Raw genomic sequence first — 144,179 nt, 5'->3', positions numbered from 1 at the left:
TTTCATATTAAAATACGATTATTGCTATTTACAGCAGACTGGAGCCTCTCAGGAGCCCATTGAATATACTCTGCCATTCGATCATGACTGATTTATTATCCCTCTCAACCCCATTCTCCACATTACCTTTCACTAATCAAGAATGTATCAACCTCCACTTTAAAGATGCCCAATGACTTGGCCTCCACAGTCAGCTGAGACAAAGAATTCCACAGATTTATCTCTCTCTGACTCTAGAAATTTCTCCTCATCTTTGCCCTGAAGGGACGCCCTTCTATTCTGAGGCTGTGCATCTGGTTCTGGACTTCCCCATTATTGGAAACATTTTCTGCACATCCATCTAGGCCTTTTAATATTCCACATGTTATTTGTTGGTACACTGTGTTAGCACAGTCCTGACTTCTATACTTAGTGTTTCAGTTGAAGGAAGAGATTGAATAGGTTCAGTTTTCTTCAGAACGTAGGAAGCAGAAGGGGAGTTTGATAGAGGTAGACTACAAAATTAGCTGCCTATTCTTCAAGATAGTGGCATGATCAGTCACAGAGGCCATTCCAGCTCCAATTAGTGGTATAATTAATCATTAATTGTTGTACTCCAATGTTAGCATTCATTTCAAGAGGACTAGAACATTAAAGAGCAAGGTTGTAATGCTGAGGCTTTATAAGGCACTGGTCAGGCCACACTTGAAGTATTATGAGCAGTTTTGGGCCCCTTATTGAAGAAGAAATGTGCTGGTATTGGAGAGGGTCCAGGGAAGGTTCACGAGAATGATTCTAGGAATGAGATGATTATTGGATGTGGAGTGTATGATGGCTTTAGTCTTGTACTTGCTGGAGTTTGAAAGAATGAAGGGGAATCTTTTAAAATCCTGTCAGATATTGAAAGGTCTAGATAGACTGGATGTGGAAAGAGTATTTCCTATGGTGAGGGGAGTCTAGAACTTGAGGGTAACCTCAGAATAGAGGCACATCCATTTAGAACAGAGATGTGGAGGAATTTATTTAGTCAAAGTGTGGTGTATCTGTGGAATTCATTGTCACAGATGCCAAGTTATTGAGTATACGTACAGCAGAGATTGATAGGCTCTTGAATAGTCAGGGTGCCAAAGATTATGGGCAGCAGGCAGGAGAATGGGGCTGAGAGGGATAATAAATCAGACATGATGGAATGGTAGATCAGACCCAACGGGCCAAATTGTCCAACTGTGATCCTATGTCTTATGGTCTTTACATCTTTATATCTGGTCCCAACATATCGATGCTGCTATAAAGAAAGGAAGACAGTGGCTATATTTTATTAGGAGTCTGAGGAGATTTGATGTGTTACCTAAAACACTTAAAAGTGCCTACAGATGTAACATGGAGAGCATTGTGATGGGCTGCATCATTGTTTGTTATGGGGGGGGGAAGTGTGGGTGGCTACTGCACAGGATCAAAAGAAGCTACAGGAAGTTGTAAAATTAGTCAGCTCCATCACTGGTGCTCGCCTCCACAGCATCCAAGACACCTGCAGGGAGCGGAGCCTCAGAAAGGTGGTGTCCATTATTAAGGACTCCTATCACCCATGACATGCCCTATTATCATTGTTACTGTCAGGAAGGAGGTACAAAAGCCTAAAGGTACACACTCAGTGATTCAGGAGTAGCTCCTTCCACTCCGTCCTAAATGGACATTGAACCCATGAACACTACCTCACTATTTATTACTATTTCTATTTTTGCACTATTTTAACTTAACTATTAAATATACATATATACTTACTGTAATTCATTCATATATTTATTTTTTCCTGTATTATCATATACTGCATTGCAATGAAGTTAACAAATTTCACAACATATGCCAATGATATTAAACCTGATTCTAACTCGGATTCTTTTTTATGATGTCAATCCTCTGGAAAATATTTTATTTTTGCTAAGTTATTTGTAGTAATATTACTTCATAGTTCACATGTATCACCTAACCTACCAACCTGTATGACTTTGGACTGTGGGAGGAAACCCACACCGTCAAGGGGAGAATGTGCAAACTTGTTACAGGCAGCGGTAGGAATTGAACCTGGGTTCCCGGACTGTAAGTCATTTTGCTAACTATTATGCTTCCAAGGTGGAATCTCATGTGGGTAGGGTGGTGAAGAAAGCTTTTGGTATGCTGGCCTTTATAAATCAGAGCATTGAGTATAGGAGTTGGAATGTAATGTTAAAATTGTACAAGGCATTGGTAAGGCTGAATTTGGAGTATTGTGTACAGTTCTGGTCACCGAATTATAGGAAAGATGTCAACAAAATAGAGAAAGTACAGAAGAGATTTACTAGAATGTTACCTGAGTTTCAGCACCTAAGTTACAGAGAAAGGTTGAATAAGTTAGGTCTTTATTCTTTGGAGTGTAGAAGGTTGAGGGGGGACTTGATAGAGATATTTAACATTATGAGGGGGATAGAAAGAGTTGACGTGAATAGGCTTTTTCCATTGAGAGTAGGAGAGATTCAAACAAGAGGACATGAGTTGAGAGTTAGGGGGCAAAATTTTAAGGGTAACACGAGGGGGAACTTCTTGACACAGAGAGTGGTAGCTGTGTGGAACGAGTAGAAGTGGTAGAGACAGGTTCAGTATTGTCATTTAAAGTAAAATTGGATAGGTATATGGATGGGAAAGGAATGGAGGGTTACGGGCTGAGTGTGGGTCAGTGGGATTAGAGAGCATAAACGTTCGGCACAGACTAGAAGGGCCGAGATGGCCTATTTCCGTGCTGTAATGGTTATATGGTTAAAAACTGCCCCAAATATTATGGCAGCAGTTGAGTGCAAAATTATAAAATTACTATAAATTACTAAAATATATAAATAGTGTAATTTTGATAATTGATATGCAACTATGATATTCAAGTATGAGAAGAAGTGCCTGTTTCCAGAACCAATACTGAAAAATTTTCTTTTACCTGGTTTAGTTTTACATTTTCCTTCATCAATATTTTTTCCCTGTTCAGCTGTATTTTTCTCCTCGACTCTCTCTGTATGCTTGGAGACATATATCCTTCAGACTCTGCCTGCTCTGCTCTCCTATTCCCCCCCCCCCCCGACTAAACTCCAGTACATGCATCAAAAGAATCAGATCACTGATTGCCAAGCTTGTAAAAATAACTGAATGTCTAGACCCACAATCGATCACAGAGCCGTGACGTGCAATGATGTTTTTGCAAATGGTAGAAAATAACGTAGCAGCAGTTTCAGACTGGAGAAAGGCTCCCCTATTCACCAATTCCCCAGGGTGAATTTTGAATAATCCTGAGAGCCTGTCAAGCAGCACCTTGAGTGTCATTAAGATTTCTTGTTTCGACGTTTCTTCAGCCTGCCTCTGTCGGCAGGTTCATGAGGGAAACCACAACCTGCAGTTTTTCCGACAAAATGCTGACTTGGATAAATGTCTCAGAATCAGGTTTATTATGACTAACATATGTCATGTAATTCATTGTCTTGTGGCAGCAGTACAGCGCAATGCATAAATATGCTATAAATTATAAGTATATATATAATAAGTTGTGCACAAAGAGAGCAAAAATAGTGAGCAAACTCCTGTTCCACCTCTCTAATGGTATAAATGAGAAGAGGACATATCCTGAGTAGTGGCGGTCCTTATCGATTAGATGCTGCCCTTTTGAGGTATCTCCTCTTTAGTATCACCTTAGTGGTGGGAAGGCTAGTACCCATGATGGATTGGCTGAGTTTACAACCCTCTGCAGCTTTCTCCATACCAGACAGTGATGCACCCAGTTAAAATGCTCTCCATGGTACATCTGTAGAAATTTGTTAGATTCTTTGGTGACATACCAAATCTCCTCAAACTCATAATGAAGTATGACTGCCAATGTGCCCTCTTTGTAATTGCATTGACATGTTGGGTAAAGGATGTTGACACCCAGAAAGTGCTCACCCTTTCCATGCTGATCCCTCAATGAGGACTGGTGTGTGTTCCCTTGTCCTCACCATCACTGGGTGAAAAGCAAACAACATTAAGAAGGACCCCACTCACCCCTCCTACAAACTCTTCTCCTTCCTGCCATCTGGAAAAAGGCACCGAAGCATTCTGGCTCTCACGACCAGACTATGTAACAGTTTCTTCCCCCAAGCCATCAGACTCCTCAATACCCAAAGTCTAGACTGACACCAAATTACTGCCCTCTACTGTGCCTATTGTCTTGTTTATTATTTATTGTAATGCCTGCACTGTTTTGTGCACTTTATGCAGTCCTGGGTCGGTCTGTAGTCTAGCGTAGTTTTTGTGTTTTTTTACATATTTCAGTGTAGTTTTTTGTATTGTTTCATGTAGCACTATGGTCCTGAAAAAATGCTGTTTCGTTTTTACTGTGTACTGCAGTAGCAGTTATGGTCGAAATGACAATAAAAAGTGACTTCACTTGACTTGAAAGTCATTGAACTCCACTAGCAGCAGATCTAAGAGACTGAAATCTGAAGGGACTGCAGTAGCAGGACGCTGGAACAGCAAACTGAACGTTTGAAGACCTCAGCAGATTCTGTGATGGCAAAAGGTGGAAGTCAATGTTTTAGATCAAGACCTGGCATCAGGACTGAAAGGTAACATTAACAATAGCCAGAAGCCACTTTGTTAGGTACACCTACACACCTGCTCGTTAATGCAAATACAGTGGATTCTGGATAATTGGGACACATCAGGACCTGTATATTTTGGCCCAATTAAGAGGCTGTCTTAATTAGCCAAAGTTTCATGGGTATAGTTAAAAAGGTATAAAAAAGACAAACTACCATTTAACTGAGTAACAAATTATGTATCGAAATGAAATACAGAACAAATTAGAAAACTTTAAATACTATTACAATACTATAAAACTGTGTATTAGTTCCTATTAGTTATCAACAGAGGAATCCCTCCAGTGTATGTGTTCTTTTGATTAAATGCAAATGAACAAAATTAGCACACAGGCACCGAGATAATCTTCATACAATGCTGTCGACGACTGGATCCTCTAAATCTTCATTTTCATTGTAACATTCAAGATGATTGTTGATACCTTCAATTTCTTTGTAGCTCATAATTTGTTGAGGTAGTGAAATTGTTTTATTTTCACTCCCATCCATTTCTGGTATCTCAAATCCAGCGAACAATGGTGATATTTTGCAGACAACTTATAAACCTACGAGATACTCCAGTAGATACTCTTCTGAACTGTGATTGGTGCAGTGTACAGTCTGACTTCCCCTTTTGAACTGACTGGATTATCCACTGCTTTTGCGATCCTCTGGAGGATTCAGTGAACTAGGCTCTCAAGAGTTGCAGGTGCGACTGGGGCAGCCATCGCCGGGGCTGGACTCTGCATCAAGCCTTAATAGTGGAAGGCAAACCTGAGTAAGGACTAGCGTGGAAAGCAAACAGGTCTTTAGCATTTGACTGGTCTCCCTTATTTCTCCCTACTACTGTCAGGTGGGAAGTGCATGAGTCTTGGGTCCCATGCCTCCAGGTTTGGGAACAGTGTTGCCCTGCAACCATTGGGCTCCTGGACGAGCTTTACTTGCCTCAGTGCCAAACTCACTCTGCAGCTGTGGAGTCTATTTCGAGGACTCTGCAGTTCATGTTCCATGTGTGTGGAAGAAAAAATAAACATGAGGATCAAGGGTTAACAGAATTATGGGGATAGCATGAGAAGAAGCAGAATGGGTCTTCCTTACTTGTACTAACTAAGAATAGATCATGTCATTAAGGAGGAACCATTGACCCTCATCTGTGAGGCAATGTGATTAATGGCACGTTTTGTACTATGATTAATGAGGAACCAAAGGTGTAGGTGCTGATTTTGTGTAAGTTGTGCAAACGGTGTCTTCACAATTGATTAGATTTGCTGTATAAATTTGTACTGTAACCTTGCATTGGTGGAGTCGTTGCTCCTTGGAGTGACAGCTTCCTGTGATATCATGACATAAAGGTGCTAGCTAGTTTCAAGGTCCTTGCCAACTTTGTGTTTGATTGGTACTAAGTTTTCTGACAATGCGTTTTTGTTTCCTTTTTTTCACTATTTGCGTGATTTAAGTGGCATTACTTTCAAGAGAGAAAATGTCATGTATCAAAGAAGTCGATCACCACCATTGCCAACTTGTGGCCAGTTAAGGATTGACAATAAATGCAGGCCTTGCCAATGTTGTCCACATTCTGAAATAAAAACACATAAAATTAACATTTTTTATTGGATTAAACTTTTACAATCCCTTTTACAGTGATTTGTAACTCTGAGTTGGGGAGGGTTGAATATTAACTGCAGAGCCACTTAACAAAGTGGTTCTTTACTAAGAGGAGGAATAATTTATTACTTCTGACTGTAAATGAAGGCTTTTGTGACCATACATAAAAGTTTATATAAATAGGAGCTTTTTCTAATGACAAAAGTCATTAGAAATTTGTCATGAGTATTCATGATTACAGTTTAATTATATTCACAAAGCAATTAGGTTGTCAAATTGTTTATATCAGTTGGTCATCTGGTTTCAATCACTCTTATTTTAAATTATACTCTGGGAATATATTTCAACGTTTCTTAGATCAATAACTCAGCCTCTTTGACATCAGTCTGATTGTGCATGTGGGCATACAAGAAAGTTGAGGGAATTTTTTAGAGATGGAGATTAGCTTTGTATGTCCTTTGTACATTGAGACTTTGAAACATGCAGTGAAATGTGTCACTTGGGACTACAAACAGTTGGGTGCGACTACAACTAGAGGTCACAGGTTAAGGGTGAAAGGTGAATAGTTTAAGGGAAACATGAGGGGGTCATCTTCACTCAGAAGGTGGTGAGAGTATGGAATGAGCTGCCAGCACAAGTGGTGCGTGCAGGCTCGATTTCAATGCTTAAGAGAAGTTTCGACAGGTACATGAATGATAGGGGTATGGAGGGCTATGGTACCGATGAAGGTCGATGGGAGTAGACAGCTTAAGTGGTTTCAGCACAGACTTGATGAGCTGAAGAGTTAATTATAACTTTAATCATGGAAATGCTGTTGGATTGTCACGTTTGTGACAACGACCAACATAGTTTGAAGGTTGAGCTGGGAACAGTCTGCAATTTTCGACATAGAATGCCCACAGCTTACTAGGGTGGCATGGTAGTGTAGTGTAGTGGTTAGCGCCATGCTTTACAGCATCACGTGTAAGACTGAGGTTTAATTCCTACCACTGCCGTAAGGAGCTTGCACATTCTCCCCTTGACCATAAAACATAGGAACAGAATTAGGCCATTCAGCCCATTGAGTCTGTTCTGCAATCCCATCATGGCTGATTTATTATTCCTCTCAATCTCATTCTCTTGCCTTCTCCCATAACCTTTTGCCGCCCTTACTAATCAGGTACCCATCAACCTCTGTGTTAAATATACCGAACGACTTCACATCCACAGCTGCGTGGATGGCCAAAGCAAAAACAACAGGCATTATTTCAAAATTCCACAGATTCATCACCTTCGGTCTAAATAAATTCCTTCTCCTCTCTCTTCTAAAGGGATGTCCTTGTATTCTGTGGGTGTGCTTTCTGGTCCTAGACTCTCCAACTATAAGAAACACACTCTCCACTACCATTCCATCTATGCCTTTCAATACTTGAAAGATTTCAATGAGATCCCCTCATTCTTCGAAACTCCAGTGAGTACAGGCAGAGAGCCATCAAAATCTCCTCATATATTAACCTTTTCATACCTGGGATCATTCTCACAAACCTCCTCTGGACCCCATACAATGCCAGCACATTGTTTCTTTGACAAGGGGCCCAAAACTCCTCCAAGCGCGGTCTGATGAGACCTTCTAAGGACTCCGCGATAAGACAGTGATGGTAAACCTGATTCAGTGTCTCTCATGCGTAGAGTCAGTGATAGGATGATGGTGGTTCACAAAAGCAGCTTTTACCTTCTTCTTGTTACCTTCTGAAAGGGAAACAAGGGATGGGCAATGGAACACTGGCTCAGATTGTGAAGCCCACAGCCTTTGAATGAATATAAACACAAATCATGGCAAGTAAACAGGGAAACAAATTAATGTCAGATGAATCATGTGTAAATGGGAGAAGGCATGCCATAAATGTTTAGGGCACTTGTGAGAGCTGGAGGAAGTGTATTGACTTCCTATCTCCCTATTTAAGAGGAAAATATCAATATTTCCAAACACAGATACAATTTTTATGAACTAAATGAACATACCAACAAGTTTCAAAGTTAATGAGTCATTAGTCACAGAAACCAGTGTTATCTAACATTAATATTCTTTATATACAGTATATAAGCACAGAAACATAGAAAACCTACAGCACAATACAGGCCCTTCGGCCCACAAAGCAGTGCCAACATGTCCTTACTTTAGAAATTACCTAGGGTTACCCATAGCACTCTATTTTTCTGAGCTCCATGTACCTGTCCAGGATTCTCTTAAAAGACCTTATGGTATCCGTCTCCACCACCATCGCTGGCAGCCCATTCCACACACACACCACTCTGTGTAAATACTTACCCCTGACATCTCCTCTGTACTTACTTCCTAGCAACTTAAAACTGTGCCCTCTTGTGCTAGCCACTTCAGCCCTGGGAAAAGGCCTCTGCCTACCTTCCTCAATGTTTTTAGTCACATCCACAAAAAAATTTGATCAGGCTCATAAGGCTCAACCTGCCTTTAACAAAGCCATGCTGACTATTCCTAATCATATTATGCCTCTCCAAATGTTCATAAATCCTGCCTCACAGGATCTTCTCCATCAATTTACCAACCACTGAGGTAAGACTCACTGGTCTATAATTTCCTGGGTTATCTCTACTCCCTTTGAATAATGGAACAACATCCGCAACCCTCCAATCCTCTGGAACCTCACCCGTTCCCGTTGATGATGCAAAGATAATCACCAGAGGCTCAGCAATCTTCTCCCTTGCCTCCCAGAGTAGCCTGGGGTATATCTCATCCTGTCCCGGTGACTTATTCAATTTGATGTTTTCCAAAAGCTCCAGCACATCCTCTTTCTTAGTATCTACATGCTCAAGCTTTTCAGATCACTGTAAATCATCCCGACAATTACCAAGATCCATTTCCATAGAGAATACTGAAGCAAAGTACTCATTAAGTACCATTGCTATCTCCTCCAATTCCACACATATTTTTCCACTGTCACACTTGATTGATCCTATCCTCTCACATTTTATCCTCTTGTTCTTCACATACTTGTAGAATGCCTTGGGGTTTTCCTTAATCCTGTCTGCCAAGGCCTTCTCATGTCCTCTTCTAATTTCTGGCTCTCCTAATTTCTCTCTTAAACTCCTTCCTGCTAGCTTTATAATCGTCTACATCTCTATCTTTACCTAGGTTTTTGGACATTTCGTAAGCTCTTTTCTTCTTGAGTAGTTTTACAACAGCCTTTGTTCACCACGGTTCCTGTACCATATCATCTTTTCCCTGTCTCATTGGAACGTATCTATACAGAACTCCACGCAAATATCCCATGAACATTTGCCACATTTCTGCCGTGCATTTTGCTGAGAACATCTGTTCCCAATTTATGCTTCCAAGTTCCTGCCTGATAGCTACATATTTTTCCTTACTCCAATTAAACGCTTTCCTAACTTGTCTGTTCCTATCCCTCTCCAATGCTATGGTAAAGGAGATAGAATTGTGATCACTATCTCCAAAATGCTCTCCTACTGAGAGATCTGACATCTGACCAGGTTCACTTCCCAATACCAGATCAAGTACAGCCTCTCCTCTTTAAGCTTATCTACATATTGTGTCAAGAAACCTTCCTGAACACACCTAACAAACCCCACCCCATCTAAACCCCTCACTCTAGGGACATGCCAATTGATATTTGTGAAATTAAAATCTCCCACCATGACAACCCTATAATTATTATTATTACACCTTTCCAGAATCTGTCTCCCCATCTGCTCCTCGATGTGCCTCTTACTATTGGGTGGTCTATAAAAAAACACCCAGTAGAGTTATTGACCCCTTCCTGGTCCTAACCTCCACCCACAGAGACTCTGCAAACAATCCCTCCATGGCGTCCACCTTTTCTGCAGCCGTGACACTATCTCTGATCAACAGTGCCACGCCCCACCTCTTTTGCCTCACTCCCTGTCCTTTCTGAAACATCTAAAGCCTGGCACTCGAAGTAACCATTCCTGCCCCCGAGCGATCTAAGTCTGTGTAATGGCCACAACGTCATAGCTCCAAGTACTGATCCGTGCTCTAAGCTCGTCCACTTTGTTCATAATACTCTTTGCATTAAACTAGACACATCTCAAACCATCAGTCTGTGCGCATCGCTTCTCTATCACCTGCCTATCCTCCCCCTCGCACTGTCTCCAAGCTTTCTCTATTTGTGACTCAACCGCCCCTTCTTCCGTCTCTTCAGTTCAGTTCCCACCCCCTAGCAATCCTAGTTTAAACTCTCCCCAGTAGCCTTAGCAAACCTCCCCGCCAGGATATTGGTCACCCTCAGATTCAAGTGCAACCCATCTTTTTTGTACAGGTCATGTCAGTCCCAAAAGAGGTCCCAATAATCCAGAAATCTGAATCCCGGCCCCCTGCTCCAATCCCTCAGCCACACATTTATCCTCCATCTCACTCTATTCCTATACTCACTGTCACGTGGCACAGGCAGTAATCCCAACATCCTTCCTAACTCCCTGTAGTCTGCTTTCAGGACCTCCTCCTTTTTCCTGCCTATGTCTTTGGTACCAATATGTACCACGACCTCCGGCTATTCTCCTTCCCACTTCAGGTTACCATGGACGCGATCAGAAACATCCCGGCCCCTGGCACCTGCGATGTAAATTACCATCCGAGTTCCTCTCCTGCCTCCGCAGGATTGCCTTTCTGACCCCTGAACTATAGAGTCCCCTATCACTGCTGCCATCCTCTTCCTTCCCCTACCCTTCTGAGCCACAGGGCCAGACTCTGTGCCAGAGGCACACCCACTGTTGCTTCCCCCAGGTAGCCCCCCCCACCAACAGCACTCAAACTTATTGTCAAGGGGTACAGGCACAGGGGTGCTCTCTAGCCTCTGACTCCTGTCCTTCCCTCTCCTGACTGTTACCCACTTTTCTGTTCTCCAAGGCTCCAGTGTGACTACCTGCCTATAGCTCCACTCTATCACCTCCTCACTCTCCCTGACCAGACGAAGGTCATCGAGCTGCATCTCCAGTTACCCAATGCGGTCCCGAAGGAGCTGCAGCTCGGCACACTGGGTGCAGATGTTGCCGTCCGGGCAGCTGGGAGACCCCTGAACTTCCCGCATCTGACACCCAGCACAGAACACCGTCCTCACACACATTCTTCCTGTCTGTATTCTGCACAGGCAACCTACCTCGCCTTGACCTGTATTCGTCGAAGCCCTGTTGAGCCAAAGCCTTCCTCCCAAGCCTCCCTCTACTCCATCACCCGCTCCACTGGCGTCTGCGCCATGAACTCTTTTAAACTCTCCTTTTAAACTCTTCTCGCTCTTCTCATTAGCTGATGTCCGCATGCTTGCGCAGTTATACCCTGATCAAACTGCTGAAGAAATAACCGTCTCCTTTTAAACTCTTCTCGCTGTTCTCACTGGCTGACGTCCACGCACTTGCACAGTCATACCCTGATCAAACCGCTGAAGAAATAACGATATAATAATATATATTTATTGTTTGATTAGGCATTCTTGTTCGTTTAAATTACGGGTTATATATAAAAATATGTTAATTGCATACATCATCATGCTACCACATGATACGTGCGTGCCTCACTTAGAGTAAATTCGAGGTTAGACCTGCATTTTCGGACCCCACTGTCTTCATTTGAATTAGTTTAATGCTTTGAATTTACAAAAATTAAAACCAGACACCCAAAAATTAATGCTGTGAGGGCTGATTCTCTGAGTACACAAATATCCCAACTATTGATCGATCAACTATACCTGCAACCATGTTTACCGTGGTAAGTGACAAAATAAGTCTGGTCTGCAAGCTTCCTTGAACTCAGTCAAAAATAACCTTGACCTAGACAGTGTTGTCTGGTTTAATGTAATATGTTCATTAAGCATGGGCCTACACTGTTTAAGCAGGAAGCTGAGTAAAGGATATTTGTTAGAAGCTTAACTTTGTCACAAGCAACTCCGACCCTTTGGAAAGGTCATGCTGCTGTGTTAGAAAGCTGAAAGTTAGCAATAATCCTCTTGGGACCGGGAAAGCGCATATCCATCACAGTAATTGGATTTGTAAATGGCTGTGAGAGACAAGGAGAAGGTTGGAACACCTGGCCTAGAAAGTTTATGGAAGTTATGCCAAGAGGTTTCTTTAGGCTGGTCCTTTGTTGAACAGATCACTTAATTCAATTCAATTCAATTCAATTTTAATTGTCATTCAACCATACACAAATACACATGACTACAGCCAAACAAGACAGCATTATTCCAGGGGCAAAGTGTAAAACACAGTACAAAGTCACATAGCATTAATGCACACATAGCACGTACAAGATAGCAGGTACATAAAGGTATCAGTACGATACAGCTCCACAATAAAATAGTCCAGAATTGAGCCACAGTAGAGCTTTTCTTCTGCTGAGGGAACACTGGGGGGCAGCACTGACCCCGGCCTGGATGCTGCACCACACAACCCCCGATGAAGCACATCAGCTCTGAGTCTCTCTCCTGGTGGCTGTAAACAGGCAGCCAGGACAGTTTGCCTGCTTACAGCCAGACGGTTATGCGGAAGTGTTGAGCAGATTGGGGTGCAGCTCGAGTGTTTACTTCTCGAAGGATCCCGAGAGTGGCATAGCTCCCAGTAGGGTCACCCATGGAGGTGAGGTCAAGGCGGAGGTTCCAGACAGAGAACGATCCAAGCAAGACCTCAGCAGTGGAGCTGTCAGAGGAGAATGACAAATCACAATGGCAGTGAAGCAGAAGGAATGCTCCACAGAGACGAGTCCCCATTCATCTTGAATTTCATTCTACTAACAGAGGGGTGGAGTGAAGTGATGATGGTGCTAAACGGTGACACTTTTGCTTTCATCTTTGGAAACAGCTCTATTTCAATCTTTGATATCTTTTTTTTTCCTTTTCAGGGTTCTTTTGAAGACCCTGACCTGGAATTACACTCTGACATTGATTCTTTGTGGGAAGGGGACCGGCCTCAGGGCCTCACCACTGGCCACTTTTTGATATCCCAAGGACGCAGCCTTGAAGACTAGTGTGCTTTCAGGGTGCCGGATTTCTGTGGCTCGGGAGATGAGCTGATTCTAGGCTGGTGCCCCTGACTGAGGCATCGCAGGAGAGCACAGAACACTGGGAGTAGCCCGTTAGCTGCCGTGGGTTGGGCGTCCAGAGATCTGAGTCTGCCTCTCTGGGCGCAGAGCTTGGAAAAGGCGAAGCAACAAACTTTTAACATCATAAACCGGCGAGTTGCTTTGTTATGTCTCCTCTCTTGCTGTGAAAAGGGGACAGCTCTTACAGAGGGAGAGAGCCTGTGGTATGTTGAATTACAGGGTGAACGAGTTGTCCTTGGGGCACTGCAAGTCTGTGTCTCCACTGATGCTTTGCTGCATGCTTGAGTGCTCAGTGGGGGCTGCCGATGCACTTTTGCTGGTGGGGAGTGGGGGGGGGGATCATTGCCTTTCTGCTGCTTGTGTGTGGGACGGGGAGCTTTGGGTTTCTAACATTTAACTATCATTCATTCTTTGGGGCACTCCTCTGTTTTTGTAGATGTTTGTGAAGAAAAAGAATGTCAAGAAGTATTTTGTATACATTTATGTGACATTAGATGTGCCTGTTGAAACCTATTGGATCCTGACACTGATCTGTCAAGGATCGTGTGTATGCACACAATGTGCACTGGCAATATCGGAACCCATGTGCGGAGGAAAGACAAGACTCTGATGTAGAGATAGCAATGGGAATTTATTTATAATAATTCCAAAGGAACTTCAGTGGCTCAGCTGAGCAACACTGCGAAAAGTAACATTCCCAAAACTAAGACCCTGTGATTAGCGCTGTTCAGGCAAACGCTTAAATAATACAAATAGTATGGAACCCCTGAACCTATCAATATAAACTTAACGAGCTTAGATCAAAAGCACCAGGAGAACGCATTACAAAGAGTGAGTCGCTCGAGGAAAACACAGGGAACGCTAACTGATTAACTACTCTTGTTAAACAACAGTTAACCGTTTCAGATGCTATCTGACACTGTGCACAGGCCTGTGAAGCGCATTTGGTGTCACAGTATGGTGACTCCCTGTGTATCAGCCTCCCCATGTTAAAGAAAGTCATGCACAGGCATTCTCCATTAAGGGAATCCACCCTAACATCCTGCACATGTGGATTCTGAACCGGTGTCTCTAACTTTCTGAAGACACGCCAATAGAACATTATACACACTACTACTACTAATGTTTCAAAGACTGAGAATTAATTTTGAAGGGGCTTGAATGACAGGAAAATGACACAGCACTGAGTGACAGGTTGCCCATTGTATTACAGCTTTGAAAAAGAAATGACTGGAATTTGAACCCAAAGCATGGACTATGGGCTGCAGATCCTCACTCGTGGAAGCTCACAGTATTTCATTAATGGCCTGCTTCTAAGTCTTATGCTCTAGTGCAACATTTCGAGCATGAAACGCTGGAGGAAAAAGCAGGAGACCCACTAAAGTATCTCTCAACACTTTTCAAACTAACCTTGAAGTATCCCAGGGAGCGCCGACTTCTGTGTTTTTGAAAGTTTTCAGAGTAAGTTATCAGGAAGTCAAAAAGCCCCGGCAGAAGTAATTAGCTGCCGTTCTGTATCCATGTTATCAAAGATGTGTGCAGAGAATTCTTGGGGAGCAGTCGCATAAAACAACAGGATTCCAGAGCAACCATGTCATTATGGGCATTAATGGACTGTGACCACATTGGCCCTGAGGACTGAAGCGTCCCTCTGCTAGTAATTTTGTTCTGCTCTGCAATTGCAGAGAACAGCCTAATTGAAGGAGTAGCTCCTGGGGGCATTCTTGGAGCAGTGGGCCAGCTGATTCAAAGTAAGTACACCTTTTAAAGAAAGGGGAAGTAGCAAGTTCATGACTAATAAGACGATTTACCCAAGTACAATTGTTTTTAAATTTAAGCTATCACTGCTGTGAAGATGACGAAGGCAGACCATGGTAATCTGCTGCGGGCTGCTTACATTATCCTCATTGTAATTTGCAGCATGTAATTCCCCTTTATTGACTCACTTTCAAGGACTCTTCATCTCATGTCCTTGATATTTATTGCTTATTAATTAATTATTTTTATTATTATTTTGTATTTGCACCATCTGTTGCCTTTAGAACTTTGGTTGCTTGTTCACCCTCTTGGGTGTGGTCTTTCTTTCATTCTTGTCTGTTTCTTAGATTTGCTGAGCATGCCCACAAGGAATCCCACCACTACCGTTAAGGAGTCGGTACGTTCTCTCTGTGACCATGTGGGCTTCCTCTAGGTGCTCTGCTTTCCTCCCATAGTCCAAAGACGTGACTTTCTGTACCTCCCTCTGCAACTGGATCCTCGACTTCCTAACCGGAAGACCACAATCTGTGCGGATTGGTGATAATATATCCTCCTCGCTGACGATCGACACTGGTGCACCTCAGGGGTGTGTGCTTAGCCCACTGCTCTACTCTCTTTATACCTATGACTGTTTGGTTAGGCATAGCTCAAATGCCATCTATAAATTTGCTGATGAAATAACCATTGTTGGCAGAATCTCAGGTGGTGATGAGAGGGCGTACAGGAGTGAGATATGCCAACTAGTGGAGTGGTGTTGCAGCAACAACCTGGCACTCAACGTCAGTAAGATGAAAGAGCTGATTGTGGACTTCAGGAAGAGTAAGATGAAGGAACACATACCAATCCTCATAGAAGGATCAGAAGTGGAGAGAGTAGTTTCAAGTTTCTGGGTGTCAAGATCTCTGAGGACTTAACCTGGTCCCAACATATCGATGCAGCTATAAAGAAGGCAAGACAGCGACGATACTTCATTAGGAGTTTAAAGAGATTTGGTATGTGAATGATATGTCAACAAAAACACTCAAAAACTTCTGTAGATATATCATGGAGAGCATTCTGACAGGCTACATCACTGTCTGGTAGTGGGGGGGGGGGGGGGTGGCTACTGCACAGGACCAAAAGAAGCTGCAGAGGGTTGTAAATGTAGTCGTCACCATCTTGAGTACTGCTTACAAAGTATCCAAGACATCTTGAAGAAGCAGTGTCTCAGAAAGGCAGCGTCCATTATTAAGGATGTCCAGCACCCAGGGCATGTACTTTTCTCACTGTTACTGGATGATAGTCGTTGAGCAGATTACCATGTTCTTATTAGGCACCAATATAAGAGCAGTCTGCATGAAGCAGGTGGGTACATCAGACTGCCAAAATGAGAGTTTTAAGATGTCAGTGAACATTCCAGCCAAACGATCAGCACAGTTGATCAGTAAGTGGTCAGGTATCCTATCTGCACAGGATTCTTCTCATGGGTTCGTATGAGGAATAAAACTGATTGCCAATCTTTCAATCTTTATCTTTAGAAGTTCACTACAAGATGAAGAGAAAGGAAATAAAAGACGGAATATGACCTGCTTGCCTTCATTGTTCAGGCCGAGGATTTGAGAGCTGGAGCGTAATTCTTCAGCCAAACTTGCAGTGTGTGCACTTTTGGTCATGCACTAAGAACGAGCTGGGGAGAGTGCAGGGAAGACTCTCCAGGGTGGTGCTTTGATTGAAGGACATTAGTTACAGGGAGAGATTGAATATTTTGGGAGTGTTTTACCTTGAACAAAGGAGGCTGAAGATTGAAGTATATAAGATGAGGAGAGGCAGAGATAGAGTAGGTGGTAAAAAGCTTTCCCTGTGGTAGAAGTATTAAAATCAAAAGGGTGTAGAGAATGAATGAGGGAGAACTGCAGCACAGAACCAAACACTTCAGCCTATCTAGTCCATGCCAAACTAATATTTTACCTAGTCCCATCAACCTGCCCCGGACTATAGCCGTCCATACCACTCTCATCCTTGCATTTATCTCAACTTCTTTTAAATGTTGCAATCAGCCCTACATCCACCACTTCACAGCCTCTGAGTGAAGTTCCCCCTCAGGTCCCTTTTTAAATATTTCACCTTTCACACTTAACCTATGACCTCTAGTTGTAGTGTCACTAGAGGAAAAAGCCTGCTTATGTTTATCCTGTCTGTGCCCCTTTTGGGCTGAAGGCGAGAGAGGGGAGTCTGAAAGGGGATCTGAAGAGTAGGCTTTTTACAAAGAGACCGGCTGATTCTATAACTTGCTGCTCGAGGAACTGGAGAAATCAGTTATATTTATGTTCAGGAGACTTGAATAGGTAAGGTACAAATGTGTTAGTGCTGTCTTATTGTAGGCAAATGGGATAAAGTGCATAGATGATGGCAAAAAGGCCTGTTTCTGGGCTGTACAGCTCTATATGTCTATAACTATTACACACTCTCCTTGCTGCACTTTAACACGTGGTAACTTGAAGAATTCATTCCACTGGTGGCAGGCAGGGACTATGTAGGAGGGAAGAGTTAGACTGATCAGAATAGGTTAAAAAGTTGGCAAAGCATCATGGGCCAAGGGCCTGTATTGTGCTGCGGTGTTCAATGTTTAAAATATATTATATAGGATTTAGTCATTAATTACTAAAGGAAAGACCTAGAAGTAACTGAATTATAATTTTTAAAAGCTAGGAATTCACGTGGATGCTGCCTGAATGCAGACAAATATGCTTATGGTAGATGGGCAGAACACGTAACATAGACATGATGGACAGAAAGGCCTGCTTCATGTGCTATACAACTCTGTGAGTCTAAAACTACAATAAACTCTCCTTGCTGTGCTTTAACCTGAAGAGATCATCCCACCGAGTGGTGGGCTATGTAGCGGGGAAGGGTTAGATTAATCTCGGAGTAGGTGAGCAGGTCAAAGTCCCTGTACTGTGTTGCAATGTTCTATGAGTAGAATTAGTTGCTATCTGCTGGGATATATTTGACCCCCCATGCTGTGTGGTCTTTCATCCTGGGGTTAATTACAGCCATTGCTGTTTTAAGATTCAGAGTGTCAGCCACTCAGAGCGAGTGAACTAGCAAGCACCCCCACTCCCACCCGCTCGAGGTTGAAGGTCAAAAGGTAAATGCAACTGTTCTTCCCCGCGGAGCAGCAAGGACAGTAATTAAGAAGTAATTGCTTCCTTGTGGGATTAATTATCTGCCCTTCTTGAAGACATCAGAGACCAAAGCAAGTGCCAGCAGAGAGAAACCATGCCTGTTCCCAGTTGTAGCTTGTGATCAAGCTAAGTAAGCTGTGCTGGAGAGATTTCATGAGTTAGTTCACAGTCACGCCTTTAAAACTGCCGATGTACATTTTTGGTGACTGTTTATAAGAAAGTATGTTGGTAATTGGTTTAATATTGTTGCATGTACCAGATGTAGTGAAAAGCTTTTGTTTTGTGTACCATCCAGACAGATCATGCCATCCGTAATTACATCAGGGTAGTAAAAGAAAATGAAATGCACTTGTCATTCATGGACCAGGTGCCACTCCTAAGGCTAAGGTTATTGGTTATTATAAATTGCTGGTTTAAAAAAATCTTTCTTGACCTACCATAGTACAATTAGATAGAGAGTCTTCTGATTTTGTACCAGTAAATATAAAGGACTAGCCAAATGTGAGGATGGGGTTTATAAATGCATTTATTATTAATCATACGTACATCAAAACATACAGTGAAATGCATTATTTGTGTTAAATCGCAGCACAATCTGCGGATGGTACACAAAACAAAAGTTTTTCACTACATCTGGTACATGGATCTTTTAAGAGAGTTTTGGATAGGCACATGGAGCTTAAAATAGAGGGCTATGGGTAAGCCTAGTCGTTTCTAAGGTAGGGACATGTACGGCACAACTTTGTGGGCCGAAGGGCCTGTATTGTGCTGTAGGTTTTCTATGTTTCTACGGGTAAATGGGTAAAAGCAAGTAGATTGTCCTGAACTAGCTGGTGTGGGACTTCAGGCTTTTGTACCTCCTGGTAGCTGTGAGAAGACAAAATGACCCAGATGGTGGGATGATGATAGATGTTGCCATGTTGAGACAAAACCTCTTGTAGATATTGCCAATGATGGGGTGAATATATAGTAGTGCACATAATCAAGAGGGGCATAGAAGGAGCTAATCAAGTTCACAGTCTGATCCCACACTGCAGGCTTGCCACTCCCACCCGCTCCTTACAGCCTTGCACATTGTTAAACTGCTTCCTTATTGAATTGAATTGACTATATTTCTTGCATCCTTCACGTACGAGGGCTGATTGATAAGTTCGTGGCCTAAGGTAGAAGGAGTCAATTTTAGAAAACCTAGCACATTTATTTTTCAACATAGTCCCCTCCTACATTTACACACTTAGTCCAGCGGTCGTAGAGCATATGGATCTTGGACCTCCAGAAAGTGTCCACAGCTGGGGTGATTGATAAGTTTGTGGCCTAGGGTAGAAGAAGATGAGTTATTCAGCTCTCGTTACATGCACGTGCATTTCAACTCTTTGAGTGATTATGCAGAAAGTTTGAAGTTAATAACTCATCGGGATGATTAATAAGTTTGTGGCCTAAGGTAGAAGGAGATGAGTATTAACTTCAAACTTTCTGCATAATCACTCAAAGAGTTGAACTGCATGTGCTTGTAACGAGAGCTGTATAACTCGTCTCTTTCTCCCTTAGGCCACAAACTTATCAATCACCCCCCCCTCCCCCTTACATGAGGAGTAAAAATCTTTACATTACATCTCTGTCTAAACGTGCAATGTGCAATCATAGTAATTTATAATCATTTATTATAAATAGAACAGTCAGTGTAACACAGAAATACACTCAGATCAGCATGAGTTAATCAGTCTGATGACCTGGTGGAAGAAGCTGTCCCGGAGCCTGTTGGTTCTGGCATTTATGCTGCAGTACTGGATGGCAGAAGCTGGAATAGATTGTGGCTGGGTGACTAGGTCCCTGATGATCCTTCGGTCCCTTTTCTCACACCTGGTCTTTGTAAATGTCCTGAATCATGGGAAGTTCACAACTACAGATGTGCTGGGCTGTCCACACCACTCTCTGCAGAATCCTATGATTAAGAACAGTACAGTTCCCATACCAGGCAGTGATGCAGCCAGTTAGGATGCTCTCAACTGTGCCCCTGTAGAAAGTTCTTAAGATTTAGGGGCCTATACCAAACTCCCTCAACCATCTGAGGTGGAAGAGGCGTTGTTGTGCCTTTTTCACCACACAGCTGGAGTGTACAGACTACGTGAAGTCCTCAGTGATGTGAATGCTGAGGAACTTAAAGCTGTTTTAAGTTCCAGATCCATTGATGTCAATAGGTGTTAGCCTGTCTCCATTCCTCCTGTAATCCACAACGAGCTCCTTTGTTTTTTGTGACACTGAGGGAGAGGTTGTTTTCTTGACACCACTGTGTCAGAGAGATGACTTCATCCCTGTAGGTCACCTCTCTCTCAACTTTCGCTATCGACAGCTTAATTTCCTCTTTAAGCCCCTTGGAAATGGATCCAAACTCTAATTGCTTCCTAATATTTTATTTATCAATTAACTTCATTCTTATTCTTCAGTTCTAGACCTTTCCATATCAAGGTGGCGTCGAGCTTTGATCTCTGCCACGTTTGTTGCTCAGGCCTTTTGGCATCATTGTGTTCCACTTTGTCTGATGTGGGCAGTCATGGTCTAACCCTGCTCGGCTGGGTGGGGGGAGGGGGAGGCTAAGCAGGTGTTACACATTGCCCAGGGGTGACCTGCAGGCTAGCATTGGGAAGGAGCACTTTACACTTATTTTGGTAGAGATGTATCTCCACCTTGCCACCCCTCTCCAACACAGTCCTTCATTTTTCAATCATCCGTGTGCCTGTCTAAGAGTTTCTTAAATGCCCCTAATGTATCTGCCTTTGACAACACTCCTGGCAGGGTATTCCATGAACCCACCACTCTGTTTATATAAAAAAATACTGCTGACAACCTCCTATACATAAAGCCAATCACCTTAAAATTATGAGTATGAGTCATTTCTGCCTTGGGGATGAAGTATCTGGCTGACCGATTGATCTATGCGCCTTATCATCTTGTAAACTGCTATCAAGTTACCCCTCAGCCTTCTTCACTCTAAAGGAAAAAAAAACCCACCCACTTCACTAAACTTATTCTGATAATATAGATTCTCTAATCGAGGCAGCAACCTGATAAACCCCCTCTGCACCCACTAAAAGTATTTCTATTATTCAGGAACAGGTTCTACCCTTCAACTACCAGGCTCTTGAACTGAAGGTGATAACATCACTATGCTTCATTTGCCCCATCATTGAAATGTTCCCACAACATATGGACTCACTTTCAAGTATGTTCTTGATATTATTGTTTATTAGTTTATTATTATTTTTCCTTTCTTTTTGTACTTGCAAAGTTTGTTGTCTTTTGCACATTGGTTGAATGCCCAAATCGATGCAGTCGTTCATCGATTGTTATTATTCTGTTACAAATATGCGCTTTGATAATAAATTTCATTTGAACTTAGAACTTTAAAGCTTCCACATCTTTCCTGTAATGAGGAGACAATGATGTGACTTCCTCTGGGAGTAAGCTTTTCCTCGAACATATGTACATGCATGTACCTGTGCATATGACGATTAATTCAACATGCATCTTTCAACCCAGGCTCCAATACTCCAGTAAATAAAGCCTTAACCTTTACAATCTCTCCCCTTAACTCCAGTCTTTCAGCCCTGGCAAGATTTTAGCTGTGGCCTTAACAACATCCTCAACACTGAGGTCCCAGTAATACAGAGATTCTTTTTGTTCTGTAAGCTATGCCATTGACAAATTAATGAAACAGACATTTTCATTCCAGTTCTGTCACAGCAAGGTACTGACGAGACTGAGGAAAAGAGTCAAAGGTCCACTCAAAGACTGCTTAAAGAAATGCAATGTCCACACTGACTCTGGAAATCCCTAGATAGAGAAGGAGAGAAATATTTACAACTTTAATCCTTGGCGCTAGGATCACGCAGAAACAGGCCCTTTGTCCATCTAGTCTATGCTAAACTAATATTCTACATAGTACTATTGACTTGCACCCAGATCATAGTTCTCTATATCCTTCTCATCCATGTACTTATCCAAACTTCTCCTAAATGGTGAAATTGAACCTGCATCCACCACTTCCACTGGCTGTTTGTTCCACACTCTCACCTCCCTCAGAATGAAGTTCCCCCTCGTTTTCCCCTTAAACATTTCACCTTTCACCCTAAACCCATGACATCTAGGTCTAGACTCACCCAATCTCAGTGGAAAAAACATGCTTGCATTTACCCCATCTATACCCCTCATAATTTTATACAGCTCTATCAAATCTCCCCTTATTCTCCTACGCTCCAGGGAATAAAATCTTGACCTATTCAAGCTTTTCCTGGAACACATGTCCTCAAGTCACCGCAACATGCTTGTAAATTTTCTTTGCACTCTTTCAACTTGAGGGGAAACTTCTTCACTCAGAGGGTCATGAGATTGCGGAACGAGCTGCCAGCACAAGTGGTGCATGAAAGCTCAGTTTTAACTTTTAAGAAACGTTTGGATCGGTACGTGGGTGGTATGGTATGGAGGGTTATGGTTCCAGTGCAGGTTGATGGGAGTTGGCAGTTTAAATGATTTGACGCAGACTAGATGGGCTGAAGGGTCTTTGTGCTAAATTTTTCTATGACTAATCTTATTGAAAGCTTTCCTGCAGTGATGACCAGAAGTGTGCTCAATATTCAAGTCCTTGTCACTGCAAGTCCCACAAATCCTGAGTGGAATCAAGGTATTCTCTGTTCCAAAGGATATTAGCCTTGGTTTTGATTTATTATTGTCATATTCTTGTTGGCTAGCATGACACTATTACAGCATGGGGCACCTGGGTTGGGAGTTCACTTCTGATGTTTTCTGCAATGAGTTTGTATGTTCTATCTGTGACAGCGTGGGTTTCCTCCAAGTGCTCCAGTTCCCTCCCAAAGTCCAAAGATGTGCAGGTTAGTAGGTTAGTTGGTCTTGTAAATTGTACTCTGATTAGGCTGGTGTTAAATATGTGGGTTGAGAATAGATTAAAGTGTCAGACAACAGAGAGATCCAAAGTTCCTGTTTCAATGTCCATTTTATGGTACTGAATTCCACCAGCATTTTTTGTGTGTTGCTCTGGATTTCCAGCATCTGCAGATTATGTGTTAATGATTGATCATGAGTTTGTCTTTACTAACATAGTTAGAGCATTGGCTGATTGGAAGGAGGCAGCGAGTGGGAATAAAAGGATCCTTGTCTGGTTGGCTGCCAGTGTCTAATGGTGTTCTGGGGGGATCAGATGTTGGGACCACTTCTTTTCATGCTGTATATAAATCAGATTCAGATTCAGTTTATTGTCATTTATTAAGTGATTTGGATGATGGAACAGATGGCTTTGTTGCCAAGCTTACAGATGATACGAAGATTGGTGGAGGGGCAGGTAGTGTTGAGTAAACAGGTAGGATGCAGAAGGATTTAGACAGATTAGGAAAATGGGCAAGAAAGTGGCAAATGAAATACAATGTTGGAAAATGCATGGTCATGCACTTAGGAAGTAGAAATAAATGTGTGGACTATTTTCTAAATGGGGAGAAAATCCAGGAATCGCAGAGGGACCTGGGAGTCCTTGTGCAGAACACCCTGAAAGTTCACTTGCAGGTTGAGTTGGTGATGAAGAAGGCAAATGCCATGTTAGCATTCATTTCAAGAGGTATAGAATACAAGAGTTGAGGCCTTATAAGGCACTGGTGAGGCCTCACCTTGAGTATTGTGAACAGTTTTGGGCTGCTCATCATAGAAAAGATGTGCTGGCATTTGAGAGGATCTGGAGGAGGTTCACAAAGATGATTTCAGGAACAAAAGGGTTATCATACGAGGTACGTTTGATAGCTCTGGGTCTGTACTCACTGGAATTCAGAAGGATGTGGGGGGTTCTCATTGAAACCTTTCGAATGTTGAAAGGTCCAGACAGAGTAAATGTGGAAAGGATGTTTCCCATGGTGGGAGAGTCTAGGACAAGAGGGCACAGCCCCAGGATAGGGGGGCACCCTTTCAAAACAGAGATACGGAGAGATTGCTTTGGTCAAAGAGTAGTGAATTTGTGGAATTTGTTGCCACGTGCAGCTGTGGAGGCCAGGTCATTGGGTGTATTTAATGCGGAGACTGATAGGTTCTTGATTGGACATGGCATCAAAGGTGACGAGGAGAAGGCCGGGATCTGGGGATAAGGAGGAGAGTTTAAAAAAAGATCAGCCATGATTGAATGGCGGAGCAGACTCGATGGGCCACATGGCCTAATTCTGCTCCTATGTCTTATGGTCTTTTAGCATATGAGAGATCTGTTCAGGAGTCTGATTTTAACAGGACAGGAACTAATCTTGAACTTGGTGCTGCTTGTTCTTAAGTTTTTGATTCTTCTGCCTAATAGGAGCAGAGGGAAGAGATAGGATGGGATGGTGAGAGGGGTCCTTGAATGCCTCGGAAGAGGATATTTAGGAATGAAAAAGGATGTTGGTCAGTAAGCTTGTGAACAACAGTGGTTTACAAGAAACTGCTTTTATTATCACCCTGAAAAGGCAGCTGGTTATGTTTTAAATTGAACACATTTTTTCCACTGAGGTTTGGTGAGACTAGAACTAGAGGTCACAGGTTAATGTTAAAAGATGAAATGTTTATGAGGAACGGTTGTAGGAACTTCTTCGCCCAGAAGGTGCTGAGGGTGTGGAACGAGCTGGCCAGTGAAAGTGGTGGATGAAAGTCAAAGTTAATTTATACCACCTTGAGATTCATCTCCATGCAGGCAGCCACAGAACAAAGAAACCCAAAAGAACCCATTTAAACAGTAAAAGAAGACGGTCGTATACCCAACATCGATGTGTAGAGGAGAAAAAACAGATCATACAGGCAAACAACTGAAGTTCATGGAAGTGAGTCCCGAGCCACGAGGCAGCAATGCTGCAGTCTTTGATTTCAACCTTTAAGAGAAATTTGGATAGGTACGTGGATAGGAAGGGTATGGTGTGTTATGGTCCAGAGCAGGTTGATGGGACAAGGCAGATTAATAGTTTGGCATGGACTAGATGGGCCGAAGGGCCTGTTACTGTGCTGTAGGGCTCTATGACTCTATGACACAAATGAATTAATTCAGATCAACTATTTTTAAATGCCAGGGAATTCAGAGCATTCAAAGGATCAGACTGGGGTGGTGAGCCAATAAAGAGAAGACAGGCTGACAACTCTTGTAACATCTTTTCAAGCCTAAAAAGGCTTTGAGAGCGGTTCAGCGTTTACTAACCTTTGGCATATGGTTACACTTTCCATGCGACTGTGTGTTCCATGTGCCGTGTCAAATATGATGGAATTGTTATTAAAGCAGTACTTTCACAGGCTTGGGTTAACAAGCTTAGGGAGCTCGTTAAAAATACTACCGTAATGTGTAACAGTCACAGGCACCAGGCACTTTCTTCTGCGGGGAGTGGGGAGGTTTCTCCAAGCTGTTTCTGCCCACCCATTCCCATGTAGGTTCAGTAGAAGTTCAATGGGTCTCTGCTTGGGGACTCCAATGGGACTTTCCTCCCTTATGAGTGCCTTATGTGAGGTGGACTGAGTGCTCCTTTTACATTTGCTCGTTTTATTTGTGTACGATACCTGTCGCACAGCACGGTGGTGAAGTTCGCTCCTGATCTCGATGTTGTCTATGTGGAGTTTGCATGCCCCATGACCATATGGACCAGTCCACTCCCGCATTGTAAAGGTGGGACTGAGAAAGGGGGTTCACCAGGGTGCAGGCGCATCCTGCGGACCGAGGCTGAACAAACTAGAACTGTTTCCCTCTGGAACTGTGGGAGCCAAGGCGAGACCTGATGGAAATTTATAAGATCATGAGAACCAGAGTAGAAAGATGAAGAACGCGGGAGATTCTGCAGATGCTAGAAATCCAGACTAGTGCGCGCACACAATGCTGGAGGACTCAGCAGGTCATGCAACATAAATGGAGCTCTCTCGGGGCAGTGCAGAGCAGTTGTGGTTGAGTGAAGATTTCAGTTGTACCGAGGGGTCTGGACTCCATACATACATATTTGTCTGTTAGTGTTTTTACTAATAATCTGAATGTGCCTAAATATGAAAGAACTGGGCCTCAAAGCCTTGGTGTCACCTCACGGGTGTAGGGGCAGATTGACATATGATATTGGTGGCCTGGGGGAAGTCCGGACTACACTCATGCATAATCTGCATCGTTGTATTTTACTGATATTCTGCATGAGTTTATTGACTGGGCACCAAGCCATGGAGTCGCTGGGTACGGGTGCGTTGGGACTTTTTCAACCCTCTTTTATACTGTGAATTAATTCTTGTGTGTGACTGTTGGTACTGTGTTTAGCACCTTGACCCTATAGTAACACTGTCTCATTTGGCTGTATTCATTGGTATCCGTATATGGTTGAATGGTAATTAAATTTGAATTGAATTGAGAGAATCACTCCTCACTGATCCTGTAGAAGATAATTAGTCCATTTTCCAGGGGTTCAAATATCTAATACTAGTGGGCATGCATTTTAGGTAAGAGGGGTAATTTCAAACAAGATATAGTGGGCAGGTTTTATACCCAGAGAATGGTAGGTACCTGGAATCCACTGCCAGGGATAGTTGATGCAGACAGAATACAGGATTTTAAAGGCTCTTTGATAGATTAGAAGATTGTCTTGCTTATTATTTACTGTAATGCCTGCACTGTTTTGTGCACTTTATCCAGTCCTAAGTAGGTCTGTAGTCTAGTGTAGTTCTTTTTTCTGTGTTGTTTTTACGTAGTTCAGTGTAGTTTTTGTATTGTTTCATGTAGCACCATGGTCCTGAAAAACACTGGCTCGTTTTTACTGTGTATTGTACCAGCAGTTATAGTCGAAATGACAATAAAAAGTGACTTGACTTGACTTGAGATTAGCTTTATTAGTCACATTTACTTCAAAACGTAGAGTGAAATGTGTAATCTGTGTCAAATCTAATCAGCAAAAATGGTGCTGGGCAGCCTGCAAGTGTCGCTACGCTACCAGTGCCAACATCGCATGCTCAGAACTCACTAACCCTAACCATACATCTTTGGCATGTGCAAGGAAACTGGGGCACATGGAGGAAACCCACATGGTCACAGGAAACATGTACAAACTCGCTATAGACAGTAGTGGGAATCAACCCCTGATCGATGATCGCTGGTGCTGTAAAGTGACTGCACTACCTACCACACCACTGTGATACTTTCTTCAGGATAAGTGCACTACTGGCAATGTATGGACCTTACTTAGGCAGAAGGGATTAGTTTAATCAGGTGTTAAACAAAGACTCTTAGATCGGCACATGAAAGAAAGTGCCTGTGAATGGAAGGCTGGATTAATCTTAAAGTAGTTTAAAAGTTCAGGATAGCATTGTGCGCCGAAGATCCTGCGCTGTACTGTTCTACGTTCAGTAGAATTACGGCACTCCTAACAACCTACAAACCTGCACATGTGGGGGGAGGCTGGAGCACCGACAATGAGCCCACGCCTTCACCTGCAGAATGTGTGAACTCTGCAGACAACGCCCGAGCTCAGGATTGAACCCGGGTCGTTGTAGCTGTGAGGTAATGCCTCTGCTAGCTACCCCTCTGTGCCGTTCAGTATCACTTTAGAGATCTTCCTCAGACACAAGCTGGAGCCAGAGCCAGTCTTCAGTTGTCACCATACTGGTATTGTGATGCCCTAGAGTGCATTTGCTACTTAGGCTGGGTAGCCTCCAACCTGATGGCATGAACATTGACTTCTCTAACTTCCATTAATGCCCCTCCTGCCCTTCTTACCCCATCCCTGACATAATTAGTTGTTTGCCTGTTTTCCGTCTCCCTCTGGTGCTCCACCCTCCCCCCCTTTCTTTCTCCTGAGGCTTCCCGTCCCAGAATCCTTTCCCTTCTCCAGCTCTGTATCACTTTCACCAAACACCTTTCCAGCTCTTAGCTTCATCCCACCCCCGCCGGTCTTCTCCTATCATTTCACATTTCCCACTCCCCCTCTACTTTCAAATCTCTTACTATCTTTCCTTTCGGTTAGTCCTGATGAAGGGTCTTGGCCTGAAACGTTGAGAGTGCTTCTCCCTATAGATGCTGCCTAGCCTGCTGTGTTCTACCAGCATTTTGCATGTGTTGTTGTTCAGATATTACAGCTTTTCTTTGCCCTTTGACCTTTTACAATTGGCATTTGTAAGCCTTCAATAACACTGAACGACAAATTTTTTCAAAAGTGTTGCTTCCTCAGAATCTTTTCTTTGTTTATAATAGACCGCTTGAAGTAAAAATTACAAATGTAATTTCAAAATACTTGCATCAGGTAGAAATCTGGAGAAACAAGAAACTAACTTTGATTGAATATAATGTGTCTTATTGCTGAACGGTGCTGATGCTTTGCAGTAGTTCAACCAAGCAAAAATATTTTTGCTAATGATTTTAATTTGTACTTAGTGTCTGAGGCTTTGTGATTGTGTCCAGCAATAATCCGCCAGCATTGATGGATTCCAGTTGCCCTGACACCATTTCTCTGTGGCCACAATGTCCTAGTGAAACCTTCAACATGCTCATCACCATCAATGCCAAGACTTGTAGGGAAGAAATCTAAATGGGATTGCAGAAAATAAATCTTTAGTGGCATGTTGCACTTCAAGTCAAGTCACTTTTTATTGTCATTTCGACCATAACTGCTGGTACAGTACACAGTAAAAACGAGACGTTTTTCAGGACCATGGTGCTACATGAAACAGTACAAAAACTACACTGAACTACATAAAAACAACACAGAAAAAAAACTACACTAGACTACAGACCTACCCAGGACTGCATAAAGTGCACAAAACAGTGCAGGAATTACAATAAATAATAAACAAGACAATAAGCACAGTAGAGGGCAGTAAGTTGATATCAGTCCAGGCTCTGGGTATTGAAAAGTCTGATGGCTCGGGGGAATAACTGTTCCATAGTCTGGTCACGAGAGCCCGAATGCTTCAGTGCCTTTTCCCAGATGGTAGGAGGGAGAAAAGTTTGTATGAGGGGTGCTTGGGGTCCTTCATAATGCGGTTTGCTTTGCAGATGCAGTGTCTAGTGTAAACGTCTGTAATGGCAGGAAGAGAGATCCCGACGATCTTCTCAGCTGACCTCACTATCCACTGCAGGGTTTGCAATCCGAGATGGTGCAATTTCCAAACCAGGCAGTGATGCAGCTGCTCAGGATACTCTCAAAGATGAGGATGGGGGGTGGGGGGTGGAAGATGGACTTCCCTCAGCCTTCGCAGAAAGTAGAGACGCTGCTGGGCTTTCTTTGTTATGGAGTTGGTGGTGAGACCAGGTGAGATTCTCCGCCAGGTGAACACCAAGAAATTTGGTGCTCTTAATGATCTCTACCGAGGAGCCGTCGATGTTCAGCGGGGAGTGATCACACTGTGCCCTCCTAAAATCAACAACCATCTCTTTTGTTTTGTTCACATTCAGAGACAGGTTGTTGGCTCTGCACCAGTCCGTTAGCAGCTGCACCTCCTCTCTGTAAGCTGACTCATCGTTCTTGCTGATGAGACCCACCACGGTCGTGTCATCAGCGAACTTGATGATGTGGTTCGAGCTGTGTGTTGCAACACAGTCATGGGTCAGCAGAGTGAACAGCAGTGGACTGAGCACACAGCCCTGGGGGGCTTCATGGCATTGTATGCTTTATCATATTGTCAACCAGATGCATCTAGTTTGGTGCTCTGTAGTTGCCAAGAATATTTTCAAAAACTTCCGTGAATGTCCTCCATGCAATTTTCTCTGGTCCCACCAGAAGTTCTTCAAATTGCCTGTCATTGATGATCTGTTTGGTTTGTATACCACAAAAATGCCTTCCTTAATCTTGAGATCAGTTATTTTGATAAGAATTATGAATTGAAGTAACAAATATTGGCAATTTCAAAAAAATGATGCATGTTAGGGAAATGTCATGGTGATTTTCATGACCAGCAGCCCAAGGTTCATAGATGCACCCAAAAGTATTCAGGAAGCAAAATCTTTTTTGTCCAGTGTAACTGGAAGCAAGCATTAATTGATATGCTCAGGGCCTATTTCCCTTTGCAGGGAGATCGATAGCTAGTGAAAACACATTTGCGGTATGTTAACTGGAAGAAAAAATGCACTCACTCACTCAGTCACAATATGTTCTTCACCAAGCTGGAGGAGTCATGGTGCTTTTTGCTACTATATTGTCATTTTTGTGGTTGTCTGTAAGGACTGTTTGTGACAGTTTGAAGCTGTCAAATAAACTTTCTAAAGGATGGAGAACAACTCCATCTATTTTGTAGGTTGAGATATAACTAATGCAGTCTCTGTGATAATAGCGCCAGCATTCCAGGTTCAATCCTGACCTTAGGTGCTGACTGCATGGAGACAGACTCTGCATTTGCTTACCCAAACACACAAAATACCTAGGTGTCTGTGATTTGTAGTATCTTTCCTGGCTGTTGGAGAATTGATAGCCCCAGTTCTAGTTCACCATCAAAGTTCAATGCTCAAAATAAAAGTGTTATCAAAGTCTGTATACAACCCAAGATTCACTGTCTTGCTGGCATACTCAATAAATCCATCGAATAAAAAACATAACCAGATCAATGAAAGACCGAACCAACTTGGGTGTTCAACCAGAGTGCAGAAGACAACAAACTATGCAAATACAAACAGAAAGAGGAAATAATAATAATGTATAAATAAGCAATAAATATCGTGAACATGAAATGAAGAGTCCTTGAAAGTGAGTCTATAGGGTGTGGGAACATTTCAACGATGGGACAAGTGAAGTTGAGTGAAGTTACCCCTACCCCTTTGGGTCAGGAGACTGATGGTTGAACCTGCTGGTGTGAGTCCTGAGGCTCCTGTACCTTTCTGATTGCAACAGTGGTGGGGGTCTCTGATAATGGATGCTGCTTTCCTATGACAGTGTTTCATGTAGATGTGCTCAATGGTGGGGAGGGCTTTACCCATGATGGACTGGGCTGTATCTATGACTTTTTGTAGGACTTTCTGTTCAAGGGCATTGGTGTTTCCATACCAGTCAATATACTCTGCACCACACATCTACAGAAGTTTGTCAAAATTTTATATGTTATGCTGAATCTTGGCAAACTCGTAAGGAAGTAGAAGCATTGCGACAGAGTTGGTCTGTCATAGAATGAGTGAGCATCGCGTGCCCTGATGAAGATGTGGACTTTAAAGTTGAGTTGGCAGGCTGCAATAACACCATTCAGTGCAAAGGTGTTTATGGTGTGCCGTAGGTTTAAAAAAATTGGAAAAGTGCAAAAAAAAAGGCAAAATGACAAAAGAGAAAATTCAGATATATGTCATCAGACCTTCAAACATCATTCTGAAGTAATGCATCTCATCTTACCACATCCTCTCCCCCTTACACCAAAATGAGCCTTTAAGCGGGGCAACCACTCCCCGCTGAACATCGACGGCTCCTCGGTAGAGATCGTAAAGAGCACCAAATTTCTTGGTGTTCACCTGGCGGAGAATCTCACCTGGTCCCTCAACACCAGCTCCATAGCAAAGAAAGCCCAGCAGCGTCTCTACTTTCTGTGAAGACTGAGCAAAGTCCACCCCCCACCCCCCATCCTCATCACATTCTACAGGGGCTGTATTGAGAGTATCCTGAGCAGCTGCATCACTGCCTGGTTCGGAAATTGCACCATCTCAGATCACAAGACCCTGCAGCAGATAGTGAGGTCAGCTGAGAAGATCATCGGGGTCTCTCTTCCCGCCATTACAGACATTTACACTACACGCTGCATCCGCAAAGGAAACAGCATTATGAAGGACTCCATGCACCCATCATACAAACTCTTCTCCCTCCTGCCGTTTGGGAAAAGGCACCGAAGCATTCGGGCTCTCACGACCAGACTATGTAACAGTTTCTTCCCCAAAGCTATCAGACTCCTCAACACCCAGAGCCTGGACTGACACCTTACTGCCCTATTGTCTTGTATATTATTTATTGTAATGCCTTCACTGTTTTGTGCACTTTATGCAGTCCTGGGTAGGTCTGCAGTCTAGTGTAGTTTTTTTCTGTGTTGTTTTTTACATAGTTCACTCTAGTTTTTGTGCTGTGTCATGTAACACCATGGTCCTGAAAAAACATTGTCTCATTTTTACTGTGTACTGTACCAGCAGTTATGGTTGAAATGACAATAAAAAGTGGTTTGACTTGACTTGAAGGAAGGATCTCCTTCCTTTAGGAGAAAAGGGATAGCCCATTCTTTGCAATGCAGGGGTTGGGGTGTTGTTCCCATGAGCCTGAGCAATTACTCAAAAAATAAAATACAGGAATTCACATCCTTCACAGTCACAAATATCCACAAATATATTTATCACAATAAGATTACAATGATATTTCACAACAAAATTAATCAACAAATAACCATTTTCCAGACAGGCATTTTGAGTATCTCAGAAATTGCTGATCTCCTGGCATTTTTAAGCAAAGCCTCTAGAGTTTACAGAAAACTGTAAGCGAGCGGCAGTTCTGTGGTTAAAAACATCTTGTTATTGAGAGAGTTCAGAGTAGAATGGCCAGACTGGTTCAAGCAGAGAGGAAGGCGACAGCAACTCAAGTAACCATGTGTTACAACAGTGGTGTGCAGAACAGCATCTCTAAATACGCAGCTGGTCGAAACTTGAAGTGGATGGAGTACCCCAGCAGAAAACAATGAACATGCAGGAAGTACCTAATAAAATGGCCACTGAGATTAGAAAACTACCCTGAATTACATTGAGAATGACCTTTAGTTGAAGGACAAGTAACTATCAGAAATGACAGAGGTGTGGTTCTTGGTTACAATTCATACTGAACCCCAGACTAGGACGTAGAGCAGGGTAGGGGGCAGCTTGTTGTGACTTCAATATTCCTCCCCATGGAGACGTGACTTATCATTGAGTTGTGGCTGAAAGAAGGCCACAGATGGGAGTTTAAGATCAAAGGATATACTGTACTTTGCTTCAAAAGGACAGGCAGGAAGGCAAAGGCAGTGGTGTGGCTCTGTTGGTAAGAGATGGAATTACATATTTTGAAAGATGACACAGGGTCAGAGAATGTTGAATCTTTGTGGGTGGAGTTAAGAAACTACAAGGGTAAAAAAAAGGATTTTTAGGCCTCCAGATAGTACTAGGCACACTCAAAGGTCTTCAGGTGGATAAATCACCTGGGCCAGGTGGACTACATACTAAAGTGCTGAGAGTGATTGCTAAAGTGAAACCGGATGCAATGGTCATGATCTTTCAAGAATCACTTGATTCTGGCATGGTCCCGGAGGACTAGAAGATTGCAAATGTCACTCCACTCTTTAAGAAGGGAGGAAGGCAAAAGAAAGGAAATTATAGGCCAGTTAGCCTAATCTCAGTCGTTGGGAAAGTGTTGGAGTCTATTATTAAGGATGAGGTTTCGGGTACTTAGAGACAAATGATACAATAAATCAAAGGGGCCTTTTCTGGTTGGCTGCCGGTGGCTAGTGGAGTTCCTCTAGTCAGTATTGAAACTGCTGCTTATCACATTGTTTGTGAATGATGTAAATAGTGGAATTGATGGCTTTGTGGCAAAGTTTGCAGATGATACAAAAACACGTGCAAGAGTAGGTAGTGTGGAGGAAGCAATATGATTGCAGCAAGGACAAATTGGAAGAATGGGCAAAAAAGTGGCATTTGAAATACAGTGTTGGGAAATGTATGATAGCGCACTTAGGTAAAAGGAACAATAGTGCGGACTATCAGTTAAATGGGGAAAGAAGGTTCAAACATCAGAGGTGCAGAGGGACTTGGGAGTCCTCATGCAAGACTCCCAGAAGGTTAATTTACAGGTTGAGTCTGTGGAAAAGAAGGCAAATGCAATGTTGGCATTTATTTCAAGGGGAAAAGAATATAAAAAGCAAGGAGATGATGCTGAGCCTTTATAAGACACTAAACAGGCCACACTTGGAATATTGTTAACAGTTTTGGGTCCCATATCTTAAAAAGGATGTGTTGCCATTGAAGAGAGTCCAGAGTAGATTCACAAGGATGATTCCAGGAATGAAGGGGATAACATATGAGTAGTTTTTGGCAGATTTGGGTCTGTTCTTGCTGGAATTTGGAAGAATGCATGGGGATCACATTGAAACCTACTGTATGTTGAAAGGAGTAGATTGAGTGGAGGTGGAGAGGATGTTTCTTATGGTGGGCTATCCACAACTAGAGGGCACAGCCTCAAAATTGATGGCCAACCCTTTAGAACAGAGATAAGGAGAAAGTTTTTTAGAGAGTAGTGAATCTGTGGAATGCTCTGCCACACTGTGGTGGAGGCCAAGTTCATGGGTATATTTAAGAAGGAAGTTGATAGTTTCCTGATCAGTCAGGCCATCAAAGGTTATGGTGAGAAGACAGGTGTATGGGGTTGAGTGAGATCTGGGATCAGTCATGATGGAATGGCGGAGCAGTTGAGATGGTCTAATTCTGCTCTTATGTCTGATGGTCTTGTGGCCTCTGGCACAGTCATTCCCTGAAGTAGCTGTCACATGGAGAACATGAAGGAACATAGACAGAGGGTTGTTATGAAACACAATGAAAATATTTTACTCCATTTATAGATCATATATTGTTTTTATGACAAACATTATTTCCAAATAAAGAATCCAACTATTATAGTCACCCATTATGTCTAATTTTGCAGCAACACACTTAAAGCGCCAAAAGATTGCGAATTTTCCATGTCAATAACCAAATTGCTTGTTTAAAGCATTTCAGAAGAGTAGAGAATGAACACCTACTAAACACAATTAAGAAGAATATACATGAGGAAATCTGCAGATGCTGGAAATTCAAACAACACACACAAAATGCTGGTGGAACACAGCAGGCCAGGCAGCATCTATAGGGAGAAGCACTGTTGATGTTTCGGGCTGAGACCCTTCGTCAGGACTAACCAAAAGGAAAGATAGTAAGAGATTCGAAAGTAGTGGGGGGAGGGGGAAATGCGAAATGATAGGAGAAGACCAGAGGGGGTGGGATGAAGCTGAGAGCTGGAAAGGTGATTGGTGAAAGTGATACAGAGCTGGAGAAGGGAAAAGGATCATGGGATGGGAAGCCTCGGGAGAAAGAAAAGGCGGGGGGGGGGGGTGGGGGAAGCACCAGAGGGAGATGGAGAACAGGCAAACAACTAAATATGTCAGGGATGAGGTAAGAAGGGGAGGAGGGGCATTAACGGAAGTTAGAGAAGTCAATGTTCATGCGATCAGGTTGGAGGCTACCCAGCCAGTATATAAGGTGTTGTTCCTCCAACCTGAGTTTGGATTCATTTTGACAGTAGAGTAGGCCATGGATAGACATATCAGAATGGGAATGGGATGTGGAATTAAAATGTGTGGCCACTGGGAGATCCTGCTTTCTCTGGCGGACCGAGCTCAGGTTGGAGGAACAACACCTTATATACCGGCTGGGTAGCCTCCAACCTGATGACATGAACATTGACTTCTCCAACTTCCGTTAATGCCCCTCCTCCCCTTCTTACCCCATCCCTGACATATTTACTTGTTTTCCTGTTCTCCTTCTCCCTCTGGTGCTTCCCCCCACCCCCTTTCTTTCTCCTGAGGCCTCCCATCCCATGATCCTTTCCCTTCTCCAGCTCTGTATCACTTTTATCAATCACCTTTCCAGCTCTTAGCTTCACTCCCCCCCCCCCCCCCCCCGGTCTCCTATCATTTTGCATTTTCCCCTCCCCCCACTATTTTCAAATCCCTTACTATCTTTCCTTTCAGTTAGTCCTGACGAAGGGTCTTGGCCCGAAACATCGACAGTGCTTCTCCCTATAGATGCTGCCTGGCCTGCTGTGTTCCACCAGCATTTTGTGTGTGTTGTAAGAAGAATATACAGTCAGCGGCCACTTTATTAGGTATGCCTGTACACCTGCTTGTTAATTCAAATATCTTACCAGTTAATGATGGCAGCAACTCGATGCATAAAAGCATGTAGACATGGTCAAGATGTTCAGTTGTTCAGACCAAACATCAGAATTTTTTAAGAAATGTGATTTAAGTGACTTTGACTATGGAATTTGGTGCCAGACAAGGTGGTTTGAGTATCTCAGAAACTGCTGAAATCCTGGGATTTTTAACACACAACAGACTCTAGAGGTTACAGGTGCAAAAACAAAATAAACATCCAGTAAATAGCAGTTCTGTGAGAAAAAATGCCTTGTTAATGAGAGAGTTCAGAGGAGAATGGGCTAGACTGATTCAAGCTGACAGGAAGGCGACAGTAACTCAGAAAACCACATGTTACAATACTGGTGTGCAGAAAAGCATCTCCGAACACACATGTTGATCCTCGAAGTGGATGGGCTACCGCAGCGGAAGATCACAAACATACACTTAGTGGCCATTTTATTAGGGATGGGAGGCTCCGAGTAAATTGGCCACTGAGTGTGTTTGTGCTATCTCCTTATTGACTTCACTGCAGCAAGTCTTAGAAGCAAAGGAAGATTGAGATAAAGCTTAGCTGCGTTTGTCATGTGTACAGCGAAACATCAGAACGTAACTGTGAAATGTGGCATTTTGCATCAGTAACCAACACATTATGAAATGTGCTGGGGGCAGTCCTCAAGTGTTCCCTCTCTTCTAACAGCAATATAGCATGCTCACAGCTCTCTAACCCTAACCCTAACCACGACCATGTGTCTATGGAAGGTGAGAAGAAACTGGAGCACCCGGAGGAAATCCACGTGGTCACGAGGAGAAAGTACAACCTCCTTACAGGCAGTGGCAGAAATTGAAAGCCTGATGCTGGCACTGTCTAGCATTGCATTAACCTCTATGCTACCACATCTCACCCAAAATGCCCGAAACATCATCCATTTACTTCCCTCTGTAGATGCTGCCTGACTTGCTGAGCTCCTCCGGCATTTCTCGTGTGCTGTCAAGATTTCCAGTATCTCCACAATCTCATGATTTATCGTGTCAGGAAATACTATTGGCATTAGGACTGAGGTGAGGAGAAAAATTTATTTTTCCCTGCTTTAGGCTTTACGTTTTTGGAAATGTCCATCTCAGGCTGTTATCTGTGCACAGTACTGAGGATGTTCAAGACTCAGATTAATACATGAGATGGCACAGTGACAAAGTTGTCGAGCCACTGCTACCCAGTTCCAGTCAGCCGGGTTCAATCCTAACCTTACATGCCATCTAAATCAGAATCATAATGAAAATCAGGTTTAATATTGTCATGTAATGTTACTGGAGGAAATGTACATAATTGACAACCATTGACTTTGAGTTGGGCTTTCACTTTAAGAGGCTGGTCTGACATGATTGACTGATTATGTAAAGATTTTTAATGGTCTTTCGTGTTTAGGTTTTAGAGTTCAATAAAATATGTTATGGGTTTTATTAAACATAAAATGCCTCACTTCCTTTTATTTGTAAAACACTACAGTATCACCGGCATACATCGTGAAATTTATTGTTATGTGGCAGCAGTACATTGCAATACACAGTGACTTAAAAAACTATAGATTACAATAGGTATACATATATAATTAATGCAAAAAGGAAGGGGAAGATTACTGAGGAAGTTTTCTTGGGTTCGTTGTCCATTCAGAAATCCGATGATGGGGGGGGGGGGGGGGGTGGGGGTGTGTAGTGGAAGAAACTGTTCCTGCAACGTTTAGCATGTGCCTTTGGGCTCTGCTACCTCCTCCCTGGGTAGCAATGGGAAGAGAGCATGTCTTGGGTGATGGGGTCCTCAATGACGGATGCCATCTTTTTGAGGCATTGCCTATTGAAGGTGCCTTGGATGCTGGGGAGGCTAGCGCCCATGGTGGAACTGGCAGAGTTACAACTTTCTGCAGCTTTTCCTGTTCCTGCGTGGTGGCCCCTCCATATCTGTGTGGATTGTGTACATTTTCTCAATGAATTTTATCCAGATTTCTTCCCAGGCTCCAAAGGCATGCAGGTTGGCAGATTAACTAGCCACTGCAAAGTGACCTTGCTGTATATGTGAGTGTCAGATTCCATGGGCAATTGATGTATATGAGGAGGGAATAAAATGAGATTAGTGTAGGCAACACACACAAAATGCTGGAGGAACTCAGCAGGGCAGGCAGGGCAGGGTTAGTGTAAATGGGTTTTGATGAAGGATCCTCTTCTATGCTATATGAATCTATGGAATTGGAATAGGTTTATTATTGTCACATGTACAAAGATACAGTGAAAAACTGTAGGTGTGGAATATGCCAAGAGGGATTGTGATGGAGCCAGATACAATAAGGACATTTAAGAAGTTCTTAGGTAGGCACATGGATGAAAGAAAAATGAAGGGCTATGTGGGATAGATTGACTTTGGAATAGGTTAATAGGTTAGCATACTGGGCTGAAGGGCCAGATCATTACACATTGGGGTTTAAACAAGGAAAGGCAATAGCAATGAAGAATAAAATGTAACAGCTACAGAGAAAGTGCAGTGCAGATAGACAATAAGGTGCAAGATCATAACAAGGTAGAGTCTGAGGCCAAGAATCCAACTTATTGGAGTAGGGAGCTATTTATCTCTAGACTATTGGAATTATGAAATAAGGGGATCATGCAGAAAAGTGGATTTAAGCAGAGATCGGAGTGGATTTTATGATATCACCGATTTGTGGAACAAGCTTCCAGTAGAATTGGTAGAGGTGGGTCTGGCATTGTCATTTAAAGTAAAATTGGATAGGTATATGGATAAGAAAGGAATGGAGGGTTGTGGGCTGAGTGCGGGCCAGTGGGACTAGGTGAGAGTAAGTGTTCGGCACAGACTAGAAGGGCCGAGATGGCCTGTTTCCATGCTGTAATTGTTATATGGTTATATGGAGGAGCCATGTAACTCACTTCAACTTCTTTTTCTAATGTCTTTAGAATGTAGGTGGCAAAATATTATAATTAGTTTTTGGGAATGATTTTATTCTCATTGCTTAAATCCTTTGGAACAATTCTTCAATAACTTGGTGGTTATTATCTGGGCTGTAGAGTAAACCACATGCTGGGGAAGAATGCACCAATATCTTTTTTATAATATTGTTCCTCAGAATAGGTTTGGGACAGAAATTGGTTATGGTCTGTTTTTGGTTTCACAACTACCATTTCCCCCAGATTAAAGCCTTTCTCTCACTTCAGATAATATCCTCTACAAATTATCCATCAGCTTTACTTTATATGGGATGTTTAGTTAGAGATCTCATGAATATACTTAGCAAACCTATGAACTGGCTGGCTTGCCAAAAGATCACTTGGAGATTCAACTCACATGTACTACAGGGGATTGGAACTGGAAGTGGAATTGTTTTTTTATTGTATGGAGATACAGTGTCTTCCATGTGATTACATATGATCATATGATGATGATAAATTGGAGATCAAATCATTACACAGTGCATTGAGCTAGGGAAAATAATAATTGAATGCAGAATAAAGTGTAACATTTATAGAGAAAGTGCAGTGCAGGTAGACAATAAGGAGCAAAGCCATAACAAGGTAGATTGTGAGGTAAAGAGTTCATCTTGTACAAAGAACCCATTTAGCATTCTTATAACAGTGGAGTAAAGGCAGCCCTTGCGACTTGTGGTATATGCTTTCAGGCTTTTGTATCATCGGTCTGATGGGAGAGAGGAGAAAGGTTTATGTCGGGTTGATTATGTTTGCTGCTTTACTGAGGCAGTTGACGGAGTCCATAGGGGAGAGGCTGAATTCTCTGATGTGCTGCGCTGTGTCCTCAACTCCCTGTAGTTTGTTACAATCATAGACAAAGCCGTTGTTCTACCAAGCCCTGAAGAATTCTGTTGGGATGCTTTCTTGGGTGCATTGATGAAAATTGGCAATTGTTGATAAGGGCATGCAAAATTTATTTTTGCCTTTTGAGGAATTGGAAGCTTTGTGAGCTTTCCTGGCTTTGGGATCAAGGTGGTTGGACCACGACAAGGTATCAGTGATGTTCACTTCTAGGTTTTGTTTTAAAACTTTCCATTCCTTTTTCTACTGAGGTTGATTGAGTCTAGAACTAGAAATCATGGGTTAAGGATGAAAGGTGAAATGTTTAAGGGGGACATGAAAGGGAATTAGTTCACTCAGAGGGTGAAACAAACTGCATGATGCTGTTACGTCCATATCAACATGGAGGGAATAGCCAGTTGAAGGTCAGGTGAGGAGTTGGGCAGTAAGTTATCGGAGGGAGGAAATTTCCTGTAAGTGATACATTGAGACCTCCAAGAGGGCCACAGCCTTGTTGTGGTTTAGAGGCTTGTGTGCCTCAATGGCCTTAAATGGTAAAAGAAAATTGTTGTGAGAACAGCAATGAAGAATCCTTCTACATCTGAGCACAATAGTTCTCCTGAGTCTCCACCCGGGACTTGCATGTCTAACAGTAGTGAGGAAGTTACTGACTCAATGAAGGAAACACTGGACACCGCCAGAGATGGAGGACCTTTATTGCTGCTCTAAACACCAGTGGTGTAACTAGCATTAAGTAAGGAATTCATTGAAAGTCAGAAGCAACAACGATCACTGATGGGAAATTCTTGGTATCCATCACCTTCTGCTTCCAGGTTTTCCGTTGAAAACTTATCACCATTTTGGTTACTTCCAAAGTTTAATCTGATTTTCACTAGACCTCATCTAATACACTTTCAAGTCCTGACATCTCATCATGGTCTTTCATTGGTACGCAGATAATGCTGGAGGAGCTCAGCAGGTCAGGCAGCACCTATGTGGGAACAACCCAGCTGGATGACTACTATTGTTCAAGGAGAAAATAGGCCACCACTACCCAGTCTGGTCATTATGTGACTACACACCCACCAATCTAACTGACCTTTAACTTGTATGCCAACTGCTTTGCTCATCATCACATGAAACTGCAGAAAATTGTGGACTCATCCCAACATAGAAATCTGTCTACGCTTCTCTGGAAGTATTTTCATTAGGAATATTTAAAGTGGAGATTCTTAGGTTCTTAATTACTAAGAGTGTCAAAGGTTATGGGGAGAAGGCAGGAGAATGGGATTGAGAGAGATAATAAGTCGGCCATGTTGGAATGGTGCGGGAGAGTTGATGGGTTGAATAGCTTAATTCTGCTCCTATGTCTTATGGTCTTCTCATTGCTTCAGTACAGCAGCCAGCATAAGCTACTGTTTAATCCATGCTAGAGACTACCCTGTAATAATAAGCCATGGGCTTATTAAGCAGCCTAGTGTGTGGCACCTTGTCAAAGGCCTTCTGAAAATCCAAATACACAACATAATTTTCTATCATTTGGTTTGCTTTTCCAGCATGAGTTTCACTTGAGGAAACCAATTCTCCTTGCTTGCTACTTCTTCCAAGAATGCCAACAGATTTGTCAGGCACGATTTTTCCTTAAGGAAACAATGCTGACCTTAGAAAAATAGAGGGCTATGGGTAACCCTAAGTAACTTCTGAGGTAAGGGCATATTCTACACAGCTTTGTGGGTTGAAGGGCCTGTATTGTGATGTAGGTTTTCTATGTTTCTATACTTCTAAAACCAAATAGTGGATGCAGAGAGGATGTTTCCTACATTGGGTGAGTCCAAGACCAGATGAGTATATTTAAAGCAGAGGTTGATAGGTCCTCAATTAGTAAGGACAGCAATGTTTACAGAGAGAAGGCAGGAGAATGGGGTTGAGAGGGATTATAGATTAGCTATGATGGAATGGCTGAGCAGACTTAATGGGCCAACACACACAAAATGCTGGAGGAACTCAGCAGGCCAGGCAACATCTATGGAAAGCAGTTGGCATTTCAGCCTGAAACATCGACTGTACTTTGTTCCATAGGTGCTGCCTGGCCTGCTGAGCTCCTGCAGCATTTTGTGTGTGCTGTGAGGATTTCCAGCATCTGCAGATTTTCTCTTGTTTGAGACTTAATGGGCCAAATAGTCTAATTCTGCTCTGATGTCTTGAGGTTTTACAGTCTCTAACTGGACAATCAATGACAAAAGATAAATGTTGGAATATGGTGCAAGTACTTTTAAAAATAAAGCACTCAGGTCTTCAAACTCCCCTTCGACTTCATTGCTCAGTTCCTACCTTCTCCATCAAGCTTCAAGTTCCTGGGTGCCAACATCTCAGAAGATTTATTCTGGGCCCAACATATTGATGCAATAATGAAGAAGACTATATTTTACTAGAGTTTGAGGAGATGTGCTATGTCACAATAGACTCTAGCAAATTCTACAGAATGGGGAATATTCTAAGTGGTTGCTTCACCATCTAGTAGGGAGGAGCCACTGCACATGATCAGAACAAACTCAGCCAGCTCTACCATAGGCACTCACCCCCCGACCATCAAGGACATTTTCAAAAGGATGCAGTATCCATCATTAAGGCCCCCACCACAGAGGGCATGCCTTCTTCTCATTTCTATTATCAGACCATCAGAGAGGACGTACAGGAGCCTGAAGACAAAAACTCAATATTTTAGGAACAGCTTCTTCCCCTCTACCATCAGATATCTGCATGGACAGTGAACCTGTGAATACTATCTCTCAATGTTTTGTTCTCTTTCTGCACTCCTTACTACACTATAATTTATAGTATATTGTATGTATCACAGTGTACTGCTGCTGCAAGGCAACACATTTGATGACAGCAATGCACACAAAATGCTAGAGATGTGAGTTGCTTTAATTTCCAGTACCTGCAGGTTTTCTCCTGTTTGACATTTGATGAAATGCCAGTGACCATAACACTGATTAATCTTTATTTTAGCCAGTGTCTATATTGTCTTTCCTCTGTACTAGCATCAGTGATAGACTTTTCAGGCATTTACTGTCACTCTCGGAGTTCTGAACCAAACTGGAGTAGACCATCCACAGTGACCGGTAGGGTCCTGGGGTGTGTTGCAGAACAGATGCATCTAGGAGTGAAAGTGCAAAGTTCTCTTATAGTGGCATCACCAGTGGACAGGGTGGAGAGTAAGCATTTGGGATGTTGGTATCAGTCGGGGCATTGAGAATAGGAGTTGGGATGCTATGTTATAGCTCTCCAGTAAATTGGTCAGACTACATTGGGAATATTGTGTTCGGCTTGGTCACACAGCTGTAGGAAAGCTGCCATTGAGTGACCCCATCATCAAAGCCATGGTCATTTCTCGTTGCAGAGGTACAGGAGACCACCAGGTTCAGGAACTGTCATTACCTCTCAACCATCAGGCTCTTGAACTGGAGGGGATAACTTCACTCAGCCCAACACTAAACTGTTCCCACAAACCATGGACTCACTTTCAAGGACTCTTCATCTCATGCTGTCAATACTTGTTTCTTATTTATTCATTATTATTATTGTTTTTATTGTTTGGGATGTTATTCGACTTGCATAAATCAGGGAGGAAAGTTCTTGGAGAATTGACGCAGAAGATTGTGACATCAGAACAGTAAGCTGCTGGACTCAGCTCTCGGTATTGCAGGAGTGACCTCTCTCTCCCTCGATGGAGAAAGAGAGCCTGTCTGAGACACTAAAATGCCAGATTATGAACTGTAGTTTTCGACGGACTCTGCATCAAGGTCTCTTTGGAGGGCTTTTGCTATTGCTTGCCAGGTGTGGGAATGGGAGTTCAGGCATCTGCTGGCGCAAGTTGGGGTGGGAGGGAGAGTCGATGTTTCTGTTGATGCTTATGCAATGGGGGAAGGGAGTATTTGGGGTTCTGATGTTTCTATCGTTCATTCTATGGGGTTTCTTGTTTCCGGAATGTCTGTGAAGAGTAAGAATTTCAGGTTGTATACTGTATACGTTCTCTGATATTAAATTAAGCCATCTGAACTATTTATTTCTTGGAGTGTAGGAGACTGAAGGATAACCTTATTGAAGAGTATAAAATCAAGAGAAGCATAGAAAGCATGAATGTATACAGTCTTTTTTTTTAATCCCAGGAAAAGGGAATCAAGAACTAGAGAGTATAGGTTTAAGATGAGAGGGGCTAAGATTTAATAGGGACCAGAGGGGCAAATTTTTCACACAGAGAAAATCAGAATTAGAATCACTTTATTGTATGTGAGACATACTCGAATTGATTGTGATTCAGTGTCAAGCATAAAACACAGGACGATACCATAACAGACAACACAATGGCAACCAACAATTTGCAAGACAATTGTGCAAAAAGCCATGAGTGATCAACAATTGGCAGAACTTCACATGCGCAAACATCATAAATCAAACTTAAATGAATGTTAACATATGAAGCGACTCAATAATTATTACAAAAGAAGGAGAGCAGGAAAGACCATTAATGGATGTTGTGCAGGAATGGTTAGGGTATTATATTTAAGTGAGTTCTGTGGAGAAGCTGAATACCTACAGGAAAGAAGCTTTGGAGATGATGTGTAGTCCTGGTGGTGATGGACTTGCAGCATTCCCCTGATGGCAATTTGTGCGGAGCAAATGAGGAATGATTTGCCAAAGAATGTGGTTGTGTCAGGTACAATAACAACATTTAAAAGATAATTAATCATCTAGGAGCTTCACTATCAGGGATGTGTTTGCTTCTCTTTACCACCGTTGGGGAGGAAGCACAGGAGCCCGGAGACCCATGCTCAACAATTCCGAAATAGCTTCTTCCCCTCCATCATCAGATTTCTGAAAGGACCAGGAATCCATGAACAGCACATCATCATTCCTTTTTTTTTGGCACTATTTATTTCATGATTTATAGTAATTTTACACCTTGCACCTGCTGTTGCAAAACAACAAATTTTCCTATCAGTTAAGAAGTTGGCGATAATAAACCTAATTCTAATTCTGATCCTTGGACAGCCACATGAAAAGGGAAAGTTTTACAGGGATAAGAGGCAGGTAACCATAAGACAATAAGACAAAATATGGGGAGAGAAATAGTCCATTCAGCCCACTGAGCCTGTTCCGCCATTTCATCATGACTGATGTATTATCCCTCTCAACCCCGTTCTCCTGCCTTTTCCTCATAACCTTTGATGCCCTTACTAATCAAGAACCTAACAACATCAGCTTTAACTATACTGAACTACTTAGCCTTCACAGAGATCTCTGGCAATGAATTCCACAGATTCGTGCTAATCTCTGTTCTAAAGAGATGTCCTTCTATCTGGTCCATGACTTCCCAACTTAAGAAAATATTCTCTCCACATCCATTCTATCTAGGTCCTTCAACATTCGATAGATTTCAATGAGATTTCGCAGCCCACTCCACCACCCCATTCTTCTAAACTCCAGCGAGTACAGGCCCAGAGCAATAAATGGTCCTTATACATTTACCCTTGCATTCCTGGAATCATTCTTGTGGATCACCTCTGGGCCAGCTCCAATTTGTTAGATAAGGGGCCCATACTGCTCATGATACTCCTAGTGCAATTTGACCAAAGCTGTAGGTTATGGGACTAGTTTACTAGGAGATGTTGGTCATCACAGTCAAGGTGGGCTGAAGGGCCTGATTATATTTCACTCAATGACTCTATGAGCATGGTCAATTTCTCCAGATACTCAACCCTGCCTGACAAAGGGAGTTGGACAAATGATAGCTGTAATCATCCCCTCCACTTGTGTCAGCTATTGTTGCTCCTTTTCCGGCCTTGTGGTGAATTGGGCAGCATTTTTTAAAATTGTTTTCTTCAAGGCCGAGTTGCTAGCTCAATGCTCAATCCCACCCACATTGAAAGTGTGCAAGGACCTGGCTGGTTTCGAACCCGGGACCATTCGCCCCTGGGTCTGGCGCTGATGCTACGACACCACTGACCAGTGATAGCATCAGCTACGTCCTTTGAAAAACGTGCATTATACCAATCATGCATTTTGTGGTAAAATAGTCTTTATTACAAGATGTACAGTACATTGAATTAACATTATAGACATTACTATACATCAGTGGACTCCACTCATATGTGCTCTCTGCTCCAGCAGCACCTCGGTACTAGAAGTATCTCCTTGAGTGCAACATTTAGATTTTTAGCTTTTTGTAGAAAGGTCTAAATGGTTGAAAATGTGACATTTCTCAGGTGGGCCAATATGTGTATCCAGCTGGGATGTGATGGAAATTTCCTACGATGAGAGGGTGGACAAACTTGGGTTGCTTCCACTGGAGCGGCAAGTTCTGAGGGGAGATCTGATGGAGATTTTGAGATCATAATAAGATTATGAGAGACATTGATAGAGTAGGGAGATAATATCTTTGAAATGTTGAATACCAGAGGGCATACATTTAAAATGGGAAGGAGCCATTTCAAAAGCGATCTGAGGGGCAGGTTTTTTTTACACAGAGAGTGGTGGGCCCCTGGAATGCACTGTCTGGGATGCTGGTAATGGCAGAAACATTAGAGACTTTTAAGAGGTGTTCAGATAGGCACATGAATGTGAGGAAGATGGACGGATATGGACATTGTGTAGATAGGAGAGATTAGTTTACCAATTGATTACTAATTTAATTTCTTTGGCACAATATTGTGGGCCGAAGGGCCTTTTCCTGTGTTATACTGTTCTGGTCTACATAATAAAGATAAAGTGACATCCGCTGCTGTATCACTCAGCCTTTACTAAATTATTCCCACGGCAAGGCTCGTTAAACAAAGACACTGCCTGGTGCGGAAATAATCCTCACAGACCAGCGCATCACAGATTCCTTGTGTTGTCTATTCTGTAGTTGGCTCTCTGTATGGGGGTGTGTGTGTGTTTGTGTGTGTGTAGTACACACTTTGTATGTATGATGCAGTATGTTATCGGCACAGATGTACGGTGAGGATGTATGAAACACACAAATACACTCAGCAACCACTTTATGTATAGGTATGCCTATATATGAATGCAAACATCTAATCAGCCAATCATGGGGCAGCAACTCAACGTATAAAAGCATAGAGACACGGAAGAGGGGTTCAGTTGTTGCTCAGACCGAACATCAGAATTGGGAAGAAATGTGAACTAAGTGACTTTGCCCGTGGAACGGGTTGTGGGCATCAGACGAGGTGGTCTAAGTATTTTAGAAACTGCTGATCTCCTGGAATTTTCATATAGAATTTAGAGAGAATGATGCAAAAAACAAGCAAAAAAATCCAGTGAGTGGTAGTTCTGTAGGGGAAATGCCTTGTTAATGAGAGGTCAGAGGAGAATGGCCAGACTGGTTCGAACTGACAGGAAGGCAACAGTAACTTAAATAACCACATTGTACAACAGTGGTGTGCAGAGGAGAATCTCTGAACACACAGCGCGTCAAACCTTGAAGTGGATGGGCTACAGCAGCAGCAGACCATGAATATCTACTCAGTAGCCACTTTATTAGGGACAGGAGGTAACAAAAAAAGTAGCCACTGATTGTAGTGGATAACGTGTGGGCAATTGTACCACATGTTGGCTGTGTGATGTGTATGCCCGTCCACACAGTGTGTGCCTTTGTACTGTATCTATCTAGGTGTGGTAGACTGGGGTTGGGGTGACGTCAGTGTTTTATTTTACAATTTTACTTTATCAACCAAACTGACAGCTAAACAATTGGTGGCAATGTATAAAAAAGACACTGAGATCTCTGCAAGGCTCATCAACCCCAAACACGTACCAAACTTCCACTGAAGTAACTTATAATTTGGTTGCTCAGGTGTTAATGGCCACGCAATCACAGAACTAACCACCTCTGGTTGACCTCTTGGTGGTTTGAACCTCATGTTTGGGAAGAAACTATAGCTGACAAGGATGATATTCAGTAATCATCGCTTCTGGACTGAGAAGGTAGCCTAGGAAACTCAGCAGATCGGGTAGCATCTATGGGGAGAGGGAGAGAGGGAGTTGGGGGGGGGGGGAGAGAGAGAGAGGGAGAGGGAGAGGGAGAGGGAGAGAGAGAGAGAGAGAGAGAGAGAGAGAGTTTTGCTCTAGATTTCCAGCATCTGGAGAACCTCTTGCGTTAATGTAATTTAGGAGTTCATTTAGTGCAACTAAGTGACTTGCGAAGCTACTTGAGAAGGTAGAAGCCTTGATGTAGTATAATGTCATATTAATTGTAGATCAGATTGCAGGTTTCATTCTCCATGGACATAGGTGATTTTGCAGAATACCACACTAATTACAGTCACTTTTACTGATCCATTTTTCTCCCTGATGTTTTGAACATATTATTTACATTCACAAACTTATTTTCCCCAGATCAAAGATCTAGCAGCATTACCCCTGAAGCAATGTGGCTGATTGTAAGAGATGTGAATTTGTTTACAGGATCTGGAAACAATCATCAGGTCAGTCGGCATCTGTGGAAAAGGAAACACGTCATAACTGGAGAGAAAACAGGTCAGTTCCAATTTCCAAGGTTGGGGAGAGGCAGAGAATTATTGCTCATTGCACTGTGACCCTCAGATTCCCATTGCCTGGTGCTCTAATAGTGGGCAGGCTATTTTGGTGCCAGAATTGAGGCGTTTCTTCCTAAAGGCACGATCCATCGTTAAGGACCCCCATCACCCCGGACATGCTCTCTTCTCATTGTTACCATCAAGGAGAAGGCACAGGAGCCAAAAGACAACACTCAATATTTTAGGAACGGCTTCTCCCACTTACCATCAGACTTCTGAATGGACAATGAACCCATCTACACTACTTCACTATATTTCTTTCTATTTTGTTTGTTTTTTTTGCACTTCTTATTTAAATACATATGTATTATCTTATTGAAATTTCTATTTTGTATTATCTATTGCAATGTACTGCTGCCACTAAACAATAAACTTCACAGCACATGCCAGTGATATTAAACCTGACTCTGATACTCATGCGTGGCGACACTAGCGGGCAGCCCCCAGCGCATTCGTAGGTGTGCTAGTTGTTAACACAAACAATGTATGTTTCGATGTGATAAATGAATCTGAATCTGTACCTAATTCTCTATTTCTCTCCGACTCTGAACCTATCCACCTGTGGCCGCCTACACTGTTGCAAAGTTGCCAACAATCTTTTGAGGGAAAATACTTCATCTTAAGTCTATTGCAGTTTCCTGACCTGATTATCAGATTTTCTTATTTTACAGATCTTAATATTTCCATATGAACAGAATTAGGTTATTCAGGACTTAAGCCTTTCTTCCTGCGTACAGTAGAACTATTTCTACCTGTAATTCATTTACAGTTTTTGGCTCAGATTTTCTCTCTTTCTACTTGTATACTGTGAACTGTTGAACATTTTCACTTCCCATGACTAACCACGGACATAACCATAATCTGCCTCTCACTGGTTTCACCCCATCAGAGACATTCCCTTTGTTCTCTCCCATCTCTCACCCACTTTCTTTGTAACTGAAAGGACTGCTTTGCTTACTTTCCCACCTTTGACCAAGGATTTTGGATTTGAAACTTTAACTACGCACTCTTTTGCACAAATGCTACCCAGCCTACTGTGTGTTTATGGCATTTTCTGTTTTTATTTCCATTTTCCAGTACCTTAAGTTCTTTATTCATCAATTGCAGGACCTAAGTGTTGCTGGCAAGCCCAGCCATCTCCTCGTACTTGAACTGAGTGGATTACTGCATCATTTTGAGCACTTTGTTGTGGACCTGTGCCGCACACTACATAAGGATGCTTATCAGTGATTGAGATTGAAGCATCGTATGAGAATTTAGAGCATTTCTCATTTTATTGGGAATGAAAGGGTTAATGCATTTGATGGTTTTGGGCCAGTATTTGCTTGCATTTAGAAGAATGGGCAGGGTGGGGGGGGGGGGAGGGGATCTCGCTGAAATCTATTGAATATTGAAAGGCCTAGATAGAGTGAAAGTGGAGAAGATGTTTCCTATAGTGGGCTAGTCTAGGATCGGAAGGCACAACTTCAGAATAGAAGAATGCCCCTTCAGAATAGAGATGAAGAGGAATTTCTTTCACTGGAGGGTGGCAAATTCTGTGAATTCATTGCTGTAGAAAGCTCTGGAGGCCAAGTCATCTGGTATATTTAAAGTGGAGTTTGATAGATTTTTTATTAGCGAGGGCATCAAACTTTATGGGAGAAGGCAGAAGAACGGGGTTGAGAGGAATAATAAATCGGCCGAGATGGACTCAATAGGCCAAATGGCTGAATTCTGCTCCTATGTCTTATAGTCTTACTATATTTTCACAGCGAGTTGCAAGTATTTGGAACGCACTGACTAAAAACGTGAAGAAATATTCACTGAATTTAAACAGTACCTCAAAGGTCTCTTGAACAGCCATGAGCTGTAGGTACGTGGCCCAAGAGCTAAGGTGTAGGATTAATCAAAACAGCACATTTTATTGGACCAATGGCCTTATTTTGTATCAAAATACTTTGCTTAAAGGATAGTAGATGTCATTTCCAAAGGGACTTAGGAGTGGCAGTAAGCTTTGCCATTGCTTTGTGAATTTGTGAGCCATACCAATTGCTATTTTGTCCTTCATATTGGAGTTAAGAATTTTTTACTGCAATTTTTATTGACCTGCTGTAGTGTTATCTTAAGAATAGTTTAGCAGTGATATGGCCAATTAATACATTCTGTTTGAAGCCTTGGCCAACCATTTCAGCAGAGACTTGCTGGACACTGTAGTATTGTGGAATAGTGGGATAGGAGCCAAACTAAGTTACCGAGCTCAAAATTAAAGCAGATATCCCTGTCTTTAATAATGACCTAGCATTTACAGGAAACTTACAAGCTATTGGTGCTTTAATTTATTTACATAGCTAGTGTAGTGGAAGTGGTCATTTGCAATTTCAAATTCTTAATGTACAATAAAATTAATTAAAATATTCAACCTTTATAAATTGGTTTGGCCTCATTTGTTTTTGTTGCACTATATTTTGGTATGGTTGTTGGATTTTTGGAAAGAGTTGGGGGGTGGAAGCTGGAATGGTAGGATTCATTCAGGTGGAAACATTAGGAGAAACATGAATCTCCTTGAAACAGTGAAAATTAAGATAAGATTGATTGAGGGTGTTCAAACTTCTGAAGGGATTTAGCAGAGGGCATAAGGAGAAACTGGCATCAGGGTTTCCTTTAAAGCAAGGGTTCCCAACCTTTTTTAATGCCACGAGCCCCTACCATTAACCGAGAGATCTGTGGACCCCAGGTTGGGAACCTCTGCTTTAGGGCATCTGGAAAAGAAGCAGAGAGAAAGGCAGCTCTACAAAACCCTGGTTAGACCATACTCGGAATATTGAATTGATTTCTGGTCATCTCATTTTCGGAAGGATGTGTAAGGATTAGAGAGGGTGCAGAGGAGATTTACCAGGATGCTGCCTCAAATTAAACAGCATGTCAGGTTGATCCAGTGAGGGTTTTTCTCTTTGGAGTGAAGGAGGATGAGAGGTGGCTTGGTAGCGGCATACAAGATGTTAAGAGGCATAGACAGAGTAGAGACTTATTCCCAGGGTGGAAATGGTTGAAACAAGGGGAAATAACTTTAAGGTGTTTGTAGGAAAGTATATGTGATGCTGGATGTGGTTTTTTTTACAGAGAGTGGTAGGAGCATGAAGCATACTGCCAGGGTGGTATTAGAAGTGGATGGATTAAGGACATACTCAAAATGCTGGAGGAACTCAGCAAGTCTGGCAGCATCTATGGAGAGGAACGAACATTCTACGTTTGGAAAGGAAAGAAGCCACAATAAGAAAGTGGGGAAGGAGGAGGAGTACAACCTGGCAGGTGATAGGTGACTACTTGATAGACACATGCTGATAGAAAAATGGAGGGTTATGTGGGAGAGAAAAGTTAGATTGATTGTAGGGTAGGTTAAAGGGTCAGCACAACATTGTGGGCCGAAGGGCCTGTTCTATGTTCAATGGGATCTGGAGATTGATAGTTCTTAGTCTGAGGAGCTGGATGTTTGGAATTACCTAAACATTTCACACATATTGCAGTTCAAATATTCCTTTCCCTTGACCCAATCCTTTAAGGCATAAGTTAGTATATATGTGCACAACTGGTATCTAAAACAGATTTCAGACTGAAATCATTTGTGAAAAAGTTGAAGCAGTGTCTTGTGCATTTTCTGTGAAAGTCAGTAAGGACAGTGTGCCATTTCATAACTGGTAGTGTCCACTGCAAGTGGGGAGGCAGCCATTCGGGCATTTCATTATGGAGAAAAAACAATTTGAAAGAAACTTTCCTTTAAAAAACATGAACATAGGTTATCTTGGAGTCACTGCCCAGCAAGTTCTTTGCAGTGCACTTGTAAAATCCAGTGTCTCTGTTGGAAGGGTTCTGGACAACGAGCGACCCTTGAGGATGGAGGAACTTGTTGCCAATCAGGCGAGCTTGGAGCGTTGCCGTGAGCCGAGTCCGGTCCGGCAGCTCCCAGCTTATTTCCGCTCTTGGAATCCCCATGGCCATGCAGTTCAGCTGGACCGAGCTGCCGTGACGGGCATAGGTCACCGGCGCTGGTCCGTTGGTGATGCGCGGTGGGTAGGCTATGACGATCACCGCCACGCTCATCAAGGTAAGGCCCAGCTCACTCACCGACTTGCAGGTGTAGGTGCCCCTGTCGTACACCGAGGCCTCGTGGACGATCAGGGACCCGTTCTGCAACAGTGAAAAGCGGCCCACAGATTGGGGTCTGCTCAGAACCACCCCGCTGGGTAAAATCCAGGATAACTGAGGCAGGGTGCTGCCTCCACTCATGCAGTCAAGTCGCATACTCTCTCCAGGTAAAACTTTGATCAGGCTCGTGTATCGATTGCGTATCTCTGGATTGTGTCCAATCTCCAAGGTGACAAATCTCTCCACAGAGCCTACTGTATTCCTGGCGATGCAGCGATAAGAACCAGCCTCTGTGGCGGTAGGGCTGCTGATGTGTAATGTGCCGTCTCTTGCGTGGTACATCTTTGGTAACTGCTGACCAGACATCAGCTTCTTTCCATTCGGTAAGATCCAGGTTACCTCCGGGGTGGGGCTCCCCCTGGTGGAACAGTTAAGGTTAACGCTGTTGCCAATCACAATGGCGACCCCGGCGTTCAGTGGGTTGGTAAATGAAGGCTTCTCCAGGCTGCCCTGCACGTCCAGCTGCACTGTGAGCCTCGCCTCACCCCCTTCGTTGCGAGCAATGCACGTAAACTGGGCTCCGTCCGACAGCTTCAGGCTCCTGATGTCCAGGGTGCCATTGCGGTGTACCTGAATTCTATCCCCATGGTACGGCGCAGTCACAATAATGTTCTCGGGCAGCACCCACATAACCCGCGGAGCGGGTATGCCTTCTGCTCTGCAGTCAATCAGCTTGCGGCTTTCCCTCATTGCTGTGTCCTTGACTATGATGTTGGAGCTCGTCCACCCATTAATGCTTGGGGGTTCAATAACTACTCGCACGGTGACGATCCTTCTCCTCTCCCCAGCTGTGTTTCTGGCTGTGCACGTGTAGTTCCCGCCATCTGACCTCTGAACCTTCTGTATGAACAGAGTGCCATCGGTGCCCAGTTGGTACTTCGACGAGGGGAAGATCAGCTTGTTAGTTGGAGAGCGCCAGGTGACCCAGGGGGTGGGTTCCCCCTTGGCTTCGCACTTCAATGAGGAGGTATCGCCGTACGGCACTTCAACAAGAGAGGGGGTGTGACCCTTGAAGGTCGGAGGCTCGGCCAGCACCTTCACGTTGACTTTCATCTCATCCTTGCCGACCTGGTTGACGGCGTAGCACGTGTAGTCGCCTTCATCCTTCAGGCCCACCTCGTTGAAGTAAAGGGTACCGTTATCAAAGACAGTGTATCTTCGCATCCTTGTTCCACTGTCATCTGACTGCATGACACTGTTGACCATGGTGCCGTCCGGCAAGCCCCACGAGATCTCAGGATCTGGTAGCCCCGATGCTATGCAATCAACTTTCAGGTCTTTACCATACATCACCTTATGGTTGGCATCTTGCTTGTATTCAATCTTCGCTGGTTTCATCATAACATTGACCTTAAGCACCATGAAGTCATCCCCCATGTTGTTTCTGGCGATACACAGGTAATCACCTGCATCTTTGTCTGTCACATACTGGACCATGAGTGTGCCATTGTCGAACACTTTGATTCTCTTGCTGTAACTGCAAAATAAACCAGAGTAAGAGTTGGCATTGGCAACATTACATTACAAAAACATAGATCACAGAACACTATAGCATCGTGCAGAAGCTTCACTCTGCAATGTCGTGGCAACTTTTTGACCTACCCTATGATCTATCTAACCCTCTTACATAGTCCTCCATTTTTCTTTCAATAAGATAGATTGAAAGCATTACTATGGTGTAAATTTTATTTGTTGTATATCTTAGTTATGCAAAATTGCCTTATAGAACAAAGATCATTACAGCACAGTACAGGCCCTTTGGCCCTGTAAGTTATGCCAATGACATCACGGGCACTGGTTTCATCAATTTTATTGTGTTTCTTGGACTTGCAGTGTAATACTTATATGATGACATATAAGTATTTTGTTAACACATTTGCTTTGAAATTTTGATCAATCTAACCCTTCCCTCCTGCATAGCCTTCCATTTTTCTATTATCCATGTCACTGTCTAACAGCTCCTTGCATACCCCTAATGTATCTTCCTCTACACCATCTCTGGCAAGGAGTTTGATGCACCCACCACTTTCTGTATAAATAAATTACCTGTGACAGACTCCTTATACTTTCCAAACAATCACCTTGCTTTGCATTAGCCATTTCCATCTTGGAACACGTCTTTGGCCATACACTTGATCTACACACCTTATCATTCTACACCTCTATCAAGTCACTTCTCATCCTCCTTTGCTCCAAAGAGAAAAGCCCTACCTCGCTCAGTCTATCTTCCTAAGACATGCCGTCTGATCCAGGCACAATCCTGGTAAATTGTCACAGGTACCAGGGTGCTGTGAAAAACTTGCCTTGCATAGTTGTGGTCCCAACTGAACAAGTTTTACCGCTCCAATTCGCCAGAGTATGGTTAGCCGCCACTGCACCTTTAAGGCTCAGACTGTCAATTATTTTCTGCTACAATTGTTCGTGGAAAGCCTGAACTCAGCTGAGCACTCAGTGAACAGTCATAAGAGTTCCGTGTCCAGTACTACTGTTTGTGATGTTGACCTTGGATGTCATTTGTGTTGTCTTCGTTAACTACGTCTGAGTTAATTCGAGATCATTCCCTACACATTGGTTCACCATCGCCCATAGCTCTCATGGTACACATGCTGTTCATGCAGATCAAATCATTACACAGTGCAATGTAAAACAGTAACAATGCATAATCACTTCTTACAAAGCCAAACCCAATAAACGAATGGCAGTGATGCTTCACTACCAGATGAACTCAATGGCTCCTACACCCACTTTGAAAGGGAGAATATAACTGCAGCTGTGAAGATCACTGCTGCACCCGGTGACCCTGTGACCTCTGCCTTGGAGGCCGATGTTTGGCTGTCTTTAAAGAGGGTGAACCCTTGCAAGGCGTTAGGCAACAACGGAGCACCTAGTAGGGTTCTGAAAACTTGTGTCAACGAACTGGCGGGAGCATTCAAGGACATTTCCAACCTCTCAATGCTACGGGTGGAAGTTCCCACTTGCTTCAAAAAGGCAACAATTATACCAGTGCCTAAGAATAATAATGTGAGTTGCCTTAATAAGTATCCCCCAGTAGCACTCACATTGAGAGTGATGAAGTACTTTGAGAGGTTGGTCATGACTAGACTGAACTCCTGCCTCAGCAAGGACCTGGACCCATTGCAATTCGCCTGTCACCACTATATGTCAATGCAGACACAATCTCAACGGCTCTCCACATGGACCACCTGGACAACACAAATACCCATGTCAGGATGCTGTTCATCCACTATAGCTCAGCATTTAATATGATCATTCCCACAATCCTGATTGAGAAGTTGCAGAACCTGGGTCTCTGTGCCTCCCTCTGCAATTGGATCCTTGACTTCCTACCCAGAAGAACAGAATCTGTGCAGATTGGTGATAACATCTTCCTCGCTGACGATCAACACTAGCACCTCAGTGGTGAGTGCTTAGCCCACTGCTCTACTCGCTATATACACATGACACTGTGGCTAGGCGTAGCTCAAATATCATCTATAAGTTTGCTGATGATGCAACCATTGTTGGTAGAATCTCAGATGGAGATGGGTACAGGTGCGAGATATACCAACCAGTAGAGTGGTATCGTAGCAACAGCCTTGCACTCAACGTCAGTAAGACAAAACAGCTGATTGTGGACTTCAGGAAGGATAAGACAAAGGAACACATACCAATCCTCATAGAGGGATCAGAAGTGGAGAGAGTGAGTAGTTTCTAGTTCCTGGGTGTCAAGATCTCAGAGGACCTAACCTGGTCCCAACATGTAAAGAAGGCAAGGCAGTGACTATACTTCATTAGGAGTTTGAAGAGATTTAGTATGTCAAAAAGAACACTCAGAAACTTCTATAGATGTACAGTAGAGAACATTATGACAGCCTGCATCACTGTCTGGCATGGGGGAGCTAGTGCACGGGACCAAAAGTAGCTGTAGAGGGTCGTAAATTTAGTCAGCTCCATCTTGGGTACTAGCCTACAAAGTACCCAGGACATCTTCATGGTCCGGTGTCTCAGAAAGGCAGTGTCCATTATTAAGGACTCTCAGCCCCCAGGGCATGCCCTTTTCTCACTGTTACCATCAGATAGGAAGTATAGAAGCCTGAAGGCACACACTCAGTGATTCAGGAACAGCTTCTTCCCCTCTGCCATCCGATTCCTAAATTGACATTGAATCCATAAACACTACCTCACTTTTTTAATATATATTATTTCTGTTTTTGCATGACTTTTAATCTATTCAATATACATATACCATAATATATTTATTTTTTTCCTTCTATACTATTTATTCCATTGAACATCTACTGCTAAGTTAACAAATTTCATGACCCATGTCATGATTATGCAGAAAGTTTGAAGTTAATAACTCATCAGCGGTGATTGATGTTTGTAGCCTAGGGTAGAAGGAGATGAGTTATTAACTTCAAACTTTCTGCATAATCACTCAAAGAGCTGACCTGCATTTGCAAGTAACGAGAGCTGTATAACTCGTCTCCTTCTACCTTAGGCCACAAACTTATCAATCACCCACCGTATATACGATCCTGAGATTCATTTTCTTGTGGGCATAATCAGTACATCTATAGAATAATGACCATAACAAAATCAATGAAAGACTGCAAAACTTTGGCATTTAACCATAGTGCAGAAGACAGCAAACTATGCAAATACAAAATTAAAGGAATACAAATAATAAATTTAAAAAACAATAAGTATCAAGGACATGTGATGAAAGTGGATCCATTGGTTGTGGGAACATTTTAAAGATGGGGCAAGTGAAGTTATTCCCTTTGATTCAAGAGCCTGATGGTTGAGGGGTAGAAACTGTTCCTGAACCTGGTAGTGAAAGACCTGAGGCTCTTGTACCTTATTCTTGATGGCAACCGGAGAAGAGAGCATATCCTGGGTAGTGGGAGTCCTTGACGATGTATGCTGCTTTCCTGGAACAACATTCCATGTAGACGTGCTCAGTGATGGGGAGGGCTTTACCAGTGCTGGACTGGGCCATATCCACTACTTCGTGTATGAATTTTTGTTCAAGGGCGTTAATGTTTCCATACCAGGCTGTGATGCAGCCAGTCAATTAACTCTCTGCTGTGTATCTATTGAAGCTTGTCAAAGTATTAGATGACATGTCAAATCTTTGCAAACTCCTAAAGAAGTAGGGGCACTGCCGTGCTTTCTTTGTAATTGCACTTACTTGCTAAGCTCACTTTTGCCCTCTTAGATGGACTCTTGACTTCACAATCCACTTAAAGCTTTGTACCTCATTGTCATTCTCCACCGCACTTTCTCTGCAACTGTGACACTATATTCTGTATTCTGTTATTACTTTTCCCTTGTAATACCTCGACGTACTGACATGATGAATGATCTGTAGGGATGGCATGCAAAGCAAAGTTTTTTTCCACTGCACCTCAGCACATGTGACAATGACAGACCAATTTAATTTATATTCTTCCAGGAGAAAACTATAAGTTTTAGTGTTAACAGTTTTTCCATGCCTTGAAGTTTACCTAGATTTAATACAAAAACTCTTTATATAATGCATGCCATTTAACTGGAAAGGGCGAAGAGTGGATTCATGAGTATGCTACTGGGACTAGTTATAAGAAGAGACTAGATAGTCTAATTTGCTTTATTTTGAGCCTAGATGATACCTGCTAGATGTGTATAAAATGATGAGCAGTGGAGATATGGTGGCTGGTCAAAACTAGAGCGCCACAGTAATGTAGCGGGGAGCAGGACGTTTTGCAGCTTCGGACGCAAGATTGGGAGTCAGTTTCAGCCACTGGGGGTAAGGAGTAAGTACGTTCTCCCTGTGACCATGTGGGATTGCTCCAGGTGTTCTGGTTGCCTTCCATATTCCAAAAGCATACTGCTTAGGATTAGTGAGTTGTAGGCACGCTACATTGGCACCTGAAGAGTGCTGACACTTGCCCAGCACAACCCTCGCTGATTTGACATGACACAAAATGATATATTTCACTCTATGTTTTCATGTACATGTGACAATTAGATCTAATCTTTAGAGGACAACAATTTAAGGCGAGGGGAGGAGGATTTAAAGGGAACCTGAGTGGAAATAATTTCACGCAGACGATGGTGGGCATAGGGAACGAGCTGCCAGAGGGAGCGATATGGGTTGACACAGTTACAATATACAGTCTGTTCCCTTGTTTGCTTCTCTCTCCCATCTACCTCTGTTAAGGCCCATTAGAATCTTACAAAGTTGAATAAGGTCACCCTTCTTGTATTCAGTTATAGTCCCCTCTTTATGGGACGGATATGAAAGCGTTAGAGATGGTGCCAAAGCAAATCTTATGAAGATAGGTTGAGCAAGCTGGAGTTTTTCTCTTCAGAGCAAAGCAGGATGTTAGAAGTGTACAGTATATGATGATAAGAAGCATAGATCAAGTGAATAGCCAGAGATTTTTTTTCCTAATGAGAGCGGGCATAACTTTAAGGTGATTGGAGGGAAGTATAGGGGGATGTCAGAAGTTCAGTAAGTATTTTGTACTGAGTGTAGTGGGTGCGCTACCAGGCGTGGTGGTAGAGGCAGAAACGTTACGGACATTTTAGAGACTTTTAGATAGACTTTTAGACTTGGATGAAATAAAAATGGAAGGGTATGTAGGAGCGAAAGGTTAGACTGATCTTAGAGCGGGTTACAAGATCAGCATAATATCGTTGGCCAAAGGAAACTGAGAGGGCTTTTGCTGCAATAGCAGCAATGACTCACAGGGTAGTATATGCTGACATATATACAGCATGTTCGTACTTTAATAACAGATTTTCTTTTGAAATTTTTGAACTTTTTGAACAACACATCCCTCCTCGACTGAAATTGCTCATCTGGTTACTGAGCATCCTTACTGTACCTGTAGTGTGAATCCACGAGCAATTTTGAAGGCAGTCTCCAGAATACCCTTGGTCCTGGATTCCCGGCTGCCTCACAGTCCAGGTGCAGAATGCTGCCGTAACTAACATCCACTCTCTGAGGAGAAGACAGGGTGATCTTCGCTGTGGCCGAGTGCTTCTGGATTCCAATGCCCACCGTCCTCCTGGCCACGCCAACCACATTAGTGGCCACGCACTCGTAAGTGCCCACTTCCCGCGGCGACAGGTGGCGGATGTAGAGGGTGCCATTCGGGAAGACGAACAGGTTGCCATTGATGAACTGGGAAGGCCGGATCTGCACGCCGCCTGCCAGGATCCAGCGGACGTTGGCGGGTGGGGCCGCCCTGGTGGTGCAGTGGGCATGGACGGACTGGCCCAATGCCGCTGAGACATTCTCTGCCCTCTGCCCCAGGATCCGAGGGGGAAGGGCAGAGATGTGCAGCCTCACTGTCACCACGTCAGCCCCCGCTGCATTGCCAGCGATGCACCTGTAGACCCCCCGGTCAGAGAAGGCGGTCTGCCTGATGTCCAGTGTCCCATCGGCGGCCAGCGTCGCACTGCCGTCCACGTCACCCGGCACCCGCAGCATGCGCCGGCTCGGCAGCAACCAGGCGACATGCGGGGCTGGGCTCCCTTCAGCCTTGCACTCCGCCGTGAACGGCTCGCCCAGGTAGACGGTGGCATCCCGATGGCGGGCTTCGGATATCCGTGGTGGCTGGGCCAACACAACCAGGGTAACCAGCATCTGGTCGGCACCATGAGGGTTCTGCGCCACACACAGGTACTGCCCGCGGTCCTGCACCTCGGCCCCACGGATACTGAGGGTCCCGTTGCCAAAGACTTCAAACCTCACTGAACTGCTGCCTGTGGTCATTACTGCCCCTGAAAGAAACACAAAGTCTTGAAGACTGAATGGAATCATAGAACATATTTAAATATCTGACACTAGAGGGCATGCATTTATGTTGAGAGAGGGGTCATAGATCAAAGTGTGTATGCAGTATTCAACCCTGAAATTCACCTTCCCCACAGACAGCCACAAAACAAATAAGGACCATGGAACCAATCCGTGCAAAGAAAACCATCAAACATCAAACAACCCTGCCCCACCATGTGCAAAGAAAACCATCAAACATCAAACAACCCTGCCCCACCATGTGCAAAGAAAACCATCAAACATCAAACAACCCTGCCCCACCATGTGCAAAGAAAACCATCAAACATCAAACAACCCTGCCCCACCATGTGCAAAGAAAACCATCAAACATCAAACAACCCTGCCCCACCATGTGCAAAGAAAACCATCAAACATCAAACAACCCTGCCCCACCATGTGCAAAGAAAACCATCAAACATCAAACAACCCTGCCCCACCATGTGCAAAGAAAACCATCAAACACCAAACAACCCTGCCCCACCATGTGCAAAGAAAACCATCAAACATCAAACAACCCTGCCCCACCATGTGCAAAGAAAACCATCAAACATCAAACAACCCTGCCCCACCATGTGCAAAGAAAACCATCAAACATCAAACAACCCTGCCCCACCATGTGCAAAGAAAACCATCAAACATCAAACAACCCTGCCCCACCATGTGCAAAGAAAACCATCAAACATCAAACAACCCTGCCCCACCATGTGCAAAGAAAACCATCAAACATCAAACAACCCTGCCCCACCATGTGCAAAGAAAACCATCAAACATCAAACAACCCTGCCCCACCATGTGCAAAGAAAACCATGCAAACAGCAACAAAAAAAAATTAAAAAACACAAAAGGCATATTTCAGTACAGTTCTTTGGAGATCCCTGGAGCACTTTTGTCATGGAAAATGGCCGGTGCCTGGAATGTACTGCCAGTGGTGGTGGTGGATTAAGTGCACCATTAAATGCATTTAAGAGATGCCTAGATAGGCACATGTTTTGCTGCAGGCATAGGAGGCTGTTCTGCTCATCATTGGCTTGCCCAGACCAAGATGTAACTTTCTACTAATCCTTCTTCCCTGTTTTCAGTCCATTTACCCATTATACCCATTATAATTACTGATCACCAGGGCATTTTTAAAATCATAGAGTTAAACATGACTCAACAACCCATTAACAGTCGTCCTCTCCTTGCTACCATCAGTGAGGAGGCACTGGAGTTTGCAGACACTAACTCAACAATTCAGGAACAGCTTCACCACCAGATTTCCAAATGGACAATGAACCTGTGAACGCTCCCTCAGTATTCTTCTTCTCTTTTTGCACTGTTTATTTAATTCAGTTTTCTTTTTGAAATATACTTACTGTAATTTATAGATTTTATTATTGTGTACTGTAAAGGACTGCTGCAACAAATTAAATAAATAAGCAACAAATTTCATGACATGTGATTCTGATTCTGAATCTGGTACTAGCCCTGCACAACAGAGCTGGAGCTTCCATTTCTTCTGCCACTTACCGGTACCCCGCACAATTTAGAAAGGCCAGTTAAACTACAACCCAGCATGTCTTTGAGATGTGGAAGGAAATTGGGGCAACAGGACAAAACACAGGGGCACACAGGGGGAAGTCCCCATGGGTATTGAGGGCCTGAGTAATGGGGAGAGGTTGGGCAGGCTAAGGATTGCAGCAAAGGAGACCGATGCCGGTGTAAAGGTTTATAATCTCATGAGGGACGTTGATAGGATCAATGTGAACTAATCTTCTCGTCAGGGTTGGGGAATCAAGCACTAAAGAGCAAATTCAAAGTCAAAATTCAAAGAATGTATATGCCATTATATAAATCTCTGAGATTCATTCTCTTCAAGAATTTACAGGAAAATAACAAAATTCAATAGAAGTTATGAAAATCTATATATAAACAAAGACTGAGAAACAACCAATGTGCCAAAGCAGACAAATCATGCAAATAATTAAAAAAATACTGAGGACACAAAAATGAGTCCATCGGTTGTGGAGTTAGTTCACCGTTGAGGTGTTGAAGCTGAGAAATGAGGGATCTAATAGGAACCTAAGGGGTGGTGTGTACACGGAACGAGCTGTGACAGGAATGGCTGAAGCAGGTACATAAACAACATTAAAAAGCAGTTGGACAGTAACATGGTAGGAAAGATCATAAAGAGACACATATACATCGAAATATTGAAATATAGAGTGAAATGTGGTATCCTTTGTGTCAATGACCAACACAGTTCAAATATTGTGCAGGATCAGTCCACAAATGTCGCCAAGCTTGAGGGTATAGGTGAGGGCACAGGTGAGCATACTGATGAAGACAGGTGAGGGTATAAATGAGATTACAGTTGAGGGCATTGGTGTAAACTACCATCAGAAGCATGACAGGTTATATTAGTAACATGATAAACATTTTCTTTTCTGCCCAAACCTCCTAGAATATTAGTATGCTAAATGCGTAGAAGGGTTAAATTCCCAGAAGATTTACAACAAAGGAAGCAATTTTGCCCTAATCTGGGGCTTCACCTAGCCATTCAGAAATGTCAGAACAGAATGAGGTTTATTATCAATGATATGTGGTGAAATTTGTTGTTCTGTGTCTGCAGTACAGTGCAAGACATTAAAAATTATTATAGGTTACAAAAGTAAAATAAATAATTAGTGCAAAAGAGGAGTGAGTTAGTGTTCATGGACTGTTCAGAGTTCTGATGGTGGAGGGGACGAAGCTGTTGCTAAAATGTTGAGATTGGGCCTTCAGGCTCGAATTCCTCCTCCCTATGGAAGTGGTGAGAAGGGGGTATGTTCCGGTAGGTAACACCGTTGTAATGATGGATGCCAACTTCTTCGGTGGAGAGGGTTGTGCCGTGGTGGAACCAGCTCAGTTTACAACCCTCTGCGGCCATAAGACCATAAGATTACTTAATTCAGTTGTTGATAGTCTATTGTCAATCTCCAACAACCATCTGGTTTCCTTACTGGTCATATGAGACCATAGACCAAAAGACAAAGGAGCAGAAGTCGGCCATTCGGCCCATCGAGTCTGCTCCACCATTTACGTCATGAGCTGATCTAATCTCCCCTTTAGTCCCATTCCCTCGCCTTCTCACCATAACCTTTGATGCCCTGACTACTCAGATACCTATCAATCTCTGCCTTAAATACACCCAATGACTTGGCCTCCTCAGCCGCCCGTGGCAACAAATTCCATAGATTCTGGCTAAAAAAAATTTAGCCTCTGTTGATCCTGCATATCGTGCTATCTAGTCTAATCCCACCTCCCACCATTAGCTCCATGGCTCTGCAGTCACAATTTTTCACATGCGTACCCAAGAAAGCTTTAACCGCAACGAGTGCTCCTTGTCTCTCGGGTCCCTTCAGTCAGTGAGTTCTAGACCCACCTCTGGGCGAAAAAGAAAAATCTATGTCTTCAAATCCTGCTACTGATTACTTTAAGATCCTGTTTCCTGCATTTTGGCCTCTGTTCATGTCAATAAATTCTTCCTATTTGACCCATCCAGGACCCATGATTGGATACACCTCAATTGTCTCCATGCAGCAATTCTCTGTTCCAAAGAAAGCAACCCAGCAATGTTTCACCCTAACTAAAATGTTTCAGACCTGGCAGCTTCTTCATAAATCTTCTCCAAAGTAATCTCAACTGTTCTGTAATGTGGTGACCAGCTGTGCTCGAACCAAGGTTTGCTTCAGTTCAAGCTAAACCGTCCCGTTGTTATGCTTGTGTCTTTGGCTAATAAAGTAAAGCATTGTGATTGCTTTTTCATCAGATTTCCACACATCCTGCTGCCTGTGTTCTCTGTTCGTCCAGAACCCTCAATATCCTCCCGTTTACTGTTAGTTCCCCTTTGTCTTCATAAACGTTCCCAACCGCATTACCTCACACTTCTCTGGACTGAACTCCATCTACACCACTGGCCAGACCTTCTTTTGTTAAGATGTTGAAAGAGTCCATCTGGCTCAGTGAGATTTTCCTAGCCTTCAGAGCAATTCCAGCATCTCTTACACCCAGTGATACTTTCACACCCGACTTCTGTAACCTCCCGCAGCCGGTTTCCACCTCAATAGCAAGCGCACAGCTAGTTTTGCACCCACTGACGAATTAATGAAGTTAAATTCATTATTACAAAGCACAAGGGGATGATCGTTCACGAGAACGATCCCAGAAATCAAAGGGCTAACATATGAGGAGCGTTTCGACACGTACAAACAAGCTGGATGAACTCAGCAGGTCGGGCAGCATCCATTGAACTGAGCAGTCAACGTTTCGGGCCGAGACTCTTCGTCAGGACTGAAGAAGGAGGGGGAAGGGGCCCTATAAAGAAGATGTGGGGGGGAAAGGTGGAAGGTGCCAGGTGAAAAACCAATCAGGGGAAATATCAAGGGGTGGGGGAGGGGAAGCAGGGAAGGGAATTGGCCAGGGAGATGAAGAAGGAACGTAAGGGGAAAGCACTATGGGTAGTAGAAGGCAGAATCATGAGAGAGGTTAATAGGCAGCTCGAAGAGGGGGTGTGTTTGTTGGCTCTGGGCCTGTACTCACAGGAGTTTATTTTTAAACAGAGAGTAGCTTTATCTGTCATATGTACATAGAAACCTACAGTGAAATGCATCATTGGCATCAAGGGCCAACGCTGTCTAAGGATGATCTAAGGGTGACCCACAGTATTACCATGTTTCCAATGCCAACATAGCGTACTGACTTAGTAACCCTAACCCGCATGTCTTTGGAATGTAGGATAAAACTGGAGCACATGAAACAAACCCACACAGTCACATGGAGAACGAATCCTGGTCTTACAGTTGGCACTGTAAAACATTATGCTAACCATTACGTTACCTTGCCACCCAGAATGGGGGCTGGGGGGGGTTCTCATTGAAACTTAATGAATATTGAAAGTCCTAGATCAGGGGTTACCAAATGTTTTTATGCCATCGACCTCTCCTATTAACAAAAGGGACCATGTATCCCAGGTTTGGAACTCCTGTCCAAGTTGGAGTGGACACGGAGAGGATATTTCCAATAGTGGGGGGAGTCTAGGACCAGAGGACACAGCCTCAGAAAAGGAATAAGGAGGAATTTCTTCAGCCAGAGGGTGGTAAACCTATGGAATTCATTGCCAAAGATGGTTGTGGGGAACAAGTCATGGAGTATATTGAAAGTGGATGTTGATAGGTTCTTGATTAGTAAGGGTGTCAACATTTACGGGGAGAAGGCAGGAGGATGGGGATGAGAGGGAAAGAAATCAGTCATGATTGAATGGTGTAGCAGAGTCGATGGGCCACTTGGCCTAATTATGCTCCTATGTCTTATGTTCTAACTCCTGTTACTCCCACTGGTAACAAGTCTTCAGACACCAAAGGAACCATCACTATCAACACTTTTTATAAAACTCCGATTTAATATTGGATACAGGATCACTCTCCCTTGAGGTCCATGGGTTTCTACTCACTGGACCAATCTGTGACATGAGCAATCTCTCTGAGGCCTTGCAAAAACCTAAGTAGATTACTTCTAAATCGAGGTAGAATCCTTCCTGCTGCCATAAGGAAGAAGGCACAGAGCCTCCCGAACCATGCTACCAGGTTAAGGGACAGTTATTATCCCTCATCCACTAGGCTCTTGAACCAGATGGGATAACTTACCCCCAACACTGAACTGTTCCCACAATCAATGGACACTTTCAACAACTCTTCATTTACTTCAGGCAGATGGGGCTCATCAGCCGCGGTTGGCAGCTTATCTAGGAGAAGGAACACTGTCATCTCAAACCTCTGCTGCTTACAGCTATACCCACTCATGGGGAATGCTTTGGGAACAAACCCCGAGGAAAATTCCAGAGCTGGAGTCCCTAAGGCAGCCCCACGTTGAGTTCAGCACTGACTGGCAACTCCTGCAACACTGCTGGTGCAAATTATATTGGTCTCTGCCATTCCTTTGGCTTCATCCGCTGTGTGGAGAGGGGCAGCCTGATACATGGACGACAGCTTGCTCCCCATATCATACTGACCTGGCTTGTATATAACGTAGACAGTTGGGATTCAACATCCATGGTCAATCCCAACCAACAGAGGGTTTCAGACCTAACTATCCCTTAAATGCCACTATCCAATCTGCTACTGCCACATACCCCTGGCAGTCTGTTTCAGGCACCCCTTGGGGAAAAAAGGACTTAAGCCACGCATCTTCTTTAAACTTTCCTGCACTCTCCTTATATGCATGTCATCAAATATTTTTGACATCCTTCTCATAGCAAAAGATACCGATCGTCTGTCTTTTCTAGGCCTCTTATAACTTTACAAATTTCTGTCACATCTGACCTCAACCTGTGATGCTCCAAAGAAAACAATCCAAGTTTGAAAGAGTACTGAGAAAACTTATAATAATGTTGCCAGCTCTGGAGGACCCGAGTTATGAAGAAAGATTGAATAGGTTAGGACTTTACTCCTTTGAACTGAGAAGATTGAGCAGAGATCTGATAAAGGTATGCAAAGTTACGAGGGGTATAGATAGGGTAAATACAAGCAGGCTTTTTACACTGAGGTCACAGGTTAAGGGTGAAAGGTGAAAAGTTTAAGAGGCACATGAGGAGAAACGTCTTCACTCAGAGGCTGTGAGAGTGTGCAATGAGTTGCCAGTACGAGCTCAATTTTAATGCTTAAGAGAAGCTTGGATAGATTCATGGATGATAAGGGTAAAGGAAGCTACTGGTCCCAGTACAAGTTGATGGGAGTAGGCAGTTTAAATGATTTGGCTTGGACTAGATGGGCCAAAGGGGCTGTTTCTGTGCTGTACTTCTCTATGACTCTCCTTATAACTAACGCTCTCTAATCTACTGAACCGCTTCAGGATCCTCTACAAAGCTTCCACAGTTGCGCTGACCACAACTGCATACCAGACTCCAAATGTGGCCTAATTGAAGATTTACTAAGCTGCAACATGGCTCTTATATTCAGAAATGGACTCCAATCCCTCAGCAATGATCCCGATAACTTGTTTGTCGCTAAACCAACCTTAAATGATTCCATTTATTTCCTCATTTGCAAAAAGTCCTCAAACATTCTAGCATCCACCCCAGAAAGAGATCTTGAGAAATGGAAAAATCTATCAATCTACCTTCAGGAAATGAGAATGAATAAACTGGCAAAATTGTTCGATGAATTATAGTCTTTGAAATAACTTCTAATTAGTTCCAGTGGTAATATTGGCATCTAAGCTATACTCATATTGAGCCTATTAATTTAGACTTCCTTTACCAAATTAAAACAGAAATCGAACAGTGCAGCACAGTACAAGCACTTTAGCCCACAATGTTGTGCCAAACGTTTAAAATACTCCATGATCAATCTCGTACTTCCCTCCTGCAAAGACCTCACCTTTTCTTTTATCCATGTGCAGTACCTATTTGAGAGACTCTTGAACATATCTAATGTACGGCCTCTACCACCCTTCCTGGTAGCACGTTCCACGAACTTAGTGCTCTCTGTGGAAAAAAAGCTACCTCTGACATCTCCCCTATACTTTCCTCCAATCACCTTGAAATTAAAAACACAAATAAGTCTGCAGATACTAGAAATCCAAAGCAGCACACACAAAAATGCTGGAGTCCTGAAGAAGGGTCTTGGCCCAAAACATCAACTGTTTACTCTTTTCCAGAGATGCAGCCTGACCTGCTGAGTTCCTCCAGCATTTTGTGTGAAATCTACGAAAATGAAGAAGCAGTTGATGTTTCGGGTGGTAACTGATGCACCGTCAATAACTCTCGTAGACGTGAGGCGAGATATAGGCTTTTATTGGCTGGAAGAAAGAACAAGCAGCAAGTGACCACCACACAACATCCTGGAGACTGAGGCCGGGGCTGTGCCTCCAATTACCTTTATACAGGGGCCTGTGGGAGGAGCCACAGGAGCAGTCAGCAGAGGGGCGTGTCCAGACAGGCACATAGTTCACCACAGTAACCCTTGTATTAGCCATTTCTGTTCTGGGGAAAAGATGCTGCTTGTCCACTCTGTCACTGCCTTTTTTAATCTTTTACACCCTCTATCAAGTCACCTCTCGTCCTCCTTCGCTCCAAAGGAAAAAAAACCCTAGTTCTTTCAAGCGTTCCTCATAAGACATGCACTCTAATCCAGACAGCATCCTGGTAAATCACTGCATTCCCTCTATCTCTTCCACATCCCTCCTACACTGAGGTGACAGGAATTGAACATAAGTGCGGTCTAACCAGAGTTTTATAGAGCAGCAACATTACCTCATGGTTCTCGAACTCGATCCCCCAACTACCACACCATCAACTTGTGTAGCAGCTTTGAGGGAAATGAACCCCAAGATTCCCCTTTTCTCCCACACTAAGAATCCTGTCATTAATCCTGTACTCTGCCTTTGAGTTCAAACTTCCAAAGTGTATGACTTCACACTTTTCCAGATTGCCACTTCTCAGCCCTGCTCTGCACCTTGCCAATGGCCCTTTGTAACTTACGACAACCCCTGCACTATCCACAATGCCACCAACCTCTGTGTCACCTGCAAACTTACTAACCCACCCGTCCAAGGTTCCAAAACATATCAAGATGTTCCCCAAAGCCATTATCAAACAAATTTGTCGCCAAGTTAAAAGCAGAAGTTAGAACGGATGATAAAAGCTTGGGCCAATATTTTAGGTTTAATAAAGAGGCTCCAAAGGAAGGAATATAGAGAGTTGGAGAGATATAGGACTGGAATTCCAGAGTTGAGGTCTTTGGCAGGTTACTGGATGGATCGGATATGAATATTAATTTGATGAATGAGAGAATCAAAAACAGCTCACAGAGTTTTAGGGCCTGAATAATTTGCCCAGAAAGGGTGAGGCTTTGGGAGCAACTGAAATGACTAAATACTCAAAAAGCAGAGGCAAATTAATTAGGAGATTAATTAGGAGACAAAGCGAGTCAGCAAACACGAGGAATATGAGTAAACTGCACTGAGCCAACAGATGCAATAGGATTTTGGTTGACGTTTATGTCAATTTGTATTCGAAGGAAGACATACCGAAATATTTCTCTTGAATAGGAGAAATGTTCACAAACAAGAGAAAATCTGCAGATGCTGGAAATCCAACCAATACACACAAAATGTTGGAGGAACTCCACAGGCCAGGCTGCATCTATGGGAAAAGGGCATAGTTGATGTTTCAACCCAAAATGACGACTGTATACTTTTCCATAGATGCTGCTTTGCCTGAGGAGAAATATTTCACCTGTTTGGAGGAAAACAGGAGAAATAGAAAGGAGTTATAGGCAGGTGGTCACACCAGGGCCACAGGAGACAGACAGGTGGGTCACAATCAGCAGAGGGAAAGGGAAGAGTCGGGTACTAGAGAGTACCCCTGTGGTTGTACCCCTTGACAATAAGTACTCCTGTTTGAGTACTGTTGGGGGTTCAGCTTACCTGGGGGAAGTGGCAGTGGCTGTGCCTCTGGCACAGAGTCTGGCTCTGTGGCTCAGAAGGGTAGGGAAGGGAAGAGGAAGGCAGTAGTGATAGGTGACTCTATAGTTAGGGGGTCAGACAGGCAATTCTGTGGACACAGGAAAGAAACTCAAATGGTAATCTACCTCGCAGGTACCAGGGTCTGGGATGTTTCAGATCGTGTCCAAGATATCCTGCAGTAGGAGGGAGAACAGCCAGAGGTCGTGGCATATATTGGTACCAATGACAGAGGTAGGAAAAGGGAAGAGGTCCTGAAAAAAGACTACAAGGAGTTAGGAAGGAAGTTGAGAAGCAGGACCACAAAGGTAGTAATCTCCGGATTACTGCCTGTGCCACGTGACAGTGAGAATAGGAATAAGATGAGGTGGAGGATAAATGTGTGGCTGAGGAATTGGAGCAGGGGGCATAGATTCAGATTTCTGGATCATTGGGACCTCTTTTGGGGCAGGTGTGACCTGTACAAAAAGGATGGGTTGCACTTGAATCTCGGGGGACCAATATCCTGGCAGGGAAGTTTGCCAAGGCTACTGGGGAGAGTTTAAACTAGAATTGTTGGGGGGTGGGAACCAAACTGACGAGACTGGGGATGAGGAGGTTGGCTCACAAATACAGAAAGCTTAGAGACAGTGCGAGAGGGAGAAGAGGCAGGTGATAGAGAAGAGACGCGCTCAGACTGAAGGTTTGAGATGTGACTATTTTAACGCAAGGAGTTTGTGAACAAAGTGGATGAGCTTAGAGCGTGGATCAATACTTGGAGATATAATGTGGTGGCCATTACAGAGACTTGGATGGCTCAGGGACAGGAATGGTTACTTCAAGTGCCGGGTTTTAGATGTTTCAGAAAGGACAGGGAGGGAGGCAAAAGAGGTGGGTGTGTGGCACTGTTGAACAGAGATAGTGTCACGGCTGCAGAAAAGGTGGATGCCATGGAGGGATTATCTATGGAATCTCTGTGGGTGGTTAGGAGCAGGAAGGGGGTCAATAACTTTACTGGGTGCTTTTTATAGGCCACCCAATAGTAACAGGGATATCGAGGAGCAGATAGGGAAACAGATCCTGGAAAGGTGTAATAATAACAGAGTTGTTGTGATGGGAGGTTTTAATTTCCCAGATATTGATTGGCATCTCTCTAGAGCAAGGGGGTGGGGTGGAGTTTGTTAGGTGTGTTCAGGAAGGTTTCTTGACACAATACATAGATAAGCCAACAAGAGGAGAGGCTGTACTTGATTTGATATTGGGAAATGAACCTGGTCAGGTGTCAGATCTCTCAGTGGGAGAGCATTTTGGAGATAGTGATCACAATTTTATCTCCTTTACCATAGCATTGGAGAGAGATAGGAACAGACAAGTTAGAAAAACGTTTGATTGGAGTAAGGGGAATTATGAGGCTATCAGGCAGGAACATGAAGGCTTACATTGGAAACAGATGTTCTCAGGGAGAGGTACGGAAGAAATGTGGCAAATATTTGGGGATATTTGCGTGGAGTTCTGTATAGGTACGTTCCAATGAGACGGAAAAGATGGTAGGGTACGGGAACGGTGGTGTACAAATGTTGTAATACATCTAGTCAAGAAAAAGAGGGAAGCTAATAAAAGGTTCAGAGAGCGAGGTAATGTTAGAAATCTAGAAGATTATAAGCCTAATAAGAAGGAGCTTAATTAGGAGAGCCAGAAGGGGCCATGAGAAGGCCTTGGCGGGCAGGATTAAGGCAAACCCCAAGGCATTCTACAGGTATCTGAAGAGCAAGAGGATATGTGAGAGAATAGGACCTATCAAGTGTGACAGTGGGAAAGTGTGTATGAAACCGGAGGAGATAGCAGAGGTACTTAATGAATACTTTACTTCAGTATTCACTATGGAAAAGGATCTTAGTGATTGTAGTGATGATGTGCAGCAGACTGAAAAGCTTGAGCATGCAGATATTAAGAAAGAGGATGTGGTGGAGCTTTTGGAAAGCATCAAGTTGGATAAATCGCTGGGACCGGATGAGATATACCCCAGGCTACTGTGGGAGGTGAGGGAGGAGATTACTACCTCTAGTGATGATCTTTGCATCATCAATGGGCATGGGAGAGTTTCTAGAGGGTTGGAGGGCTGCGAATGTTGTGCCTTTATTCAAGAAAAGCAGTAGAGATAGCCCAGGAAATTATAGACCAGTGAGTCTTACTTCAGTGGTTTGTAAGTTGATGCTGAAGATCCTGAGAGGCAGGATTTATGAACATTTGGAGAGGTATAATATGATTAGGAGTAGTCAGAATGGCTTTGTCAAGGGCAGTTCATGCCTTAAGAGCCTGATTGAATTTTTTGAGGATGACTAAGCACATTGATGAAGGTAGAGCAGTAGATGTAGTGTATATGGATTTCAGCAAGGCATTTGATAAGGTACCCATTGCAAGGCTTATTGAGAAAGTAAAAAGTTATGGGAACTAAGGGGACATTGCTCTGTGGATCCAGAACTGGCTTGCCCACAGAAGGCAAAGTGTGGTTGTAGACGGGTCATATTCTGCATGGAGGTCGGCCACCAGTGGTGTGCCTCAGGGATCTGTTCTGGGACCCTTATTCTTCGTGATTTTTATAAATGACCTGGATGAGGAAGTGGAGGGATGGGTTAGTAAGTTTGCTGATGACAGGTTGGAGGTGGTGTGGATAGTGTGGAGGGTTGTCAGAGGTTACAGCGGATGCAAAACTGGACTGAGAAGTGGCAGTTGGAGTTCAACCCAGATAAGTGTGAAGTGGTTCATTTTGGTAGGTCAAATATGATGGCAGAATATAGTATTAATGAGACTCTTGGCAGTGTGGAGGATCAGAGGGATCTTGCGCTCCGAGTCCATAGGATGCTCAAAGCTGCTGCGCAGGTTGACTCTGTGGTTAAGAAGGCATACGGTGTATTGGCCTTCATCAATCGTGGAATTGAATTTAGAAGCCAAGAGGTAATGTTGCAGCTGTATAGGACCCGAGTCTGACCCCACTTGGAGTACTGTGTTCAGTTCTGGTCACCTCACTACAGGAAGGATGAGGAAGCCATAGAAAGGGTGCAGAGGAGATTTACAAGGATGTTGCCTGGATTGGGGAGCATGCCTTATGTGAAAAGGTTGAGTGAACTTGGCTTTTTCTCCTTGGAGCGACGGAGGATGAGAGGTGACCTGATAGAGGTGTATAAGATGATGAGAGGCATTGATCTTGTAGATAGAATTTTCATCCACCTGCTGGGAAATTGGTACACCATATTTCTGATTTGTATAAAAAAAGGAATAATTTGTAAAATTCCACTGTGGTGGGGGGGGGGGAGGACAAATAGAGGTCATAGGTTAAGGGTTAAATGTGAAATATTTAAGGGGAACCTGATGGGGAACATCTTCACTCAGACGGTGGTGCAAGCATGGAACAAAATGCCAACTGAAGTGGTGGGTATGAGTCTGATTCTGGCAACTATGGGAAATTTGACTAAGTATATAGATGGGAGGGCAGTGGAGGGCTATGATGCAGGTACAGGCCTGCTGTATATTTAATATTTTAATAGTATTTGAGTCATCTTGGTGTGTTTGTGTATGTGTGTGTATAATATATACTTTTTTATGTTTTTGCATAATTTTTAATTTATTTCATATACATATACTGTAATTGATTTACTTTTTATTAATTATTTTTTTCTTCCATTTTATGCATTGCATTGAACTGCTGCTGCTAAGTTAACAAATTTCAAGACACATGCCATTGATTATAAGAAAAACCTGATTCTGTTATTTATAGTTTGATTAAGCATTCTTTCTTGTTTGCTTAAATACTTCATTGTTGGTTATACAGGTGTGTGTCCCCCCTTAAAAAGGTAGAGTGTTCCTGTGAAAACTTTCTTAAGCCAAAATGGTGTAAAGCGAAGAACCATTACTTTATGTGGGAAAAATGTTCGTAAAAGTGAAAATCCTCTTTGTAATGCGAAAACAGGTTACTAATGTAGATCTTTTGTAAAAGTGAAGTGCTGTAAAGCGAACATTCGTAAAGCGGCAGACACCTGTAACTAAAAATATGTTAATTGCTTACGTCCAGCTTAAAGTAAAGATTAAGTTACATCCGCATTTCAGACTGTGTGTCTTTCTTTCAATTAGCCTAATGTTTTGAAGTCACAAAACATAACAAGGTTGACAGGGGTAAACAGACTAACAGCTTGACACAGACTAGATGGACTGAAGGGCCCGTTTCTGTGTAGTATTTCTCCAAAACTCCGTGGATCTATGCAATTTACGGCAACCTGAATGCAATTTATAAAGAATCTTATCAAGAAATCAAGTAATTTTCTGCCTCTGTGGGAGGTATTTATTCTGAATTGTGTTATTGTTTTTCCTCAAAGCACTGTTATAATGAATATATCTGTATAGATGGCATTATAAAACTGTTCTGGCAGACCAGATCACATTACATACTTCTCCACTGGTGATTGCAGTTTGTTCGAGGAGACCTTACCTGTTGACACCTTTGACCAAGAAATAATAGGCATAGGATCCCCATAAGCTTCACAGGGGAGATGCACATCCATCTCTGCTTTCACTGACACGGTCACAGGACTGCTGGGAACTATCTTTGGTTTGGTGCCATTCATCCTAAACCTGGGAGGTGCCAGGGTAATATCAGGTGAGTCTCTCTCTACCCATGCAAGGCCCTGGGAGCTGTTTACTGAGGCAGTTTTAGAGAGCCACTCTGCCGATGGTGTCGATACACTTGTCTGAGTAGGTACGGGAACTGGGCGGGTGGTTGTCTTGTAGGCGGCTGGCGAAGTCTTCACATTAGTAAATGGAATCGGAGCATGCACAGAATGTGTCTTCTGATTGCCTCGACTGCTGTTGGATTTTTGTGTAGTGTGTTCTTTCAGCGGGTACTTTGTTTTATTCATTCTTGAACGGTTGCCTAAATCAGCAACAGACTTATTGCGGGGTTTGCTATTTGTCGTTCGGACTGGAGGCACTAACGTCGGCGTAGGAGGCCTGACAGAAGGCACATCTGGCGTTGTCATGCTTTGCATGGTCATTGTAGCAAATACTGAGAAATTGGGCACGCTGGTGCCTACTGATGGGGATCCGGTTACAGAGTAAGGGGGCTTAGCACTTGCTGCAGAGCTCAGTGTTTTTTGTGTTGGTTCTACTGGGGTATATTTAGATTTATGCCATGTGCCTTTGTTTGGAATGACCTTCGGCCTGAGGTTTCCACTTGGCTTCAGCCTACCCTTCACAATCCAGGTCGAATTGCTGGTCTGCCCGGTGTGTCTTTCCTTCAATTGTTGCCAGCCACTTGTACGGTGTTTTGGAAGGAATCTGTCTGGTATAGCATTACTTTCAGATGTTCCCGTGGTGTCTATTCTGTCTCGTTCAATTTCTTTCACTCCAGCGTTCGGATAAGGGAGAGAATCCCTTCCTTCTGAGGTAGCGCCACCCAATTTAACATCTGGATGTGGTGTTGTTCTGGTAACTTGAGGATGCAAATCAGGGACTACCACCAAGTTTCCAACAGTCGGTTGTATTTCTGGTGCAATGTTTTCAATTCCCATTCCATCTAGAGTTCTATTTTTAACAGAGGGTATTGAAGTCATAGTATCAACATAAGGAAGGGAAGGTATTTTTGGAGGGCTGTGGTCAAGACCTGTGGAAATTCCATCATCAGGATGAAACTTTGGTGAGTCAAGATCAGTTTCTAAAACTGTAGGTGGCATTTTTACCACAGCGTTTGATGTTTGAGTGCTGCCTGATCTCTGTATATTAGGAGCAGTGGCTGACGCCACATGGTAATTCAATACAGCTTTGGATGTCAATGTAACTGTTGAAGAAACAGAATGTTCTGTAATTGGGACGAGTGGACTTAAGAAAACATTTGATGTTTCTCTGCTGCCCTCCAGCTCCACCACTGGAATATCTATAGTAGTCGTTCTTCCACTTGACGCTTGCACGTTATTAGAGTCCAGGGAATCTGGAGATTTACCAGTGGGGCTTACCATCGGAGCTGTCACAGTTGTAGTTACGAGTTTCGACTCATGTTGCAATTCATAGTGGCTTTGAGTACGCAGAGGTTTTGACCGCTGGATGGGAGGGATGGGACTGGCAGCCTTGTGATAAGTTTTTACCGCGCCCTGTTCTGTCTGCACCATTGGAGTTGAGTTCGGTCCTTGCACCTTTGGGCGATGTTGCTCTGTGGTGGGACTTGTACTTAGATGTGTAGACTCTATCGTGGTCTTGACATTTGCCGAGGTCGTCCCTGGTCGTTCTGTGGTCAGTTGTTGTGGCTCCGTTTTGCGGTAAGCTGCGGTGGTCAACATCAAACCAGCCTTATTTTCTGTGGAAGCATTAATCCTGACTTTCTGTCTGTTTTTTTCTGTTGGAGCCCCTTTCATCATCGGCCAAGTGGTGGACACCCCACTGGCCTTGGCCTTCAGTTGTGGATGATGGTTCTGCCTAAGCCTATTGAGACGATACCTCCTCCCGGGGCGTCTCTTCCGGCCGTACCTTCGAGAACCAGGGTAAGACAAACGCCTCCTGCCGGCTGCTCGTGTGTTGGTGTTGACGCCGGTGGTGGTGGCTGTCATGGTGCTGGACGCTATTTTTTTAGGTGTAGTTGTTTCGCCTGAAGAGGTGGGAACAGTTGTTGCAGCAGTGGAAATATTGTCAGCTTGGATTGTGGTACCAGCGGCAACAGTGGTTATTCTAGGTGTGGTGGTGTGAGTCCGTTGAGTAGTTCCCTTCAAAGCTGGGTCTCTGATGGACACTATGGGGGTGCTCAATGTAGTAGTTTCATTGACTACAGTCAGATCTCCAGAGAAGTATGTGGTGTCATTATCACTGTTCACATTCACATCCACCACCGATTCCTTAGCCTTTGGATGGTCAAGGTTCCTAGCAACCCAATCTCCGGCAATTGACTCATCTACATACGTTTTCGGAACGCTTACTTGCTTGACATCACTCCCCACTTTCTCCTCAGTCAGCCATGTGTTGAGAAACATCCCCGTCGCTTCACTGGGATGCACTTCAACCTGCGGGGTGGGGGTCGGTACCTGTCCCAAAATCTCCGGTCCCCGAGTAGGTGTAGCCGCAGTGCTAGACTCTGTGTTGGTCTCAGGAGGAGGACCCGGTGTAAGCTTCTCCTCTGACGGACCATGGTGGCTTTCTGAAGGTTGGAGCTTGAGGTTTTCCCAGGACATAGCGTTCTCTGGTGTCCCCACCACTACATTATGTGAAGTGACCACGTGAATTAACTGATCCTCGGAGAAGTTCAGGTCACCGTTTCCGGAAGCGTCTTCCAAATCAAACCCTGCCTTTGGACTGGCCTTAGTGGGAACTTTCACGACGGTCCCAGGCACTCGTTGCCCAGGAGTGGTTGGAGAGGTGAAGACTGATGTGTAGGCGTGACGCGATGGGGCAACTGTCCGCCGGGGAATGGATTTCCTTCTGACTTTGGCCAAGATATCCGCCCACTTCTGTGGATCGATCTTCTTATTTGTCATATTGATCCGTCTGCGTGAGTCCAACCTCCTCCTGCCTTCGGCTGCCACCATCCCTCTGCCTCTCTTGAACCCTTTCCTCAGCCTGACGTCCCGAGGGTAATCCACTTTCGAATCATCCCGGGCTCCGTCAGCATGAAGATTTCTCCTCCCATTGGGCGGTCTGCCTGTGTATATGTTGTAAGTTACCTTCTTCTGACTTTCATGGGCTGACACTTCACCCGAACCACCGTCTCCTTTTCCCTTCTGATACCCAGCCCTGAAGTAGATACGGGACGGATTCCCCTTTTCGACCACCCGGCTGGGCAGCTTTTTAATGACAGCCACGTTGACGATCATTACATCTGAACCGTACCTGTTGGCTGCAATGCACCTGTAGTGTCCACTGTTGCCATCGTGGCCACTCCTGATGACCAGAGTCCCGTTTGCCTGGACTGATCCAGTTGTGGCATTTGTCGGGGCGGTGAGCATGCTTCTGCTTGGGAGGATCCAGGTGAGCTGGGCTTCCGGTACTGAAGCAGCCGTACAGGGTAGAGAGATGGTGTCCCCGTAAGGCACAACGATGCCTCTTTCCCTGACCTGTGACGTGTGGAGTTCTGCTGGCTGCACCACGACTCTGTGGGTCAGGCTGTCTGTATCATCCTTCACGGAGCCAATGCACTGATATAAACCTGCATCCAGGTGTTCCACTGCCTTCACCACCAACTTTCCAGTGCTAGAGACCGAAATGCGGTTGTCTTCACTGGTGTAGGGTGCTGCAACTTGGTTACCATTGGGAAACACCCACTGTATCAATGGATTCTCAGAGGCAACCACCTGACATTGTAGCTCCAACATCGTTCCAGTAACCACAACATGAACCAGTTTTGTCTCTTCCTTCACTTTGATCAGAACCCAGTCAGTCTTCTCCCTTGCAGTACTCTGAACTGGAAATTGTTGAGACAGGTACAGTGAGAATATGAGGACAGCATCATTAGCAGAAGTTAGCTTTCTATCAAGTTTTATGTTGACATAATCTTGCACTAACCAGGAGGGCTTGGCCACTATGTTAGCCCTTACATCGGTGTAGTAATAGGAATCTCTGTCAACTGTTTGTCTATATTGGTAGCTTGAAGATTCTTGAGACATTGTTAAGTCCTTCTTTAGTCTTACAGGTGTTTCGCTGTAGTAGGCAATGAGTTTCCAAAGTCTTTCCATGTTTTCCTGATTCATGGGGCACGTCAGTCTTACTGAGAGTGTCACATTGACGGCTACATCTTGCTCAGTCACCCGACGCCACTGGGCATGCCCCTCATTTTCCATACCGTGGATCTGACAGAGCAAGTCATTTTTGTTTCCTTGTTGGTCCGTTAAGTTCAATGACATGCTGCCAAGAGGTTTTCGATAGTCTTCGTGTAATATATCTTCGGCTTCATCAGCTTCCCAGTCTTTGCTGTAACCCCTCTTCAACATGGATTTGATGGTCGGCTTTGCGCAGGTCAGTTCACTGGAGTCCAGTTTAAATAGTTCCTTTTTGATAAACTGTTTGGGTTCTGAACATACCGGGCACACTCGACCCTTGGGATTCGTTCTGTCCTTTTTACATTTCACGACATCTGTAAATGAGAAAGAAAGAATAATGTGGTAAATTATAAGGCAGATTATTATTATCAGTGACTTTCTCATTGTTACCATCAGGTAGGAGGTACAGAAGCCTGAAGGCACACATGCAGCTTCTTCCCCTCTGTCATCAGATTTCTAAATGGACATTGAACCCTTGGATACTACCTCACTTTTATTATTATACAGTATTTCTGTTTTTGCATGTTATTTAATCTATTAAATATATGTGTGCGGTATTATTATTTTTATTTTTATTTTATTCATTTTTCTCTTCTATATTATGTATTGTGTTGAACTGCTGCTACTAAGTTAACAAATTTCACATTATATGCCAATGATAATAAAACTGATTCTGATATTATTTTGATTTTGCCAAACTCCCTTATGTCTCCTGGTGGAAGAGGGGCTGTGAGATTCAGTCCTTGGACAGTACAAAGCACAAAGAGACATCAACCCCAGAAACGTTCCCACCTTTCAGTGAGATCCTGGGTGTCAACATCTCTGAAGCTCTTTTCTTGGCCCAACATATTGATGCAATTATGAGTAAGGCATGTCAGTGGCTTTATTTGGTTAGGAGTTTAAGGAGATTGGGTTTGTAACCAAAGACTAACAAATTTGTACAGATGTACCATGTAGAACCTTCTGATTGCATCACGGTCTGGTATGGAGGGGCCACTGCACAGGATTGGAAAAAGCTGCAGAGGATTGTCGCTAACTCAGCCAGTTCTAACATGGGCACTAGCCTCCCCACTATTGAGGACATCTTCAAAAGGTGATGCCTCAAAAAAGGCTCCATAATATAATACCCCACTAACTTAGATATACTCTCTTTTTATTACTACCATCAGGGAGGAGGTGCAGGAGACTGAAGACACACACTCAATGTTTTAGGAACAGTTTCTTCCCCTCCACCATCAGATTTCTGAATGGACAATGAACATAACCACATTATTTTTCTCACTTTTTTGCACAACTTTTTTTTTCCTCAAACTTAGAGCGCATATCAAACGGATTTACCCCCCTTGGAAGTTTTCATGTTTTTGAGGACGGCATGCTCCAGGAAAATTTACAGCTGTGCCATATTATTTCCATTTCTTGAAGATTGACTTAACTGTACTCCAAAGGATATTCAGTGACTTGGAAATTTTCTTGTATCCATCTCCTGACTTAAGCTTTTCAATAACCCTTAGCGGAGTTACTTGGAGTGTTCTTTTGTCTTTCTGGTGTAGTTTTTGCCAGGATACTGACTCACCAGCAGTTGGACCTTCCAGATACAGGTGTATTTTTACGACAATCAGTTGAAACACCTTGACTGCACACAGGTGATCTCCATTTAACTGATTATGTGACTATTAAAACCTATTGGCTGCACCAGTGATGATCTGGTGTGTCATATTAATAGGGGTGAATACTCAATGCAATCAATTATTTTGTGCTTTACATTGGCAAATAACTTAGATCACTTTGAAAAGATCTTTTTCTGTAGATCAGTATCAATAAAAGCCAAATTAAATCTACTGTGATTCAATGTTGTAAAACAATAAAACATAAAAACTTCAGGGAGGGGGGCAAATAATTTTTATAGGCACTATATATATTTCTTATAGCAATTTATAGTATTTGTATGTATTTTACTATTCTGCTGCGACAAAACAACAAATTTCATGACATATATCAGTGATAAAAACATGGAGAAAAAAATCATTACTGATCTTTATGTTCACCCTGTACATCTGCCTGGGTTCAGACCTTTAAGACACTTGCTGTCATTTGAGACACAAGAGACCAGAACAAAACATAATCTACCAGTTGAGCCCAATAGGTCAAGCAGCGTCAGTGGCGGATAAGATTTTGCTGATATTTCAGGTTCAGTCATTACAACTGACCACGCCACAGCAATTTTTTGTTTAGAGAAGTCCAAATTTCTGCAATTTTGAGTGAGAAGAACTGGTTCTAACATTACTCGAGCTAAAATTACATGGTAAAAACAGTAGGTGCTGGAAAGACTCAGCTGGACTGGGGGCAGCTGTGGAAAGTGTCAGGTGAAAAACATTTTGTTAGGATTCAGAGCTGTGCTGAGAAGTGGCAAATGAAGTTGAACCAAGAAAAGTGTGAAGTGATCAACTTTGAAGGCAGAATAAAGACAGGATTCTTAGCAAAGTGAAGGAACAGACTGATCTTGGTTTCTATGTCAATGGATCCCTCAAAGTGGCCACAGGAGTTGATAAGGTGGATAAGACAGCGATCATTAGATAGGGACAGAGCTCAAGAGCCAAAAGGTAATGTTGTAGCTCTATAAAACCCTGGTTAGACTTGAAATATTGTGTTCAGTTCTGGTCTGAGTCATTTAAGGAAGGATACAGAAGCTTTAGAGAGGGTGCAGAGGAGATTTACCCAGATGTTACCTGGATGAGAGAGTAAGACTTCTGAAGATAGGTTGAGTGAGCTTTTCTCTTTGGAGCAAGGAAGGATGAGAGTTGACCTCATAGAGGTGACAAGATGGTAAGAGACATAGATTGAGTGGACAGCCAGAGACATTTTTCCAGGGAGCAAATGGCTACAGTAATATGAGGAGCATAATTTTAAGGTAATTGGAGGAAAATATAGGGGAGAGATGCCAGAGGTATTTTCTTACACAGTGGTGAGTGCATGGAATGTGCATGGAATGTTAGGGGTGTTATCCGAGGCAGATACATTAGGGACATTTAGGTTCTTAGATAACACATGGATGACAGAAAAATAAAGAGTATGTGGGAGGGAAATGTTACATTGATCTTGGAGTAACTTAAAAGGTTAACATAACATTGTGGGCTGAAGGGCCTATTAAAATTCCCCTGAAAAGCATCTTTTATTTAAGTCCTCCCCTTCCTTGAGAGAGCGGGTTCTCCAGCATCTCAATGAAACAGTTTCTTCTGAATTCTTTACTGGATTTGACTCTGACCTTCTCCTGTTCATGACCCTTGTCTAAACCTGCTCCATCATGATTAACCCCTCAAGATCATGGGTTAGGGTCAAAAGGTGAAGTATTTAAGGGGAAAATGAGGGAAAATGTCACTCCGAGAGTGGTGACAATGTGGAACAATTTCCCAGTGGAAGTGATGGACGCAGGATCATTTTCAACACTTGAGAGAAATTTGGATAGGTACATGGATGAGAGGGGTATGGAGGGGTATAGTCCAAATGCAGGTTGATGGGACTAGTCAGAATAATCAGCATGGACTAGATGGGCTGAAGGGCTTGTTTCTGGGCTCATTAACTCTGTGACTGAATGGCTTTAAGTTTCCTCATAACTTGCAAATTACCTTTTCATCTTCTCTTTCTTACAGGGAGATTCTTTCTGCAACCTATCGCAACACACCTGACTGTGGTGTGAGATCAAAATGGACTTTTCCTCAACACAAATAACAATGCAGAGCTAGGTTCCTTCAGAAAGTCACTGATTACCTCCAGCCTCTTTGCCCCACTCCAGCAGCCACTGCAAGCTACAGTCACAAGCCCAGGGGTTGTCCTGCAGATAGAGGCTTTCCAGCTGTACCATCTGACTTTGCATTTTCCTGGGCAGTGTACGGATGGAATTATCCGAGAGATAGAGGTGCTTTATTGAAGAGAACATAAAATGTTGCAGAACCGAGAGGGTTACGAAGGTGTTTGGGTGGATTTGGTGCAACTGGTTTCCTTCAAGGTGCAGTAGTGTCAGGGAAGTCAGTCCATTGAACGCCCCAGGTTCAATGAATTCAATCTTGTTATGATCCAAGTGCAACCGCAGCAAATTCACCAGTCCCTGAAACGTATATCCTGTAATAGTAGTCACTTTGTTGTAGCTCAGTTTAAGTGTCTGGAAGAAATGAATGCAACATTAAGTAACACGATGCAATTCAAAAGGAAAACTAAATCAATTCAGTATGCACAATGACTTCCTCCAAAATGCCCAGGCATTACATTAGCAAACAACACATGCATTATATTCACAGATCATTGACATGATTAGTCTCCAATTTCCCCACAGAGCATTATTGAATTTTATTGGATCATCTTGGGAGGTTTAAGGAAATGATGGTGGTGGAGGAAGGGAAAAATCTTGTGGCATGGGTGTACAGTGAAGTAGAACAGGAGCTAACAGTGAGTTAAAGGACAGTTTATGTGCGCTTGGCAGGGAGGATCTGGGCTTGATTTACCATTGGTGGTTTGTTGCTTGCTGTGAGCTGGCTTGCTCTGCTGAGCATTGTGGACATCCGAAGTTGGCACAAGAATGCGTGGTGACACTTGCGGCCTGCCCACAACATATCCTTGGGTTTGTTGGCTGTTCACACAAACGATGCATTTCACTACGTGTCTTGATCTACTCGTGATAAATAAAATTGTATCTTTCTCTTTGATCCTAAACTTTGCTCTTGAAAGCTTAACTTGACAGAATGCAATATAGTTAGAGTCAGAATCATAATCAGGTTTAATATCACCAGCATACATCATGAAATTTGTTGTTTTGCGACAACAGCACTATGTAATATTTGATAATAACAAAAAATGATTTATATTAAGTATATATGGTATACGTATATTAAATCATTAAATTAAGGTAAGTCGTGCAAAAAAACCCCAGAAAATAAAACAAAAGGTAGTGAGGTAGTGTTCGTGTGTTTAATGTCCATTCTAAAATTGAATGGCAGAGGAGAAGAAGCTGTTCCTGAGTCATTGGGTGTGTGCCTTCATGGTTCTGTACCTCCTTCCTGATGGTAACAATGAGAAGAGGGCATGACCTAGGTGATGGGTGTCCTTGACGATAGAAGCCACTTTTCTGAGGCACTGCTCCTTGAAGATGTCTTGTATATGACATAAGATAGTATTCATGATGGAGCTGATTAATTTTACATCTCTTTGCAGCTTGCTACAATCTTGTGCAATAATGTTAATGATATATTTCGTACAAAATCTCTTCACTCACACTGTTAATTTTTTTTTCTTCAGTGTTTTATTTTAATCTTCTGCTCCTTAAATTGGGAGGAATTCAGCTCCTAGATTACAAAGTTATCCAGAATTGTACTCAATAAACTTCAGCATTTATTCAGGACAAGCTGATTATTATGAAATGGTCAATACGTAACTGTGCAAAGAATCTGCGGCCAAACTTTCTGAAGAGTCTCATTTTTCTTATTTTCAATTCCAAAGCTGCACTTACAATAGTGAGTGAAGGAGAAAGACAATACAGCATTAAAACTTCCATTGCAAGGAACAGTGCAGCAAATGAACCTTTGAAATACAGTATGCCACAATGACCATAATCTTTCTTTGGGAGCTTTGCTGTTGCTTGCATGGGAATGCTGATACTCTCTGCTAGAATATGTGGGGGGAGGGTTGATGCTGCTTGTGCACGGGAGGGGGCAGGGGTTTTTGGGGTTCTTACATTATTTCTGTTACTTATGCTTAGTGTTTTTTCTGTCTGTTGCAAGGAAGTCTGCCGAGAATAAGAATTTCAGGATGTATGTTGTATACATTCTCTGATATTAAATGGAACCATCGAACCATTTCCAACATATTTAGTACTGGCTGATACACAGTGGTAATCTCAGTTTAATCTAATCATGTTTTAACTACTGCATTTGGTGCATCATAGATGTATAACTGGATAAATTGTCTAGAAAACCCGGAAGTGATGCCCGATTGACTTAATATAGCAGCTCTAGATTCTAAATTAGCTTACTTGGGGAAAAGTCTTCTGCATCTAGGTTGTACCAGTAAAGGTGAGCATGGACTCGGAGGGGTGGAGCGAAGTCAAGAAGTCAACTCCTTTGCTTGCACTTTCGGGAACAGCTCTATTTCTAACTGTGATATCTCCTTTTCCCCTTTCAAGGTTCTTTTTTGACCTGGAGTTACACTCTGGATTTGTTTCTTTGCAGGAATGAGACCCGCTCTCAGGGCTTCACAACCGGCCACTTTTTGATCTCCCAAGGATGTGGCCTGGAAGGCAAACACGCCTTCAGGGTTCTGGATTTCCACGGCTCTGGAGATGTGCTGATTCTAGGCCGGTGCCCCTGACGGAAGCGTTGTGGGAGAACGCAGAACATTTGGAGCAGCGGGTTAGCTGCCGGGGGTTGAGTGTCCAGAGAGCTGTGCCTTTCTGGGGCCGACTCTCTGGTCGCAGAGCTCAGAAAAGTGAAGCAACAGACTTCTAACATCGTAAATCAGTGAGTTGTTAGTTATGTCTCCCCTCTTGCTGTGAAACGGGGACACCTCTCTTTCCCTTGTTAGGGAGAAAGAGAGCTTGTGGTTTGTTGAACTACTGGGTGAACGAGTAGTTTTTGGGGTACTGTAAGTCTGTATCTTTATTAATGCTTTGCTGCATGCTTGGATGCTCAGTGGAGGGTACTGATGCTGGTGGGGGTGAGGGGGGTCATTGCCTTTTTGCTGCTTGTGTGTTGGGGGAGGAAGCTGGGGGATCTTTGGGGTTCTAGCATTTGACTGTCATTCATTCTCTGGGCACTCCTCTGTTTCCGTGGATGGTTGTAAAGAAAAAGAATTTCAGGATGTATGTTGTATACATTTCTCTGACATTAAGTGTACCTACTGAAACCTAATGAAACTGCTGTGGAGACTCAACAACTAATGTTCTTTAGGAAAGGTAGTTTGTCATCTTCAGCCAGCTCTGAATGTGTTAAGTGACCCTCTGGAACAGAGGTTCCCAACCCTTTTTTATACCATTAACCAAGTGGCCCATGCATACCAGGTTGGGAACCGCTGCTCCGGAAGATCCAAAGTACATTTATTATCAAAGTATGAATGTGGTATGCCACCCAGAACAATCTCAGGGATGTATACAGCAGACGTACTTTGATCATAAACGAACTTTGAATATTTGAACCTTTGGAACAAGCTAGCAAGTCATTCCAACGTCAAGAAGTATATCGCCATTACTCAGGGAAAGGAATGGACAATGTACAGTGCTGTGCAAAAGTCTTAGGCACACAGAGCGGTGGGTGCATGGAATGCACGGCCAGCGAAGGTGGTAGAGCTGGATACAATGGGGTCTCTTAAGACTCTTAGATAGGTACATGGAGCTTAGAAAAATAGAAGGCTATGCGCTAGGGAAATTTTAAGCAGTTTCTAGAGTGGGTTGTATGGTCGGCACAACATTGTGGGCTGTAGGTGTCTCTGCTCTGTGTTCACATACACAGTATGTAGCTATGGTGTCGAAGACCTTTGCACAGTAACGTAGTAACTTTATGTATTGCACTGTACTGCTGCCACAAAAACAAATTTCATGACATATGCGAGTGATGATAAACCTGATTCTGATACGGGTCTCTATTGTGGACTGCAAGTGGGGAGGGGTGAGGGTAGTGCAGTAGTAGTACAGAGAGTAGTAGAGAGAGCACAGAGAAGATTTACTAGAATGTTAGCTGGGTTTCAGCATCTAAGTTACAGAGAGAGGTTGAACAAGTTAGGTCTTTATTCTTTGGAGCGTAGAAGGTTGAGGGGGGACTTGATAGAGGTATTTACTATTATGATGGGGATAAAGTTGATGTGGATAGGCTTTTTCCATTGAGAGTAGGGGAGATTCAAACAAGAAGACATGGGTTGAGAGTTAGGGAGCAAAAGTTTAAGGGTAACATGAGGGGGAATTTCTTTACTCAGAGAGTGGTAGCTGTGTGGAATGAGCTTCCAGGAGAAGTGGTAGAGGCAGGTTTGGTATTGTCATTTAATTAAAATTGGATAGGTATATGGACAGGAAAGGAAAGGAGGGCTATGGGCTGAATGAGGGCCAGTGGGACTAGGTGAGAGTAAGCGTTCGGTGTGGACTAGAAGGGCCGAGATGGCCTGTTTCCGTGCTGTAATTGTTATATGGTTATACGGGTGGGAGAGGGGAATCATGATGGGGAAAAGGGGAAGGGAGAGGGGAGGGAGCAGGAAGCACCAGAGAGACATTCTGTGTTGATCAATAAACCAATCGTTTGGAAACAAATGACCTTGACTCATGTCTCGGGGCTGGGTGTGATTTAACTTGCGCTTGTCCCACACCCCTCCCACCCTTGCCACTCCCAACATCCTTTGCCCCCGTCAGATTTTCAGACTCGTTCGCTCCATGTTGACAAATACGGTACTGTGCAAAAGTTTTAGGCACCTTTGCTATATGTACGTGCCTAAGACTTTTGCACAGTACTGTACAGGCAACAAATCTCAGGGTCGTATATAGTGACGTATCAGTACTTTGTTAACAAATTTACTTTGAACATATGCTGCTCTACCAGTTATTTTCACGGCATGTAATTACCAGCTATTTCAGCATGTTGGCATCATGGTTAATGTAACACAATAACAGCACAGCAACCACCGATTGGGGTTCAATTCCATCTGCTGTCTGGATGTTCTCTCTGTAATCGCATGGGTTTTCTCCAGATGCTCCAGTTTCCTAACACGTTCCAAGGATGTACGGCCAGGGTTAGTCAGTTGTTGGTGCCAGAAGTGGGGCCACACTTGCAGGGCTGCCTGGCACAATCCTTGCTCATCTGATTTGATGTAAATACTGCTTTTAATTGTGTGTTCTGATGTAAACATGAGAAATAAATCTAATCTTAATCCTCTGAGAGCCATCAACCAAACCAGGGGAAAAGAAAGAGCGAAGAGGAACCTCTGTGATTAAGCAAAAGAGTCACTGTGGAACCACACAATTACAGGTGCTTCAAGGCTTTAGAAATGGCTTTGAAAATAATGAACTGACACTATTGTTCAAAGGGATGATTCAGTGAATTTCCATATGTGGAGAGTGAGGGTAATTAGGAATATCTGACAGTGCATTCTAATCCACCTGAAAGAGGACGATATAATAGACCTTTTTTCCCCCAGATAAACACTTCTAAACTCAACTTTAAGAAGGATATTGAGGTCCTAGAGAGGTTACAGAGAAAAGAATTATGAAAAGTGATTAGCAGGCTGCGGAATTTCTACCTCAGGTTAAAGCAGAGAAGTTGGAGTTGTTTTTTTGAGCAGAGAAGGTTGAAAGGAGCTTTGATAGAGACTGATTTAAATGGGGCAAAGAGAGCGAGACTGTTTCCATTAGCAGATAGCTCAAGGACCACAGAGATAGATTTAACATCCTGGGCAAAAGATAAAAGACGGATGTGAGGGAAAATGTTTTGAATGCAGAACGTAGTTATAGACTCATATATCACCACAGCTCAGAAACAGACCCTTCGGCCTATCTAATCTGTGTCAAATTGTTGTTCTGTCTAGTTCCATTGATTCACACCAAGAACCTATCCCTTCATACCCCTCCCATCCATGTACGTATCCAAATTTCTCTTAAATGTGCAATCAAACCCATATACATGACCTCTGCAAAAATCTGTTCCACACTCTCACCACCCTCTGAGTGAAAACCTCAAGTTCCCTTTAAATATTTCAACATTCACTCTTAACCTATGACCTCTAGTTTGAGTTTCACCCAGCCTGAGTAGAAAAACCTGGATGCATTTACAGTATCTATTCCCCTCATAATTCTGTATACCTCTGTCAAATCACCCCTCATTCCCTTACACTGCAGGGAATAAAGTCCTAATCTACTCAGTCTTTCTCAAAACTCAAGTTCTCAAATCCCAGCAACAGCTTTGTAATTCTTTTGGAACTGTCAGGACAATGAATAAAGGAAGCAATTGAGACCTTCAAAAGGCATGTGAGTGAAGTTAATTTATAGTATGATGGAGAGGAAGTGGAAGCAAGCTATGACAGATGACTCAGCTGGGGCTTAGCATAGACCCAATGGGTTTAATGGCCTCCTTTCTCAATGCACCAATATCTTATTCATTTAGAGATACACCACAGATCAGGCCGTTCCAGCCCGAAGAGCCACACGTCCAGCAACTCATCTATTTAACCCTAGTCTTATCTCAGGACAATTCACATTGACCAATTACCCTACTAATTGATATACCTTTGAACTGTGGGAGGAAAAGGGAGCACCCGGTAGAAACTCAGGCAGTTCATGGGGAGAACGTACAAACTCCTCTCAGACTTCTCCAGAATTGAACTCTGAACTCCAGAATGCCCTGAGTTTATGATCCTGTATTCAATATATTTTCAATAAACTTTTGTGATATTCACTCTTGTACATGAAAACATAAATGTAGTTTTAAGCAATATATTATATATATTTTAAATAATGCCATAAATATTACCTGCAGTGATTTCAAGTTTTTGAAGACCTTATCCGGAAGACTTTGAATGTCATTCCCGTGAAGCATTAGAAGTTCCAGCCTTTGCAGTCCATTGAATAATTCTTTGTGCATGACCTGTATGTTGTTAAAGCTGTACAAAACAGAAGAACATTGCTCCATTGACGATGAAAAAAAGCCAAATTTCATTGAAGTTCACATAGATTCAGCATGTCACCAAAAGTTTTGACAAACTTTTCTAGGTGCACTGGTTGCTGTTGTGTATTTAATAATTCAGTAATATTTGAGTAATCTCGCACATATACATTAGTGGATTAACTATTCTTGATTGTTTAAATAATTTGTTATGAGTTATATGTACAAATATGCAAATTGCATATATACATCATCGTGCTACCACGTGATACATGCACACCTTGCTTAAAGTAAACTCAAAGTTAGACCTGCATTTTGGACTCCCATGTCTTCCTTTAAATTAGTTTAATGTTTTAAAGCTACAAAACGTAACAGTTGCATCATAGGCTGCTATGGAAACACCAATGCCCAGGAACAGAGAAGTCTACGGCCCTCCCTATCACTGAGCACGTTTGAGTGCTGCCACAAGAAAGCAGCATCTATTATCAAGGACCCTCACCATCTAGGTCAGGCCCTCTTCTCACTACTTTCAACAGGCAGGAGGTACAGGAGCCTCAGGTTTCAGACTACCATGTTCAGGAACAGTTATTGCCCTACAGACATCTGGCTCTTGAACTGTTGTGGATAACTTCATCTACTGCTATTCTGAACTGATTCTATAACCTAAAGTCTCACTTTCAAAGATTCTTCACAACGCTGTTCTCAGTTTTTTTTGTATTATTTGTCTTCGTGTATAGTTTTTCATAAATTCTACTGTATTTCTTTGTTTTCCTGTTTGTGTGCAATTTTTCATTGATTCTATTCTATTTCTTTGTTCTATGGTAAATGCCAGCAAGAAAATGCATCTCAAGTAGTAAATGGTAATGCAGGCAATCTTGACAATAAATTTTACTTTCACTTTGGCTTGAAATAATGCAATGCACTACGGAGGTCAAAAGCTCTCTGAACATCCTATACCAGACATTTAATTGTTCTTATTTGGATGGATTTATTTCTTTAAAAGATAAAAACTTCCGAAGTTCAAAGTAAGTTTATTATCAAAGTCCATGTATGTCACCATATACAACCCTGAGATTCATTTTCTTGCAGGCTATTCAATAACCATAACAGAATCAATGAACGACTGTCCAACCTGGGCACTTAACCACTGTGCAAAAGACAACAAACTGTGCAAATACAAAAAGGAAGAAATGATAATAATAAATAAATAAATAAATAAATAAACAATAAATATTGAGAACAGGAGATGAAAAATCCTTGGAAGAGTCCATTGCTAGAGCAAACGTTTCAACGACGGGACGAATGAAGTTGAATGAAGTTAGCCACTTAATCTGATTGCTGTTAAACTTCTGGTTCTTGCGGTACATCTGTGCATCAGCTCCTTATGAGAACATTGCAAAGGAATACAGTGATTCATTTTTATAACCCTTTCCCAATTATATAACAAAATACGGGCAAATGATGCTCTTTTGAAGAGTAGAAGGTCTGGAACATAGAAAGCACACCAGCATTTTCTTAAGCTCAAATAAAGCATTGATGTAAATTATTACATTATCCCTCATTTCAAACAAAAAAACATCGATCAGAGTCATAGAACACTAAAGCACAGAAACAGGCCCTTTGGCCCATCTAGTCCATGCTAGACTAGTGTTTAGGGCAGCAAAGAATGTCCTCCACCTTTGGTAGTGTTCAGGGCTTCCTTCATCACGTTAATAGCTTCCTCATGGTTTTCAATATTGTCAGTCACGCTAGTCCTGGTTAGAGACTCAAGAATACTGTCGCACTCAGATGTAAAAGGATTTTTCATTGCTGTTTCCGTAATAATTTTGTTTTACCAGTCAGGGTTGTTAACCCTGAGTTGAACCACTGAACCTGGAGGTCTGGTGAAACAGTCTTAGTCTGTCCTCTAACCTCTGACCTGTGTGGCATGGGTGACCCAACCAAGAACCAAAGCTTAAAGCCCTGACTGCAGTCAACATAGCCCTCCGAGTCATTGAGGCATGCAAGCCTCCAGCCACAGGAAAATTGTAGGTCTCTTAGAGGTATTCATGTACCTATCCAAATTTCTCTTAAATTTTGAAATTGAATCTGCATCCACCAATTCCACTTGCAGCTCATTCCACACTCTCATCACACACTGTGTGAAGAACTTCCCCAATTGTCCCCCTTAAGCATTTCATCTTTCACCCTTAACCCATAAACTCTTGTTCTAGTCACACCCAACCTCAGCTGGAAAAACCTGTTTACATTTACCCTATCTATACCTCTCATAATTTCATATACTTCTGTTAAATATACCCTCATTCTCCTATGCTCTAGGAAATAAAGTCCTAACCTCTTCAATCTTTCTTCAAGTCCCAGCAACATCCATGTAAATTTTCTCTGCACCCTTTCAATCTTATTGATAGCTTTCCTGTAGGTAGGTGACCAAAAGGGCACACAATGATAGGCCTCACCAACTTCTTACACAGTTTCAGCACAACATCCCAACTCTTGTACTCAATAATTTGATTATTCCTTGGAAGTGACGCCACTCTGTTCAACTGCATTCCTAGGTGCTCTACCATTCACCGTACAAGTCTAACCTTGATTATCCTCCCAAAGTGCAAAAGCTTATGCATGACTGCTTTAAATTCTGTCGACCATTTTTCCAGCAGGTCCAGATACAGCTGCAAGGTCTGATAGGGTTCTTCACTGTCCACCACATCCCCATTCTTGATGTCATCTGCAAATTACCTGATCCCGCTTACTACATTATCATCCAGATTGTGAATATAGATGACAAACAATAGCAAACCTAGGACCAATCCCTCTGGCACACGACTAGTCACAGGTCTCCAGTCAGTGAAGCAACCATCTATTGTTATCACTCTCCAGCTTCTCCTGTGAAGCCAATGTCTCATCCAATTTACTACCTCGTCCTGAATGCCAAGCAACTGAGCCTTTTTGACCAGCCTGCCGTGCAGGACCTTGTTGAAGGTTTGATTAAGTCCATGTAGACAACATCCATCAACTTTCTCAAAAAGCTCCATTAGATTGGTTAGACATCACCTACTACACAAAGCCCCTAATCAATCCCTGTCTATGCAGATATTTATATATCCGGTCCCTTAGATTATATCTCAATAATTTACAAACTAACTACATGAGGCTTACTGGTTTATAATCTCCTAGCTTATTCTTTGGGCTTTTGTTAAACAACAGAACAACTTTAGCCACTCTCTAATCATCCAGCAACTCACCTGTTGCTACAAACATTTTAAGTATCTCTGTTAGGGCAACTGCAATTTCCACAAGGTTCAAGGGAACACCTGGTGAGGCCTGAGCATTTTATCTCCCTAATTTGCCTCAAGATAGGAAGCACCTACTCCTCTGTAATCTCTATGGCTTCCGAAACCTCACTACTGTTTTGCCTTACTGCTGTTAACACTGTGTCTGTCTCCCAAGTAAATACAGTTGCAAAAAATCCATTTAAGATCTCCCCCATTTCTTTCAGCTCCACACACAAGTGACCACCTTCACCTTCAAGAAGACCAATTTCATCCTTTGCTGTCCTTTTGTTCTTAATACATCTGTCGAAGCCTTTCGGATTCAGCTTCACCTTGTCTGCTAGAGCAACCTCATGCTTCTTTCATCCCTCCTGATTTCTTCTTAAATGTTCTCTTGCATTTCATAGTTCTCAAGTGCCTCATGTCCCTGCTTGCCTATAGCTGCTAAACACCTCTTTTTTTGTTTTCTTATTAGGGCCCCAATATCTCTCAAAAACCAAGGTTCCCCAAACCGGTTATCCCTGCCTTTTAGTCTGACTAGAACAAATAAAGTCTGTACTCTCAAAATTGGTAACGACTCCCACTTACCAAGTATACCATTGGCAGAAAATAGCCTGTCACAATCCACACTTGTCAGATCCTTTCTGATCCCATCAAAATTGTCCGTTCTCCAATTCAGAATCTCAACCTCAGGACCAGACCTATCCTCCTCCATGATTATCTTGAAACCAATGGCATTATTTATCATCACTTGATGCAAAGTGTTCCCCAACATGAACTTCTGTCACATGCTTGTCTCATTTCCTGATAGGTGATCTGGTATCACATACTCTCTCGTTGGGAATTCGACAAACTGAATAAGGAAGCTTCTGTGAACACAATTGACAAACTCTACCCCATCCAGCCCTTCTACGTTATGGGAGAACCAATGAAATATATGGAAAGTTAAAATGACCTACTATCACAAACTTAGGTTTCTTGCAACAGTCTGCGAATCTTCTCTAAATCCTGCTGACTATTAGGTGGTCTATAATATAATCCCATTGATGTGGTCACCCCTTTCTTATTCCTCAGTTCCACCCATACAGCCTCAGTAGATAAGTTCTCTGCTCTGTCCTGTCTGAACACTGCTGTAAAGTCTTTCAAGTCAAGTCAAGTAATTTTTATTGTAATTTCGACCATAACTGCTGGTACAGTGCATAGTAAAAATGAGACAACATTTTTCAGGACCATGGTGTTACATGACATAGTACAAAAACTAGACTGAACTACATAAAAAAACAACACAGAGAAACTATACAAGACTACAGACCTATGCAGGACTCCTCACTAGTAATACCACCTCTCCCATTTTAATCCCTTCTGCTCTATCACATCTAAAACAACGGAACACTAAGCAGCCAATCCTGTTCCTCGTGCAACCATGTCTTATAAATGGCTACAATGTCATAATTCCATGTGTTGATCCATGCCCTAAGATATTCCGCCTTTCCTACAATACTCTTTACATGGAATATAAATAACTCAGAACATCAGACACATCACGCTCAAACTTCCTGACTTTCCATGTAGGCTTACCATCATCTTTCCTCACAACTTCTCCACTATCTGTTCTGGCAGTCTGGTTCTCATTTCCCTGCAACTCTAGTTTAAAACTACCGGCATGCAGCATTAAAAAACCTTCTCGCTAGGATATTAGTCCCCCTCCACCTCAGGAGCAAACCATCCTAACTGTTCAGGGCCCAGCTTCCCTGGAATGGAGCCCAATGATCCAAAGATGTGAAACCCTCCCTCCTGCACCATCTTCTTAACCACATGTTAAACTGTATTCACTTCCTAATCAAATTATTCAAGAAGGTTATAGTAAATGGCATCTTGTACTACACTGTTTTAAAGTTTATTAAAGTTTATGATCTACTTTATATTATGCCTTTCCAATTACCAAATAACACTTAATACTAATCAGCTAATACAAAGCTAAGTACTCGCAATTCTATTTCCTAACTACCTTCCTATTTTAACCAATGAACAGTACTGTGCAAAAGGCTTAGGCACCCTAGCTATACAGATGTGCACAGTCCACATTTCCTTGCCAACAATTAAAAGAACTCTGATGAATAAGGTTATAAATGGAATAAAACGAAGTCCAAGCTACTTAGACACCATACATACATATTCCCTTGGCTTCCTTGATTAAAGCCACGATGGATTTTTGTTTATCCCTACTGAGAAAGAAGGGAGTTTGTTTATAAGGGAGTTTGCTGAGCCTGGACTTTAAGTTGCAAGTATTTTGTCATCAGTCAAGGTGACATCAGTGCGCAATTGAGAGTTGTTTATATATAAACTCGAGCATTCAGCAGAGGCAATACTTAATTGTGTACTGATGATGTCACCTCAATTGGTGACAAAATGCTGGTGACCTAACCTTCAGGCTCTGTGAACAAGCAGCCTACAAACAATCAGCCATCCCCAGCTACCAACCTTCTCTTTCACTTCAGAGAAGGGAGTGCTTTAGTTTAACAGTTCTGACGAAGGATAACACTGCTGATGGTTGAGTGCCCTGTCAGTACAGTAACAAAAATCATAGTTCAAAGTACAAAAGTTCAAAGAAAATTTATGATTAAGGAAACTGGGTTCCAGGTTTCCATTGCTGGTTTGAGGAATCAGTTCAGTGTTAAGGTGAGTGAAGTTACCCACACTGAGTCAGTTGCCTGATGGTTGTAGCATAATAACTGCACCTGAACCTGGTGGAATGGGACATTAGGCAATGCCTGCTGTACATCTGCCCGAAGGCAACAGTGAAAAAAGAGCATGCTCTGGATGGTGGGGGTACTGGTGGTGCTCAAGACCCTTGAGGGGGAATTAAACACATGAAGATTTGACTCAGCAAGCTGTCACCAATAAGCTACATCTAGGGCCAGGAATACAGCACACATGTAACATAAGGAGTCATTCATACATGGAGAATTACATTCCCCATCCTCCTTACACATTTTCCAGCCAAATTTGTCTCAATGCTGTCAATTCAATTAAAATTCCACTTCCTGTATATCGTAGCTGTGTAAAAATTGTCTTATATAACATAGAACGTTACATCACAATACTGGCCCTTCTAGATTCTGTAGGACATCTTCAAGGACTGATGCCTCAGAAAGCCAGCATCCATCATTAAGGACCCCTATCACCTAGGACATTCCCTGTTCTCTTGTTTACCATCAGGAAGAAGGTACTGGAGCTTGCAGGTGCTCACTCAATGATTCAGGAACAGCTTTTTATCCCTCTGCCATCAGATTTCTGAATGGTCATTGAACCCATGAACACTATCTCACTATTTGTTTTATATTTTATTTTATTCTACTTATTTATTTAAACTGTTTTATATATGTACTTACCGTAATTCACTATTTTTCTTTCATTATGTATTGCTTGGTAGTGCTGCCACTAAGACAATAAATTTCACGCTATATGCCGGTGATATTAAAACTGATTCTGATGCTGTGCTGACCCATTACTCCAACCTCAATCTAATCCTTCCTCCTACATAACCTTCCATATTTTTATCATCTAGTTTCCTGTCTAAGTATTTCTTTTATGCCCCTATTGTGTCTACCTCTACCACCACTTCTGGCAGAGTGTTCAATACACCCACCATTCCCTCTGTAAAAACCGTACCTCTGACAACCCCCTTATACTTTCCTCCAATCATCTTAAAGTTATGTCACCTTGTAAATCTGCCCTGAGAAAAAGTCTCTGGCTGTTAGCTCTACCTATGCCCCTTATCACCTTGTACACTTCTATCAAGTCAACTTCTGTACACTCCTTACAGAGGTAAGGAGGGAATTTTTTTTTTAGCCAGAGAGTAGTGAATCTCTGGAATGTTCTGCCACAGACTGCAGTGGCAGCCAAGTCCGTTGGTATATTTAAGGCAGAATTTGATCACTTCCTGATTGGTCAGGGCATCAAAGGATCTGGCGAGAAGGCAGGCATATGGGGTTGAGTGGGATCCGGGCTCAGCCATGATGGAATGTTGCAGCAGACTTGATGGGCTGCATGGCCTAATTCTGCTCCCAAGTCTTATGGTCTAACATTACCTCATAGCTCTTGCGCTCATTCCCTCCTCTACTAAAGGCTAACACACCATACGTCTTCTTAAGAATCCTATCAACTTGCATGGTGATTTTTAGGGTTCTATGATGTGGACCCCAAGATCCCACCATTCCTCCATGTTGCTAAGAATTCCACCAATCCTGTATTCTACCTTCAAATTCGACCATCCAAAATGAATTGCTTCACACACTTCCAGTCTTGCAGATTACAAAAAAAACCTTGCAGATAATAGAATCATATCTAAATGAATACACACCCAAAATTGATCTTTTCCACCGTCTTTGGTATTCCTGCCGGAACAGCTGTTAGTGATCGGAAAGTACAGTGAACTTCAGCGGAGAAGTAACAGGCACAGGGTTGTGGGCATGAGAGTGCCTGGCTTGAAAATCCCAGAGTTAACATCAGCACCATGGAGAGGGTTACCAAGGGAACCATGAGGGGCGATGCCTCAAACACCTTTGCCATCCTTCTGTCAGAGGTGGCTAAATTCGAATGATGTGGGTGGCAGAGCGAAGGACAACGTGATACACTTTAAGCTGGCGACTCGTGGAGGCTCTTCCTTGGGTTTCTTAGCGTGTGTCTTTCTGATGTTACTTTGGCAATGTTGAACCGTTCATCAGGAAAGATTCACTTTGAAAACGATCATCGCAGTATTGCATAAAAATTCTGGTGTGTCCTGTCAGAGAAAAAGAAAAAAAAATCATAAATGCAAGAAATTATCCAAATGCTAGAGGAACTCAGCAGGTCAGGGAGCATCTATGGAGAGGAATAAGAAGTCAGCGTTTCAGGCTGTGACCCTTTATCAAGACTGGAAAGGAATGGGGAAGAAGGTGGTGGGGGGGGGGGAGGACTTCAAGCTGGCAGGTGATAAGTTAAGCTGTTGAGGATGCAAGTAGGTGGGAGGGAGGGGGATGAAGTGAAAAGCGGGGTGGGGTGATTGGTGGAAAAGGTAAAGGACTGAAAAAGAAGGAATCAGATAGGAGAGTAGAATGGATCAAAGGAGAAAGGGAAAGAGGAGGATCACCAGAGAGAGGTAATAGGCATGTGATGAGAAGAGAATAGGTAAGAGGGGAGCTAGAATGGGGAATGGGAAAGAAGAGAGAAGAGAATGGAGAGGAGGGAGGTTCATGCATGCAGTTAGACAAGAAGTCATCTACTGATCAAATACCAGTTCCTGATATTTAGCTTTCTTATGCTTAAGCACCCCTTCAATCCCAAGGAACTTCCATTTCTACCATGACCACCTACATTGAGCCTTCTGACAGATTCACCATGCCGGGCCTCAAGGGATGATGATGCAGTGAAGTCAGGGAACTTTCCTTGCTTGGCAAGATCAACGGTCAGTGGCCAGTCAGACGCCGTGGTGAGTAAACCTGCTGGTGATCTGGACTGAGGCTGCGGTAGGTCTCCAGATTTGACGAAGGATATGGGCTTTTCAGATTGGCAGAGGTGCCTACTGTTGCTAATGACCGAGAAGATACTTCCTGCCAGTGCCCTCAGCACTTGGTCATGGCGCTAGCAGTAGCAGCCTTCTCCCAGGGCTTTTCAATAGCTGCTGAGGACCTGTTCCTGGGTCCCTCTGCCAGGGTAGAGTAGATATGATGGTGCCTCACCTTTGCCTCAAGCAAGAAGGTTCGTTGGACCAGGCAGGACGTCGTACTTGGCCTGGATCGTGAACCTGATGCACTGAGGTTCTGCCAACCAAATGTTGGAGCAGGAGATCTTCCACTTCAGAGCACACTCTCACCTTGTCCAAGCTCCCTGCTGCCCCATTCCTACCATCCTGGCGGTATGCACTTCCTCAACTCCTGCTACCACCTCTTCCTGAATGAGTTTGCGCCTGTCCCTGCCGTGGGCTCTGTCGAAGCAGAGTAAAGGGAAGCTACCAAGCCCTATCTGACCAGATGCCACTGTCCCTCCCAGATCCCTGTGCCTCAGGTGTGACTCAACCATCTTTACTACATCCTTGGCCTTCCATTTCCTGTCTGGCAAAACCTAATGCCTGCTGGTGAGACTTTGGGGTCGCTAGAATCTCTGTACAAAATTCTATTGTACAGGAAACCATGAATCTTCAACTAGATTAAAAGGCCGTGGGCTGAAGGGCCTGTAGTTCTGTGCTGTATTGTTCTACAGTACAGTGCAAAAGTCTTAGTTACCCTAGCTACATACTGTATATGTGCCTAAGAGCTTTGCACAGTACTGTAGTGGGCTGGCACAGTGGTTAGCACAACACTTTACAGCACAGGGGACTCGGGTTCAATTCCCACCGCTGCCTGTACGGAGTTTGTACGTTCTCCCCCATCACGGCATGGGTTTCCTCCGGGTGTTCTGGTTTCCTCCCACAGTACAAAGGTTTACTGGTTGGTAGGTTAATTGGTCAAAGTAAGTTGACCCATGATTAGGCCAGGGTCAAATCAGGGGTTGTTGAGCAGCAAGGTTCAATGGGCCAGAAGGGCCCACTCCGTGCTGTATCTCAGTAAGTAAGTAGTTATACCATAATCATACTGCAGTGAGGAAGAGGGCATGGATGTGGTGAGGACCTACAGGTACCTGGACAACAGACTTGAGTGGAGCACTGGCACAGCGGTCGTGTACAGGAAGGGCCAGAGCTACTTCTACTTCCTGAGGAGATAGAGATCCTTCGGAGTATGCCAGCCTCTCCTTCATGTGTTCAACTATTGTCACCAGTACAATCTTCTCTGTGGTGGGTTGCTGGGGCAATGGCATCAACTTGGGTGACGCCAACAGGCCCAATAAACTGATCAGAGGTCTGGCTCTGTTACAAGAGTCAAACCGGACACATTAGAGGCTGTGGTAGAACAAAGGGCCCTACGGAAAATCCTGGCAATTCTTGGACAATGCTTCTCACCCTCTGCATGCCACCTTGGCTGAACAGAGGAGCACTTTTAGTAATAGACTAAGACAAGTGCACTGCTCCAAAGAGTGATATATATGAGGTCATTCTTACCCTCAGCCATTAGGCTCTATAATGAGTCAATCTATAGCCGGGGAAGTGATGACCCCCTCCTGTTAGACTGTTCAAGATACCCTATTTTTATTTATTCTTCTTACTTGTCTTCTAGCATTGTATGTCTGTGAAGTTGTAATGCTACTGTGACCCCGTAATTTCCTTTGGGCTCAATAAAGTATCTATCCATCTACCTAATCTGTAAAAAGTGTCGAGGAGATTTATGAAGATGTTCGTGACGGACTGAGTAATGAAGAAAAGTGGAGCAGGTTGGGACATTTTTCACTGGAGCATAGGAGCATGTGGAAGTGTATGGGATCATGAGTGGCACAGATAGGGAGAACGTGCACTGTCAATTTTCCCAAGGTTGGGGGATAGGTTTGAGGTGAGAGAGAAAAGACTGCATCGGAACATGAAGGGCAAGTTTATCACTCCAGGGTGGTCAGAATATGGAATGAGCTGCCAGGGGAAATAGTCAAGGTGGGTACATTAAAAACATTTAAATTTAGCTTGGACAGATACGTAGATTGTAAAAGATTAGAGGGATATTGGCCAAATGGGTCTAGCAGAGAATCTTGACAGACTCTCTTGCACACTGCTGCCGGAGGAGGTTGCCTGCACTTGACCGGTCTCTCTCTCTCTCTCTCTCTCGCTCACGGCTGCTGGAGGATTGCACCACAATCTTGAGTTTTCGACAAGATTTAATCAACGTGGTTTGTGGATTGGTCTCTTTCGTTTATCTTATCTGGTTACTCTTTCTCATTGCTATTTTGTGTGAATTTGTTCCGGGCAGACTGGCTGCAGTCAATGAATGACACAGCGCTAAACTCAACCGAACATTCCTAGACTGTTTCAATCACTCTGTGGTTTGGTGTTTCATGGTTTGCGTTTGTTGTTTGCCTTTTGTTGTTTGTGCATTTTGTTCGTTCTTTTGCGCGTTGGTTGTTTGGTGTTTTCTTTGAACAGGTTCCATGGTGTTTCTTTGTCTCCTGGCTGTCTGTGGGAAGATGAATTCGTGTTGCATACGACATGCATACTTTGATAACAAATGTACTTTGAATCTTTGGTCAGCATGGACAGGTTGAGATGAAAGGCCCATTGCCATACTGTATGACTTAACAACTCTATAACACCATTATCAGTTCTTACCTCCGACCTGTTGAGCCCCTAGCCTGACAAGAAGCTTTGCAACACTCACAAGATGCTGGAGGAACTCAGCCAGTCAGGCAGCATCTATGGAAGTGAATAGATAGTCAATGTTTCAGGCCTCTTTCAGGACTGGAAAGGCTGGGAGAAGATGCCAGAATTTTTAAAAATGGGGGAATAAGGAGGGAAGCTAGTAGGTGGTAGGTGAAACCAGGTGGGTAGGAAAAGTAAAGGGTTGGAGAGTGTTATGTATTTAATATTTATGAAATATTTGGGTGTTGTTGTATATATATTGGCTGATCAAGCATTCCTGTTAACATAAGTAATTCATTATGGTTATATGTAAATATACATTAAATGCATACATCACCACTCTACCATGTGATACGTGTGCACCTCTCTTAAAGAAAAACACAAAGTTAGAACTGTATTTTGGTCTCCTGTGACTTCCTTTGAATTAGTTTAATATTCTTGAAATTACAAAACATAACAGGGAGGAAGGAATCTGATAGGAGAGGAGAGTGGACCCAACGGAGAAATGGAAGGAGGGGGCGACGCAGGGGGAGGTGATAGACAGGTGAGAACAGGGAAGAGGCCAGGGTGGGGAATAAAAGAGGGGAGGGAAAGAATTTTTTTTAAATCGGAAGTAGAAATGTATATTCATGCCATCAGTTTGGGGGTTACCCAGACAGGTGTTGCTCCTGCACCCTTATTGTCCCCTGACACTGGCTCTGCGCTCCCAAGGTGACATATGCTTCTCTTAGACTCTCAGCTCACATTTACCCTCTCCACACTCTTCGCAATGAACTTACCATATCTTCACGTTAAAAGTTCATGCTGAAAAATTCAGAGGGAAACTGCTCGTTAACAAACTTCTCACAGTTAATACTCCATTAACACAAGTAAGCCTGCTTACGATCTGCCATGAATAACAAATCCCTAAAATATAAACTGTCACCCCTTTAATGCTTAGAAAATTCTAGCTGTCCACGCTACTCTTCCTATAATTCTCTCTACCTCACGAAAGTAGCCAACATAATCAAGGACTCCACCCACTCAAGACATTCTCTCTTCCTTCAGGCAGAAGATATAAAAGACTGAAAGCATGTGCCACCAGGCTGTAGAACAACTTCTACCCTGTTGGTTCTCTAGTACATAAATTCATTTATTTTATTTAGCAATCCAGCACGGAGTAGGTCTGTGTAGCCCTTTGAGCCACGTAGCACCAGCAACATCCAACCACTCTGATTAACCCAATCACGGGACCGATTAACCTAACCAGTACATCTTTGGTCTGTGGGAGGAAGCCGGAACATCAGAGGAAAACCATTCATTCTACAGGGAGGATGTACGGAGACTTCTTATGGATACCGTTGGAATTGAACTCTGACCTCCTGAGCCGTAATAGTGTTGTGCTAACCGCTACGCTACCGTCGCACCCATGTCAGATAATATAGACTCTTAACCTAACAATTGACCACGTTGTCTTGCACCATATTGTCTACCTGCGTAGTATTTTGTCTGTAGCTGTTACAATTTATTATGCATTCTGTTTTTGTTTTAACTTCTACCATCTCAACGCACTGTGTAATGACCTGATCTGTATACCAGTCAAGCTTTTCACTCTACCTTAGTGCTTGTGACAATAATAAAACAATTCTGATGAAGTTTGGCACACACACACACACACACACACACACACACACAAAAGAGTGTTTTAACTTTCAAATACTAATGGAAAAACCATCGGCATCACCTTTGTCCTAATGCATTCCACATGCTTTTTTATTGCTTTCGACCAGGTATTGAAACATTGCACATGCCAGGAAGCACACACAGAGGTGTTCAGTAGCCGAGAAACGATAAAAAGACACACTTGAGATACATTCTTTTGTTAGCACATTATTTGGTGCAACAATAGGGAGAACTGAGAGATTAAAGACAGATTAGCTTCATTTGTCACAGGTACATTAAAACATAGAGTGAAATGCATGTTTGCATCAAATCAAATCAGCGGGGATTGTGCTGGGCAGCCCACAAGTTTCACCACGTTTCTGGCGCCAACATGGAATGTCCACAACTCATTAACCCTAACCTGTACAATACTGTCCAAAAATCTTAGACACACACACACACACACACACACCTATCTATCTATATTACATATGTTTTTTTTAAATTTCATGGAATATACAGCAAAAACATTGGTCATTAATGCCAGATCTGATGATCCTTGGGAGTGGTTGATGTCGTAATCTGACCTTACATCAGAAAGATGGGATTTAAAGCTGTGCAGCACTCCCTCAGTGCTGAACTTAAGCGTCAGCCTCAATTTTATGTTCAAAATCTCTCATCCAGTAACATTTGTGCATTAATCAGTGAGTTAAAGTGAAACAGGTCTGTAATTCAACAGTTGATTGTGCAATTAACCATAAGACTATAGGACTATAAGACCATTTCTGTGCTGTAATGTTCTATTGTTCTATGGTTCTATAAGACCTGGCAGCAGAATTAGGCCACTTGACCTATTGAGTCTGTTTGCCATTCCTTCATGACTGATTTATCATCCCTCTCAGACCCATTCTCCTGCCTTCTCCCCGTAATCTTTGACACCCTTACTAGTGAAGAACCTCTCAACTTCCGCTTTAAATATACCCAATGACTGGGCCTCCACAGCTGTCTGTGGCAATAAATTCCACAGAGTCAGATTAACAAAGTATTTATTGAGAAGACTGTGTAAAAAGCAGAGATGAGAGAAACTACAGCTGTTTCTTTCAATAAAAACAAGAATATTTCTCCTAGAGTTAGAATGAGGTGGAGTATAACATATAAATTACATTTACAATCTGTAAATCATATATATATATAGAGAGAGAGAGTTAAATTAGATAGTAGTGCAAAAAGAGAGACAAAAATAGTGAGGTAGTATTCATGGGTTCAATGTCCATACAGAAATCAGTTGGCAGAGGGGAAGAAGCTGTTTCCTGAATTGCTGAGTGTGTGCCTCCAGGCTTCTGTACCTCCTCCCAGATGGTAGCAACGATGGTAGCATCCTGGGTGATGGGATTTCTTAATGATGGATGCCACCTTTTTGAAGCATTGCTCCTTGAGGATGTCCTGGATACTAAAATGTCTAGTGCTCTTGATGGAGCAGACTAACTTTACAGTTCTCTGCAGCTTACTTCGATCCTGAGTGGTAGCCCCACTCCCGCCCCCAGCACCCATACCAGATGGACACGCAGCCAGTGAGAGTGCTCTCCATGGTAAATCTGGAGAAAGTTGCGATTGTTGTTGGAGACATATCAAGTCTTCTCCCAATGAAGTATAGCCACTGTTGTGCCTTCTTTGTTGCTGCATCGCTATGCTGGCTCCAGGTTAGCTTCTCAGAGATATTGACCCCCAGGATTTTGACAATACTCATTCTCTCCACTTCTGATCCCGCTATGAGGACTGGTGTGTGTCCCTTATTTTACTCTTCCTGAAGTCCACGATCAGTTCTTTGCTCTTCCTGACATTGTGACTATGACATCACTCAACTAGCTGATATATCTCTCTCTTGTACACCTTCTTGTCCCTATCTGAAATTCTGCCAACAATGGTTGTATCGTCAGCAAATGTATATAGATTGCATTTGAGCTGTACCTAGCCACACAGTGAGTCAGTGAGTGTGTGTATGTATGTAGGTATGTATGACAACGTTTTTCAGGACCATGGTGTTACATGGCACAGTACAAAAAACTAGACTGAACTACGTAAAAAAAAACACTGGAAAAAAAACTACACTAGACTTGTGTTGTTTAACGTAGTTCGGTTTAGTTTTTTTAAAAACAAAAACACGAGGAAATCTGAAGATGCTGGAAATTAAAACAACACACACAAAATGCTGGTGGAATGCAGCAGGCCAGGCAGCATCTATAGGAAGAAGTGGTGTCGACATTTTTGGGTCAAGACCCCTCGTCAGGACTGTAGTTTTTGTATTGTTTCATATAACACCATGGTCCTGAAAAACATTGTCTCATTTTTACTGTATACTGTACCAGCAGTTATGGTTGAAATGACAATAGAAAGTGTCTTGACTTGACTTGAACCTGAATGTCAGAAAATATCATGATCTGCACTGACAGGGGATGGAACAGCGAGAATTAAACAGCACGAGAAAGCCATCACGGATGCTATGAAAGGCGTGAGTACAGTACATTGTACACAGTGAAGGACGCACTGAATTTAAAGTGAAAATAACATGGCAATGGCTTCAGTCGAGAAAGTCGATGTATTTGATAGCGCTGATGAAGGCTGGAAATTGTATATTGAGTGGGTGGAACTGTATTGTAACACAAACAATGTGGAGGAGCAAAAGAAAACCCCTACTTCTTAGCAAGAATGTACAGTCTCTTACACAACTTAGTAATCACTGCAAAGTCAGCAAGCAAGACGTTCGATGATATTGTTGCAATTTTACAGCATTAATTGAGCCCTAAACCTTTGTTAATTGCTGAGAGATTTAGATCTTATGAAAGGAACCAGTCAAAAGGTGAAAGCCTTTCTGAATACATTGCAGAACTGCGCACACTTTCCCAGTACTGTGACTTTAGCGGTGAACTTTCAGATGCATTAATGCATCCAGGTTTGTATGTGGCACGAATAGTCAACTCACTCAAATGAGGCTATTATCCAAAAGAGACCTAATCTTAGGATGGGCATTGATCATTGCAATATTGTTAGAGACTGCAGGAAAGGATGCGGAAGAACTACAGAAAAGGAGATTAGAATGTGAAATGCACAAAATGTCCCCAAATGGTGCAAAAAGCCCAAGATGTTATCGATGTGGCAAATCCTCCCATGATAGAAATGATTGTAGGTTCAAACAAAAAGTCTGCCGAAAGTATCACAGGCATCATAGGGAGAATATGCAAGGCAGACAAAAAGCACAACTGAGTGAAAATTCTCAAACACAAAACTAAGCAAATGCATAAAGTTACCGAATGTAAAACAGAATCAGACAACATAGAGTCTGACAAAGCTGGACTGTCATGCCTAGAACTGCATAGTGTTACCGAAACAGATTGCAATATTATATGGATCACAATGTGTCTGGTGTAAAACTGAAAATGGAGTTGGATGCAGGGTCAGCTTTGTCCATAATTCCACAGGCTGACTACAACACAATGTTTTCTGAGATACCATTAGAGAAGACCTCAGTGATGCCAAAGACCTACACAGGTGAAAAAGTGTCCACCAGAGGCAAACTGAAAATAAAGGTGATGTATGGAGGCCAAACACAACAGTCAGAGCTTTATGTATCGAGAAGTGGAGGGCCAGCACTTTTCAGGCATGAGTGGTTGAGCATAGTCAAACTAGACTGGCATCAATCAAAGCTCTCAGTGTGGCATCAACAGACAATGGCATCCGAAATGGTAGCACTAACCAAAGACTGGCACAGCTGCTCAATGCTAATCAGAAGGTGTTTGAGAAGGAAATAGATAAACAGATTGAAGACTTGGCAAAAAACTGCTTGGAATGCCAAAAGATTCAAAATACGCCCCCTCAAGCGCTGATACACACATGGGGGTGGCTGTCATCACCGTGGCAAAGGCAAAGAGTACATATGGACTCCACTGGACCATTCATGGACTCCACGTTTCTGATTGTTGTGGATGATCATTTGAAGTGGCCGGAAGTTATATCAATGAGATCAACCACGTCAGCAAAGACTGTCTCCACCCTGAGGACTACCTTCACCAGAAATGGCTTACTGGAACAAATTGGGAGCGACAAACGGACCACAATACATGCCAGAAGAATTCCGACTGTTAATGAAGAAAACTAGCATCAGGCATTTCTCACCGCCCAGCAGCAAATGGGTTGGTTGAAAGATTTATCCAAACCTTCAAGAAGTCCACTAAAGCGATGGACAAGTCGAACATCTTACTTTTTGTGTATCAGAACTGTGTTCACGTGACAACAATCACGTGATTAAATCCTACACTTGCAATGCTGTTCGTGAGCAGAGATCTGAGATCTGGTGTAGACCTCCTGAAACCAGACCTCCGGAGGGAAGTATAGAATAAGCAGTTCAACCAGTTGCCAGGTGAAGCAACAAAGAGCTTCAAGATTGGTCAAAAAGTCTTAGTGCATGATTACCAAGTTAACAAGTGGGCATCCGGTAGGATAGCTACACAAGAGCTGGACCACTGATGTACACAGTGGATGTTGGAGATCAGACATGGAGACGTCATGTGGACCAGATACTGAATGCTCAACCAAAGAACACATCTGACTCGACTGCATCTAACAAGACGGACACATTACAGTCACCGGACTTACCTCTCTGTGAGGATTATGTCACTGACAACAACGTGACACTGGAAACTGAGAACATTGTCTTAGACAAGACGTCAACCAAACCTGATGCCTCTCCACAGGTCCAGCTGCAATATCCTGAATGAAACAGAGTGATACTCAAAAAAAAAACTGAATCTTTAGGCCAGTGAAGTTAGTTATGTACCGTTATTGTGAAAGCATGTTTATTTGGAATATGGTTTATTGAAAGAGTTATTGAATGTTTTGTACACATTCAGTTTTATGGTGCATTAATCTAAAGGGAGAGGAAGTGTGATGTATGGATCTATTTGTTTTAGCGCAAGACCTCCTCCCCAACCCCCGCATCTCTCTCTCTCTCTCTCTCTCTCTCTCTCTCAGTGACGACTTTTATTAGATACAGGAGGCGCATAATAAAATGGCCACTGAGTGTAGTTTTACAATTACAGAGAAATTACAGTTGAGGAAGACAAATATAGTGCCATGGCCATAACAAGATAGACCGGGAGATCAAGAATTCATCTTTATCATAGAAGAAATCTGGTTAAGAGTCTTATAACAGTGAGGTAGAAGCTGTCTTTGGGTTTGATGGTGCGCATTCTCAAGCTTCTGTTGCCCAGCAATGTCTATGTAGCAAAAGAAAAATGTACTAATTCCAACCACCTTACTCATTTTTACACAGTCAGTCATGTGATGTTGACTTGCGAATTGTGAATTGATGATAAGATGCCTTGAATGAAATTAGCAAGGTTTCTGGTTGGGGACAAGATTTCCTTTTGCAACTGGAAAGTACCCACTGAGTTCAGTGCATGGAATTCTGATCCACTGGATTCCTGGTATAAATTTATAAGATTAGGAGAAGAATAGATAGGGTAGGCAGTCAGAATCACATCTTCCCAGAGTAGATGCATTTAAGGTGAGAGAGGGATTAGTTAAAGGAGATATGCCGGGCAAGTTTGTTAACACAGGGAGGTAGGTGTCTGGAATGGGCTGCCAGGGGGCAGTGGTGGAAGTAGGCACAGCAATGTCTGGTACCCTCAGCAGCCCATGTACAACAGAGGTACACTTGTATCGTTATACCATCAGGGACATCTTCAAAAGATGATACCACAAAGAGATGGCATCCATCATTAATCAACCCCACCACCAAGGACTGGCCCACTTCTCGTCGCTACTATCACGGAGGAGGTACAGGACCCTGAAGGCACATGCTCAACATTTTAGATAGATAGATAGATACTTTATTCATCCCCAAAGGGAAATTCAACATTTTTCCAGTGTCCCATACACTTATTGTAGCAAAACTAATTACATACAGTATTTAACTCATATAAATATGATATGCATCTAAAATCACCCTCCCAAAAAGCATTAATAAATAGCTTTTAAAAAGTTCTTAAATAGTTTACTAAAGTGCATTGAGTGGTAACTTAAGCTCAGTCCTAACCCCGGCACTTTAACATGTCTTGCCCCGGTGGTTGAATTGTAGAGCCGAATGGCGTTGGGGAGTAATGATCTCTTCATCCTGTCTGAGGAGCATTGCATTGACAGCAACCTGCCACTGAAGCTGCTTCTCTGTCTCTGGATGGTGCTGTGCAGAGGATGTTCAGGGTTTTCCATGATTGACCGTAGCCTACTCAGCGCCCTCCGCTCTGCCACCGATGTCATACTCTCCAGTTCTGTGCCCACAACAGAGCCCACCTTCCTTACCAGCTTATTAAGACGTGAGGCGTCCCTCTTCTTAATGCTGCCTCCCCAGCACGCCACGACAAAGAAGAGGGCACTCTCCACAACTGACCGATAGAACATCTTCAGCATCTCACTACAAACATTGAATGACGCCAGCCTTCTGAGGAAGTACAGTCGACTCTGTGCTTTCCTGCACAGGGCATCTGTGTTGGCAGTCCAGTCTAGCTTCTCGTCTAACTGCACTCCCAGATACTTGTAGGTCTTAACCTGCTCCACACATTCTCCATTAATGATCACTGGCTCCATATGAGGCCTAGGTCTCCTAAAGTCCACCACCATCTCCTTGGTCTTGGTGATGTTGAGACGCAGGTAGTTTGAGTTGCACCATATCACAAAGTCCTGTATCAGTTTCCTATACTCTTCCTCCTGACCATTCCTGACACACCCCACTATGGCCGTGTCATCAGCGAACTTCTGCACATGGCAGGACTCCGAGTTATATTGGAAGTCTGATGTGTACAGGGTGAACAAGAAGAAATGGCTTCTTACCCTCTGCCATTAAGCTTCTGAAGTGACAATGAACCAGAACGTAACTCCTCACTGCTTTAGCTCCCTTTTTGCACTGATTATTTAATTTGATTTATTGTACATGTATATATTTCATATTTTCTATTGTAATTTATAGTATATTTTAATTACTGCACTGTATTGATGCTGCAAAACAAATTGCACGACCTATGACAGTCAAATTGGACCTGATTCTGATTCAGTGGCATTTAAGGAGCTTTTAGATGGACACCTGAGTGTAGAGAGGATGGAGAGATATGGATCCTGTGCAAGCTGAAGAGTTTTATTTTAATTTTGCATTGTGTACAGCACAGACACTGTGGCCAGAAGGGTCTGATCTTGGGCTATACTCCGTTATGTTTGAGGTAATAAACTATATTTCTAAATAAATTTTGCTGAAAATGCAGCACTTATCATCGGAATGAGAAATGCTGTTTAATGATTATAATTTAGCATTCTGTACAATGATTCAGGAAGATTGCTTGTAGATTTTTTAACTTGGATGAATTGCTTCAGGTACCATGCTGGAGGAACATCTGTGGATGGGAATGAACAGTTGATATTTTGGGCTGAAAACCCTTCAGCAGAAACCATGGACATTTCCCAGAACTACCATAGTCCTCCATCCAAACCCAACTATACTATCAAATTGCTCCTACATGCCCCACCCCTCCACCCAGCAACCACAACCAGGAGTCAATCAGTCTTTCCCTTGGCTACAGAGTAGGATAAGACTCCAGCTGTAGACATCCAATAAAGGGAAGCCATTTGCAAAAAACAACAGTGAAGGATAATGGAAATTTTCTTGTGATTATTTAATACTAATTTAGTAAAGGTTCATTAATTTTGGAGTAAACATAGTAATAATCCCATCAAACTATTTGGGTGTATAAATCTGAATTAAGAAATTATTCATCATAAACATAGCGTGAAATTGAGGTTCTCAATGCACTAATCATAAACTGACTTTCTAGACACAAGTGTCTGTCAAATTCATACAGGAAATAAAGTACTGTGAGTGGCCAAGTCTTTTACACAGTACTGTACACCATATTGTTTAAAACTGGGAAAGAGAAATAACAGTACTTAGCTTTGTATTGGCTCAGTAGTATTAAATGCTATTTGGTAACTGAAAAGGTATAACATACAGTACTGTGCAAAAGTCTCACTCTATACCTATATGTGCCTAAGAATTTTGCACAGTACTGTGGTGATTTTATGTATTGCACTGTACTACTGCTGCGAAAAAAAAACAAATATCATGACATATGTGAATGATGATAAACCTGATTCTGATATGGGTCTCTTTTGTGGACTGAGAGAGGGAAGGGGGCAGGGAGAGGAGAATCGTGGTTGGGAAAAGGGGAAGGGCGAGGTTAGGGGTCAGAAAGCACCAGTGAGACATTATTGTAATGATCAGTAAACCAATTGTTTGGAATAAAATGTCCTTGCCTAGTGTCTCAGGACTGGCTGTGTCTACACCCGCACCAACTCCACACCTTCCCCACCCCTGGCATTCTACACCCCTCCTGCAGCATTCCACCCTTGCCATTCCCAACATCTTTTGCTCCCGCCAAATTTATGAACTCGCTCGCTGCTCCACATTGACAAGTACGATACTGTACAAAAGTCTTAGGCACCCAAGTTATATGTATGTGCCCAAGACGTTTGCACAATCTGAATGACTCTAAAATAGTTTGTTGCTTTACATCTAATCTGGCTCTGATACTAATAATGGCAACTTAATAAATTCTTCATTGAGTTTTACACAAACTCCTCACTCTTGATTTCAATGCAGTGCCATTTATTTCTAATGTTGGAGTGCTGCAAGCAACTGAAATGTAGTTGTGTTATCAGTGTATCCTGTTCCAGCGTTTTGACTGAATGTAATGGTGTTGGCGCATGGCCAAGTGGTTAAGGTGTTGGTCTATCGATCTGAAGGTCGCTAGTTCGAGCTTCAGCTAAGGCAGCGTGTTGTGTCCTTGAGCAAGGCACTTAACCACGACGACACCATTGCCAAGCTGTATCAGCCCTTGCCCTTCCCTTGGACAACATCGGTGGTGTAGAGAGGGGAGACTTGCAACATAAGCAACTGTCAGTCTCCCATACAACCCCGCCCAGGAAACTTTCCAAGGTGCAAATCCATGGTCTCTTGATACTAATGGATGCCTATAATGGTGAATTAGTCAAGGCTGTTAAGGTCAGTTACCTTTGTGATGCAGTTACTGATTTGAATGGGAAACAGGTAAATTGTCATGTGTAATGAGGTACAGAGAAAGCTTTGTTTTGCTTGCCACCCATAAGGTTATTTCATTACAATGGTGCATTCAGGTAGGACAAAGGAAAGCAACAATGAGTGTTACAATGATGGAGAAGGTGTAGTGCAGGTAGACAGTGAGGTGCAAGGATCGAGGAAGATCAATATGTAGTGGTTAGTGTAACGTTATTACAGCATCAGCAACCAGGGTTCAATTCCTGCTGCTGTCTGTGAGGAGTTTGTACGTTCTCCCAGTGACCACGAGGGTTTCTTCTGGGTGCTCCAGTTTCCTCCCAAATTCCAAAGACATGCAAGTTGGTATGTTAATTGGCCATTGTAAATTGTTCCATGATTAGGCTGGGATTAAACTAGAAGACTGCTGGGTGACGTGGCTCGAAGGGCCAGAAAGCCCGACTCTTTTAAATTAAACCCAATTCCACCCTTGCCTGAAAGGGACATTCCCCCAGCAGCCGCGTGGTTTTTCCTAAGGGTGCTCTGGATTTCCTCCCACAATCCAAGTACTCAGAGATTAGTAGAAGGATGTAATTAGGTGGCATGAATCCATCCGGCCTGTTGCTGTGCTGTAGCTCAACATAAATTATAAATAAATAAAATAACAGAGTGAACATTGAATTCTCCAACTTCCGGTAGTTCCCTCCCTCTCCCTTTCACCATCCCAGTTTCACTCAGCCTCCTCCTCCTCCAACTGCCTATCCCCGCTCTCATGATTCTGCCTTCTTCTACTACCCAGCTTTCCCCCTACATTCCTCCTTCACCTTTCCTGCCTATCCCCTCCCCCACCCCTTGATCTTTCCCCTTACTGGTTTTTCACCTGGCAACTACCAGCCTTCTCCTTCCCACCTTCCCCCCACCTTCTTTATAGGGCCCCTGCCTCGAAGAGTCTCGGCCCGAAACAATGCTGCCCGACCTGCTGAGTTCCTCCAGTGTGTTGTACGTGTTGCTTTGACCACAGCTTCTGCAGAGTATTTTGTGTTAACATATGAGGCACGTTTGGCAGCTTTAATCCTGTACTCACTGGAATTTAGAAGAATGCGGGGAGGTCTCATTGAAACCTACCGAATGTTGAAAGGACTAGACGGGTTGGATGTGGAGAGGTGGGGATATCCAGAACTAGAGGATACAGCCTCAAAATTTATACATAGATAAGGAGAGATTTTATTTAGCCAGACAGTAGTAAATCTGTGAAATGCTTACCACAGTCTGGAGTGAAGTCTAGGTCTTTGCGTATATTTAAGGAGGAAGTTGATCGTTTCCATATTGATCAAAGGATATGGTGCAAAGGCAGGTGTATGGGGTCATGATGGAATGGTGGAGCAGAATCAATGGGCTGAATGGGCTAATTCTGCTCCTAAGTCTTATGGTCTTATAGAAATAGAATATTAAAAGCAAGGATGTTATGCTGAGGCTTTATAAGGTATTGGCCAGACCAGCTTGGAGCATTGTGAGCATTTTTTGGTTCCTTATCTAAGAAAAGATGTGTGGGCATTAGAAAGGGTCCAGGGGAGGTTCATGAGAATGATCCTGGATATGCGGAGCTTTTGATGGCTCTGCGCCTGTGGTCACCTGAATTTAGAAGAATGAGGTGAGATCTCGATTAAATCTATCAAAAATTGAAAAGCCTGCATAGAGTGAATGTGGAAGGATGTTTCCTATAGTGGGGGAACCTAGGATCAGAGAGAGGGATACCCCTTTAGAACAGAAATGCAGAGGAATTTCTTTAGCCAAAGGGTGGTGAATCTGTGGAACTCATTGCCATTGCTGGCTTTGGAAACCAAGGCATTGGGTTTATTTAAAGCAGAGGTGGAAAGGTTCTTCATTAGCCAGGGAGTCAAATGTTACAAGAAGAAGAGAAGAGAATGGGATTGAGATCGATAATAAATCAGCTACGATGGAACGGTGGAGCAGACTTGCTGGGCCAAATGGTCTAATTCTGCTCCTATGTCTTATGGTCTTGTGGGCTACCATTCTCTGGCTTCTCCCACAAATCCAATGTCTAATCCAATTTAGTACCTCATCCTGAATGACGAGTGAGTGAAGAGAAAGGCTAAATAAGGACCTGCTTCAAGCCATAGAAATACTGAAATCCAGATGTTGTAACTTTAGAATAAATGGGAAAAGAAACAGGAGAGAAAAGATGATAATATTTTTAATGTAGTGAGATATTCTAAATTGAAATGTGTTGCCTGATGTGTTGTTGGAAATGCAATCCACAGCCACCATCTAAACAGAAATCAAAACAGGCTTGCAAAAGAAGATTCAAACTTCTGATGGATATCGGAGCAGGTTTTGAAGAGTCTAAACAGGCTTGATGGGCCAATTGGCAGGCAAATTTTCCCAAGTAGTTGCTTTGCCAATGGGTGACAGGGTCAATGTCATATCCTCACGAAGTTTCATATATTCCATTCCAGCATCTTCAATTACATTATTCGCCAATGTAATCAAGACAAATTCCAGCTCATAAGGCCTTGCACATTCATTTTAATGCTGTCAGGCTTACGGTGAATGGAGACTGTTAACTATATTCAAGGATGAAATACAATCCACGGAGTTGGAAAGGTTCTGGTGAGAGGCATGGGTTTCTCTTGCATGAAGAATGTAAGACAACCCACTAATCATGCATCATTCCCACAGAATTCTGATGGAATTATAACGCAGCTCAGGAAGTGGGGAATAGTATAGTACAATGTATTGTGAAACAAAAACTGTCAGAAATACTACAGTCAGCATCTGAATTGGTCAAAAAATGTAAGATTAACTTTATGAGGCGCTAAATTGATCGGGGTCAAATACGGATATTGCATCCCAGCTGCCTACATGGTAGGCAGGCCAGGGTAGTACAATATAAGACCATAACACCATAAGACATAAGAGCAGAATTAGACCATCTGGCCCATTGAGTCTGCTCCACCATTCAATCATGACTGATCCTTTTTTTCTGTCTTCTCCTCAACCCCAGTTCCAGCCTTCTCCCTGTAACCTTTCATGCCATATCTAATCAAGAACCTATCAATCTCTTTCTTCAACAGAGGCTTGAAACATTCCTCATACGATAGTCCTTTCATAACTGGAATCATCCTTGTGAACCTCCCCTGTGCCCTCTCCAATGCCAGCACATCTTTTCTAAGATAAGGGGTCCAAAACTGCTCACAATACTCAAGGTGAGGCCTCACCAGTGCCTTATAAAGCCTCAGCATCACATCCTTGCTCTTGTATTCTAGACCTCTTGAAATGAATGCTAGCATGGCATTTGCCTTCCCCACCACCGACTCAACCTGCAAGTTAACCTTCAGTGTGTTCTGCACAAGGACTCCCAAATCCCTCTGCATCTCAGATTCCTGGAGATCAACCATTTGCCTTTGTAGCAGGCTTCCCCTGTCCAGACAGCTGATGAATCCAAACAAATGGCCCTCACATAAGAAATAGTGTGCTGGCATTGGAGAGGGTACAAAGGAGGATCATGAAAATTATTCCAAAAGTGAAAGGCTTGTCATATGAGAAGCTTTTGATGGCTTTGGGCCTCTACCCACTGGAATTCAGGTTAATAAGGAGTGATCTCATAGAAACATAAAAACCCTTTGAAAGGCCTCAATAGAGTGGATGTGGAGAGGATGATTCCATGGTGAGGGAGTCTAAGACCAGAGGATACAGCCTCAGGATAGAGTGATGTACATTGAGAATAGAACAAAGATGAGGAGGAATTTCATTAGCTAGATAGTAATAAATCTGTGGAATTTGTTGCCACATGCAGATGTGAAGCCTAAGTCATTGGGTGTATTTAAGGCAGAACTTGATAGGTTCTAGATTAGTCAGGGCATGAAGAAATATGGGGAGAAGGCTGGGGCTGAGAGGGAAATGGATCAATCATGATGAAATGGCAGAGAAAATTCAATGGATCAAATGGCCTTATTCTGTTCCTAGATCTATTGGCCTTATTACCAATACAGTCTAGCACCAGTGGCATTATAGAAATTGCCAGTCTGTGTTGAACTCAACGTAGGACTGTCTTGGGGTCTCCAGCACCAATTTTTTCCTTAGAGTTTACTACCAAAGCCTTCCCTGTGAGTGGCTATAGATACAAGACAGCAAAGGTTTGAGATCAGAGTTTTCCTTCTCCTAGTTGGGCTGCCAACCATGGCTGAGGCATCCTATCTGCCCAAAGCGACTGGTTTTAAGGTCCCAGTAACCTGCCTTTGCCCCCTCTCCTGGCAGTAGAAAGTGTTCTGTCGGGCTTAGTAGCTCAACCGCACATGAAGACCAGGAGCTAGACTTGGTTGTCAGAGGCTATTTGAGATGCACACCTTTGGGAGCATTTAATAAGCAGTGGGAGCATATCTTCACCTCCACTCTCAGCTGTAACAACGTTGAGAACCCAAGTTAGCTTTATAAATTAAGAATGCCTGGAATGCTTTGCCTGGAGTGGCGATAGAGGAAGATATATTAGGGATTTTTAACAGACGCTTAGATCGGCACATGAACATGAGGAAATTGGAAGCATATGGATATTGTGTAGGCAGAGAAGATTAGTTTAGTTGGCCATTTGATTACTAAATTATTTAGTTTGGCACAACTTTGTGGGCTGAAGGGCCTGTTCTTGTGCTATACTGGTGTATATTCTATGTTTTAAGAATATAAAATTAGCTTTATTTGCAAACTGTACATTGAAACATCAAAACGTACCGCGAAATGTATCGTTTGCATCAAATCAGTGAGGTGCAGGAAAGGTTGCACAGCCCATGAGTGTCACCACACTTCTGGTGCTGACAAAACATGGCCGCAATGCACAAACCTTAACCCTAACACTATGTCTTTTGGAATATGGAGGAAACCGGAGTACCCAGAGGAAATGCGTTATGGTCACAGGGAGAACGTACAAACTCCTTACCTACAACAGCAGGAATCGAGCCCAGATTACCGATCAGTGCAGCTGTAAAGCAATTGTGCTAAACATACCGCCCTGCACAATGAAGAGAAAACATTTGGATCTAAGGAAGATTTGTAGCTAAACTGTGAAGTAGTTCATAGAAGCAGAAGGCTTATGCATTTTCTCTTTCGGAGACAAGCCCTGACAAAAAAAAGGCCAGATGTGAAAGAAGAATATTTTGCTGCAGTATACTGGATTAATCTGGAAAATACTGCCTTAAAGAAAGGGATGAGCAGATTGAAAAACAACTTTCAAGGCAAAGTTACTTTGGAAAAGTTTGGGGAGCCATGGTAGGATAGCGGTTTTTACAATGCTATTACAGCTCAGGGCATCAGAGTTCCCAATTCAATTCAGGCATCCTCTGTATGAAAGTTTGTACACTATTCCCGCATGCATGGGAGATTCTTCTGGGTGCTCTGGTTTTATCCCACAGTCCAAAGACGTACTGGTTAGTACGTTAATTTGTCATTGTAAATTTTCCTATAATTACTTAATTTACTGACTTCTGGGCCACTGACATTTAGGACAGCAATGAAGGTCCTGATCTCTGTCTGTCCATGCTGTCACACTCAGATATAGGAAGATTCTTCATTGCTGTTTCTTTAACAATTTTTGAGCAGTCAGGTTGTTAGCCCTGAGCTGAAGCCCAAAACCTGGAGGACCAGTGGACCACTCTTAGTCTGGCCTCTACCCTGTTTGACATGGTTGACCCTACCAAGAGGCAAAGCACAAGTCCCCGTCTCCAACCAATAGTGCTCTCCAGGTCATTGAGGCGCACAAGCCTCCAAACCCTACGACAAGGCTGTGGTCCTCTTGGAGGTTCCCTGTGATTAGACTAGGGATAAGTAGGTGGGGCCTGTTAAATAGAACCTGTTCTGTGCTGTGTCTCTAAGTAAAAATAGACATTTGCAATAGATAAAGCTGGTTTGATATTGGAAACAGGAAATATGAAAAATGTCAATTTTTCAGTGGTAGGAGGGATTATTTTGCTTTTCAGGCTTGAATACACAGTCAGCAGTGTGGGCAAGTAGACAGAGATGGGAAATGAGGAAGGGCCATGCACTATTTTATGGGTAATGGAGGGGTACACTGTTAAACAAAGGGGTTAATATGCCTGAGTGTAAAAACATGGTTATTGGAAGGCATTTGATTATGCGAAATGTACTAAGGATGAGCAGATGGCATGGGACTAATTCTTCAAGCAGCTACCATGGGTATAAAGGGCTGAATGGCCCATATGATGTTATAGGGTGGAAATTTGTTTGGTTTCTTGAACTAGTTGCAGAATATCACAAAGGTAGCACACTTCTCTCATCTGTGTATCAGGCAATCTATCGAAGTCACTGGACAAGTTACACTCAGTGGCCACTTTATTATGTACAACTGTGCATTAGTGCAAATATCTAATTGGCCAATCATGTGACAGTAATGCATAAGAGCATGCAAGTATAGTCAAGAGGTTCAGTTGTTGTTCAGACCAAATACCAGAATGAGGAAGCAATGTGATACAAGTGATTTCAAACGTGGTGTGATTAGATGGGGAGGTTTGAGTATCTCAGAAACTGCTGATCTTCTGAGGATTTCATGCATGACAATCTTCAGAATTTACAGAGAATGGTGCGAAAAACCAAAAAAAAATCCAGTGAGTGGCAGTTCTGTGGGTGAAAGCGTATTGTTAATGAGAGAGGTCAGAGGAGAATGGACAGACTGGTTCACGCTGACAGGAAGGCGACAGTAACTCAAATAATTACACTTTACAACAGCGGAGTGCAGAAGAACATCTCTGAATGCACAACATGTCAAACCTTGAAGCGGATGGGCTACAGCAGCAGAAGATCACAAACATGCACTCAGTGACCACTTTATTAGGTGCAGAAAGAATTTAAATATAGTGGCCACTGCATGTATAGAGAACTGTGGACTCTGAATATGCACAGTTAGTTAATCGGTATGTGTAGAAGACTTGTGTTTAGGATAATGACAAAATCTCAACCTAATCAATGTGATTTAAAATCAGAATGGCCCATTAATACTCATCAAGTCAAGCAGCACCTGAAGGTAAAGGAGGATTGGGAAAAGGTAAAAATGGAACCGGTTTTAAGCTGCAGGGGTGGGGGGTGATAGTGGATTGTAGGGATTCAAAGAGGGGCATAAGAAGCAAAAGAGGTTAGTGATAGAATGGAGATGAGGCAGAAGCGAATGCTAAAGGTAAAAACAGGTCAGAGGCGAGGTGATAAGATGAGACGAATAATATCTAAGGTTTCATGTAAAGAGAAGAAAGAAAACATACTGGAAATTAGCGTTCAGTTCAAGAGGACTAGAAAATGACAGCTAAGAAGTAATGCCGAGCCTTTCTAAGACATTGATCAGACTATACTTAGAGCATTCTGAACAGTTTTGGCCCTTTATCTAAGATAGGACGTGCTGGCATTGGAGAGGTCCAAAGGAGACTCACAAGAATGATTCTGGAAGTGAAAGGGCTAATGTATGTGGTGCATTTAATGACTCTGGGCCTGTACTTGCTAGAGTTTAGAAGAAATGTGGGGCGACCTTATTGAAACTATTTGAATACTGAAAGGCCTAGAGAGAGTGGATGTGGAGAGAATGTTTCCTGTCGTGGGGAATTCCAGAACCTGAGTTGTGGGCCAGAAGCCTGGCAGGTAGCCCGCAACAATTCTTGTCGATTTGATTTGATGCAAAATGACGCAATTCACTTTATGTTTCGAAGTTCACATGACAAATAAAGATCATCTTTATAAATGGTTGCTATCTGAAATTGTTGAATTTGTATAGAGTCTTGGAGAGCAGTAAGTACTCAATTAGAAGATTAATAAGGTGGCATGGTAGCACAGCGGTGAGGGTAACACTATCACATGTGCAGCATCCCCGGTTCTATCCACCACTATCTGTAAGGAGGAAGGAGCGGCAGCTGGATGTACCTTGCAGGTGAAGTTGTCAGGGACAATGCAGGTCTCCCTGCCTTCCCACATCCTGCAAGGGGAGCATTCAAACATCCCGCTTTGCATCCCTACTGCTCTGAATGTGCAAATATAAAGAAGGAAAACAATTAATAAATAAGCCAAAAAAAATCCAGCTACAGCTTTTCACTTCTCTCACTCAAACCTCTCCTCGCTGAAGCTTCAAAGAGTTAAAGCCTCAAAGGCCCCACTCTATCACCGTCCACTCCAACAGTGGCCGCTCCCACAAAGGCCACTCTTCTTGCCTCTGCCTTCAATTTGCACTTGCCCGTGATTTGCACTCTCTGATTGTCTGCTGTTCAACACCGAAGCTCCTGCAAAGCGTTGCTTTTTAGTGTCCGCCCACCGACCTGAGTGAGACGTTCCTTCTCTCGCTCCCAATCTCTGTTCAAATGTCCGTTTTTAGAGCCTATTAGTTAAGCACAAGAATGTGCAGAGAATTGAGGGATATGGATATAGTGCAGGCAGGAAGGTTTAGTTTATTTAGGCATTTAATTACTCGTTTAATTAGCTTGGCACATCTTGGGTAGAAAGGTTTCTTCCTCTGCTGTCCCGTTCTATACTCTATAACTCTGAGATGAAGAAGTGGTGGACCTGTGACAATGCCTTTGATTTTATTCAGTGGGGTGGCATAATAGCGTAGGGGTTACCACAACACTTTACAGTGCCAGCCATTACCAGTCAGGGTTCAATTGCCGCCACTGTCTGTAAGGAGTTTGTTTGTTCTCCTAATGACCTTGTAGGTTTCCTCTAGACCCTCAGATTTCCTCCCACATTCCAAGGATGTACTGGTTAGGGTTAGTAAGTTGTGGGCATGCTACACTGGTGCCGAAAGTGTGACAGCATGTGTGGGCTGCCCTGAGCACACCTTCAGACAGAGTTGGTCATTAACCTAAAACCCACATTTCACTGTTACACTCACTAAATTCTGGAGGAACTCAGCAGGTCAGGTAGCATCTATGGAGAGAAATAAAGAGTTGACATTTCAGGCCGAGACTCTTTATCAGGACTGGAAAGGAAGGGGAAAGAAGCCTAAATATTTTGATGTTACTATGTACATGTGACAAATAAAGCTAATCCAATTTATTTCGTTGTTAGGAGCAACAGTGTTTTTGATTTCTTGTCTTATTTAAACTGATAATGTCCAGGACAAGGCTGTGCCTCAGTCATTTATTTGACACTCAGAGGAGGAGGTACATTATAAATAGTTATTTTAATCATCTGGTCTATAACCTGTCTTGACTGGAATATTCAATGGGACACTAAGTACAAATTCCTGCCCATATCCCCAGTGAAAGAACAGGAAGAAAGTATTCACTTGATGAAATCCATCGTTCATAATGATTATTTTTTAAAAATCAAATAAATGGAAACAATTAGACAAAAATCCTTGCTATGAATTTTTGATCTGTTAATGTTGACTGGGATAAATGTAAGCTTTAAATCAAAGTGAAATTTTGCATCTGCATGAACTCTTGTACCCACACAAAAGCACACACTTCCTGCATTTGTAGCCATTTTCCTTGTCATTATCACTAAATGTCTTGCTTTTCCATTGTAAACCCCTGTCAATATTTATTATGAAATCAGACAAACCTCAAAATTGCCTATCTGAATTTCCTTTCTCTTGAGGCAGAAAATCTTGCTTGTTGCGGACATGCATGTGATATTTATTTGTGCAGGATTATTTCTTTATTTAATGGATGGAAAATCTCTAATTAATCCTTCTGTCCTACTCCCCAGTCTCATCAAGTTTTGGCATTTACAACAGTAACACAAAAGCGTACATGATTGGGGTTTGGGCAGCCTGCTAAATAAGTTTGCTTCTAAATGAAATGAGATGAAATTAGTTTTATTTGTTACAGGTACATCTAGACACACAGTGAAATGCATCACTTGCGTCAATGACTGACATTGTCTGAGGATTTGCTGGGGGCAGACTGCAAGAGTCACCATGCTTTCAGGGACAACATAACATGCCCACGACTCATTAACACTCATCCAGATCTCTTTGGAATGTACGAGGAAACAAGAACACCCAAAAGAAATCCATGCGGTCTCGGGGAGAACATACGAACTCCTTATTGACAGTTCCAGGAATCAAACCGCAGCCTGCCCCCCCACCGGATAGTGATCCCTGGCACTGTAAAGTATTGTGCCAACCACTACACTGCCATGCCACTCTATCTTTATAGGATGCATTTAATCCTGAACAAATAATTAGTCTGAAGTAGAACACTACTTTTGAAAACTCTGGAGATGGTCCACAGGAGATTTACAAGAATGATTCCAGGAATGAAAGACTTACGATATGAGGAGCATTTGATGTCTCTCAAATGGAATTCAGAAGGTTGTGGGGGGGTGGGGGCGGAATCTCATTATCTTACTGAGATCTACTAGATACTGAACAGGCTGGATAGGGAGGACATGGAGAGCATGTCCCCCTTAGTGGGAGGGTCTTGGATCTAAGAGCACAACCCCAGAATAAAAAGGTGCCTCTTTAACTAAGCTGAGGAAGAAATTCTTCTGACAGAGAGTGGTGAATCTGTGAAATTCATTACCACAGAGGCTAAGTCATTGGGTGTAAGGCAAAAATTGACATGCTGTTTATTGGTAAAGGGTTAAAGGGCAAATGGGGGACAACGAGGTTGAAAAAAGTCAGCTATGTGTGAATGGTGAAAAACCTGATGGAATGAATGGCCTGGCTCTGTCCTAATTCCTCCTGGATCCCCTCCTCCTTCCCCTTCCCCTATTGCCCATTCTCCTCTCCTATCAGGTTGTTTCTTTTTCAACCCTTCACCTTTCACATGGGCTTAACCTATCACCTTCCACCTTAGCTTCTTGCTCCTCCCACACCCCTCCACCTCTTTCCCCCTTCCTTCTTAGTCCTGAAAAAGGATCTTGGCCCAAAACATCGACTGTTTACTCTTTTCCATCGATGCTGCCTGGCCTGCTCAGTTTTGTGTGTGTTGTTTTGGATTTCCATCATCTGCAGACTTTCCCATGTTCATAATTCTGCTCCTGTATTTTATGGTCTTATGGTGGAACTTTTATTCTTTGGATTACATTTTGACTTTTGATGCACCATCAATAACTCTCTCTGAGACGTAAAGGTGAGATATCGGCTTTTATTGACTGGAAGAAGGAACAAGCAGTGGTTGACCACCATACTACATCCTGGAGACTGAGACGCCGGGCTCAGGCCTCAATCGCCTCTATACCGGGGTCTGTGGGAGGAGCCAAAGGAGTAGTCAGCGGGGGGGCATGTCCAGACAGGTATATGTAGTTCACCACAACTTTGTTTGTAGACAGTTATAGGCTGAAGTCAATGTTAAGCAAAGATCCAGGAGTGATGATAAGAGGCATAGATTGTGTGGATAACCAAGGACTATATTTCCCAGGGTGGAAAATGACAAATTTTGAGGTGATTGGAGAAAAGTACAGGAACGATATCAGAGGTAAGTTTTCTTTTAAAGAATGTGTGTGTGTGTGTGTGTGCGTGTGTGTGTGAGAGACTCTTACCCACCATGCCAGGGGTAGTGTTAGAGGCAGATACATAAGGGCAGATATAGAGGGGTATTTAAGAAACTCTTAGGTAAGGCACATGAACAATACTAAAATTTAGGGCTGTCTTAGATTGATCTTAGGGTAGGTTAAAAGGTCAGCACAACATTGTGGGCGAAGGGCCTGTACTGTCATATTCTAGGTACCCTGTTCTAATGTGAGTAAGCTGTTATAATTACCTACTTTCCTTTCACAAACTCTCTTCCAAACGCTGTTCCTCTCCCTGGCCTCTGCCTGTAACCGAAATGGATTGTATGCAACCCCAGTGTTTTATTTGACCCCAAAATGTGTCTCCAACACATATCCACTTCATCGGCCAGAGGCGTGCCTGTCTCAACACTACAGTCTTTGCTTCACTGCGCAGAGATAAGAGACGGTAGACACTGAAATCTAGAGCAACACACAAGATGCTGGCGTGACTCGGAGAGTCGGGCAGCTTCTATGGGTGAAATGGGACAGTTGATGTTTCAAGTTGACACCCTTCACTTGAATTTAGAAAGTGCAGGGGAAATAGCCAGTATAATGAGACAAAGGGAAGTGATGGAGCAGAAACTGACAAGTGATAGACAGAGATTAGCTTTATTTGGTACAGGAACAGTACTGTGTAAAATTCGCAGGTGCATATATCCAGTATATAGGTAGGACGCCCAAGGCATTAGCACAGTACTGTATTTGTCAACATGGAGCAGATAGTGAGTTTGTGAATCTGGCAGGAGCAAAGGATGTTAGGAATGGTGAGGGTGCAGCCCTGTGAGTAACAGGTGCCAGGGGCAGTGGTGGCACAGACACAGAGACAGCCATCCTTGAGACACCAGGTGAGGTTATTTAATTCCAAGTAATTGGTTTATTGATCATTACAGAATGGCTCTCTGGTGCTTCCATCCCCCTCCCTCTCTCCCTGCCCCCTTCCCACACAGTCCACAATAGAGGCCCATATCAGAATCAGGTTTATCATCATGGAATTATTTTTTTTGTGGCAGCGGTACAGTGCAATATATAAAATTACCACAGCACTGTGCAAAAGGCTTAGGCACCCTACCCATAAGTCTAAGACTTTTGTACAGTACTGTATATTGAAACACGCAGTGAAATGCATCATTTGCGGCATTGTTTGCAACGTGCTGGGGGCAGTCCACAAGTGTCGCCATGCTTCTGGTACCAACCCAGCATGCCCAAAACATGCTAATCCTAAACAACACACACAAAATGCTGGTGGAACACAGCAGGCCAGGCAGCATCTATAGGGAGAAACACTGTCGACGTTTGGGGACGAGACCCTTCATCAGGACTAACTGAAAGGAAAGATAGTAAGAGACTTGAAAGTAGTGGGGGGAGGGGGAAATGCAAAATGATAGGAGAAGACCGGAGGGGGTGGGATGAAGCTAAGAGCTGGAAAGGTGATTGGCGAAAGTGATACAGAGCTAGAGAAGGGAAAGGATCATGGGACAGGAGGCCTCGGGAGAAAGAAAGGAGGGGGGGAGCACCAGAGGGAGATAGAGAGCAGGCAGAGTGATGGGCAGAGAGAGAGAAGAAAAAACAAACAACTAAATATGTCACGGATGGGGTAAGAAGGGGAGGAGGGGCATTAATGGAAATTAGCGAAGTCAATGTTCACGCCATCAGGTTGGAGGCTACCCAACCTGTATATAAGGTGTTGTTCCTCCAACTTGAGTTTGGATTCATTTTGACAGTAGAGGAGGCCATGGATAGACATATCAGAATGGGAATGAGACGTGGAATTAAAATGTGTGGCCACTGGGAGATCCTGCTTTCTCTGGCGGACCGAGCGTAGGTGTTCAGCGAAATGGTCTCCCAGTCTGCGTCGGGTCTCACCAATATATAAAAGGCCACACCGGGAGCACAGGACGCAGTATACCAAACCAGCCAACTCACAGGTGAAGTGTCGCCTCACCAGGAAAGACTGTCTTGGGCCCTGAATGGTGGTGAGGGAGGAAGTCGGCTGGTGTGGTATACTGTGTCCGGTGCTCACGTTGTGGCTTTTTATACATTGGTGTTTCCTCTGAACATGTGGTGGGAAGTGACCCAGGTATCACCACCTTCTCTGCCACCTGTCCCACACCCCTCCCACAGTGCTCCACTCTTGCCACTCCCAATGTCTTTTCTGCCCAACAAATTTCCAAACTTGCTAACTGCTCCACGTTGACAAATTTAGTACTGTGCAAAAGTCTTAGGCACCCTATTGATATAAATGTGCCTAAGACTTTTGCACAGTACTGTAGAATGCCTATTACTTATTAACCCTAACCTGTACACCTCTGAAATGTGGGAAGAAACATGTGTGATCACAGGGAGAACATACAAATTCCTTACAGACAGCAGCGGGAATTGAACCCTGATCACTGATCATTAGTACTGCAATTGTGGTACACTAACGGCTTTGCCATTGTTACAAGAAAGCAAGTTCATGGGTTTGGTAAGTGAGACAATGATTATAAATCAACGCATTTATTTACAGACAAACAGTAAAATATTCGACCAGACATTCAACTGAATTGAGTTCAAGAGCCGAGAGGTAATGTTGCAGCTATATAGGACCCTGGTCAGACCCCACTTGGAGTACTGTGTTCAGTTCTGGTCACCTCACTACAGGAAAGCTGTGGAAACTATAGAAGAGGTGCAGAGGAGTTGTACAAGGATGTTACCTGGACTGGGGAGCATGCCTCATGAGAATAGGTTGAAAGTACTCAGCCTTTTCTCCTTGGAGCGACGGAGGATGAGAGGTGACCTGATAGAGGCATTGATCGTGTGGATAATCAGAGGCTTTTCCCAGGGTTGAAATGGCTAACATGAGAGGGCACAGTTTTAAGGTACTTGGAAATACGTGGGTACAGTGGAGATGTCAGGGGTAAGTTTTTTTTACACAGAGGGTGGTGAGTGCGTGGAATGGGCTGCCAGTGATGGTGGTGGAGGTGGATACAATAGGGTCTTTTAAGAGACTCTTGGATAGTTACATGGAGCTTAGGAAAATAGAGGGCAACGGGTAACCGTAGGTAATTTCTAAAGTAAGTACATATTCGGACAGCATTGTGGGCTGAAGGGCCTGTATTGTGCTGTAGGTTTTCTATGTTTCTACATCTAAGCCACCTTAATTTACAGAAACCATGACACTAAACACTCAGTAACACTTCAAACTCAACAGGTACCTTATTAAGTATCTCCCAAGTTACACAACTAATAAGCTAAACATTCAAAAAGCAGTTACTTAGCTAAGTGTGCACATGGGCCCTCCTATATCTGCAGCATATTTTCCCCAATGGTTTTTTGGCGCTGGTCGCAACCTCATTATGAAGAGGAGCCCCTGGAGACAAGGAAAACCCACAAGTCTCTTGCACTTGCTATTCTTATACCCCTGATACGCCCAGAACTGAACACCAGTGCCATGGCGAGCAAGTCAACCAATGGGAAGGTGCTGCTGCATCCTTCGAATGGACCAATCAACAATCGGCATGGTGGAGGTGGCTTTTGACCAGCAAGTAAACTAACCCTCCACAATACAGATGCTAATAAACAATTACTGCATTACCATCCCTCACTTTATTGCATAGAGAAATATTTGAAATCAATGGATCAACAATGTAGTTTAAGTAGAATAAGCTTCAGATCAACTATTTGTGCAAAACATAGATATTCGGTTATTATATAAAAATATTTTAGCAGCAATATGTCATGGTCCTTTCTGGCAATCCCCCACCACGCTATTTCCCTCAGGGATTGGGCCCCAATCCCCTTGTTTAGTTGCAACCATTCCCAGGTTCTACTGACTACATACACCTGCTTTCCATCAGGAAATGCAGGATAAAGACCCTGTGATCACAACAAGGAGTTGCCAGTTCATTGGTGGACTCTGGTATGAGTAACCTCGTTTCATGGTTCTTAGGACGGTCAGTTCTAAGTCTAGCATCACTCTTGGATACCGATTCCATGCTTGCTACGTCAATAATGCCTTCTGACTCTGCCTCTGTGCCCGTGTTCTGCACTTGGGTTCGTCCACCGCCACACTCGTGTAACACAATATTTATTGAAAAAAAGTCATATAATAGTGCACAATAATGTGTACTCATCTGTTATGAGCAACCTGGGCCATAGTACACTATATACCAAGTGACACTCCCACTGAAGGGTCTCAGCACAAAACGTCAACTATTTATTCCTGTCCATAGGTGCTTCCCGTCTTGCTGAATTCCTCCAGCATTGTGTGTGTGTCATTAAGCTACCTAGGCTATGATGGACATGGGGCTATTATTCAGAGATTCTGTAATTGCCTGATGTGGAATGGGCAAATCTGAATGACAGCTGTTGAAGTGGTCCCAGCTGTTTTTAAAGAAAAAAAAGTTGAGTCATTTTGTCTTTTTATGTGTATACACTGTTTTACTGTTAATAAAATTATAAGAGACAGCAACATATTAGTTTATATGTTTCACCATCTGTGTCTCTCATGTATATGTTTTTTTGTCTTCAATCTGGGCAAGTCCAAAGTTAAAAGTATATTTATTATCTAGGTACATATATGTAACCACATAGATTCATTTTCTTGCGGGCATTCACAGAAGATACAAACAAACACAATGGAATCGATGAGAAGCTAGAAACAAAATGCTGGAGAAACTCAGCAAGCCAGACAGCATCTATGGAGAAGAGTATACCGTCGACGTTTCGCGCAGAGACCCTCCTTCAGGTCCTGATGAAGTGTCTCTGCCTGAAACGTCGATTGTACTCTTTTCCATAGATGCTGCCTGGCCTGCTGAGTCCCTCCAGCATTTTGTGTGTCTTGTTTTGCTTTCCAGCATCTGCAGATTTTCTCTTTTTTTTGTGACTGGGGACATGGGGAATGCGAGTGGGGAGGCATGTGTAACGGTTTTGTCGCATCTACCTTCCACTCTGCGGAGAACTGAAAGAATTATTATTCCAGGGAGTTTTGTTTCGGGGACCCCGCCCACCAGTGAAATCCCTGACTGGCTGTTTCACGCGTCAATCACGGGGCAGCCCGCCTCTGTATGACAAAGTTGTGGCTTTTCCCGAGAACTCTCATTCTAACTTCGGAGGTCGTAACGTGTGGAGGTTACAAGCTCTCTGTTTTGGGGCATCTTCAATGAGGACACGGAGTGTTTAGCTCGGGGAAAGATACTTAAAATATCAACCCATACTACCCGATCCAACTGGTATTCAGTCATCTTTTCGAGCTAAAATCCAATTTCTTCTCAGGTGAATGATTCTCCTCCAGCAGAATCGCTAGTGTTTATTTTGCCTTGTTCTACTATTAAGAGGCAGGTCCAAAACAAAAGTTTTAATCTATTGTGGAGGGGGACTAGAAATATTCTCAGTGCATACGGGTAATGTGTTAGTACAACACCGGCACTCGAGGAAACACGCTGGGCGAAGTTTAGGGAAACTTTGAGGCAGCTGTATTGTGTTGGACACGGATAGGTTTAAGCCTGGTTCGCGAGGGTTCACTCCTGAGCGACGGCTTTTTATTCCCCACCAGCCTGTCGCTGTAGACACTGAGTCACTGTTGGCCAAATACAGATGATTCCCATTACGGACACGCACACACTTCCCCGGGCCATCGAGGCCAAATGCTGCGATAATGTGTGAAATTCCAGGACCCTGTCTTTAAAGAACATTGCTGCCATTCATAAAGGCAAGAGATTCTGCAGATCTCACAAAAATGCTGCAGGAACTCAGGAGGTCAGGCAGCATCCAGGAAAATGAATAAACAGTCAACACGTCGGGCCGGACCCCTTCAAGGATTTTGTGAGCGTGTTGCTCCGGATCTTCAGGGGGTCTCGGCCTGAAACGTTGACTGTTCGTTCTTTTCCATCGACACTGACTTCCCGCTGAGTTCCTCCAGCATTTTGTGCGCGTGTGTTGCTGCCGAGTGACACTGACTTGGGATCTCACGGTGGGGAAACATGGCAACATTTACACGATGTTCCCATCATCTGCTTTTGAAAAGTTGTAAACTTCATCCTCACTATTATGCAACATGGTCACAAATAGAAAGGTCAAAAGGTAGTTTGAATAATAGCCAGCCAACGGACTGAAATATTGTTTTCGTTAATATGCAATATTGTCATAAATCATATGTGAGCAAACAGTTTCAATTATTTGAAATATTATTATTTTATAACTGTTAGATTTTTTGCAATCCCGATCACTTAAATCATACAGAAGTGTAAAAAAAAGGGTATTTACCTTGTGTATTTCGGATGCTAGTCTGTACAGCTGGGTCCAGTTGCATGCAAGGGTGTCAGCGGGTCACTCCTGAGTCGTTTTTGTATGTAAAAGGGGATCCATTAATCCCCCGACACACACTCCGGCGTCCTGTTGGGATTAAGCAACGAAAGTGCCTGGTAGGCGTCTAATTTCAAGAAAACCTCCTCGGCTGGGAGTCAGCCTTCTTGCTTTCCTCATTATAGCAGAGAAAAAAATATTATGTTCATTGATCCATTATAGGGGGGAAAAAAGTTTTAAGCAGCTTTCCTTGAAGTTTCGTCAGTGGCTCGCAGACTTGTGTGTTGCAAGGGGTATATTTAATGCCAGATGGTGAGTGAGACCCGCTCAGATTTTCTCGCTGGACTCGGGAAAACCAACTAAACTCGCAGAGCAATGTGTCGGGTTACTGCGAATCGGACTCTGCGAGATTGAGTGGATGCGGAGGGTTCGGGGAGGCTGCCTGACATAGAGGGGGAGTGTTTACTGCCGGCGGGCTGGCGTAGTATGCATACACCCCTGAGCGGGACTGGCTCGGGGGCAGCCAGTTCCCCGAAAAAGGGGGAGGGACAGCATTCGATTTCACGCATTCACCTCACTAAGTTATTACTAGCGTGGGTGGAGACAGACTCATCGACAACTCACTGAAGTTGCAGATTTTAGTGAGTTCGAAGTCACAGTCGACAGAAGTCACACGGCAGGTCAGGTGGCATCTCGGGATGGGGGGGGGGCATACATTAAATGCCAGAAATGGGAAAAGCAGTGACTTAATCGCGTGTAGTGGTAGGGGACAGCGAAACAGAGGGTCTGTGAGAGAGACCGAGACGACGCAAGGTTGGGTGACAGATGTCCCGCATATACAATGCTTTTGGTCGCTGAGGCTTTCCGCGTGTTTAAGTGTGTTCCCGCAATGACGATATCATTGCAATGCTGCCTTCCAAGTTGTGTTATAGCCCGGAATCTGGGCCGTGCCAAGCACGATTGCCAACAAGCCGGGTCCCGTTTGGCCCATAATTTTCTATCAAGTACAATACCTGTCCAAGTGCCGTTTAAATGTTGATACTGTACATGCCTCAAATACTTCTTCTGTAAGTCCGTTCCACAGACAAACCAACCTTCGGGTGGAAAAAGTTCAAAGGCTCATCATTTTATTATCAAAGTGTGTAAGCAGAATGAGATTTGTCTTTACCAGATAGCCATAAAATACAGAAAGCCACAGAGTAGTTGAAAGAAAGACGTCAAGCACCCCCCCGCCCCCATGAAAAAAGAAACAAAAACTCACAAACCCCAAACCTTCTCTGGTACAAAAACTAACAGATCCTTCATGTCCTTATTAAATTTCTCCCCCTCTCTCCTTAAGCCTATGCCCTCTTGATTCCCCAGACCTGGGGAGAACATCGTGGGCATTCAACCTCTATAGAGATGCATAGTTTCAGCACCACCAAAAACGTTGACAAACTTCTACAGAAGTCCTACAGACCCGTGTTGATCAATGAGTTGGAGCATTTACTGAGATCTTAACCTCTCGCTTCGGCAGACTCGAGGTACCCACCTGCATCAAACAGGCTTCACTTAGCCTGGTGCCCAGGAAGGACATGGTGACCTGCCTCGGCGACCGTCGTCCAGTAGCACTGACATCCACAACGATGAAGCGCTTTGCGAGGTTGGTGATGAAACGTATCGGCTCCTGCCTGAGAGGCGACTTGCACCTGAGTGGCAGCAGTTCTATTGATGTGCAGGGGAACTTTACTGAAAGCATTGATTTTGGATGAAAAGTCACTGCCAGGTTTATTGCAAACATTTTTAAAATTATGGATAAAGTTTTTGTTTTAAAAATTGTGTATGTTACACCAGTACCTATCCTCCCTCAGGAGGTTTAGGAAATTTAGCATGTTCCTGGTGTTCTCATGCACCATAGAGAACACACCCTACATTACAAAATGCATTACGGTTTGGAATGGCAAATGCTCTACCCAACACTGTAACAGAAAGCAGGGAGTGAGCATAAGACTATATTCTCCTTTCTGTTACTGCTTTCCCTTTTCACTGCACTAACGTCAGTCTATGGCCTCCTCTACTGCCGCAATGAGGCCACACTCATATTCTGTCTGGGTAGCCTCCAACCTGGTGGCATGAACATCGATCTCTCAAACTTCCAGTAGATGCTAACCCATCTTTCACTATTCCCCCATTTGCTCTCTCACCTTATCTCCTCACCTGCCCATTACCTCCCTCTGGTGCTCCCCCGCCTTCCCTTTCTTCCCTGGTCTTCTACCCGTTATCATATTCCCCTTCTCCAGCCCTTTATCTCTTTCACCAATCAACTTCCCGATTCTTTACTTCACCCCTCCCCCTCTCACCTATCACCCACCACCTTCTTATCCTGACTACTCCTTTCCTTTCTCATCCTGATGAAGGGTCTCGGCTCAAAACGCTCACTGCTTACTCTTTTCCTGGCCTGCTGAGTTCCTCCAGCATTTTGTGTGTGTTGTGTAAGAATAGAATGACCTGCCTGAACGGCATGCAAACATTTCTCACTGCATCTCCTTACAAGAATAAACTCTTCTCAGTACTACCATCAGGGAGGAGGTACAGGAGCCTGAAGACACATCCTCATACATTGTAGTATGAGCTTGTTCCCCTCTGTCATCAGATTCTTGAATGGACAATGAACCCATGTACACTACCTCAGTATGTTTTCTGGGTTTTTTGCTCTTTTTGCACTACAGTACCTACTTAATTTAATTTTTCACCTTTTTATTCTCAGTCTTGAAGAAAGGTCTCGGCCTGAAACGTCACCTGTTTTTCTTTTCCATGGACCTGACCTGCGGAGTTCGTCCAACGCTTTGTGTGCATTCCTTTTAATATACGTGTTTCTTACTGTAATTTATAATATTTATATTATTATGTATTGCAATGTGCTGCTGGCACAACACAACAAATTTCACCTCATAACCAGTAATAGTAAGCCTGATTCTGATTCTGATTCTCAATTACCAATTACCAATATGGTTATGGTTGATTGGTCCCAGACTATAACTCCTCTTCCATGCCAGCTCCCCATAGCACTGAATTCTGCAATCTTTCAAAAATGTATCTAAATTAAAGCATACAGTATAGAAACAGGCTATTTGGCCCAGCCTGTCCATGCTGGCAATCAACCAGCCCTAATCTTCCATTCTTCCAAGAGGACCACAACATTGTTGTCGTTTGGAGGCTTATGGGCCTCAATGACCTGGTGAACTATGCTGGCTGGAGTCAGGCCTTTATGCTTTGCCTCGTGGTAGGGTCACCCATGCAAAACAGGTCAAAGGGTAGAGGTAAGAGTGGCCCACCGGTTTTCCAGGTTTGGGGGGGGGGGGGTCCTCTCAGGGCTAACAACCCTGATTGATAAAACAAAACCATTATGGGAACAGCAATGAAGAATCCTTCTACATCTGTGAGTGAGAGTATAGCATAGGATAGACAGAGATTGCTGTTAACAGCAGCAGGTGTAACAGGCAGTAAGTAATCTGACATTAATCATTTTTGTTCTTCCCACATTAACATTCACTCTCCCCCCAACGCCCTGCCTCAGATTCTACCCCCCACCTGCATGCATTGATGACATTATGCAGCGGCGAATTAACCTATCAAACTGCATGCCTTTGGGATGTGGGGGGAAAGCAGAGCACCCAGAAGAAACCAACATGGTCATAAGGAGAACATGCAAGCTCCACACAGACAACATCCGAGGTCAGGGTTGAAGCAGGATCTCCGGTACTGTGAGGCAGTGGCTTTACTAGCCACACCACAGTGAAATGCACCCCTTACCCCTTGCGTTAACAACGTCACAACTTAAAGAGGTGCTGGGGGCAGACCGCAGGTCATGCCACACATTCCGGAGTCAGTGTAGCATGCCGACAAAGTTCAGCAGAGCAACAACAATAACGACGACAGCAAAACAAGTCTCTTTTCTCTCTCACATACACACACACACACATCAGAACAGGCCATCTCCGGCCTCCAGTCCTTGGCCTTGGACTCTCAGACTCACAGTCATCAGACCTCCAACCATTAGTCCCTTGCTCAGATTCTCAAACTAACAGACATCGGGCTCCCAATTGCCAGGCAGACCGGAAGTCGGAGTTTATGTTCTGAAGGGATATGTGCTTTAGCCACTGCCCTACTATCTACACCCATGACTGTGTGGCTAGGTACAACTCAAATGCCATCAATAAATTTGTTGATGATACAACTATTGGCATAATTTCAGATGGTGACAAGAGGGAGTACAGGAGTGAAGTATATCAGCTAGTTGAGTGGTGTTGTAGTAACAACCTTGCACAACATCAGTAAGACTGAAGAACTGACTGTGGACTTCAGAAAGTGTAAGATGAGGGAGCATGAACCAACCCTCACAGAGGGATCAGTAGTGGAAAGAGTAAGTAAATTCAAGTTCCTGGGTGTCAATATCTTTGCAGATCTGTCCTGGGCCCAATATATCGAGGCAGCAACAAAGAAGCACGGCACCAAGTATATTTCACTAGGAGTTTGAGGAGATTTGGTACATCATAAAAGACAATCATATATTTCTACAGATCTACCGTGGAGAGCATTCTAACTGGCTGCATCTCCATCTAGTATGGGTGGACTACTGCACAGATTCGAAAGGAACTACAGAAAGTTATGAACTTAGTCAGCTCCATCATGGACACTAGCCTCTGCAGTATCCAGGCTATCTTCAAGGAGTGATCCCTCAAAAAGCCGATGTCCATCATTAAGGACCCCCATCACCCAAGTCATACCCTCTTCTCTATGCTGCCATCAGGGAGGAAGTACAGAAACCTGAAGGCATACACTCAGTGATTCAGTAACAACTTCTTCCCCTCTGCCATTAAGTTTCCGAATGGACATAGAAACCATGAACACTATCTCACTACGTTTATCATTTTTATTTTTGCACTACTTATTTTAATTTAACTATTTAAATTGCGTGTATATATACACACACACCTTCTTAATGGAGTTCACAATTTATTGCACTGTACTGCTGCCAGAAAGACAACAAATTTCACGAACCTACATGCTGTATTGCTGCCATAAGCAAGCTCTTCATTATACCCATACCTCGCCACACATAATACGAGATGCCTAACCTGCGATCTTCCAACTGACTGTTGCTCCAACATTACTTTTTGTTTGATTAGATTTCCATGAAGAATCAAAGATTTTGTTAGAAGCAGGACTGAAGTATAAGAATACAGAGCTGAACCATAAGGTTCCTATATCTGTAATACAGGAAACTCACATAAGACACATGTCACTATGTGTTTCGATGTACACGCGATAAATAAATTAATCTGAAATTCTACTCAAATCTGAATCTGAGTAGAATTTTCCGTTTTGGGACCACATAATTAAACCCAAGTGTCCAATATATAATAAGGAATGACAATATAGAGGCTGATTTAATCTTAAGAAATGTTTCAGAATAACACTGGGCTCAATGCCAATAGACAATAGACAGTAGGTGCGGGAGTAGGCCATTCGGCCCTTCTAGCCAGCACCGCCATTCACTGTGATCATGGCTGATCATACACAATCAGTACCCCGTTCCTGCCCTCTCCCCATAACTCTTGACCCCACTATCTGTAAGAGCTCTATCTAACTCTCTCTTGAATGTATCCAGAAACTTGGCCTCCACTGCCTTCTGGGGCAGAGCATTCCACATATCCACCACTCTCTGGGTGAAAAAGTTTTTCCGCATCTCTGTTCTAAATGGCCTACCCCTTATTCTTAAACTGTGGCCTCTAGTTCTGGACTCACCCATCAGCGGGAACATGCTTCCTGCCTCCAGTGTGTCCAATCCCTCAATAATGTTATATGTTTCAATCAGATCCCCTCTCACCCTTCTAAATTCCAGTGTATACAAGCCCAGTCACTCCAATCTTTCAACATATGACAGTCCCGCCATTCTGGGAAATAACCTTGTGAACCTACGCTGCACTCCCTCAGTAGCAAGAATGTCCTTCCTCAAATTTGGAGACCAAAACTGCACACAATACTCCAGGTGGGGTCTCACCAGGGCTTGGTACAGCTGCAGAAGGACCTCTTTACTCCTGTACTCAATTCCTCTTGTTATAAAAGATATTGAAGTGATGAAGTAGTGAATAAACTGATATTGTCAAAGGCAGAAATATTACAATTCATAATTAAAAGCAATATCATTTAATAACACTTCAGAGTCATAGAAAAGTACAGTGCAGAAAAAGGCCATTCAGCCCATCTACTCCATGATGAACCATTTAAACTGCCTACTCCCATCGACCTGCACTGGGACCATAGCCCTCTAAATTCCTACCATCTATGTACAGTAACTATCCAAACTTCCCTTAAATGTAGAAATCAGGCTTGCATTTACCTGATCTATACTTCTTGTAATTTTTTATTCCTCTTTCAAATCTCCACTCAGTCTTATATGTTTCAAGGAATAAAGTCCTAACCTATCCAATCTTTCCTTATAACTCGGGTCCTCCAGACCCAGCACCATCCTTGTAAATTTTCTCTGTACTCTTTCAACCTTATTTGCTGTAGGTAGGTGACCAAAACTGCACACAATACACAATTAGGCCTCAGTGACATCTTATAAAACTTCAATGTAACATCCCAAATACTTTGATTTATGAAGGTCAATGTGCCAAAAACTTTCTTTTTGACCTTATCTACCCAAGATGCCACTTTCAATTAAATAAAAGCAATTTCCCTCTAAAATTGCTAGAAGTAGCATCTGGGAAGGGAAATTTACAGTTGATGTTTCAAGTTCAGATGCTTCACCTGGATTGAAAGATAGAAGGGCGTGAGCCAGTGTAAAGAGGTGAGAGGAAGTGGTAGACCAAGAGCAGATAAGCAATAGGCGGAGTGATGGAAGGGGGGAAGAGTGGAAGAAGCTGGGAAGCAATAGGTAGAGGAGACAGAGGTTCAAAGTTCAAAGTAAATTTATTATTGAAGTAAATATGAGTGAATCTGCAGATGCTGGAAATAAATTAAAAAACACGAAATGCTGGCAGATCTCAGCAGGCCAGACAGCATCTATGGGAGGAGGGGATTATCGAAGAACATTATGTCACCATATACAACACTGAGATTCATTTTCTTGTGGGCATTCATAGTAGAGCAAAGAAACAGAATAGCATCAAGGAAAAACTAAGCACGAGCAATAATAGGCAAACAACCAATGTGCAAAAGAAAACAAATGGCGCAAATACAAAATTAAAAAAAGCAAAATCATAATAATAAATAGTGAGAACATGAGTTGCAGAGCCCTTGAAAGTGAGCTTGTGGGCTCAGTTCAGTGTGGTGATCAGTGAAGTTTATTGATTCATTTGACAATACAGTATGGAGTGGGTCCTTCCGCCCCTTCGAGCCATGCCTTCCCAGCAATCCTGGACAAACCTGATTCACCCCAAACTAATCACAGGACAATTTACAATGATCAATTAACCTCACAGGTTAAACTATCATTTGACTGTGTGAGGAAACCGGAGGGCTTAGAGGAAACCCATGAATTTCACATGAAGACATGGAGACTCCTTACAGAACAGCACTGGGATTGAGCCCTGAACTCTGGAACACCCGGAAGCGGAATAGCATTGCACTATCCTCTAGGCTACCATAGCACCACTGTGGTTCAGCAGCCTGTTGACTGAGGTGTATTAATTGTTCCTGAACCTAAGGCTTCTGTACGATCCATCCTGATGGCACTAAGAAGATGGGGTCATGGGCTCGATGGTGGCAGATGTCCTTGATGGATACACCTTGCCTGCAACAGCATTCCTTGTAGATGTGCTCACTGGTAGGGGAGCTTTACCCACGATGGACTGGGCTGTATGCACCACTTTTAGTATGGTTTTTGTGGAGCATGTAATCAAACGAGAGAGCTGGGGAGGGCAGATGGGTACATTGGGCAGTGGGAGCAGTGTGTGGGTGATGGGCAGATGGAACAGGGTAGAGGGGAGGGAAGAAACAGAGTGATGGGGGCTGGGCTGAAGGTAGGAAGAACTGGTTGGATCAGGAAGAGAGAGAACAGGGAGGGAGGGAGAGCAGTTGGAGAATCCAATATTCATGGCATCTGATTGTAATCCGCTCAGGTGGAATATGAAGTTGTTCTTCTAGTTTGTGCAAAATTGAGACAATTTGGGATGTAAAAAAATTGTTGGCCTCCCCAACAATTGATAAAAGACTTCTGTCATCAAGAGCATCCATAAGACATAGGAGCAGAGTTCAGCCATTCAGCCCGTCAATCTGTTTGATCACTCTACCGTGGCTGATTTGTTATTATTTGCAACCCCTTCCCTTCCCTTTTCCCTTTGACAACCTTACTAATTAAAACCCATCAACCACTGCTTTAAATACACAATGACTCAGCCTCTGTAGCCATCTGTGACAAAGAAACAGATGCACTACTCGCTGGTTAAAGAAATTCCTCCTCCTCTGTTTTAAAGGGACATTCTTCTATGCCGAGGTTGTGCTCCCGTGTCCTGGACTTCCTCACTATAAGAAACATCCTTCTCACACTGATGCACCATCAATAACTCCTTCTGAGACGTGAAGGCGAGATATCGGCTTTTATTGACTGGAAGAAAGAACAAGCAGTAGTTGACCACCATACTACATCCTGGAGACTGAGGGCCAGGCTCAGGCCTCAATCGTCTCTATACTGGGGTCTGTGGGAGGAGCCACGGTCAGTGGGAGGGGCCAAAGGAGCAGTCAGCAGGGGGCAGGTCCAGACAAGTATATGTAGTTCACCACACACACTCACTCTATCTAGGCTTTTCAATATTCCAAAGGTTTCAAGAGATCTCTCCTCATTCTTCTAAACTCCAGTGAGTACAGGCCTACAGCCCATCAAAGTCCCTCATATATTAACCCTGCCATTTCTGGGATCATTCTTGTGAAACTCTTCTGGACTCTCTGCGCAAATCTGCTCAGAATACTCCAAGTGCTGTCCATGACAGAGGGTTGGGAAGTCTTTAAAAACCAACAGAAGGCGACTAAAAAAGCCATTAAGAAGGTAAAGATGGAATTCCAGGTGTCAGGGGGCATGAAGTGTGTGAAGTTCAGTGAAGGTTCTTGGGGAAACTAAAAGATCTGAAAGTAGATAAGTCACCGGGACTAGATAGTGGACACTCCAGAGTCCTGAAAGAGGTGACTGAGGAGTTTGTGGAGGTATTAGTAATGCTCTTTCAAGAATCGCTAGATTCTGGAATGGTTCCAGAGGAGTAGAAAGATGCAAATCTCACTCCACTCTTCAAGAAAGGAGAGAGGCAAAAGAAAGAAAACTATAGGGCAGTTAGTCTGACCTCAGTGGTTGAGGAGATGCTGGAGTTGATTATTAAGGATGAGGTCTCAGGGTACCTGGGGGGCACATGATGAAATAGGCTGTAGTCAGTATGGTTTCCTTAAGGGAAAATCTTGCCTGACAAATTAAAGAAATAACAAGCAAGATAGGCAGAGAAGAATTGGTTGATGGTGTGTACTTGGATTTTCCAAAAGCCTTTGATACCTTTGATAAGGTATCACACATGAGGCTGCTTAACAAGCTACAAGACCATGGAATTACAGGAAAGATACTGGCATGGATAAAGCAGCAGCTGATTGGCAGGAGGCAAAAAGTGGGAACAAAGGGAGCCTTTTCTGGCTGGTTGCTGGTGACTAGTGGTGTTCCAGAGGGGTCTATCTTGGGACCAATTCTTTTTATGTTATATGTCAATGATTTGGATGATGGAACTGGTGGCTTTGTTGGAAAGTTTGTAGATGATATGAGGGCAGGTAGAGAGACTACAGAAGGACAGTCAGATTAGGAGAATGGGCAAAGAAATGGCAGATAGAATATAGCAATCAGAAATGTGTGGTCATGCACTTAGGTAGAAGAAATGAAAAGTTTGACTATTTTCTACATGGAGAGAAAATACAAAAAACTGAGCTGCAAATGGACTTGTGAGTCCTTGTGCAGGATTCCCAAAGGTCAATTTGCAGGTTGAGCCTGTGGTGAGGAAGGCAAATGCAATATTAGCATTCATTCCAAAACGACCAGAACATAAAAACAAGGATGTGATTTTGAGACCTTATAAAGCACTGGTGAGGCCTCGCTTGGAGTATTGTGAGCAGTTTTGGGAGGCTTATCTAAGAAAGAATGTGCTGAAACTAGTGAGGGTTCAAAGGAGGTTCACGAAAATGAAAATGTCCTCGTTGGTAAGCAGGTTAGTGCCCATGATGGAGCTGGTGGTGTTTACAACCCTCTGCTGCTTTTTCCAATTGTGTGTATTGGCCCCTTCATAGCAAATAGTGATGCAACCAGTCAGATTGTTCCCATCAACAATAAGTATACTGTTTTGAACACTGTTGGTGGGGACAACCTACCAGGGGCAAGTTGTAGTGGTTGCGTCTCTGGCACCGAGACTGGACCCTCAGCTCAGAAAGGAAGGAGGGAAAAGAGGAGAGCTGTAGTGATAGGGGATTCGATGGTTAGGGAGACAGATAAGAGGTTCTGTGGGAGAGATTGAGAATCCCGGATGGTCTGTTGCCTCCCTGGTGACAGGGTCCGTAATATCTTGGATCAAGTTCTCAGTATTCTCAGGAGGGAGGGTGAGCAGCCAGATGCCCTGGTCCATGTAGGGACCAATGATATGGATAGGAAGAAGGAGGAGATCCTGCAACGAGAGTTTAGGGAGTTAGGTGCAAAGTTGAAGGACAGGACCTCCAGGGTTGCAATCTCAGGATCGCTACCTGTGCCACATGTTAGAGAGGCTAGAAATAGGAAGATAATGCAACTAAATATGTGGCTAAGGAGGTGGTGCAAGAGGGAGAGCTTAATCCTTCTGGACAATTGGGCTATGTTCCAGGGAAGGTGGGACCTGTTCCGACAGGATGGTTTGCATCTGAACTGGAGGGGGACTAACATCCTTGTGGGTAGGTTCGCTAGTGCTGCTTCGGGGGGGTTTAAACTAGATTTGCAGGGCAAGGGGAACCAGAGTGTTAGAGCAGATAGTGAGGTGGAGAAGGATAAAGGTCATGCGAAGATTGCATGTATAGACAGAAATCAAAGGTTTGTACGTGATAGAAATGTTCTCAGGCGCATCTATTTCAATGCAAGGAGCATTGTAGGTAAGGCAGATGAGTTTAGGGCATGGATTGGCATGTGGGAAGGACAAATCGAGGTAGGACATACACAGTAAATGGTAGGGTACTGAGGAGTGTGGAGGAACAAAGGGATCTGGGAGTTCAGATACATAATTCCCTGAAAGTGGCATTACAGGCAGACAGGGTTGTAAAGAAGGCTTTTGCCATCTTGGCATTCATAAATCAAAGTACTGAGTACAGGAGTTGGGATGTTAAGGTGAAGTGTATAAGACATTGGTGAGGCCAAACTTGGAGTAATGTGTGCAGTTCTGGTCACCTAATAACAGGAAAGATATCAGTAAGATTGAAAGAGTGCAGAGAAATTTTACAAGGATGTTGCCAGGTCTTTAGGAGTTGAGTTACAGGGAAAGATTGAACAGGTTAGGACTTTATTCCTTGGAGCATAGAAGAATGAGGGAGGATTTGATAAAGGTTTACAAAATTATGAGAGGTATAGACAGAGTAAATATGGGTAGGCTCTTTCCACCTATATTAGGAGAGATAAATACGAGAGGACATGGATTTAGGGTGAACAGGGAAAGTTTAAGGGGGAACATTAGGGGGAACTTCTTCACTCAGAGAGTGGTGGGAGAGTGTAATGAACTGCCATCTGACGTGGTAAATGTGGGCACACTTAAGTTTTAAGAATAAATTGGATAGATACATGGATGGGAGAGGTCTGGAGGGGTATGTACTGGGTGCAGGTCAATGGGATTGGTGGAATGAAGTTTTGGCACAGACTAGAAGGGCCAAATGGCCTGTTTTCAGTGCTGTAGTGTTCTAGGGTTCTAATGCTGTCCAAGGTACATTTGTAGAAATTTGCTAGAGTCTTTGGTGTCATACCAAATCTCCTCAAACTCCTAACAAAATATAGTCATTAATCCTTAAATTTGTAACCCTTTAGGATGGAGGGGAAGGCTCCAACCCTTCTCAACAGAGCTTGATCCCAATTTTATTTCATGGAGGTCAATGCTAAAGTGCTGCCACTACCAGATTCTGCAATTACTTCATTTAAATAACTCGTGGTGAAAACCACTAAAACTCACTGGGGAGTAAGAACATAATGAAATGAGTTATATTGGAAATGAAAACAAGGATTGAATAAAGCTATTGTTGAGAGCAATCATATGAAAGATGGTAATTTATTCTCCTTGGACACTTCTCACAGGGACAGGATATCCAAACTAAAGTCTTTTGCGTGTGCCTAAAACCGCAAGCAATTCTGTTTAGTATTTACATTCTCATTTTTGTGCCTGGACTTACACTTGGCCTTTACAGAAGTTGATTCATTACCATATTTTGTTTTTCCCTCAAGGGATGTGTTTGTGTTAGAATGCTCTTTAAGTCCTCACAGAGTATACAGACACAGGCTGGAGAGTAAACAGACTGAATGGGAGTTATTGCAGTCGATTAAACAAATTAATATATGCTTAGTGGGCACTTTATTAAGTACCTTCTCTACCCAATTAAGTGGCCACTCAGGATATGTTCATGGTCTGTAGCCCATCCACTTCAAGGTTTGACATGTTGTGTATTCAGAGATGCTCTTCTGCGCACCACTGTTGTAACACCTGGTTACCGTCGCTCAGATCGACTGGAAAGGACCAGAGGCAAGGGCCGTGCTCATTCTGCCCACTCTTCCGCGATGTTCACTCCTCTGCGGCGCTGAGGCTGTGAGACTACTCCGGCTGCTACGTGCTTCATGTCTGCGAGCTTTGCGGCGATTTGCCCCACACTATGACGAACTGAGACCGAGGCTACAGGCTTAATCCGGTCTGTAGTTTGGACTCAGTTTGGTTCGGAATGCCATTGCTTGCTTTTATTGTTTGCAAGATTTGTCTTTACTTTCCCTCTTCCTCTGCACATTGGCCTTTTCCTTTAACTGGGTTCTTTCAGGTTCTTGCTTTGTGGCTGTCTGTAAGCAATCAAATCTCAAAGTTGTATGATTTATGCCTACTTTGATAATAAATGTGCTTTGAACCCTCTGAACTGGTCTGGCCATTCTCCTCTGATCACTCTCCTTAACAAGGCATTTTCAACTGCAGCAACGCACACAAAATGCTGGTGAAACGCAGCAGGCCAGGCAGCATCTATAGGGAGAAGTACAGTCGAGGTTTTGGGCTTCACCAGGTCTCGGCCCGAAATGTCGACTGTACTTCTTCCTATAGATGCTGCCTGGCCTGCTGCGTTCCACCAGCATTTTGTGTGTGTGTGTGTGTGTTGCTTGAATTTCCAGCATCTGCAGATTTTCTTGTGTTTGCATTTTCAACCACAGGATAGCTGCTCACTGGATGCTTTTTGTTTTTTGCACTGTAAACTCTAGAGGCAGTTGGACATGAAAATCCTGGGAGATCAGCAGTTTCTGAGATACTCAAACTACCCCGTCCACTACCAGCAATCATTCCATGGTCAAACTTAGATTGGTTACATTTCTTCTTCATCCTGATGTTTGTTCTGAACAACAAATGAACCTCTTGACCATGTCTGCATGTTTTTATACATTGAGTTGCTGCCACATGATTGGCTGATTAGATATTTGCATTAACGGGCATGAATACAGTTGCACCTAATAATGTGGCCACTGAGTGTGGATGGATTCATGACAAAATTCATTTCAAATTAGACTGAGTACAACATTGGAGAAATTGTCAATGGACCAAGCCAGTGATCAGTCAAAAAGAAGAAGCGGTTAAGTAGTCATTGGAAAGCCTCCAGGAATCTTAAAAAGTTTAACTAGACCACAGAAAGGAATGTTATTCAATGCAAACCATAAAGGGCAAAGTGCAACTATTATCAAACCCCCAAACCTTCAGTAAATTTAGCATATTGTGGCTTCTGGCAAGGAGAGCTGTATTTATTTAATAATTCCTCTGTGAGATATACAGGCGGCTTGGGGGTGACGCAGTAGCATAGTGGTTAACATAACACTATTACAGCACCAAAGACAGTGGCTCAATTTCTGCCGCTGTCTGTAGGGAGTTTGTATGCTTCCTCTGTGACTGCATGAGTTTCCTCTGGTTTCCTCCTATGTCCAAAGACATACGGATCAGCAGGTTAATTGGTCACATGAATGTAATTGGTTGGCTCAGGATGGGCCGAGAGGGCCTGTTACCTCTAAATAAAAACTTAAAATAAGAATGTACCCTTGGGATCTATGCAGCTCCCGTCAATACACATGGAGGGGAAGTATGTTTTTGTAAATACTGCCCTGCTTTAGGAAACATTGAACAGAAACATGAGAAAAAGTGGAAAATGCTGGTGGGGAGAGGTGGGCCCGCACACTTTGAGCAATTGCTTGCACAGAACATAAATAGACTGCAAGGGGAATTAAGCCAGAGAGAAAAATGATGGTAGCAATGAAATCTACAAAAAACAAATTTAAATAAAAGACTTGCTACAGCTTGTGTGAACTCTCTAATTTGTCAAATTCCACAAGGAGCGCCAAAAATAAATCAAAGTTACCCTCCAGGATAAAGCAGCCCACTTGCTTGGCACCCGTCCACCACCCTAAATGTTTACTCTCCCCTCTGCCAAGACATCAAGGCTACTGTTTGCACTACTTACAGAACGACCTTCCTCAGATATG

The 144,179-nt window shown here is 43.2% G+C and overlaps 1 protein-coding gene and 1 long non-coding RNA gene across 3 annotated transcripts in view; both read right to left on the bottom strand.

Annotated features, from left to right (window-relative positions):
• LOC132391061 (uncharacterized) overlaps nt 1–3,053 on the bottom strand; it is a 19,475-nt gene extending 16,422 nt beyond the window's left edge. The window contains exon 1 of one of the 2 annotated variants that reach the window (XR_009511078.1): nt 2,942–3,053. This is a non-coding gene — a long non-coding RNA (uncharacterized LOC132391061). The remainder of the gene's footprint in view (nt 1–2,941) is intronic. The other variant, XR_009511077.1, reaches the window with a different exon arrangement.
• Nucleotides 3,054–52,256: 49,203 nt separating this feature from the next.
• mxra5a (matrix-remodelling associated 5a) lies at nt 52,257–129,864 on the bottom strand. The gene is made up of 7 exons (XM_059963752.1): nt 129,416–129,864; nt 97,030–97,449; nt 89,266–89,395; nt 82,544–82,934; nt 74,476–79,092; nt 59,578–60,478; nt 52,257–54,179 (listed from the first exon to the last, which is right to left on the bottom strand). The coding sequence occupies exons 2-7, from the start codon at nt 97,236–97,238 to the stop codon at nt 52,274–52,276; spliced, it is 8,154 nt and encodes a 2,717-aa protein (XP_059819735.1). The 5' UTR covers nt 97,239–97,449; nt 129,416–129,864; the 3' UTR covers nt 52,257–52,273.
• Nucleotides 129,865–144,179: the final 14,315 nt, after the last annotated feature.

This window comes from Hypanus sabinus, chromosome 3, assembly GCF_030144855.1.
Source record: "Hypanus sabinus isolate sHypSab1 chromosome 3, sHypSab1.hap1, whole genome shotgun sequence".
Taxonomy (NCBI): Eukaryota; Metazoa; Chordata; class Chondrichthyes; order Myliobatiformes; family Dasyatidae; genus Hypanus; species Hypanus sabinus.
Note: the sequence above shows the minus strand (reverse complement) of the source record. Positions and strands in the feature narration are given on the sequence as shown.

Bases quoted from the DNA above. Each gene is read 5' to 3' on its own strand.
- mxra5a (XM_059963752.1), bottom strand. From the start codon at position 97,238: ATGGCAAAGGTGTTTGAGGCATCGCCCCTCATGGTTCCCTTGGTAACC. The intron at 79,093-82,543 runs GTAATCAGTGAC...TCTCATTTACAG, and splicing joins GTGGGGCAAAGAGGCTGGAG to ATGTCGTGAAATGTAAAAAG. The intron at 60,479-74,475 runs GTAAGGTCTCCT...TGTTTCTTTCAG, and splicing joins TTGGTCAAAGGTGTCAACAG to GGGCAGTAATGACCACAGGC.